The sequence below is a fragment of the Candoia aspera genome, chromosome 15 (genome assembly GCF_035149785.1).
Source record: "Candoia aspera isolate rCanAsp1 chromosome 15, rCanAsp1.hap2, whole genome shotgun sequence".
NCBI classification, from domain to species: Eukaryota; Metazoa; Chordata; class Lepidosauria; order Squamata; family Boidae; genus Candoia; species Candoia aspera.
Window position 1 is genome coordinate 1628511 of NC_086167.1, and position 143420 is coordinate 1771930.

At 47.6% G+C, this 143420-nt stretch overlaps 3 protein-coding genes across 3 annotated transcripts; 1 reads left to right on the forward strand and 2 right to left on the reverse strand.

Moving 5' to 3' along the window:
- The first annotated feature begins 3487 nt into the window (after positions 1–3487).
- On the forward strand, positions 3488–95824 carry RSPH14 (radial spoke head 14 homolog). The gene is made up of 6 exons (XM_063315311.1): positions 3488–3702; positions 6153–6255; positions 6367–6485; positions 91896–92121; positions 92292–92428; positions 95573–95824. The coding sequence occupies exons 1-6, from the start codon at positions 3504–3506 to the stop codon at positions 95809–95811; spliced, it is 1023 nt and encodes a 340-aa protein (XP_063171381.1). The 5' UTR covers positions 3488–3503; the 3' UTR covers positions 95812–95824.
- GNAZ (G protein subunit alpha z) lies at positions 10900–82114 on the reverse strand. The gene is made up of 3 exons (XM_063315310.1): positions 81925–82114; positions 58349–59582; positions 10900–12819 (listed from the first exon to the last, which is right to left on the reverse strand). The coding sequence occupies exons 2-3, from the start codon at positions 59069–59071 to the stop codon at positions 12475–12477; spliced, it is 1068 nt and encodes a 355-aa protein (XP_063171380.1). The 5' UTR covers positions 59072–59582; positions 81925–82114; the 3' UTR covers positions 10900–12474.
- Positions 95825–108125: 12301 nt separating the features above from the next.
- On the reverse strand, positions 108126–139971 carry LOC134505576 (sodium/glucose cotransporter 1-like). Its single transcript, XM_063315340.1, has 15 exons — positions 139813–139971; positions 131826–131897; positions 129101–129205; positions 128706–128765; positions 126433–126537; positions 124421–124526; positions 124112–124192; positions 121582–121802; positions 120636–120771; positions 120430–120537; positions 119744–119894; positions 118479–118647; positions 115991–116206; positions 114796–114898; positions 108126–108946 (listed from the first exon to the last, which is right to left on the reverse strand). Exons 1-15 carry the CDS (start codon positions 139942–139944, stop codon positions 108735–108737), a joined length of 1977 nt encoding a protein of 658 aa, XP_063171410.1. The 5' UTR covers positions 139945–139971; the 3' UTR covers positions 108126–108734.
- Between the last annotated feature and the right edge of the window lie 3449 nt (positions 139972–143420).

A 143420-nucleotide genomic window follows, 5' to 3' on the forward strand; every position in this document is an offset into this window, starting at 1 on the left:
AATCTGCCCGAGGACCTCGCCAAGTGTATAACCCAAGCTCACCAGCCTGTATTTGCTAAAGAGGGGGGCAACATTTGTTCTCCAGCCCTCTGGGGCTGCGCCAGACCTCCAGGAGTCCTCCAAGGTTACAGGGAGTGGTTCTGCCCCACTGGTTCCTTTGGTGCCCTGGCATTCCTCCTCCTGCCCACGGAGACCTGCGTACCTTTCAACTGGCTACCTCTTGTTCACTCCCTGCTGGCCCACCCTGAGCTGCATCTCCCCCCTTGGACCAGTGGCCCAGCCGTGGCCAGCAAGGGCTGCATTTCCCTCCGGGAAGAGTCCAGGTCAACGCTGTCTTCCCTCGCTGGCACTCATTACCAGCACCCCCCTTGCTTGCTCCTTGCCACAGCCCTGCTGCCTCTCCTTGCAGCCCCAGAGCCTTGTTTGGACATTTCTTGCAGCCTCCAAGCTTCAGCTTGTTGGAGGTCCTGGCAAATCCAGCATGCCTCATTACCATGTGCATTAGCATGTAAATTGAGTTTGTCCCACTATGCAACTCTGAGGAAGCTGTTTGTTGCCACTCCCACTTCCTCTCTCTCTCTTCCTCCTTCCAGGAGGGAGAAGCAGCATGTTTTGGCTGCTCCTCCCTCCATCTTGGGCCATGTGGTTGGGCCTAAGAAAAGAATTCTGCCCCTCTCTTCCACACAGCTCTTGGCAGCTATAGGGCTGAGAGTTTAAGGTGTAAGTTTAGAAAGAACAGAAGATACAAGGAACTTCATTTTCCGCCAAAGATGGATGTAACCAAGAATAAAAATGAGTAAGATATTCTTTTACTTATCTTAAACCTACTCTGTCAAAGTGTTTGATTCTTTATGCTTGGAAGGGCTAAGTGTGTAAGATCAATAACCTGTGTTTCTCTGACATGCTCATTGAAGCTATTTAAGATAATATTCTTTTTCAGTGTACAGCTTCTCAGCTGTGTGAAGCTCTGTTCCATTTCATTGGTTCTAGCAGGCCACTAAATGGTTTCACAGCTCTTCTGGCATGATTCTTCCATTGCTCATTTGCCCCTTTCGCGTCCCTTTTCTTTTTCAGCATGCCCAGCAGCTCTGTGTATAACAGCCAAAAACGAAGAGCAACTTCCATCTGCCAAGAAAGAGGGAAGCATCTACCAGCTGATCAGAATGGAAGCAGCTGCAATTCTGTGTGTGGCTGGCTGGTCTCACAAGAGAAACAGCTCATGTTAGAGAACCAAGGCCTGTTCCTGCCCCACTCAGCAGCATATTTCTGCAGGAGTTTAAAGGCCTTGGTCAGTGCAGGGCGCCTGAGGCTCCTCTGGTTACTCAACTCTCAGCAACCCAGCAGGGAGGGAGGCTGATCAGCCGCCTCTTCCTCCCTCCCCATATGCAAATAGGCTTCAAGCTGCCAATGTTTGTACAGGAGAAAATCTGCTCTTGGAACCAAGTGATCCAGAAAATAAACACATTTCCTGGCAACTGGGTAGACTGCAATTGATTTGCTGGGCTTGATGGGTGACAAGCAAAGCCATATCCATACTTGCCTTGTTTTAAACCACCTGCTCAGATTGGCCCTTCTGGTAACTTTGCAATATTCTCTGTAAATAACTTTTCAACAGTGGAAGGAGCTGGAATACATGTGGGGGTCATTTCCCCTCCATTTTCCTTGGGGGGGGGTCTAATTAAGACCTTGCAGAGAGAGGAGAAAGTTACTCCCAGGGTTCTTAAGGTGATAACCAATAGCCTGTGGCAATTTTGTTCTAAAGAAAAGAAGCTTTGCAGTATTCATTTTATTTAAATATGTTACATTTTAAACGGCCTTGGGTGCCTGGGCAGAAACATGATATATAAATGCAGTACCTAAATAAATATATCTGCATTGGAAAAAAAGAATTCCTTACTACAGCAGCTTGTGGAATACCTGAGCATCCTCTGAAATCAAGTCATAAGAATGAAAAGGACAGGTCCTAAACAGTCTAGTGTTGTCAGCATTTGGAAGTGCCAAACTGCAGAAAGGGGGAAAGCAAATAAAGGGAAGAAAGCAAATAAACATTTCGGAGGCAGATTGAATTCTGCTGCTTGCGTTGCTGCCTTCCCAATCCAGTTTGCTCATTTTAGACTCCAAATAATCCTATGGGGACCCTTTTAGAGGGTGGCCTGTTCCCTGCCACTCTACCAGTTCCATATAGAAATAGGGCTACCAGTTTTAGGCTGCAAAAATCCAGATGCCCACTAGGTGGGAGGAAAGTGATAAAACTCCATTGCTACCATCTAGTTGTCCTCCAGAGTTTTGCAGCCCACAGCTGATAGCCTGCCCCAAAGTGTGTGCAAATGATTACAAGCCAAAACTCACTTTTCTTCTCTGATAAAAGTTGGAAAGATAATCCTCCACCACCCCAACCCAACCCAATGCCTGAGCCAATTCCCCTGGGCTCTATGCTTTATGAGAGCCAATTTGGTGTAATGGTTAAGGCACCAGGCCACAAACCGGGAGGCTGTGAGTTCTAGTCCCACCTTAGGCACAAAGCCAATTGGGTGACTTTGGTCCGGTCACTCCCACTCAGTCCTGGGAAGGAGGCAATGGCAAACCACTTCTGAAATCCTGCCAGGAAAATTGCAGGGACTTGTCCAGGCAGTGGCCAGGAGTCAACAGGGGCTCGAAGGCGCACGCATGCGCACACAAAATACTTTATAATGTCCAGGAAAAAAAATCATCCGGAGGAGAAACTGCTAGTCCCAAAACTCTAATCATGGGCGTGTTTGCTTTCAGCCTAGTCCACTCACCCCCGCCCCCAGCGATTACAGTGAAAGGCGCCCTTCCTGCCCCGACGCCGGAGGGGACCGCGACTCCAGAGTCCCTTTGGGGCGAGACCCACCGGCGGAGGACGGAGGACCCTCCTCAGCCGCTCGCGCTTCGGGGCGGCAGCTCTCGGACTCGGAACCGCCTCCGCGGCCCGGCCTCGCTCCCCCGGTCAGCGGCGGGTCGCCCCAAGCGCTTCCCCGCAAGGCCGGCGGAGAGTGGCTCGCCCGCCTCCCCTTCCCCGGACAGGGGGGCCCCGGAGCCCCCGCGCATCGGAGAGCGGAGACCGAGCGCGACCCGCTCCCGAGATTGGGGGGCCTCAGGGAGGGGCGCGGCTGCCCGCCAGCCCCGACCCAGAGGAAGCGCCCTTTGCAACAGCCCTTCTGCAGCCCCCCGCCCAACGGGGAGCGAGCTGAAGCAGCAGGAGGCCGCGCCGGGCCGGTGGGAAAAGGGGAGAAAGCGGGACAAACTTGCAAAGACGCGGCCCAGATCGGGGGGTCTGTGCGAGGCACAGCGACGGGGAACGCCGAATCCTTCCGAAGCTGCTCGGGCGAGCGCTCGGCCACTCCGCAGGGAGGCCCCGCCCCCGGAGCCAGCGCGAGCGCACGCGCGGACGCCCCGCCTCTCCCGCCCGGCGGCCCACGCGGCCCGGCGTCCCTGTCGCCTGGCAACCCGGCGCGAGCGGCTCGGCTTGGATCCCGGCCGACATGGCGCACCCGCGGATCTCCGCCAAGCTGCCCCCCGACATCGACCCCACCAAGGCGCCCGTGGCCTTCGGCCGCCGAGGCCTCCCCAAGCTCAACGAGGAGCTGCAGGACCCCGAGCTGCTGACGCGGCAGCGGGCCCTCATGGCGCTCTGCGACCTGGTGCACGACCCGGAGAACGTTTACCAAGCCATCGACCTGGGTGAGCGGCGGGGCCCTCGTCTCCCCCGCGCGGCCCGGCGACGGAAGGGCGGAAGAGGGGCTGGGCGCCCAGCGACCGTCCAGCCCCGTGTTTCTCGCCTAAGCCGCTGCGAGGCGTGGACTTCAACTCCCAGAGTTCCTCGGCCCGGCGTGCTGGTTGAGGAATTCTGGGAGTTGAAGTCCACCCCTCTTAAAGTGACCCTCGAGGGATCGCCAGGATTTTAGAGTGTGAAACTGTCCCTGGAAGATCTTCTAGCCCAGCCTCGTACAGCTGTTCCCTCCTGCAGCAGATGCCCGCTGCCTCCCGAGCCCCTCTGTGTTCCATTGCTGAACAGCTGTTCCTGCTGGGACAGTTTTCCTGTCCTTCAACTGAAATCTGCTTCCTTGCAAGTTAAGCTCCTTGTTCGAATCCCTCTAGAGCAGCTCCGAGCAGTTTGGAAGGCTGCGGTTGTGTCTGCCTGCCCTTTCACCTCCAGGCGAAATACTGTATACCCAGCTCTTCCAACCCGGCCACCGTTGTTTTCCCTTCCAGGGTGGACACCCTCCGCTTTGTCAGGGCCCTTCCCAAAATGCGGGGTCCAGAGTGGGGCACAATGTACTCAGTGCCGTCTGGCCCAAGAGGGAGGAACTACAACTCCTCTTGATCTCTAAATTTCTGCCAATGAAGTTTGGGACTGCAATCGCCGTTTTTGAAGCTACAGCACACTGTTGGCTCACGTTCACCTTGTGATCCATCAAAATACGCAGAGTCCGTCCTATTCTGCTCTGGTCAGATGAGATTTGGAGTACCGAGTCCAGTTCTAGACACCCATTTCAAAAAAAAGGGTGACAGGAGCAAATCCCAGGAAGCCCTACAAAGAACGGTTGAAGGCCCTGAGTGTTTAGCCTGCCAAGGAATTGACCAGGGGGAGATGTAATCGCTGTCTTCAGAGAGCTGGAGGTTGTCACACTATCCATGCCCCCAGAGGATAGGACCAGGACCAAGGGGTTGAAAGTACAAGGAAGGAGGTTCAGGTTAGACATCAGGAGGAATTTTCTGACCGCGTGAGCTGACAGCCAGTGGATCAGGCTATGTCATAGACCAGACTTGGAAACCAAAGTTATGAATACTGAAACTTCTCTTGTTATAGGGTTACAGTAACAGAATCTTGCACGTCTGAAAGCGCCTCCCCCCCCCTACTAAAAAGCTAGTACGGAGGGGTCAAGTCAACGTTTTCTCAAATTACATGTCTGCTATGGACTCAGATTCCCTTATCTGACCATTGTCTTGGTTGTGGCTCTTTCTCCTGTTTCTCAATGTTATTCTTACAGCCCATTACAGGCTGCCATATGAATTCTCCTTTGTTGGAAATCTTCAGAAGCTGGATGGTCATCTGTCAGAAACCTTCTAGTAGATCCTGATCTGAGTAGGGTCACATATACCTGTAATGGCATAGCAGAAATTTTTTAAAAAATTAAACTTAAAACTGAATTAAAAATTATTAAGCCATAAACCATGGCTTAGAAATAGTAATGGTTCAGTACGTACATAAGCTGAAACTGGAAAAAACAAATCTTCTAATATAATTTGGTATGGAAACCCATATAAAGCCAGTTAGGTCTAGTGGTTAAGGCAATGGGCTAGAAACCAGGAGACTGAGTTCTAGTCCCGCCTGAGGCATGAAAGCCGGCTGGGTGACCTTGGGCCAGTCGCTCCCTCTCAGCCGAGCTTACCTCACAGGGTTGTTGTGGGGAAAATAGGAGGAGGAAGGAGTATTAGCTATGTTCCCTGCCTTGAGTTATTTATAAAAATAATAAAGGCGGGATATAAAATAAATAAATAAAAATAAAGTCTGGCTTTGCTCAATCCTATTCTTTAGTTCCTATATTGGAAATAAACACAAGCTATATGAACTAACTGTATGTAAGTAATTTCTGTCACTGATTAATCTGGCCTTGGAAAAGTTCTTTCAGTCATTAATGTGAGAAGGACATAAAGAGGACTTGTGTGGGAGGGATGTGGCAGTATGGTTGGTTTTGTCCCTTTTTAATAGAAACTTCATTGATTTCTGCTGTTTTAGCAACTTGCATTTAGAATGCAGCTGGACTTTATGACGCTTTTATTTTGCTGACTGTTGCAGCTTTTGGTCTGTCTAGCAACTTGATTCTCTTTCCAACTTCTGGTGTCCTTAAAGCTCAGGAATCATGTCCTGGAAATACTCCTGGTCCACGTATATGCCTGCCCATAAGTTAATAGAGGCCACATTTTGTGTCCCTGCCATTACAGGCACCCTCCTTGTAATCCTTTCCCTTAAGAAAGCCTCTTATATCTTGCTTTCATAATGCTTGGTGTTCGTTTTTAATTCTGCTGAGTGCCTTTATATTGCTCCTTTATATTCTTTATTTTCTCATTTTTACTTTTGTTGAAAGGCAGGTGTAAACTGAATAAATAAATAAATTTCTCTCTTTCAGGATTTCTAGATAATCTGAAAAAGCTGCTTCTAGACGAAGATGGCACTGTGCGACAAAAAACTACAGAGGTCTTATATATAATGGCAACACACAGCATTGGCAGGTAGATATTTCTTAAAAATGCAATTTAAAGGGTAGTGGGGGAAACTATAGCAACTCTACTCTATATTTTCCAGGTTCTCGAAAGATGTATTTAATGTGTTCCAAATTCTAGGATGAATTTTGTAGAACATGGAGCCATCCCAGCACTGGCGCAGCTTTTGAATGATCCTGTTGATATCTGTCGGTGGAACATGCATTATGCATTGAAACTAGTATCAGAAACACCTACAGGTGAGGAATTAAACCAGATTAATTATTATGCAGAGACTTGACTGCTTCAATCTTTGATCTCAGCAGTCTTTCAGATTGTATTTTGTGTGTGTGCATGTGTGCACACCCTAATATTTACACTGATGCCGTTTCTGCAAGTCACACGCAAAATCATACAGCAAGCATTTGGACCTATCTTGATATTAAGATATTTCCTTACTGGTTCCTATCTCTTTAGGGCAGGAGGGAGAGATTTGCACTGCAGCTTAGAAACCCTGCTGAATCTGCCTCCTCCGCAGCTTGTAGTTTGACTTTCCTGCTTGAGGCATTTGGAGCTAATTATATGGCTGTTGTGCTTCAGTGCTTATGAGACTGAATGTGTAAAGCTGCAAAAAAGAGAACACAGGCTATCAGGATGGAAGCAAGTGTGAAGCAATGATAACAACCTCCATCCCTGATGAAAAGGGCACAGTTGCATGTTCCGTGGAACTAGGGTCTGGGGACACAAATCACAGTAGTCCCTGATGTGGTTTCTTTTGTTTTGTTAGTGTGGTGTGTGAATCAGCTAATTTTGGTTTATCCTGTGGTTAAACAAAACCTGTGGTTAGCCTGAAGCATGAACCTAACCACTAAGTATGAATTATATTAAGCAAATGGGTGCTTACGATATTTGCGCTTCTGGCCATACTAAGGGAGTAAAAGTTTGGGTATCAACATCCCAGCCTTAAATTCATCATGTAAGAGTCCTTCCCTTTCTTGAGGCTGAAGACAAAGCGATCCGGTTTGCAGCGCTCTCGTTTAAGTGTGTTGATCCATCCATCACATGTTTTTGTGGGGTAAATTTTGGAATGAATGCAGTGGACTTCAGGATAAAAGCTATTCTCTACCATTATGTGAGTGAAAATTCAGCTTCACAGTTTTGTCTGTACTAAAGGGTTATTTTACAGGCTTACAGTATGAAATAAGTATGAAGTACTGAATTTGTCTAAGGCTACCTATTAGGGTTATACTTCCAAAAACCCAGACTCTGCCATCTGTGCTCCATTGCATTTGCTTACCTTTCCCACTTCAGTTAGTTGAACTGTAGTTCATCTTGCTTGTTCTTCCTCCTTTTCTTTTCCTTTTGCCTCTATTATTTATTTAGATTTACATGCTTTTGGATCTATTACTATGTAAAATGCTTTATATACTAATAATACTATATCCATCCATCCATCCATCCTTCATTCATTCATTTATTTAAATTTTGTTACTGCCTATCTCCCCCAAAAGAGGGACTCTGGGTGGTTTACAATAAAATTAATACAATAACAATAAGCGTTATCTGAAATCATGACTATTTAAGAAATACATTTAATATATCTGTAAGTATAATTGTCTCTTGACGGTGTCAGAATATCACAGATTGTTCTTCCAAATGTCTTCTTAAAGAACAATTCCCTGATAGCTCATTCATTCGGGAGGCCATCTGGGCCACTGTTAGGGTTAGGGAGCTCCAATGAAAACTAGCCCAACCCTGTTACCTGCTCTGGGAACGCTAACCCCTTCCCAGGTTACCAGACCAGGAACCAGGTACAAAGCAGAGTTAAGTTCAGAAAAAGCATTTAAGTTTTCTTGATCATTCCTACAGTGTAGCATTAACCTAAATATTGGATCAGCCCCTGCTTAATTTTTTTACGTAGCACCAGAAAAAAAAGGATTCCAGTTGCTTACCTGTTGTCTTCTGAATGCTCTTGGACAGGCACTGTCTATGGGAGGCCAGCCTGTGCATTCTGTTCCCACCTGGAACCTATTTGGTAGGAATGCACAATACCCCTCATTCTGAATACCCCAGTGTGGGAAGCCTCGGCGGTTCTTCCATCGTTATTAATGCTGGCCAGGGTGTGCTGGATTTCTGATCTGGCTGGCTGCTGGATACTTCACTGGTCTGTTTTTGTCCTTGCTGGTTTTTCCATTAATGGGATCTACATGAAAAATCTTCCCTCAGTGCTCCTGCTCCCCAGTTTCTCCCACAAGTCAGCCAGCATTCTTTGCCCCTAAGCATATTTCAGTCTTAAAAGGGAGTTTCCTTACTGGGCTTATTTAGTCTAGACTTTTGATACTCCCACAAACTTTAGGGCTTCTCCAAGCCTGCTGATGCCTCCCACTGCACTTGGGATTGGTACAGCTTTGTCTGCATAATGGCCTGCATCAATTCTCCCCTTGAAAGTGCAGCGAATTTATGGGGCTCTACAGCATCCCCTCCTTCCTCCAAGAGACCCTCAGCATTCTTGGTCTTCACCAGTCAACCCTGAAGGTTCCCTCACCCTCAATTACTGTATGCTCATCCATTTGCCAGGCGACCACTGGGAAGTTGCACTCCTATGCTCTCAGGAAGACCAATAGAGTGAGGAAAAGACTAATCTGCCCCAGACATTGGTCCAAGTCATTTTCAGGAAAGCGCTTGGCTACAGTTATAAGAACTCAAGAGTAGCCTTGCTGGATCTGACTAAAACTTTCATGTACAACCTTCAGCTTTTACTGGAGGCCTAAAGTGCAGCCTGCTTTATTCCAGGCTACATAAAAAATCCAGTACATTGTAGATGCTCTTAAAAAACTGGCTGCCATAGGAAAGAGGTCTTATTCACAAAATGGCTGCTCCGGTGGGCATGGCTACTCAGCAAAACACCTGTTTATCAAAATTTGAGACAAACTGGTGGAATTTTCCCTACCTCCTCAGATGATTTTTACCTTTTCTACTGTAGGCAGGCTTCCAAAGAAAGTCCTCTGTGTCATTTTAATTGTTTAAATGGTTTATGGAGGCTGTGTGTGGGTATTCTGGGAAAGACGTCCTTGTAAAGATGATGCTCAGGATTGGTGCTTTGCTTCTTTTAAAGTAACACAAATTTGTAAAAAAAAAAAAAAAGAGAGCGAGAGAGCACAAACAGAATGGTTCATGGGTTCACTGGTGCTGGTGAGCACCATGTTGCCTGGGCTGCTTTACTTGCCGAGCGATTAACGTATTCTGAAATCCCATCTATAATTTTCACTAGTTCAGAGTGATGGATTGCAAAAAGTTCTTGAAAGTTTTGGCATTTTTTCCATAATACCTTTTATAATTAGAGAGTAAAATCACAGATCTGTCTCAGCTGCTAGAGCAGTTGCTATTTTCTGGCTTAGTTTCTCTCTGGGCAACAGTATCATTGCTGATTATGTTGCATTTTTCATGCTGTTGTTTGAGAAGCCAAATCCTATTTCCTTGCTGATTTAGTGCACTGAGATTAGAGCAGCTAATTTGTTCAAGAAAACTGTACAATGAACTTAATTAAGGATTTTTAACTCTAGAGAATTTTTTAACAGCTACTACTACCACCACATACCTACCTGAATTGTGAATTGCAACAGCCTAATGCGCAAAATAATAGCTGAAAGAAAAAAAGATAACTTACTTGACAGATGTCCATACCTCAGTACATATTTAAACACAAACAGTTAGCTTGGAGTTCTGCAACATTTAGCATTCTTGTAATTTTTTCTGGTGTTAATTCTGCCATCACTGTAAAAAGTAATGAAGATAGAAAGGCAAATGGGAATATTTATGGTTAACATCTTTACTCCTGTTTTGTGGAGCTAGCCTAGAATTTGCTGCAACTTGTAGAACGGGTTTAAACGATTATATATGATCAACAACTCTCTGTCACAAAAACTTCACTCCTGAATTTACTCTGAAACTTATCCCACGAGTTTCAGGCAGGCCAAGAAGCTTCCTGCTGTTAGCTTTGTTTTTCTCTCCTTCCAGCCACTTGCATGGTTTGCACCAACCCACAAGTCCTCACACTGGGGGGCAGGTCAGAAGGGGAGTATCTTCCCTCGCCAAAGCTGTACCGTGACCTGCAAGTTCAGATACCAGCCCCACTGAAATTATACATCATAGAATCTCATTTTACAGCATTTTTTCCCAGTGTGATTCATACCCAACTGAAAGAGTGTGACTCTGGGCAGCATACAACAAAAGCAAACAAGAAAAAAAGAAATCAAAACCACACATCATTGAAAATAACCCAAATGTGCAAAGTGGCAAATTGACAAAATAGATTAAAAGCACCACCAGGGGACTGCTCATCTAATCCCAAACACCCAGGGAACGTACTTGGTAACTGGTTTCTACAGTGACCGTTCCTTCCTCAGAATTCCTGAGGTGTACGGCCCTTTCTTTGGATGATACTCCTGGCCAAGCAGGGCTGGCCACAGGTGCCACCTTCTGCAAGGTGCTGTATTCTGGGAATAAGTCTGCCCCAAACCGTGGCTGATCCCCTGCAACTGCTTCAGCTCCCTCTGAGCAGAGCACCCCCTGCTACTCTCCTACTGGCTTTGTCCTCCGTGGAATAACCCTGAAACTCAGCCGTGCGGAATCAGAAGCCTTAAAGCAACAGTGAGCACACCACAGACCAGTTAGGACCATTCAGAGTATTTATTTTCTTAAAGTGGACAGCCTGTAACATCATTCATTGTTTCTGCTAAGTTTTTCTTAAAGCCCTTGGCTGTGAATTCCCACTAAGGTTCATACAACTGGGAAACAGAGGGAGGAAGAAGGAGGCAAGTGTGTGTGAGTGTGTGTGTGAGAGAGAGAGAAAGCATGAGTGCATGTATGTGCTTTACAATTCTTGAATACATATTTACACATTTAGCTTACACTGGAATGGGAAAGAACGCTTTTTGCAAGGGACAAAGGGGAGAATGAGATGCGTGACTGCTGGCCACATGCCCCAGGTGAGATTTTCCAGTGAAGACACAACAGCTTCTCTGGTAAACTTAACTGTACACTTGCCAGAGAAAGAGGCCATTCAGCATTATTTTAACACAATGACAGAGAACTGGAAAATGCATCACTTCCATTTCTTTAATTCCACTAAGTTTTAAAAATTTAAATATCAAGACATTTAAATATTGTTCATATCACTCATCTGTTCACCTAATAATTACAGCACATTTTAAAAATAAACACCAAAAAAGACTTAAAAGGCTCTATTGTACAGTTTCATTGGCTCCTGTATGTGGAAAGGCTGTTGCAAATGTTGCCGTACTTCTCGGAATTTTCTTGGAGCAAAAGAATAAGTCTATCCATTGGCACACACAGAATCCAGACACAAAACAATAATTTAAAAAGAATCCATATACCTCTTATATCTGTACTTAAAAAAAAATTCAACCACTCATTAAAGTTACAGAGTTTGTGTGAAAGAACACAATTATTTGGCCAAAAAGGATTGAAAAGAAAAACTTCCAATGTATAAAATTCCTCACTGGTAGAACAGTGACCACGACTTAGCCTGGTCTTTAATTTAGCAATCCTACTCATTTCTTACTTCTTGCTGCACGATTTGAAAATCTGAATGATTAAGGTGAGAACTCCCAGAACCATTCTACCACAACAGGTCCTTCCACAGGCAGAATATTTTGTGATACACCATGACATAAAGACAATGCATGTACCTAGTATTTGCTTAGCATGTTCTGCAAGGAATGTGACTGGGTATATAAGATCTGGGTGTGTGTGAGATCTGCAGGCTGGTCCCAGGATGTAGGCAAGAAACACTGTTCTCTGGCCTATGCTCTGAGCAGGGTGTCACAGCACATCCTGCCTTCCCATGTGCCAGCTCTGCATTCTTCCCAACAGGAACCCGGTTTCTAGGACAGTAAAGACGACAATCTGTCTCATCACAGATAGAACAAGGTAGTTCTACCACTGCAGGAAAGGAAATGACACGGAATGAGCCCGCGAGGGTAGGCCGGTGAAAATTTTTCAGTACAGTTCAAAAGCTCACCATTTGCAGGGAGGTGTGCACACGCCAAGACATTTCTTTTTGCAAAAACGTGTGTAGGCAGCTGAAGGGATCTGTGAACATACTTCAGGCTTCTCCCTTCCATAGCTGGATCTTCCAAGTGTGCCCTGTTTTTTCCCATGGTGAATGGAGGGATTTGCCTATTTTGCATCACCACACAAAGCCAGACTCATTTCCTCAGATGGTCCTTAGCAAAGACCAATATATTTGAGGTTGTTCTGAATGATGACATCTGTCACCGCATCAAACACAAACTGGATATTACTGGTATCAGTAGCACAAGTGAAATGTGAATAAATCTCCTTGGTCTCCTTGTTGCGATTCAAGTCCTCAAACTGGCGCTGAATATAGACAGCTGCTTCTTCGTAAGTATTTTGGCCCTTGTACTCAGGAAAACAGACTGTTAGCGGGATTCGGCGAATTTTTTCTGCCAGAAGATCCTTCTTATTCAGAAAAAGGATGAGGGAGGTGTTGATAAACCAGTTGTTGTTGCAAATGGAGTCAAAAAGGCGAAGGCTCTCTGCCATTCGACTCTGTGAGAAAGGATGTAAGTGTCAGCTAGAACATCAGGCACCCAATACATAACATGCGATGTCCGTCAGCATCGTGGAACAAAGGGTTCGGGTTAGGAGAAATTAAAGGGAGGAGTTAAGAATAAGAGAAAAAGAATTACCAGGAAATCTAATTTAAGCCAATCTCATTCACTCTCTCCCTCTGTACCTCTCTATAAACCACTCTTGCTTTCAGCATTTCCATACGTGGCTTATTTAAACGTATTTAAACTTCTCATCTTTTCCTTTTCGAGGTTCCCACAAACTCTTTCCAAGCCAACCTCCTCAGTCTCCCCTTCCTTTCAACCCATGTACTCCCCATTCATATGCTTGTTTTGCAGTTCAGTCCTCATTCGTTCTCTTTATATGATGAAATCATTTCAAAATACTTCTTTCAGACTGGTCATTCATATTGGAATTCACTCCATCTTCATATATCCCCCATTCATTTTGACCCTTTCTCCTCTGGTTTAACGACACACGCTTAAGTGTCCCACATCCAATATATTTCTGTTTCTCCTGACATACCCAGCTTTCGCTTTCATACACCAAGTGGGCAGAAGCATGGTCTTATAGACATTTTTGCTTCTTTTGCAATCACTTATTCCTCACAATAGACCACATATTGCCCACTACTTTTCTACCAGCATCTGCATGTCTTAAAAATGTAATTAAATTTATATGGCTGCCTACCTGACATATAACCTTGGGCAGCAAACAACAAATTAAAAATATGGAATGAATGAATGAATAAATAAACCGCTTCACACTTGGGGCAGCAACTACCTCCACCTCCACAACCCCTTGAAAAACAGGCTGTCTTAACTACCTGGTCCAATGCCTGGAGAAAAATCCAAGTTCTGAAGGCCTTGTGGAAGGCCATCGAAGTTTGGGCCATCCAAATCTTGGGGGGTATATTGTTCCCCAGGGCAGACACCACGACAGAGAAGTCATGTTTCCTGGATTCCATCAAACAACACTGTTTAATCCAGAATGCCCCACAGATAAACTGGCTCTGTACCTTATAGGCTGTATAGATGACAACCAGCACCTTGAATTGCACCTGGAAGCTGACTGGGAGGCGGTCCAGCTCATGAAGCGGCAGGGTAACATGGGCATGCCAAGGCACACCTACAACTACCTCCACTTCCACCTTTTGGACCAGCTGCAATTTCCACATCTTCAATGGCAGTCCCATAATTAGTGCATTGCACTAATCCAAACAAGAAGTGACCAAGGCATGAGTGACTGTGAGCAGGGCTTCCTGGTCCAGGAGTGGTACAGTTGGCATAGAAGATGTAGCTGTGCAAAGACCCTCCTAGTCACACTTGCTACCTGCTCTTCCAGCAGAAGCCAAGCATCTGGGAGGACCCACAAGTTGCAGATCAGTTCCATCTGGAGCAGTACAATCCCATTCAGAACCAATTATGGAAAATACTCAGAACTAGGAGTCCCTAAAACCCATAACCACTCAGTTCTGCTAGAGCTGAGTCTAAGCCTGTTGGAAGGAAGGAAGGAAGGAAGGAAGGAAGGAAGGAAGGAAGGAAATTGGAACTGTCCTCTGTACATCATTGTCTTTTTTCTCCCTGGAATTCCAAACCCTCTGTTTCCAAAGAAAGAGACAGTCTGCAAACTAGCCTGCTCAGCTGGAGTCCCATCAGACGTTTAGGTGCTGCCAAATACAATACTTCCCTTCCCCAACTTGGCCTCCTCCAAAAGGGTTAATTCAAAATAGAATAGAATAATAAAATGCCTAAAATGTATTGGCACTATACAGAAGCTCTGCCCACAACCTTAAAATAAGCAGAATGGGATGGGGATGGAACCATTAATTCTTCTTTGTGTCACCTGTAGATTTGATTAATATTCCTTCTTCCACTTCATCCATGTCATTAATAAAATATTGTAGCATTGCACTCAATACCTCTTTCCAGTTTGATGAGAAACCACTTAATTGTCATACCATCCAATCCACACTTAACTAAAATGCTAATGATCTACGGGGTATTTTGCTGAAGACAAGATACATTATGTCTACAGCATTTCCACAATCTGTTAAGAAAATTACCTGATCAAAGCATGAGATGAGATGACAAGATTTATTTATTTAAATAAACCCTTATTTATTTATTTATTATTTATATTTCAAATTTAGTCACCGCCCATCTCACTCAAAGAGCGACTCTGGGCAGTTTACAATAAGTTGCTTTTAAGTTGCCTAAAGATGGATCTCCTTAGGACAATAAAAATATTTGTTTTTGTTTCTGGTATACACTTTGCATTACTGTAGTTGCTAAGAAATTTTATCAGCATTTTCTCTTTTTAATTTGATTATGGCTCAGGATTCTAATTTGGATATAGTTATATACAAGGATAGGAGGATTACCCTAATTTGAATGAATAAACCAAACTCAAAAACGTGTCCACTTTCTGGTTTCATATCCTTGCGATTTCTGCAAAATCAAGAATGCTCTTCCCAAGATGAGATCTGCCTCATTTTTAATTTAAAGTAATTCTTGGGAAGCTGCCAAGAAGGCAGCCCTGCTTGGGGAGGGAATGAGGGCGATTTTGCCACAATCCACTTTGACCTTTTCTCCCACATAAAGCGCCTTTCTCTCTCTTGGCAGGCTGTGAAGTCTCCACATAGTATTAGCACCTACAGAAAAGGAACTGTTTTTGATTCAACCTGATATTACGGTGAATTTTAATTTTCTCTCACATGTATCAGAAAGAAACAGTTGTGAAAATTTGGATATATTTAGCATTCCCTATTTGAAATTCCTTATACAGCAATTTGCTGCAACTTGAAAGCTCATGGGATGTGGTGGAGGGATGTCTAACATCCCAAACTCGCAGGAAATTCTGCCATTGTTTTTCTTCTAATTCAGCATCTTTGCTCAATAAGCTTGTTTGTAGCTGGACCTAGGCTGGGATGTTTTTCTTTGGATTCCTGTACTGAGCAGCAGACATGATAGCCACTGCCAACTCTAGGTTCTGTAGTTTAAGGGAGACAGCATGATACTGTATCTTGCAGTGCTTTATCTGGGCAAAATTTAAGAGGGGCAGATCCATGTGAGCCTGGTACAATAGCAAGCAGAGCATCAATTAAAACTGGCCACAACCACCCACACAGACCTCCATAACACTGTTGTTCCAGAAGTCTTGCAGGTGAGCTGTCAAGTGAGTGTGTCAGGCCCAGCCCAAGAACTTCAGAGAATCAGTCCAGCCAACCGTCAGTTCTTTATTTGCTCACACCGTGTAGACAGAATCTTGCCGGACTAAAGCAACTCTACCTAACCTCAGGGGAAATAACCTGGGAAGGCTCCAGGGCGGGGCTAACCTGAGCCTCTTCGTTTTCCCGCGTTCACTTCCTGGGCTGCATCTTGCCCTCCTCCTTGGAATGGGCTCCCTCCTTCCTGAGAACCAACAGCGTTACTGAAATCCACCACAGAGAGCAAGTTCTTTGTTCTTTTTAAATTTAGCAGTAGAAAAAGAAATCTCTTAAGAGGCATGAAACAGAATGTTAAAAATGTCCAGTGTGTTTGGGCAAATTTCTACCTTTTTCATAAAGAATACTTATTGCTTCCAGAAAGAAAGGAATTAAAAATACAACACATATGTTCTGAAATGCACTGAGCACTTTGCCAAGCATTTTATTTCATTTTATTATATGATCTTATTGTTCCTTTATCACTTATTTTTCTCTAGTTGTTGTTGTTTTTTTCCTTTTAAACTTAGCACACCAAGAAGAAAACAAAATGGTATTGGGATAATACCACTTCCCCTAATATCTGCCAATCCAGCTGGGTAGGCCAGACCATGAACCCAGCTCCACAGGGAGACCTGCAGGGCCTTCACTGAGATTGGCTCTAGTGACAGAACCGTGCAAGCCCGATTGTGCTCCCCTCCCCCCTCTTCCTTTCACCCCGGTGAACCGGGGGGGGCGTCTGCCTGGTCCCCATTCAAATGTTACCTTGTTCCTCAGGGCTTCAAAAAGTTTCAGCCCCCTTTGCCTGGGTCACCTTCCCTACCCTCTACAATATCCTGATCAATTTCCCCATCCCTGTCAGAAGGAAATCCACAGATACGCCCCACTCTTGCTCCAGAATCAGACAGCAGTGGTCCAGCCACCATCCTTTTCTAGCCAACATTTGTTTATTTACTTATTTGCTAGTCTTGAAAGTCACAATAGGCGCTGTCTGTATCATTCAGCTTTCCTCAGTCTTTTGCTTGCTTGGCTTACATGCCGCTCCATTTCCGGACTCCAAGTGGTTTACAATAGTACAATGCTGGTTCGCATTATGGAAACAATTCTAAGATGGGTGCAGGGGTGCAAGGGAGGGGCCTCAAAATGCTCGCTCACTTTTGTGGAATCTCTCGGTCTCCCCCACTTACAGTTTCTACTGATGAATAGAGCATCTGTGCAGGGACACGAAGCAGAGGACTTAATAACTGCCCCCTCAAATTAAAGGAATCTTAGCAGTTGTGAAATGGAACTGCACACAAAGCAAGTAACAGCAAATTAATGTTTCCGGGACAGTTAGTATGAAAACCATTTAAAATCTAAAATTCCTGGGTAAAAAAATGATTTGCAGTAATTAATCAACAATTGTTCAAATTCACAACACTGTCCCAAACTTCCCCCACCCGTGCCCTGAAGGGCAGTCCTCATCGCCTGAAGGGGAACAGACGGCCCAGAGGCAGCCCTGTTTGACCCCCTGGCTAACAGGGAGCACCAGGATCAGAGTGCCTCTGTGGCCAGGTCTAATTATGTTTTATTACACATCAAAAACTGAGTTAAAAAGAAGGTTCAAAACAGAAAAAGCTTATGAAGGTGGCGATTGTTAGTTCTTCTGCCTTCCTAAAGATGACTTGTTCTTTATATAAAACAAGTTTTCAAAAACACAGAACCACATCAAGAGAACTAATACAATTGCTTATGTCTCATAAACCTTCATTCTTAAGCATACATTTATTAATTAAATGTACACGTTCACCCAATTCCAAGCAACCCTGGGCAGCGTACAGCTTCCTGCCGGGAGGGGCAAGGCGCGCCTCCCGGGTCTCACCAGGCGGCACTGCTCGGTGGGCGGGGCCTGATCGGATCGGGCAGGCGGAAGCGGCAGGCGTCCTTCAGAGCAGGGGCCCCACGCCAGCCCCCGGACCAGTGCCCGCCCGCCCCTGGCCTGTTGGGAACGGGCCGTGCAGCCGGGGGGGGGGGGGCGAGTGAACGAAGCTTCATCCGAACCCTTTCCAGGCTGGAGCAACTCGCCTGAACCTGCTGGTTTCCGTGCCGGTCCTAGAGCCTCACGTGTGCCGTGTGAATCCAAGGAAAGCCATCCCCCCCACCAACCCCCCGTCCGTGGAAAAATTGTCTTCCACAAAACCGGTCCCTGGTGCCAAAAAGGTTGGGGACCGCTGCTTCAGATGACCAGGCTCTGTGCCATGAAGGGCTTCACAGGTGATGACCAGCACTCTGAAACTGCACCCAGAAGCCTCCCAGGAGCCAGTGCAGTTCACAGAGCAAACGTGTTGCCTGGGCCTGACAAGGAATGCCAATGATGGGCCATGCCATCACATTCTGGATCGGCTACGGCTTCCCAGTGGTTTTCAAGCGCAGACCCACATAGAGCACGTTACAGTAGTCTCGGTGTAAGGTAACCAAACACGAGTGGTTGTCTGAAAGGCCTCCCAATCCAGATAAGGATGCAGTTGAGCACAAGATGGATTGATGCAGCTGCCACCTGCTCCTCAGGCAGGGGCTGTGAGTCCCAGAAGCCTCCCAAGCTGTGCCTCCGTCCCAAAGGGGAAAGCTCAATCCCATTCGGGTCTGGAGATGACACATCCCTAGTCCCCAGGGCTCCAAAACTCAGAACCACCCAGTCATGTCAGGGTTGAGTTTAAACATATTCCTCTCCCTTCAGTTCCCCACAGTCTCCAGATACTTGGACAGGGCCTTGACAGCACTGCCTGGTCAGTCTGGGATTGAGATGTATAGTTGGCTATTATCCACATATTAATGATGCCCGACCCCAAGCCAGGAGATGACCACGCCCAGTGGCCTCATGTTTCTGATAACTAGAAGGAGCAAGAAGGCAGAGCCCCGAAATACCACACACCTCAGGGACCTCAGGCTCAACCACTCCCCATCTGCCAGTACCAACTGCCCCTGGCCACAGGGAAAGGGGGAGAACCACTGCAACACCAGACTCCCATTCCCAACCCTGCAGGCAGGCCAGGAGGATACTGGGGGTGACAGTATTGCAAGCTGCCGGGAGATCAAGAACCAGGACGGCCGCATTCTGCTTGTCCCAGCTGTGCGTATACTCCACACACACTAGCGGTGCACTACTGTAATATAAACTAAGGAGCTTGGCCAGATTTGGGTGGACCTGTTGGGTTCAGAAATGAAAGGGTGATACCCTTCCCAGGACACCCACCAAAACTGGGAGGAGAAATAAACTCCTTAAATTCTGCCAAAGAAACAGGTGTTATTAAATTATTAAGAGGATTTGGAGACAGGGTGACTGAGGGTATAAATACTTTATGCATGTTACAATTATTCAATATTATTAAAACAGAGTGATCCATGTTCTTGATGTGCCCAAATCTGCCAAAGCCATCCTTGTTTATCACATCCCACCGTTTACACTGGATTGCTCTAAGCCCTCAGAGTTGCTAACTATAGAAAGCCACTTTCTTGTCTCCTTTTTGTAGACCATATGTACCTAACTCCAGAGGAGAGTCAGTTCCTAGCAAATCTCATTTGTTAGATGTTCAGCCCATTTTTCATTTAGGAGCTCAAGACAGTGCATGCTGTGCTCCTGCCTATTTCTCTCCCCAACAAAAGCTGTGGGCTGTGACTGGCCAGCAGTCACCCAGGTAGCTGAGGGCAGAGTCTCCCCAGTGATAGTCCAGCACCTGAACCCCTACCCCGTATTGGCTCTTTTTTCTTCCCAGCTCCTTTCAGCCGGTTATGGGTAACAGAGACCTCTGTGGTGTACCCATAACTGACAGAGGACCATGGTCCAAAGCCATCTCAGCAAAGCAATTTCTGTCCCAGGTAAACTGGGAATTCCCTCCAAGGACCAGTTCTTGTCTCTCCCTGTAGAGCCTGGGAATTGGGGGAAACTACCAAGGACTCCACTTGTCTCAATGGATCCAGTGAATGAAACATTTCACAATAATGGTTTGCAAAAACCTGGTTTTACTGATAATACAATAGAAACTCATCACTTGGATCAAATTCTGGGAGAGACAACCGACCGTAGCACTGAACGTTCCTCTTAACAATCGTTGCTAGCATACTTGAACGGAAGGTTGGCCGTGACACCGGATTGCTCAAAAGAGCATAGCTTCACAAGAGGAAAGGAGAGAAATGCGCATTCCACAAGCGAACGCGGCAGATCTCCTCTGAGCAATTACATCCTTGGAAGACAGATCACAAAGCTCCACTCTTCCTATGGCCCCAGAAGAAGCCATGCTCTCTAGTTCTCATGCAGGCCAGGAAACAGGTTCTCGTCCAGAGTGCTACGCTCGTGTGACCACTGTGCCCCAGATTACCTGTCAACTTAATCTGGCCTCCAAAGGAACAAGACTTGAAAAGTTTCTCTTGCGCCCTTTACAAGTCGGGCTCTGGAGAGGGCTGCGTCCCCGGAAAGCCTCCTGCGCCTTCCTCCCCTCTCTCCAGTGAGCGGCAGAAGCTGGCTCACCCAGGTACGATTTATTGATTCACATTAAGCCCATCCCCGCCATGCTTCAGGATTTCATATAACGCAACAGATAATTCAAGAATGCTTATATTACCTTTACTGCTGCTCTTTAGCCATTGGGTCTTCTATACATAGCCTGTAAGATTTATATCCTATAGGAAGGGTGCTCTTAAGTTCTAAGACTGAATCCTTTGAAAAGAGCCTTATGTAGCCTCTTCGCCAACTACTGTGCTGCAGAAATGAAACATTCATTTGGAACTGCAGAGGGGTCTGGATCATCACTCTTCATTCTTGGGGGTCTCTCTCAGGAACATAGAACCAGTGGGGGGGGGCAACCATTGTAGCATGTTATGCAGGCATCTTAGCTATAAGGTGTTTGGGTGTAACATGTCTGATAAATATCGTAATGTTTTTTTCTTAACCAGTGTTAGCATATTCTATAACCCATCCTTTAAGTCTGGATGGTCAATAGCAATTCCACTTGAAGCTTCTAACATTTAGGCCCTTTCTGCCTGGAAGTACTCAAAGCAACTGGCAAGAAAAGGTTCCAGGATCTTGTATATTTGTATATGTATATAGCGAGCCAGTTTGGTCTAGTGGTTAAGGCAACAGGCTAGAAACCAGGAGAGTTTCAGTCCTGCCTGAGGCCTGAAAGCCGGCTGAGTGACCTTGGCCAGTCGCTCTCTCTCAGCCGAACCCACCTCACAGGGTTGGTGTTGTGGGGAAAGTAGGAGGAGGGAGGAATATTAGGGATGTTCACTGCCTTGAGTTATTTATAAAAATAATAAAGGCGGGATAGAAAATAAATAAATAAATAAATAAATAAATAAGAAAATAAATAAATAAATAAATAAATAAAATGCCTTTACAGATTGAGCACTCATTTGCATGGATCTTTTGATCTTGTTTGCAAATAGTTACCTGCTCTGACCTATTAAAATAAGGAGAGCTTTACAGGAAGTGAATGCTATCTTGAGGGTCTGAAAGCAGCTTAGCCTTCATATTGCGCTCAAAGAAAAAATGAGGGAACACTCTCGAACTGAATGCAGTCATTCCAAGTTCCTCTTCAAGTTTCCATGGAAATAGCAAATAAGGGATATTATAAGGGTTAATGTATTCAGAAGCACAGCAAAAGATTTATGTGGCAGATGCTATAACACCGAGGGAGGCAGAAAAACAGGAGTGTAGTCTTCTTGGCTTTATACAAATATTCATGTCTCCACGCACACATTTTCCAGACAGCATAGAGTGCTTACAGGGTGAGAAAAGTGACATCTCTGTACTATAAATTCTGAGTTTTCTAATACTCAAATGGGGAAACTACACTAGCCACATGTGCTGTTTGGAGCTGGGAAGTACTTTAAAAAGCCCTCACAGCAGTGATACATGCGGCTTTCATTGTCCTTTAGATTTACAGCTGCTTCTGTATATTTGTTTCGCTTACACATTTACAGAGGGAAAAGTGATTCTTGGTCTAATCTGAGAAACAGGCCCAGGCTGGGTGGGGGGACTGATAAAAAGTTGCACAATCATCTTAAGTCTCCTTGAATTCCTTGCCAATTGGGATCAACATACGAATTAAGGGAGGTCTGCCACCCTACTTCACTATTCCCCCAAAGGCCTCCCTATTCTCAGAGCATCTTTTTTGGATAGGATGGCATCTTGCAAGTAGAAGGAGTGATGTTGCCCCCCACCTGACATGCGGTAGTGAGACATCTCAAAGCTTCAAAAGCACCACCCCAAAGACTACCACGGGGTGTCTAAACCACGAGTTACCGTCTCTAGCGCTCTATATTTTGAATTATTATTATTAATGTATTTTATGCTGCTTCCTATAAAGAGAATATTGATACAGTTTGCAAAATATAAAATAATAAAAACAATATACTAAAAACGGTAATACATCCAATGTTAATGTAGAGGACATCTGAGTGAAGAAAAGAAGCTTCAACAGTTTGGTCTAGTGGTGAAGGTGCTGGCCTAGAAACCAAGAGACAGTGAGTCCTAGGTCTCCCTTAGGCAGGAAAACTGGCTGGGTGACTTTGGGCCAGTCCCCCCCCCTCAGCCCAACCCACCTCACAAGGTTGTTGTTGGGGGGACAATAGGAAGCAGGAGTATTAGGTATGTTCACTGCTTTGAGCTGATCATAAAAAGAGGGATAAAAATATAACAGCAACAACAACAGATGCTGAAAAGATGCCACAAAAGTTATCTCACATATTACAGTGAGACCATTCCACCATAAAGAAAACCCACCTACAGTAACAATAAGTGGGTGCTCTGCAGTTATGAGTCCAAGTAGGAGGCCTTCCCACAAGAATCTCGGGGATCAATCAGGTCTGTACCAATGAAGGCCGCCCATCAAGAGTCCTGGTCTCAAGTTGTTCAGGCCTTCTTTGTCATAAGCCAAATCCTGACTCCCGAAGTCAACAGCCAGGCAGGTCCCCAGCCACCCAAAAGCCAATTGTGATTGCATGGGTCTATCCTCTGGGCATTTTATTTATTTACAAATTTATATACTGGCCATTCCCCAATGGCTCTGGGAGGATTATTAGATATATTCACACAAATCTATCCACACCATAAAATCATATGCAGGATTAAAACATAAAAAACTAATAAAAGTATACTTCATTAAGTTTTGAAGCCCTCTTCCGAATTGTGACAAAGGCAAGTCCTTCCTCAGTTGTGCTCCCCTTCCCCCACTTGTCGAGGCGCATACTTTATTCCATAGTTGTGCAATTATGGAAAAAGCAGAATTTACTCTTGATGTTAGACACCCATGGTGGGATATGAAATGATGTCCTGTTGAAAGTATGAGGGCACATGGTGGATTGTACAGGAGTCGAAGTTAACTTGGACCTATATTGTGTCAGGATTTGTGTAGTCCTAGTGTTTATGGATCACCTTCAAGATCTGCCTCACAAAGGAAAGACACTCCAATAATCCAACCTGGAACGTATCACCAGTGCCAAGTCTCCCTGCTCTAGGTAGAGGCATCAACGTTATGTGGCTGTCCACGTCAACAGCAGATCCAGCAGGATCTGTGGTTCGTGACCCCTTTCCTTTAGAGCGAAAGAGGCCCTTTCTGCAACAGTCACATCATCTGAATCCTGAGGTTCACTCACCAGAACAACCCTAACTTACCTCGATTCGGCATCGGCTTGTTCTTTCACATCCAGGCTCACACAGTCTAGAGACACGCAGAGGTTCTCAAGACGCCGAATGCCGAATTTACAGGAATGTTACAAGACTCCCCGGGACGATTCCCCAAGAGCTGAACCAAACAGTCTCCAACAATCTCCAATTAGTCCCCACGGAGGGAACAGTGAGTGGGGCCTCCAACAGGTTTCCTCCAGCACATCAAAAGACAGATCTACGGTCAACATGAGCAAAGGCCACTAAGAGATCCCCAACCCCAAATTATCTCCGGCATCTCTCCCAGCAAAAATCCTCCACAGGGGGAAGAGGGCTGCCGGTGTGCCTAATCTAGCCTTCCTCCAGAGAGGGGGGGGCAGCTTTCTGTGCCACCTGCCCTTCCCAAACGGCCTTAAAAGCAGACCTGTGTAAAGTGCAAAGAATTAACGGTTGCCAGTGGAGATGCAAAAGCAGGATCAGCGCGATGGCGCACCTCTCCTCGGAAAGCACAAGTGCAGGCAATAAAAAACCCTTGGCCATCCCATCCCCTTCCTCAAGAGGAAGACAGGATCCCAGGAGCAGCCCGAGGCGACTCCGTCTGCAGAGGAGCGCCGCCTGCACTGACGGATGCGGCACAGCATGAGCAGCAGCCATTTGCACAGGCTGCCTTTGGTGCCCTGCAGCTCCTCTCCTTTTCACGCTGATCGCACAGGAGGTAATTACACTGGAGGTAGCAAGAGTTCCAAGCCCAGCTATGCTTCCACGCCCCGGGGCTCCGTGACCAACATGGCAGCCCTGGGGGTGAAAGTGTTGCCCAGACCCCTAATATACATGTATGTATGAATTGAATTGAACATGAATGGAACCATTTCCATTACATTCTGTATCTTTAAGCTCTGCGTGGGAAGTAGTTCCCTTCTGCACTAGTTCGAAATTGGTCTAAGAGAAACCGTTGATTATCTTTGTTTTATTTAAAACAGTGGCACTTAGACAAGCTAGTAGCAGAGATGCATTTCTGGCAAGAGGACAGCCCTTTCTCTGCACATCATAAGATCTGGGTTCAGATCCCACCATGAAGTAAATTGACTCTCCCCCATTAACTTGATACTGTCAGCAGGGGCTCACCTTGGCCATCTGGTCACGGCTTCCTCCTGCTAGCAAGTAAGTGGGGAATTCCTAACTGAAAGCCGAAAGCGTTCCCTCCGTCGTATTGCCCAGGGAGGCCTGTGCAACCACTCACAAGGACACCCAGCTCGTCCCACCTCCCTCCCCCCATGGGGGCTGGGCAACAAGACTGCTAAAAAGGCCAGGATACACATCTGTAAGCCCGGGAGTAAGCCACCATGGGGGGCGGGGGGGAATGCGATGAAATACTAGCAATTGTACTATCATTTATTGCTTTTATGCAATAAAAGGGATTTCTTTTTCAATATGAAGTAAGATGAGCAAGCAAGGCATTCAGTTCCTGGCCAGCAGTCTAATACCGGCAGGTTAAAACACATCCGTCTACTGGTCAAGAGTCAGCTGTTAGTTTTCTGTGAACGTTGCCAACTCACGCAGAAGTAGATCTGTAGCTTCCTGATAACATAGTGGTAAAGAACGGGGAATTAAGGTAAGAATCCCAGCAGCCCCCTGCATCCTTCTGCCTAGAATTTTACTTTTAATACTAAGATAATATTTTACTAAGAGTTTCCTCCAGTTTCTCATCCACCTTCATCCAAAAGTTACATTTTTCTTGATTTGTTGGCCAACGTGAGTGGGTGGAGTTCCTTTCTGGATAAAGAGAAAGATTAGGCAGTGGTCTAATGCTGAATGCCTCTTACTACAGCCGGTTTGTTCCTCCACCGTAATATTATTTTGCAACAGCTAGTCTACCAGTTTCCCTATAGATGTCCGCCTATAGTTTGCTTATGATACTCAACAGCCTGAAGGGATGGTAATCTGAAGTAGCTTTTGGTCCTTTTTTGAATAACGAACAGTGATAGACTTGCTCTGATCTTTTAGAATCTGAGCTGTACAATCTGTGTGTGTAAACAAACTTGCTAAAACTGGGACCCACAGTTAGCACTGGCCTCTAGTAATTCAGCAAAGATTTCTGAAGCTTAGCATTGCTTCAACTGTCAATCTCAGAATGGGACCCCAGAGCCCAACACTGAGTTTTCTGGACAAGAGATGGGGAAGACTGGAGCTTGAAGTTCACTTAACTGAGCTCTGAAATAGTGGGCCCTGATCACTGGAAAAATTGGTTCAGGATCAGGGAATGGGCTTTTTGAAAAGCAGGGACATGGAGGGCAGAACATCGCAGAGTTTTAATAATTTGATCAAGTTTCTACTGACTGGCCTCCTGAACCATCTTTTTGGTCTTTAAAAGGGACTTATTGTATAATGGTTTATTTTTCTCTAAAATACTATGCTGTTGGGATCTCTAACTACTTCTTCCATCTGACTTGAGACTACCGATTACTTTTGTCCTAGTGTTTACATATTCATGATCAAACCGAGTCTTAGAATTTCATCTCCCTTTGGGGTTCTTGTGTGAAGCTTTAGCCAGGATGACCTGGATTTGTGATGTCAACGTGTGGAAGTTGCTGTGCATGACTGTGGCTGAGGGCCCAGCGCAAATGGACTAAAGGACTTGCAAGGCTTCATCTGGATTTAAAAAAGGAGAACGCTTCCTCCACCCTCTGAGACAACCTTATTCTGTCTTTGTTCCAGATAGTTGGCTGGGGCAAAAGTCTTAATTAAAGAATTTATTGCTAGTTTCATTACCAAGGGGAGATGGCCTGTGTCAGGGTGGCTGATGATTGAAAGAGATACTACATTTTGTAACAGTATTGGGAATACCAGAAAATAATGTATGATCCTGGCCATGATAATAGGTATGTTTTCTGTGTCAGTCTTCCTCTACGGAGCCATTTAGGATAAGGAGATCAGATTGAATAGTTGTTGGAACAATTCCCAGCCTCCTAGGGGGCTTTCTTTGGAGTACTAGCAAAAAATGTTCCAAGAGATCCACAAGATCTCCTGGTGGTCTTGCATCAGTCAGTCAGATGCAGGTGAGCCCAATAGTGAGAGTGGGGAGGAGGGTCATTAAGGGAGTCTTCTCAACCCAGACTCCGAAGGCTCACAGTGATTTATCAAGGCAGACGCAGCGGCACCAAAAGCTAATGCTGCAGTTGCTGAAGACGTCTCTATTGGGTCTCCGTCCGCCTCTAGGCGGAGGCTGCTGCCGTCTTTTCTACAGCCCAGATGGGCATGAAGTGATCACTTGTTAGGGTATTTTCAAGAGGCTCCTTTAGAGATTACCACTCCTGAAAAAATGACAATTTTAACATTAGAAAAACCAGGCCATTCAAATATCTGGGAATTCTATTTCAAGCCTTGACATCCTGGTCCAAACAAATGAGATCTGCATTTATTTATTTTTATTTAATTAATTTTTTATCCCACCTTTATTATTTTTATAAATAACTCAAGGCAGCGAACATCCCTAATACTCCTTCCTCCTGTTTTCCCCACAACAACCGCCCTGTGAGGTGGGTTCGGCTGAGAGAGAGGGACTGGCTCAAGGTCACCCAGCTTGCTTTCATGCCTAAGGTGGGACTGGAACTCACTGTCTCCTGGTTTCTAGCCTGGAGCCTTGACCACTAGACCAAACTCGCTCTACGCCAAGAAATCAACCTTGCCAACTAACCCTTTATTTATTTTATCCAGTACCTTAACCACTAGACCAAATCCCTGCAAGCTTAACATAACAAGCACCGGCCTTCAATTTGCCACCCATAACAATAGCAGCATGTCATGGCGATGATTAAAAAAAAGATTCAGGGCTAAAGGTACCAAGTTACCTGCTCTACGGCACACAGGTCTGCAGTTCTTGCAATGCAGCCCCTTTGGTAGCGGTTCAGCAAAAATCTCTAAGGACCTACCCGGTGTGCCCACTGTTTCTTTATTAAGGCAGAGACAGGTCTGACTTTATTAAGGGCCTGCATTCACTCTGCCACCTGCATTCACTCTGCCACTCTCAAACTAAAATTCTTTGAAAGTACTTGACTTTTCAGGATAACTTCACTCCCTCGAGTCTAATTAAAATAAAGTTAAGTCACTTCCCATGAAATGGGCAGCTATATAAATTTGACAAATGAACAAACAAACAAAGTTTAAGACTCTACAGATTTTCCACATAAATTCTGATCTCATGACAAACTTCTGTTGGAAATAAAACAACAGATTCTCAACCTGGACTTATGAAAGGAACTAAGCTATCCAAATATCTGACTTCGTAGACATGCCAGGACGACCATTCACAGTGGCCAAATTCCACACCAACAGTTCGTGACCAACATGTAGGAGGTTCCTTACATGCCTGACTATCAGCTCTTCTTCTGGAAGGAAGATTCAACAGCATCCAAGATTGTTTATAGGCCCATGCCCCTTGAAGGAAATAGATGCTGCCTCCTTCTTTCCTGCCCCTTTTATTTAAATTGGTGCAAAGATTTAATCACGTCTCTTTTAAAAATCAGACACAGCAAAATAGATGTGATCTTGTTCTTCTCCTCCTAGCCTGCATATCAGAGATACTCTCTGAATAGCCATTGGTGAAGGTAAAGGCTCCCGTTTAGTCGTGTCTGACACTAGGGGGTGGTGCTCATCTCCGCTTCATGGCCGAAGAGCCAGCGTTTTCCAAAGACACTTACGTGGTCTTGTGGCCAGCATGACAGTCATGGAGCGCAGTTACCTTCCCACCGAAGCGGTACTTATTTATCTACCTGCATTTGCATGCTTTCAAATTGCTAGGTTGGCAAGAGCTGGGGCGAGTGCAGGAGCTCACTCCATCATGCGGCGTTTGGGTCTCAAACCGCTGAACATGCAACCTTCCGGTCGACAAGCCTGGCATCTTAACCACTGAGCCACCACGCCCCCTGAATAGCCATTACTATTTATTAATTTTCCCTGTTTAGAATCTCAGGGTGTCATGAGTGCCGTTGAGCTAAAGTCATCAGCGCAATGGCACTCATGACAATGACAAGGAAATAGGTGAAGGGGTACAAGTTAAGTAGCCATCAACCCACAACGACTAACGGCTAACAAACAATAGCTAAACGGATCACGGAGCCACCCAAGCCATCAGCGGCAATACAACGGGGATCGCCCAGCTGAAAGCAATCAGCAGAAGAATGAAAACCTGAGGATGGGCGATCCTGGAAACCCTCAACCAATGGCAGGGCAACGCATGGGACAAAGGGGGGTGACGTGACCGAGAGCGAGGGGGCGCTGACCGGCGCGGGGTATTTAAACCCCGCACCGGCGCGCTCCTGTCACTCTCAGCTTTTTTCTACCAACGTTGTACCTACCCTGAAATAAACCAGAGCCTGCTTTGCGAACCAGTGTCTGAACGTTATTCAGAGGTAGGCAGCGCATGACATAAAGCTGAGAGTCATAAACTCAGCCTCGCCGAACCCCACCGGACGACAACGAGCCGCGGGAGGAGTAGACGGCGAGAAGACCAGCAAGATGAGGCCGGAACGACGCGGGCAAGGAGGGCGAGCCGCGCGGCAAGAGACAGAGGAGGACCGACCGAGGCCAGAGGCACCGCGGACTCCCGGAGCCATGGACGCCCACCCCACCCGACCCGAGCCTCAGCTCCAACCCCAAGGGGAGATGGCGACGGAGGCAACCCGACCGCGGGAGGGAGCAGCACGACTTCCGAAACCAGCGGAGGACCCCGCGCCCCACATCGCACCCCAGCAGCGGGCGTGGAGCGACAGCCCCACGGTGCTCGACACGGAGGAGGACGACGGAGACACCCATCAGACGGAGGAGGAAGCGGACCCGCGGCGGAGGGACGATGAACCCCACCGGCAACCCACCCCCGAGGACGCGCCAACGGAACCGGCCCCAGCGGCGGCGCGGGCTGTGGACGAGGAGGCACGAGCTGAACTCGCGGCCATGCGGGCTCAGCTGACGGAACTCCGGACCATGCTCCAGGCGCTCATGCCCCCCGCGCCACCCAACGACGTCCCCGCACAAGCCCACACCCCGAGCGAAGCACCGAACCCACACGGGCCAGCGGAGAGCCAGCAGACGGCACAGGCGGCCGACACCACACCCCGGGAAGCGAGAGGCGGGGCCGCACAAAACGCCCGGGCCCCAAAGGACTTCCCCATCTTCTTCGATGGGACCCCCTCAAAACTCTCGTTTTTCGTGACCAACGCTAGGGAGTTCATGGGGAGGCACGGACACTCCTATGACTCCGAGGCCGACAAGATCGCCGCCGTGGCGATCAAACTCCAAGACAGGGCGGCGGACTGGTACGTCCAACTGTACGAGTCCAGCTCCCCCGCCCTCGCCACCTTCCCTGCTTTCATCAAAGAGATGAAAAACTACTTCGAAGACCCCCTAGCTAAAGTACGGGCGAAAAGCGCACTCCAGAGACTTAAACAGGGCACACGCACGGTCCCTGACTACGCCCTGGAGTTCAAAGCCCTCGCGGGAAAGGTCTGCGACTGGTCTGAGACCACCCTGCTGGAAATCTTCAAAAGGGGGCTCAACCGCGACGTTCTCCAATGGGCCCTCTACCGCGACGACCCAGAAACGTTACACGGGTGGATCCACCTCGCGGGGAAAGCCGAACACGCGCACCGCACCTTCCTGATGACAACCACGGAAGACACAAACTATGTCGGGAAAAAGGTACCCGCACCTCACGGGGGGATGGCCGGCCCCATATATCCAAAAAAGAAGTTTAACCGGGAGCCCTGCGGGAGGTGTGGCAAATTAGGGCACAAGACGGCGGATTGCTTCGCCAACCGACCGCCGACCAGCGCGCCCAAGCCCGCCCCGAAAATTAGCCCCAAACCACCCAACCCGGGGCCGCCCCCTCACCGCCGAATGACCGTGGCCACAGCGACACCGGAAGAGGGCTGGGACACTTACTGGGGGGAAGAGGACAATACCGACCCCGACCAGCCGGCGGGAAATGCTCCCCGCTTGCTCTGAGACGCGTGGCGAGGCAGGCGGTGGGACAGCAACGCGGACCACCTCAACGAAACGACAAAAGCTCCGTAATATTGGCAGCAATTCAACTCTCTGCCGGCAACGGAGCCACCACGGCCGCGGCACTAGTGGACTCGGGGTGCTCAAAAAACCTCATCCACCCCGACCTAGTCGCCAAACTCGACCTCCGCTGCTTCCCCCTCCCCACGCCGCTGGCATTCCACCAGCTGGACGGCTCTACAGCGGGAGGGAAACCAGCCACGCTACAAACCGAGCCGGTCACCCTACAAATGGGCACTCACACCGAGCGCACGTCGTTCGTAGTCACGCCCATCGGACGGCCCATTGCAGTCCTGGGGATGCCATGGCTCGCGAAAAACAACCCGCGGATCAACTGGGCGACCCGCACCTTCACATTCGGCGACGGCGAGTATCGAGCACCAGTACCAGCTGGCAAAAGCAACCCCACGGTAGGACGAGCGGAGGCGACCACACAAGACAACGCCGCTACCACAGCAGACCTACCGGAACAATACGCCGACTTCTCCGAGGTCTTCGGAGAGGCAGAGGCAGACCAACTACCCCCCCACCGCAAGACGGATTGCCGGATCGACCTACTGCCCGACGTCCCCCTACCTAGACCAAAGATCTATTCGATGACCCCGAAGGAGATGGCAACCCTCCGGGAGTTCATCGATAAAAACCTAGACAGGGGATTCATAGAGCCAGCATGCTCACCGGTCGGAGCCCCCGTCTTATTCCGGGAGAAGAAAGACGGGACCCTACGGCTCTGTACCGACTACCGGGGCCTAAACGCGGCTTCCCTGTCCAACAAATACCCCTTACCCCTGGTGAAGGACATGCTCGCCCACCTGTCCACGGGCAAAGTCTTTTCCAAATTGGACCTGCGCGAGGCGTACTATCGCATCCGAATCAGGGAGGGGGACGAATGGAAGACGGCGTTTAACTGCCCCCTAGGCGCGTTCCAGTACAAGGTACTGCCCTTCGGACTCGCGGGGGCCCCTGGGGTGTTCATGCAGCTCATCAATGAGGTACTGCATGAACATCTGTTTAAAGGGGTCCTGGTCTACATCGACGACGTCCTCATTTACACAAAAACATACGAGGAACACGTAACCTTAGTCAGGCAAGTCCTCGACAAGCTCAGAAGGGCGCAGCTCTATGCAAAGCCCACAAAGTGCGAGTTTCACAAAGAGCGCCTAGACTATTTGGGGTATCGAATCTCCGGGGACGGCATCGAAATGGACCCCGCAAAAGTCGAAGCGGTGCTAAACTGGGAGCGGCCCCGCAACAGACGGCAACTACAGAGCTTCCTGGGATTCGCGAATTTCTACAGGTCCTTCGCCCGGGGGTTCGCTGAGATAGCCCTCCCCTTAACGGACCTCCTCAAAACCAAAGGGGTGGGGGACACCCGACGCGCCAAGAACCCAGGCACAGTGCTGAATTGGACTCCCGCGTGCCAGACCGCATTCGACAAGCTGAAAGCGCTGTTCACGACGGAGCCAATCCTCGCGCACCCGGACCCAGAACGGCCGTTCGTGGTCCAAGCCGACGCCTCAGACTTCTCCCTGGGAGCCATCCTGCTACAAAAAGACTCCACGGGGCTCCTGAAACCATGCGCCTACCTGTCAAGGAAGTTCTCCGAGACAGAGAGGCGATGGCACGTCTGGGAGAAAGAAGCCTTCGCGGTGAAATCGGCACTAGAGACATGGCGTCACCTACTCGAGGGAGCCACCCAACCATTCGAGGTCTGGACGGACCACCGGAACCTCGAGGCCCTACGAACGCCTAGACGCCTTAGCCCAAAACAGGTCCGATGGGCCCAATTCTTCAGCCGCTTTGATTTCCAGCTGAAGTTCATGCCGGGAAAGAAGAACTTCCTGGCCGACGCCCTCTCCCGGCTGCCCCAAGACAAAGAGCCCGCCCCAGACACCATTGGGACGGTCCTATCCGCCTCGCAACTGGGGATGGCCGTGACCACCCGAAGCGGCGCACGGAGGCAGCTCGACGCTACGGCGCAGCCGACGGCGGGACAACCGGCGACGGAAAGAAGGCAACCGCAACTACCAGGGGGAATGCGCACGGACCTCGCCGCCGCCCTCAAAACCGACCCCTGGTTCCTGGCAAACCCCGACAAGGTAACAATGGCGCAAGACCTGGCATGGGGGGAAGGCAGAATCTACGTCCCGGACTCGCAACGCCAGGCGATCTTGCATAGGTCACACGACGCCAAGCAAGCGGGACACTTTGGGTTCCTCAAGACCCTACACCTAACGCGGCGCCAATTCTGGTGGCCCGCGCTCAGGCGAGACGTAAAAACCTACGTGGCGTCCTGCCCAACGTGCGCTAGGGCCAAACGGGCACCAGGCAAACCCGCGGGGCTACTGCAACGGGTGGCAGAACCCTCCCGCCCATGGGAGGAAATCTCTATGGATTTTATAGTGGACCTCCCACCCAGCCAGAAGAAAACGGCCATTTGGGTGGTGAAGGACTACTTCTCAAAGCAGGCCCACTTCATCCCCTGCACGTCGGTCCCATCCTCACAACAACTAGCCAAACTCTTCCTCATCCACGTGTACAGGCTACACGGATGTCCCGCACGTGTGGTGACCGACAGGGGCACACAGTTCACCTCCAAATTCTGGCGGGCCTTCCTGAAGCTGACGGGGACCCAACAGGCCCTGTCTACGGCTTGGCATCCGCAGACGGACGGAGCCACTGAGGTTCTTAATGCCACCTTAGAGCAATTTATACGATCATATACGAACTACCACCAAGACGACTGAGCTGAACTGCTCCCGTTCGCCGAAGTCGCATACAATAACGCCGTCCACACGAGCACGGGGAAAACCCCGTTCGAAGTAGTCTCGGGGCGCGACTTCGTCCCCATCCCGGAGCTACCTCAACCCCCGGAACCCCAGGTGGACGCCAGCGACTGGGGACGGAAGATCGCGGAAGCATGGCCAGTAATCACGGCGGCGCTAAAGGAGGCACAGGCTGCTTACAAAGAGCAGGCCGACAAGCACCGGCGCCTACAACCGACGTTCCAGGCGGGGGATATGGCCTATCTCTCCACCAAGTTCCTAAAGTCAACCCAACCCTCGAAAAAACTGGGGCCTAAGTACATCGGGCCGTTCCGAGTCACGCAAATAGTGAACCCGGTAGCAATACGCCTGGACCTGCCACACAACCTCCGGAGGCTCCACCCGGTGTTCCACACCAGCCTCCTAAAACCGGCAACCACCTCCCGATGGCACCCAAGCACGCCACAGCCCGCACCGCTTATGATCGACGGGCAACACCACTTCGAGATAAGGGACATCCTCGACTCCCGCAAGCAACGAGGAACCCTACACTACCTGGTCAGGTGGAAACACTTCCCCCACCCTGAATGGGTGGCGGCGCATAACGTTAACGCGCCTGACCTGACCAGAGCATTTCACCGGGCATACCCCGACAAACCGCAACCAAGGTCAGCAAAACCAAACCCCCCCCCGCAGGCCTCCCCCCGCCTCCCGTGCCCCAAGGGAAAGGGCCCCCCCCAAGCCCGCGACTTGGGTGGACCTTCCCCCCCCCGGGACTCACTCCCCCCGCCCCGGGCCCACGGGGTGGTGACAAACGATCGCCAGCACCCTCCCCCCGCCCCCCGGCCGCGGGGGAGTGGCAAGCAAGTCAACAGGGCAACCTGGGGGCAACGCCCAAGAGACACAACAAAGGCGACGCACTCTAAATAAGAAAAGAAGGGCCCTACCTGGAGCTGAGAAGCACCCGACCAGCCACGCCTCTCGCCTCGCCGAACTGAGCCAAACAAACAGGGTGTGGCTGGAGCATGCGCACGCCAGGTCAGAACCCGAGCATGCGCACCATGGACACACCCTGGGAAGGCACGTGGTAGAGGGAGGAGCAAAGGGAGGGGCGACAACTACTCCGGCGGGAACTTTAAAAAAAAAAAAAAAAAAAAAAAAAAAAGTGGCATTTTGACAGCTCCATGGGGAAAACCCAGAAACCCGGGGGAGAACACTATTCGGAAAGGGGGCAGTATGTCATGAGTGCCGTTGAGCTAAAGTCATCAGCGCAATGGCACTCATGACAATGACAAGGAAATAGGTGAAGGGGTACAAGTTAAGTAGCCATCAACCCACAACGACTAACGGCTAACAAACAATAGCTAAACGGATCACGGAGCCACCCAAGCCATCAGCGGCAATACAACGGGGATCGCCCAGCTGAAAGCAATCAGCAGAAGAATGAAAACCTGAGGATGGGCGATCCTGGAAACCCTCAACCAATGGCAGGGCAACGCATGGGACAAAGGGGGGTGACGTGACCGAGAGCGAGGGGGCGCTGACCGGCGCGGGGTATTTAAACCCCGCACCGGCGCGCTCCTGTCACTCTCAGCTTTTTTCTACCAACGTTGTACCTACCCTGAAATAAACCAGAGCCTGCTTTGCGAACCAGTGTCTGAACGTTATTCAGAGGTAGGCAGCGCATGACACAGGGCCCTTCAGGGCAGAATTTTAAAACTGTCATTTTATGATTTTACAGCGTTACATTTATTTACTTCTATCTTCTTAGAACTATCACTTAAGTAGCCTACAATTTTAGTCATCACTGAATTAAAATTTGTATTTTACTGCTTTTGTTTTTTGTGACTAACTAGTTGATTTTTACATCTGAAAACAAGGTTGCTAAAACACTATTAGCTCAACTACCAGATCTGGGCAGTAAAACACCAGAGACCTGTTCTATAGCAGCAAAGATTTGGCAATTTCTTTATCTTTGCAGCCATCTACTGGTTGGCTGAACTTTAGTAGCCAAGATCTGGTAACCCAATAGATCTGTAAAATTCCTGATGCCGTTAGGCCCAAGAAATCACAGAGGTGTGCAGGTTCTAGAGCAGCTGTTATGGAAGAGAATGAATTACAGCTACAGAAAATGGGAAGCAGATTGGACTTTTATAGACAGTAAGGTTTTAGCATCTCGGCTGACAGTCCCTTTAGCAGCATCCAGGGTGGACTGGATGGCCCCTGAGGTCCCTGCCCACTTTATGGGTCTATAGCTTGATAAGGCTCTGCTGATGTTGAAAATAAGCACCTTGTGTCTCATAACTGCCAGTAGCTCCACAAAATCTTTAGATCGTTTAGGAAGGGATGTTGAAATACACATCAAAATGACCTGTGCTAAAACTGCCAGACAGTCAAATCCTGGTTGCATTTCATCCACCAATGGATAGATTATGATTCGTGCCTGCCTGCGTAGGTACAAACAGACCTGATGTCTGAGACGCAAATGCTTCCTGCCGCTTTCCCTGCTCGATTCCTTTACCTCCTTTCTAGCCAGTGCGTTCTTCCCATCCCAAATGACATGCAGGGATCCATCCCTGGTGGCTCACCAGCGGCGCTGGCTACGCAAATATTTTTCTCTCTCTCTGCTGCCTTTCACCGTGGACTGGCCTTAAAAGCCATGAAAGAGATGACGCAGGCAGGGAGGATGCATCAGGGCGACCAGCCTCAGGCTCTGTTCAAAGGGGTCTTTCTAGTCTTCTGCTTTGCTTAAACTGTTGCCAATTTCTGCTGTTTTATCGATTGCTTTTTATGCCTTTTGTTGACTATTTATTTTCTTTTCACATTAAAGCTGTTGTGTCCGCCTTTGAGTTCATAACATTACTTCGTACAAAGATAATACTATTGTCAGGCCTGAAGAGATTAAATTATTTTGGTTCCATTAAAATTCTGTTTGTTTTTTTTATTAGACGACTCAATATATAAATATAAAAAGAAAAGGGGGGGATGAAAAAATAAAATACAAATGAATAAGGGATTACAAATGTCATAGAGATTATAATTTTCCAGTATATCATTAGTTGACTGTGAATAACTAAGTATATTATATTGTTTAAAAGCCTGGAAATCTCTCTATACCAAGTATAAATATTCGGAACCATGATCAGCACTGTGTGAATCACAGAACGAAACTATGGATGACCATTCATTCCATCTGTATTACTAAAAGCCTGCTCTAGTTTACAAATCCTATACAACTGAAATACAGACTTTATGCATAGAGTAATTCAACTTTAGGAATCCATGTGTTCACTTGTAATCTAGGACTGGTTTCCAATCTGAAATAAATTCTGTATCAGATTTACTTTTAGCCTTTCCTCCGTAGAGAGGATTAAACACCCTTTCCAATAAAAAGCATACAGCATATCCTTGCCACAGTTAGCATATTCAAAGCTAATTCAGAATACTTTGAGGGAATATATACTTCAGTAAAGCTTAATAAAAATATCACAGGCTGAAATGGAAATTTGACTTTTAGGATTTGTTTCATTCCAGTATGAATCATTTCCAAAACTGTTGGGTTTTACAACATTGCCACCAAATGGGAAAGAATGATCCAACCTGCTCATTACATTCTCACCAAGTTTCAGAGAATGAATTCTCTGTTGTGAACAGAACTGGAGTAATATACCAACAACAAAACATGCCTATTTTCTTTAAGAACAGCATTCAGGGAAAATTTATTTTCTTCTTTCATTGAAATTCTCATTGATGCATATCTGTTACTGCATCTAAATTCTGCATCCACTTAATCACACAATCTTTAATTCAGTTTCTGAGTCAAATTTCACTGGCAGTTTATAAATAATGCCCAGCAGGTGTTCCAAGTTACGTGTTCTCAAATTCAGGCAAGTTTCTGTTCCTCCTTGTTTCTGCAATTGTTTTAATACAATGCAGCTTATCTGAATATACTCAAACCAGATGCTGAAATGGTGAACTAGACCATCGTGAAGTAAGAGCCTCAAAAGATTTTGTATTTGTCTTATTAGTAATCAGATCCTGCAATTTCAACAAATTGTTATTTCTCCACTGAGCAGATTTCTTTGTGCTGTCCTCTTTGTAAAAATAAACATTTTAATAGCAAAGTAAGAGAAGAGTCTAGGCTTATTTTTCTCCTGTATTTATTCCAGACATTCAATCATTACTGATTATTGCATTATATCTTATTTGTTTATTCGTTCAGTCGCTTCCGACTCTTCGTGACTTCATGGGCCAGCCCACGCCAGAGCTTCCTGTCGGTCGTCGCCACCCCCAGCTCCCCCAAGCTCGAGTCCGCCACCTCTAGAACATCATCCATCCACCTTGCCCTTGGTCGGCCCCTCTTCCTTCTGCCTTCCACTCTCCCCAGCATCATCATCTTCTCCAGGGTGTCCTGTCTTCTCATTATGTGGCCAAAGTACTTCAGTTTTGCCTCTGGAAGTCCTATTTATTCCATAGGGATAGCTAGACTCTAAGGGGTCACAGTCCATTCTGTAATCCATGTTAAGCAACTGCTATGGTCATGAAATTTAAACTTTGGAGCTACCAACCTGCTTCACTCTTTCAAATCCTATAAAATCTTGAATTTAATCCTTGGTCTTTTACTGGACTATATGTAGCTCATTACCTGTTTATGCCACAAATATCTTGTTTTCAATATGTTTTAGAATCATTTGGAAAAGAAACTTGTCTTGGTAAAATATTCATTTTAACAGCTGCAATTCTTCCAAACCAAGACAAGTTTTTTCCAATTCTGCAAATAATTATTTTAAAATAAATCCTTATTTTTTTAAAGAAAATTCCTAAGAATTAGACCTTTTTTGCAATAATGTTAAACCCTGTTATTAGATTCAGGTATTACTTTTCTTCTTCTGTCAAATTCCATGTGAACATACGGGTTATACAGTCATGTGAAAACGTAAGTGCACCCCATGTAATTTTTTTTTTTTTAAACTTATGTGGACATACCAATATTTTAAGTATGAAAAATTGACTTCGCAATCATTTATTCAACAAAAAATTAACAGATATGCCAATTCCTTCTGTGGAAAAAGTAAGTACACTCTTGGTTCTAATCCCTGGTATTGCCCCCTTTGGCAGAAACAGCCTCAAGTAGGCGTATCTTATAACTGTCTACCAGGCTCTGACGTTGACTGGGAAGGATTTTTTCCCATTCCTCCCTGCAGAATTTTTTCAGCTGAGTGGTGTGGGAGGGGTTTCTTGCATAGACAGCCATTGTCAAATCACCCCACAGCATCTCAGCGGGATTGAGATCCAGGCTTTGACTCAGCTATTTCAGAATTTCTCTTTTTTTCCCCCCAGCCATTCCTTGGTGGATTTACTGGAATATTTAGGGTCACTGTCATGTAGCATGGTCCACTTTCGGTTGAGTCTTCTGACAGATGCTCTCACGTTATCCTCAAGCACCCTCTGGTACAATGAAGAATTCACAGCAGATTCTGTGAGGGTGAGCTGACCAGGCCATGATGCAGCAAGGCAGCCCCAAACCATAACATTTCCACCACCGCTCTTTATAGCTGGTATCAGGTTCTTCTGGTGAAATGCCATCTTTGGTTTTTGCCAAACATGTCTTCTGGTACTATGGCCAAATAACTATCTTTGCCTCATCGGTCCAGAGCACATTGTTCCAGATGTCCTGGTCTTTGCCTAGGTGTTCACGAGCAAATGTCAGTCTTGCCCCGATGCCCAGAAAGGACAGCAAAGGTTTCCTGGCACACCTCCCATGTAGATCTAATTTGTGCAGCTTCTTTCTAATGGTAGAGTCATGCGCTTGGACATCAGTAGTGACGAGAGCTACCTGTAGGTCATGTGACAAAATTCTGGGGTCCTTAGGGACTTTTTTCAGCATCTTGCATTCTGCTCTTGGGCTGAACCTGGTGGGAAGGCCTGGCCTGAGCAGTCAGTCAATCATTTTATTTTAGTCCTTGACCAGCAAAGGCCTGCCCTGGGCAAGTTGGCTGTTGTTTGAAATCTTCTCCACTTGTAGATGATCTTCCAGACATTGGACTGATTGATGTCCAATTGCTTGGTGATCTTTTTCAATTCCTCCCCAGACTCATAGGCATCTATAACCTTCTTTTGGAAGGCCTCAGAGAGCTCTTTCAATCTAGGCATGGCGATGCCACATACTTCAGCAACAAAGAGCAAATCAAACATCTGTAGAACATCTGACATTTAGATGTTCTAATCATTTGCACCAGATCATTTGCATAATCTGGTGCACCTGAGTCTAATTTTTGGTATTTGAGGTAGTGATAAATGTGGAGGTGTACTTATTTTTTTCCACATGTGAAATTTGTATTTATGTTTATTTAAATTATATAATGGACTATAAAATGTAAATGGTAAATATAATATATCATATCTTTTATAATATATCATATTATATCTTTTCTCTAACAATATTGTTGAAATGAAGAACTAATATCTGTAAATTCAACATGTTGAAAAAGTCAATAATTTCAATGGGGTGTACTTTCACTTGACTGTATCTTTATTGATCTGATAACCCGGCACAAAACCATATTGCTGTGCATGTTCTTCATAATTCTTCTCTATCCATGTGAGAAAATTAGAGCCACAATTCATCTTTTTCAGAATTGCAACTATAAAGGACCATTCTAAATTGTCAAAAGCCTTTTCTGCATCGAGAAAGATCATAGCCAGTTTTCATTTTTTTAATTTATCTTATCAATAACATTCAAAATATATATGATATTTTCTCTCATGTAGTTCTTCAGAAAAGTCCAGTCTGATCAGCATTGATAATTATAAATGGTTTCAGTTAAGAAATGCCTGTTCGTCATATATTCTGGAATAATAATTAACAAATTGTTTGATTTATAGTAACAAATTATCTTTTGTTGTAGAGACATTTAGTTCCATCCTAAACAGATGTAATCATTATTTTGTCCTGTTACTTCCACAACTAATATGCCAACAATTTATCTGACTTACAGCTTTTTACAAAATACTCTCATTTGACAAAATTTAACTTCTTGGAAGTCTCATTTACTTCTATTAAATCTAGTTGATTCCTTATTACTTTTAACTGTTTTTCTAAATCCAAAATTGGGTTAGGTTTATGGCTTGATTCTAATTGTTAATTCAGCAATATATCTTCTGTTTCTGCATGGCTTTCTTTCTATTTAATACCAGAAAAATAAACAAGTCTTCATAAATACTACTATTCCATACTATAGATAACGAAACATCAGTTAAATTGATTTGGAAGAGGCTGTTTAGTTCCTGATGACACTTCAGTTTGATATCCTCTTATAACAATAATATTTCATTAGGTCTCTGCCTTTTCAATCTGGAGGCTCCTGGTTTTGTTAATATTTTGGACTAGTTTTTTCTCTATTTTATTTTACTCTCTGACCTACTGGGTTGGTGTGAAAGGTAAAAGGTCCCCTGTGCAAGCACCGAGTCATGTCTGACCCTTTGGGGAGGATGCTGCTTTGCAACGTTTCCTTGGCAGACTATAGAGCAGGGTTGTTTGCCATTGCCTTCCCCAGTAAGCAAGCCGGGTACTCATTTTACCAACCTCGGAAGGATGGAAGGCTGAGTCAATCTGAGCCGGCTATTCGAGAATCCAGCTTCTGCTGGGATCGAACTTGGATCGTGGGGAGAATTTCGGTCACAATACTGCTGCCTACCACTCTGCACCACATGAGGCTTACCTACTGTTACAGAAGTGTAAATGCAAACACAAATTTGGGCACTGAATTAATGAATAGCATTCAAAGGAAGAAAAAACTGTTCATAAAGAGGATGAAATAGTTTGGGAGATCCTGCCTAGCTCCATTTGTCCCATCAGATCATATTACTACAAACCAGTATGAAGCTTTGCAGTGGGAGGAAACATGGAAAAAATGAGGGAGGACCAAAACAAGGTGTACTGCAAAGTTAGCAGTTGAAGAGAGGACAAAGGGAGACCCACCCATGGATTGTTGCAGTAGTCCAGATGAGAGACCATCAGAACTTGAATTATTGGACATGCAATGACAGGAACCACTTCATCCAGTGAATGTTCAATAAGTGAAGATGACACACTTTTACAGTTGCCACTACAAATGGCCAAAGGGAGAGCACATCATCTAGCACAGTGTTTCTCAACCGTAGCAAGTTTAAGATATGTGGACTTCAACTCCCAGAATTCCCCAGCCAGTCCACACATCGTAAAGTTGCTAAAGTTGAGAAACACTTATCTAGCAGAACCCCAAAGTACCTGGTCCAGCTGAAATACCAGGACATCAGTCTTGTCCATGTACAGATTTAACCACACATCTTTTATCTCAGGAAAACTAAAAACCTGAGTATCATTGGCACAGCTAATATTTAAAGACTCATTGTGAAATTATAAGAGGAAGATTATACGAGAAAAAAAAAGACCAAGATCAGAAACTTGGGGAACACCCCCTGAAAGACCGAGCCCTGGGAAGCACAATGAGCCTGGAATACCTGAAAAAGGTGGTCCACAGAGAGATGCCTGGAACCAATTTCCAGTGATGCTCAGGGACTATAGCCTTGTCAAGTGTATCAGTTGCTATGGATAGATCTAACAGCACTAATACCAAGGAGAGGCACTGACTCTTGGCAACTGGAGCGTCATTCAACACCCATCTTGGCTGAATGACCTACCTTGAATCCTGACTGGAAGGGGTGGGCAAGATTGTGGTTGGTTCAATGAACTGTGAGAGGGCAACCCTCTCAAGGATTTTTGACAAAAAGGGAAGGAGCAATATAAGGCAGTAATTAGCATACCTTAAGGATCCAGTACAGTAAAGTTTTCTTCAAGAGTGGATGAAGAAAGGTTTGAATAAATATTCCTGGAGAACTGCCAGATGTTAAATAACAATCTATGAAGTGGGTCACATAAGGCAGGAAAGAGGAAGAAGGGAGCAGAAGGGCAGGTAGGGGAAGGAGAGAATGAGATCACCATGGCAACTAGGTCCTAGCCGATCTGGGAAAAAACAAAAGGTGGAGGTGGCTGTTAAGAATGTTAATTACTTTGGCATGGAAACTGTCATGAGTAAGGATGGCGAGCAGGGGGCTCACATCCAGACTGTCAAGCGCATGCGTAGCACTGAGGAATTGGGCAGCCATTCAAAGAGACACAGATCGGGACTGCCTTAACCCTTGGGGGTTATATGTCTGGCTTTTCCCACACTTCTTCAGTTTGTTAGGATTCCTGTTAAGTACTAGCAATAAATATTAGAGACCAGCTCCTTGTCTCAGTGTGTTTCCTGGCTGTTAGGACAGAAACAGAGGAAAACATCCTTAGCTGTAAGGAAGTTTCCCTGGGAAATGAGCCTGGTAAGAGATGGCAGGAACTCAAAGCAGCAGCTGCTTCTGATCCTGGGGAACTCACGTCACTGGATCAGCAACAGCCGGAGGCGACTGAGAAACAAGGCCCTCCTCCTGGCCCGCCCCTTTTATGCGGCTGCTCCCCCGCCATTCAGATCTCTTCTTCCTCTGTGCAAAGACGTGTGTCTTCAAGGCATCCCTTTCCAGAAGTAGCTTACCCACGTGATAGAACTGTGACCGGCTATCAAGGCTCAGGAAGGAAGAGGCAATGCGCTGTTAATGACCTGGAAGACTATCATAGGGAATTGCAGAAAACACTGCTGTGTCGGCCTGTGAGAAAGATCCACTTTCCAGAGTTGGGTAATGTTGTTAATGGAACTGACCAAAACTGCACAAAACACACACGCTCTCCAATTTTCCAGAATTCTTTGTCAGGGAAGACGTCACAAAACGCAAGAGACGAGGAGGAGAGCCAGTCCGAAAATTAGGCCAGGTGTTCCAACCAGGAGGCCGGCCATCCAGAATCAGGCTTAAGATGCAGATTGGCAATTGAATTAGGAACTCCAAGTAAATGATTGCTCTGAAAATATGAAGACCATTAATTTCTAATCTTACCTTGCTACGAGCAAAGCCCACAGGAAATTTTATACAAGTAAAAAAAACAGCGTAGAAAGAGAATGAAATGAGCTAACTTCCTGATACTAAGCGAAGCAGGTATGATGCTTCTAAAAGTAGCGGTGCGGAAAGAAAAAAACTGGAAGTGCAGTTGGAGGACAATTCCCAAAAGCAAACACCAAAAAAAAGCCTAGACTGAACAGACTACATGGAGAATGCCATTTCAAAATGAAGTGTCCCTTGTAAGTTCAGTTACAAGTCAGGTAATAAGGGAAAAGGCAAGACGTTAACGATCATTAATACGGAAGGATCCAGTGTGTGTGAAACCTACTTTCAAATAAGATTATGTCTGCTCTTATAGCAAAACAATTGCATTCTTTATTAACCATGGCAAATAGATTAAACTGTGTGTCACGTAAACATTTAATGAAGGCTAAGTTTGGTATGTTAAATAACCGAAGTGGATATACATTTAATTTATAAAGGTAATAAATCAAAAGTATCAGTAGTACCAGCCTTCTCAGATTTTGAGATTTGCCTAGTAAAGGTAAAGGTTTCCCTTGACGTAAAGTCCAGTCGTGTCCGACTCTAGGGGGCGGTGCTCATCTCCGTTTCTAAGCCTTGGAGCCGGTGTTGTCCATAGGACACTTCCGGGTCATGTGGCCAGCATGACTCACGGAACGCCGTTACCTTCCCGCCGAAGCGGTACCAATTAATCTACTCACATTTGCATGTTTTCGAACTGCTTGGTGTGCAGAAGCTGGGACGAGCAACGGGAGCTCACCCCGCCGCGCGGTTTCGAACCGCCAACCTTCCTATCGACAGCTCAGCGGTTTAACCCACAGCGCCACCGCGTCCCCCCTAGATTTGCCTAGATTGCTAATATTTAATATTTTAAAAAAAATATTAGAAGAAAAAAAATCAGAGCCTGGATCAAATTTCAGTTTAATTAATCACAAACTGTTGGATGAAGAGAGGAATAGATTGATTTTATCCAATTATCAGCAGATTTATTCATTCATTCATTCATTCATTCATTCATTCAATTTCTATAGCCGCCCATCTCAACAAGTGACTCTGGGCGGCTTACGACAATAAAAAACTACAAAACAATTAAACAATTACAATTAAAACAGTCACAGTACAAAATAAATATACATGGCTGCCAAGTAAGCAATGTAAGATGTTAATATAGCCAAGAAACGGGGTCATTACTGCGCTCGGCAGTAGCTATCATCTTTATTAGAAATATAGCAAAGAGAAGAAAACGTGAACTCTAAGGCACTAAAGATAAAGGATCCTTTGAATAAGATCAACATCCCGTGACTTCATGGGCTTGTTCACATAGATTTTCTTGCAAACAATATGGAACTGGCTTCCCTTCCTTCCTACTGGCACTTTTCGGCTGAAGTACAGCTGTGGGATTTGCTGGAGGATTCTCATCAAGTATTAACCAGGTACAACCCTTCTTAGCACTTCCAGATGCCAATTAGTTGGGTACGAGACGTTAAGAACTTGTATGATATCAGGTGTCTCAGATCCGGTCAATTCACTTTATAATTCTGTTCATAAAAAGTCCTCCTCAGAGGATGAGAGCTTGTCAGAGTCCCAGTCAAATAAGGTTAGATACTCATCAGCTGTTGACTTAAGAGGCAAGGCAGACTTACGTATCTTCTTTTGCTGCTCAGACAGCCCTGTTTTTTCAGTTACCTTCTTCCAGTTGTTCTGAAGCTTTTCTACGCTCGTGCTTCTTGATGCAGCTCTTTGCAGCTGTCTTGGTCACACTGCCATTCTTACTCGTGCCAGGCACGTTAGTATTCCTGGTCCCTCACTTCTAATACTTAAGAAAACTCAGTAAAACTCATAAAACTTTAAAAAATCCTCTAGTTCTAGAGAGAGTTCTAAAATACTTAGGACTGTCAGCCCATGATTAGATATCAAATGGTGTCTTAACTAAACAGGAGGAAATTGGTTTATTTGATCAAGGTTAAAAGAGATATGTTGTTATTTCTGGTGTAATGAATGTCTATTCTAAAACACCATCAGACTCATGAGCAGGAATGCAAAGATATCTGATTTATTAAAGAATAGTAAGCAGGATCACAGAGAAAGCTGAGAATGATAAAAGTGCGCCAAATGCCAACTAAAAACCCTTGGTGCAAATGAGATCCCTCCCCCAGTAGAATCTTCCCAAGCTCACAATCCCAGGTGCTCCTAACGGCTTCTGATGGTCTGCAGGAAAAGTCCTTGAACAGAGCACATAACCCAGACACATTCCATTGAAATGAACACAGATACAGAGCTTGGCACAAGGTTTCACAGCAGCTCCCTCCCAAACAGAAACGCGGGTCAGCGCCATGGCATGTGAAACGTTACGATGTATACTATACGTTGAAACAGTGAACATGACATCTGGTAACTTTTACTGGACTTCTACTGACACCAGCACTGAAATGACAATGCTTTATGGATTTGTTTATAGATAAGAGATGGGATATGGGAAGAAGAGATCATTTGTTGTATTTTAAGAGGAGGTGATAAGTTACTAAAATTGTTTATACTTCTTGTGATGAAGGTGGGAAGTCCCTTCTTTATATTTTTCTTTTTTACTATATTCATACTTTTCTATTTCTCTATTTTTTTCTTTTTTTGTCTTTCTTTTCTGCACCTTCTGCTCTTTCTTTTTCTTCTTCTGCCTTTTTTTAGTTTGTATGAGGTTTAAAAGAACTCTAATAAACTTTTTCTGGGTGTTTCATGGAAATGAAAACTAATTGCATAGTTATATATCTTCGAAACTGAGGCATCTAATTTCCACAAATTATGATATACTATTTATACTGAGCTGAAGTCCATGTTTCTACAGGACACAGACATATCCAAATACTGAATACAGTGCGAATGAGACACTTGAGAAGTGTGCATTGTTAAGCAAAAAGAGAAGGGTCAAGAATGAATGGCTGATGAAAGAATGTGAGTACTAGTGACCAATATGGGAGATATACATTGAGGTGGTTTGGTCAAGGCCTCCCAGGAGATGACATGTGGTTGGATCCAAGCAGTGGATAATGCCTCTTTGCCAGAGTGGGTGGTAACCCCTGCCTTGAAGGAAGTGGTGGTGTGCCCCCTTCTCAAGAGGCCATCCATAGACCCAACACTGTTGGATGACTTTCATCCAGTCTCCAGTCTTCCTTTCTAGGGAAGGTTGTTGAGCGGCTGGTTGGCGCTCAGCTTCAACAACCAGGAGGGACACAGGTGGCTGAACTCATAGCCATGAGAACCCTCTCCACCTCCATATTGGTTTTATTGTTGTTGTGAGCCACCCAGAGTTGTGCTCTAAGATAACCTTACTAATCTTTTAAATTAAATAAATAAAATATAGGTTCTACTTAGATAGATCTACTCAGATAGGTAACTTAGATAGATAGATAACCACCCAGAGTCGTTTTTGAGATGGGCAGTGGAAAAATACAATCAATCAATCAATCAATCAATCAATCAATAATAGAGTACTTGTGCCAGAAAGATTATGGCCTGGAGAATGATTTATTTATTCATTATTTATTTATATAGCCACCCACCTCACACAAGTGACTCTGGGCAGTTTACAAGATGCAAAACAAACAACCCTCCCAAAAACATTACACACCCATGCTAGCAGAGCTCTGCTCCACCCAGACCCAAATGCCTGGGGGAACATCCAGGTCTTCAGTGCCTTGCAAAAGGCCAGGAGGGTTAGGGCCATTCGAATCTCCGGGGCAGGGGGTGCTGTTCCACGGAGCAGGTACAGCCACTGAGAAGGCGTAACATTGTAACTGGGACTGGAATTTCCATCACTAAGCAATGCAGTTGTAAAGTGCGACATCACGTGACCTCACCACTTAGCAATGGCACCTCTGGCAGTCCCTGGTTACCATCATTAAGTGAGGACCACACTGGTCATTAAGTGAGGACCTCACATGATTGCAACTTCTGACTTCCTGCCAGCTTCCCCATTGACTTTGCTTGTGGGAAGCTGGCAGCGAAGGTCACAAATTGCAATCACATGACCGCAGGATGCTGCGACAGTGGGAAGTCTGGGCTGGTTGCCAAGTACCCGGATTTGTGATTGCATGACCTTGAGGGTGCTGCAACAGCCAGAACTTCAAGGACAGGTCATAACTATCACTTGTTCAGCACCATGGTAAATTCAAACCGTTGCTGAACAAGTAGTCGTTAAACGAGGACCACCTGCAGAAGGGACCTGGAGCATGCCCTCTCTACTAGATCTGGTGTGGCAGGCAGAAACAACAGGAGAAAGGTCAGAATAAAAGATCAATGTAAGGTACACTTAACTTATATGAAGGAGTTGAGGAGCTATGGGAAAACAGAAGAGATATTATGAAAACCAAAGTAATATTTTTTTTAATTTAAAAGATGAAAAGATCCAAGTGGCTTTCAGAACAAATTATCGTGATTGCTAGAGAAATATGGAAATGAAAGCCTCAGTTAGGAAGAAGCTAATATGATGTCTGAATACAAACTTTCAAGCAAAAAATAATAATATATTCAAGAATGTCAGCAAACAGGACAATATAATAAAAAATGGAAGCAAAGGTTCTTAGATCAAAGAAATCACTGGAAAATTGATAGCTAAGGTAGGAGTTCTCAACAAAATCATGGAAAAGCTTGACAGACAAATGAAGAAGGAAGGTGGAAACACTATGCTGAAATCTTTTACAAATGGGATTACAAAATGACAGAAACATATATAGATAGAGAACATAACCAGGAACCAACCCTACTAGAGACTGTATGCAGTAGACAGTGAACAAGCTGGCAAGGAGGAAGGTGCAGATGAGACATGCTCTGAACTGCTTAAAGGTGCAGGAGAAGAAGTCATTAACATCCTGACAGGTCTCTGTCAAGGCATATGAAAGGCGGAAAGAGACTGCCTATACAGCTACACTGAAGATGGAAGACAAGCAGAATGCAGACATTTCTTAACACAAAGTTTAGCTTAAGATCTTACAAAGAACAGATATATAAATGGAGGGAGAAATGCCATGTGGGCAGGCAGGTTTCAGAGAGCTAACCTGAGATGGATAATTGAGAGATGAGGAGAATACAAAAGAGAACGTTTACCTTCACTTCATTAGCTCATATAAAGTCTTTTTGTTGATTATGCCAAAATGTGGAACTGGCTAAGGATAATGAATATGCTAGAATGCCTTACTGTAATCACTCCTTCAAAAAATAATGAGCAAAAAGTTTGGAAAGCAGCAGTTCAGCACAGGGAAGGGAGGGAGATACACGTAGATGCTTATTGTCCCCATATCTTTTTAACTTAGCAAGTATCTTATAAGAATGGCAGGACTGAAAGAGAACAGCTGGAATCAAAATTAGAGCTTGAAGTGTGAACAAGTTAAGACAGGCAAGTGACTCACTTTGTTAGCCAAAAGTAAAGAAGACTTAGAAGAGCTCTTTATAAAAGTAAAAGTAGAAAGTGAAAAAGCCAAGTTAATGATACATAATAAAACGAAGGTAACATCAACCTGCATGCTTAGTGAATGCCCAACTGATGGCAACTAAATGGTGGTAGATAGCTCAGAATACTTAAGGCGGTGGTCTTTCTGATGGCAGTGAAAGCTGGATACGGAGAAAGAGAGAAAAAGATGAGGTGTGGATTGCAAGCAGCAGCAAGCATTCAGCCCTGGACATAATACAAACTAAGTGCTGCCTTCAGGCAACGATCAGCAAATAGAAAGTCACAAGCTTCTGGACATACAATGTGGCAAATAGTGGACAAAATGATTATGCTTGGCAAGTTGAATGAAGAAAAAAAGGGAAGTCAACAGATAAGGTGGATGGGTAGGATCAGAGAGACTGCTGGAATGTCCTTGGAAAAGTTGTAAAATTGTTACTAAACCTGAAAGGATGTCACAGAGCAGGAGGTGAAGTCTTTTCTTTACTATTCTAGAATATACGTTCTAGAATAGTAGAATGAGGCTACAGAAGGCAGATTCTGGTTCAGTATTAGAAAAATGTCCACATAGTAAAAGCAGATAAACAACAGAACAGTCTCCAGAGAGAGGGTGGGCTCCCATTCATTGGATGTATTCAAGCACAGATTAAGCAGACAACTGACCAGAATACTTTAATTAGGATTTCTATACTGAGCAGTGGGCAGAACTTTAGCCTAAATGACTTCTTCCAAATCTCAGATTGTATGATTCTGCCTAAACCTGGGAACCCCCCAGCCTTTGCTCTCCTTCACTTTCCTTCTCAGTTTTCTTCTACAAATAATATTGAAACAGAGTAAACTATTCAACAACCACTGACAGTATGATGGCTATCAAACTACTACTACTGCTAACAAAATGAAATGGTTACTTTTCCCTGAGAGGTATCAACATGTCAAAACTATCCACTGCCCAGTTTATCAGGGAAGGTGGAGTATTCTAGGAGTATTCTTGAATGGGAGTCAGGAAGCACTTGTGGAGAACAATGGTAGCAAGAAGCTTCCTAGAAGACAAAAGAAAGCCAAATTGGTGGGACAGAGAAATGAAGGAATGTAGCCCAAAGGCCAAGGATGTCAAGAAGAACTCTTAAACTCTGGAGCTTCAGAACAGATTCCACTCCTCACTGTAGATGATGTTTCTCGACCTTGAACAAAGAGCAGCTGCCACGAGGCTCAGCAGCAGAGGAAGAGGACTCCAGAAGCTTGGCAAAAGGGAGGGATTCTTGCCTCGGACCTGAAGAGGGAGAGACAAGTGGTGGACATCTGAGACTCCCTACCAACAGAGTCTTCAGCAACCATCTGTTGGACAGAGAGCATCTGAAGAGAGACATGCTGCCTTCCTGGACACACATTTAGGATTCTAAAAGCCCACTGACAAATATTCCCTTCTGCTGATCCCAATGGAAACAAATGACACAACTACAGGGGACTGTGAAGCCCTAGGTAGGATCATGAGGGAGCGGGGGGCAAAGGAGATGTTTTCTTCACTCCTTTATGTTTTAGTATGTGGCCCCGAAGGATGGAAAAGAATACTGGAAATGAACAACTGGCCATGCAGATGGTCCCCGTGGGAACAGTTTGGATTCTTCAGTAACAGGAGGCATTTCTGAGATAAAGGATTCTTGGCAAGAGATAGACTGCCAAGGAAGGAATGTGTCTGGAAATGCCTCGCAAACCTGATCCAGGGATTTTAAACTGAGTAGTGTGAAAGAGGGGAAAAATAGTGCAATGCCAAATATTGGGAACAGGATTGGTAAGAGTATACAGGATGTAGAGGCATACAAAATGAACATGTACATAGAGGAAGAAATAGGTCAATTTAGGTGACCCAAGTATTCCAGGGTCTCTATTTTAATGCACAGGTTATGGGAAACAAACAGAAGTCTTAATGCAGAAGGACAATTACAATTTAGGAGGTGCTCCTGAACATGCTGGGGTGAAACACATGAATGTCTTGCAAGGATATTCAAAAGAAACAGACCAAAGAAATGGGGGAAAGCGGAACTATATGTGAAAGCATAGGCATGTACTGAGTCCAGGAATTTCAGCACATGGGTCCAGTCAAGAGTATGGTATCTCAGTAAGAATGTAAGAGCAAACAAGGAGCCTAGCCCATCTGGACTCCCACCACCTCCAGACACTGAAACAGAACCTTGGCGGCTCAGGGTTGAGATGGTAACTGGGTATTATCAGTGTACTAAGGCTGTACCGTTTAGTCATGCCGGCCACATGACCACGGAAGTGTCTACGGACAAACGCCGGCTCTTCAGCATTGAAACAGAGATGAGCACCGCCCCCTAGAGTCGGGCACGACTGGACTTCATGTCAAGGGAAACCTTTACCTTTACCCTAAGGCTGTACCACTAAGATGACCTGCGCAGCAGCTTCATGTAGGTTATCTTCCTTGTAACCGAAACCCATTGTTTCTTGTCCCGTCTTGTGGAACAACTAATTCTGCTCCATTTCCTACAAGGCAGTCCTTCAATCGCTTGAAGACGATGGTTATGTTTCCTTTCTCTTCTCCAGACTAAACATACCCAACGCCTCCAATGCTTCCTTCTGAGTTGTTTAGACCAAGTCCCTTATCATCTTGGCTGCTCACCTCTAGACACGCTCCAGTCTGTCAGTGTCCCTCCTAAAATGCAATGCCCAGAATTAACACAAGGTTCCAAGTGTGGTCTAGGTGTGCAGAATAGAAAGGAGCAATTATTTATCTTGAGCTCGACACCTTCCTCCTTTAGATGCAGCCTAGAATTTTTTTTCTCTTTCTGCAGTTACATCACATTGTGAGTACATGTTCAGCTTGTTGTCCACCAATACTGTCCTAACAGCCAGGAAACACACTGAGACAAGGAGCTGGTCTCTAATATTTATTGCTAGTACTTAACAGGAATCCTAACAAACTGAAGAAGCGTGGGAAAACCCAGACATATAACCCCCAAGGGTTAAGGCGGTCCCGATCTGTGTCTCTTTGAATGGCTGACCAATTCCTCAGTGCTACGCATGCGCTTGACAGTCTGGATGGGAGCCCCCCGCTCGCCATCCTTACTCATGACAAATACACCCAGATCTTTTTCACATGTAAAAGTAGCAAGTAGTGTTGCTTAGTATGGTCTCCCCTACCCTGTACTCATGCCTTTACATTTTTCCTACTGAAAATAAAAGGGTGGGTTTTTTTAATCTGTTCAATCGTCTCTGATTCTGGGAGACTGCCTGGACAAGTCACTGCGGTTTTCTTGGCAAGGTTTTTCAGAAGTGGCTTGCCATTGCCTCCTTCCTAGGGCTGAGAGAAGTGACTGGCCCAGGGCCACCCAGCTGGCTTTGTGCCCAAGGCAGGACTAGAACTCCCGGTCTCCTGGTTTCTAGCCTGGTGCCTTAACCAAGACACCAAACTAGCTCTCAAAAGGGTTATATACAGGGTTAAAAGGGATATGTATAGGAAACAGAAGATGAGTGTAACTATTGAGGGGTACCACCAAAAAAGTTGTATCTGCAGAAAGACAGACAGACTGAAGGGGATAGAATCAGGATTCTGGAGGAACTTGAAAAGCTGGAACAATGGGCAGAAGCTAGCAAGATTAATTTTAACAGGCGGTATTGACTAAGTATAGCATTACAATCACGACAAGTCGTGTTCCTTTCTCTTCTGTACTGGACAGATTGCACACCGAATGTTGTATTCAGTAGTTCAGTAGTACTGCATTTTAGGGAGGACACTGCCAAACTGGAGCATATCCAGGTATGAGCAACCAGGATGATTGCTGGTTATACTTCTGCACATTATAGTAGAGGTGATACTTCCTTGGCAAGATTTGTTTTTTGTTTCATTTATATTCCATTTTTCCAAGTCCAACTGGCATGCAAGGCAACTCTTCCAACTGAACATAACCCTACTCTCCACCCATCTACCCATCAGAGAAGTTATGCCTAGCATTGGCTGGATATGCCTAACATTCACCTTCAGCCCATGCCACAGCATTTTAAAAGTTAGCATTACACTGGCTCTTTTCTAATCTTCTAGAACAGAGCTAACATGGAAAACAGAAGATAAATTATTTCAGGATTCTAGGATGTATGGTCTTGACTCCCGTAATCTCTCAATGTTTAATTTGTCAGGTTGCCTTATGTACAGAGATATGTTGCTCCCTTCTGTGCCTTCTCTTCTAGCTGGAATATAAAAGTGGGTTGAAGGAAACAGTCTATTTTCTAGCTGCCCATGGCTGAAAATGTATTTTTCTTTAATTTGGAGGGGAGCGGCAAAGGGCATGTAGACACTTAAGGGAGTGGTGCAAAGCCTAGAATTACTGTGTAGCCAACACCATCTCAAGGGAAGAATTGCACACTAATTTGTTTGCACAACATCAGTGTAAATTATAATGATCACTTACTACACTGTGCTTGCAGCTATAATGAGTGACACAGATATTTCCCTCAGATGCATAGCTGAGACTTTAACTTCCCCACATTCTTGCTAGGGGGAGTAGTAGTCCTCCAGATGTTGCTCAGCAGCTAGCTTACCTAGCGGACTTTGGATTCCTCACACCTGGCCTGGCTGCTGGCCTGCTTTAGCAAGATGGCACCAAAACTACAGTCTGGCCGATTTCTCTTTCACTCAGAAGATGTGGGAAACACACGGGCTGTGGATTAGTGTGCTCTTAGCTGCTTGCACGAACATTGTATTATTCAGAAAACATTGCTGCTAGACTGTCCATAAAGCCCCTTAGTTCCGGAATATTCAGGTTGGACATTTAGTGTAAAGGAGATGCAGCTGTGATTTTTTTGACTCTAGAAAAGTGCATTGGTCCTTTACAGAACTAAAGGTCAAGTGACATAAGCTGATTACTTTATATGAGAATTAGTATGCATGAGCTGGTACTCCTCCAGTAAATACTTGCTGCCTTTCTATGACTGTGACAACAGCTTTGGGAATCATCAAGGACATAAACCTACAGCAAGGGTGTGTGTGTGTGCGCGCGTGCACACACGCATGTGACTGGGGGTTAGCTCATAAAAGATACTCTGCAGGCATGAAGGTTATTGACTTCCATGTGAGCCCTCCCCAGAGGGTTTATTCCTGGGTCAATACCATTGCTTTATTATGGAATCCAATGAAGCAAAGAGGCCACTTGCAGAAACATGGTTAAATGGACTCATTTGCCTCTGAGCTGAAGCCCTTTTGAGCTTCTTGCTGCTACAGATGTGGCTCCTTTTTAGAGATGAAACCTGCTAAAGGAAGCATCTTCTTGTCAAAGCCAAACCTTTGTTATATTACAAAAAAATCATAAAGAGGTCCTTTCTTTTTCTTCATAGTTCTCTTGGTGCCAAGTCTTTTTAAAAGGTTAATAAAACTCTGAAGAACACACCGGCCCTTGGAAGGGGGGGGGGGGGGCACAAGCCTGCAAAAAAATATTGTGTAAGACTCATCATAAGTACCCCTCGTTCGCCATCATAACTTTTATTTATTTTATTTTATTTATTTATTTTCTATCCTGCCTTTATTATTTTTATAAATAACTCAAGGCAGGAAATATACCTAATACTCCTTCCTCCTCCTGTTTTCCCCACAACAACCACCCTGTGAGGTGAGCTGGGCTGAGAGAGAGCGACTGGCCCAAGGTCACCCAGACGGCTTTCAGGCCCCAGGCGGGACTGGAACTCAGAGACTCCTGGTTTCTAGCCTGTTGCCTTAACCTGAACGAGTAGGTGTTAAACAAGGACTACCTGTAATCTCATCATCACAGGAGCAATTAAAATCAATGTCAATTGCAGCTATGAGTTTTGATTGCCATTGGGTATATAACAGGCATTTTAACAGCACACATGATGCAGATTCAACCACCCACCATATCTGAGTGCAGGGAAGTGCGGCTTTTGTACAGGAGGTTACTGTACTGTATCTGCTGATTGGTGTCCTAATGGGAAGCACCCCAATTCATGCCAGAGTAAAGACTCTCCTATGAGGAGCATGTGGGAGATTAAAGAAATAGAGGTAGTCCTCATTTAGCGACCATAATGGGGACTGGCAACTCGGTTGTTAAGCAAAGCAGTCGCTAAGTGAAACCGCAACTGTGCTTACGATCTTATTTCAGCTTTCCTTTGCTTTACAGACCTGCAAAGGTTGTAAATGCGGGCAATGGTTGCAAAGTTACTTTTTCATCACCGTTGTAATTGCAAACCGTTGCTGTCCGAGGTAGTCACTAAACAAGGACTACCTACATCTAAATGGAGTACCCTAAAAGACTAAATTAAAATTCAAAACAAACTTAATAGGTGAAAGAAGTGGACTAAACATAACATAACAGAATAAAATTAACAGAGGCACGTAGACAAGTTTTTCACCTGATTGTAAACTGTAAATGGTTTCCAGTTATTGTAAACTGAATATGAGTTAACAGTGAAATGGTTGTAAAGATCTTATGACCGGGGACTAGAACCTGTTCTGATGAGAGAATTACGAAATCGGGAATATTAAAATTGAAAAGACTGAGAAAGGAGTGACAGCGTTCTTCAGTTACCTGAAAAGATGTCAATATCAATATAAGGAGATCAAGATTTGTTCTCTGCCATTCCAAAACAGAATGGAGTGACGGGTTTACGCTACAAAAGGGAAATCCCACTGAATGCCAAAACAATGCTGCTATCAATAAGAGCACTTTAACAGTGGAGTCAGTGACCCAGAGGAAGTCCCTGTGGGGGGCTGTCGGCCCTCCAAGGTAGGCCAGGGCAGGAGATCAACTCCACAAGTAATTCTGCTTTGCTGGTATAGGCTGTGGAAACACTGACAGCGTTTTCCCTCCACCCTCCCCCTTCCACTCCAGAGAGTGAAGACAGAGCCAGTCTGAGCTTCTTTCTAATGTTTTCTTCCTGCCATGGATCATGTTTTGCTCCAGACCACCACACAGTTTCTCCAAGGTCACCTCTGTCGCTCTCCAGGGTGGGGCACTCCCTTTCCCTGAAGGTTCCAGTGGCCATCCCAGGCAGTTGCAGGGACAACTGGGAACCTTTATTTGGATTTCTGCACTGCTCAAGTGGCAGCTTTCAGTTCTGTGATTCCACATAATCCCCAAATATTCTCTATTAACTACATTTTCTTTCTTCCTCCATTCTTGACCATTCCCAGATTGTTTCCACAGATCCATTTTAATCTATCTAATACCAGAGTATCTTTATTGTACGCAAGAACGTTGGCTGTGTTATCCAGACTGCAGTAAGCTCCCTCTTCTCTGCCAAAGCCATAAACTGCATTAGTACTCAAATGAGATTTCACTCTCCCACCATTTGCTGGAGCACAAAGCTCTCTCTGAATTAAGCAGCTCTAGTTGCCTGTCATTCTCCATAACTGCATATCAATTATGGAGACTTACATCATTATTGAAATGCATCCTACAAAAACAGTACAAGGTGAGACAAGTGTTTCTTTAAACCTTTTCTTAGTTTCTGTGGACACAAAGATGAATTGTGGTCAGAAGTATTTACAAGAAACCCTGAGATTTTTCTTCAATTCCAGAAAGTATTCCTATTTCAGAGCCGGAAAATGTCCATCAGGTGGCCAGAGGAGCAGAGAAAGGTGCAAAGGAGAGAGGGCAGGAGAGGCCTCTCAGCCCTACTTCTAGAGATCCATATAAAGACAGACTGGTGCAACAATGCGGCTGAACCAAATGGAACTGGGGCTCCACGGAATAGTTCCCAGAAGTTGTAACATCTTTCCCAAAGTCCATAATCAATGAAGGGTTCATACACCGATTGCACACCGTTGCAATGACCACAGGTTGCACCAAGTGACTGGTTTTGGGACTCTTTACTGGGACTTTTCGGACTTACTCTGTGGGGTTCAAACCATCTCCCGGGAACTGAACTCATGGACCCTCACACTTTGGATTTGCGGTGCGTTAGCTTTAGGTACCGTCCAGGTCCTGGGTTACCTGAAGAGGTGGATGTTAGAAGCTCTATCAGATGGTCGTTGCCATCATAGATAAACTCTATAGCAAGCCAGGATTTTGGAAGTTCAAAGAAAATTGACAATAAAGGTCAAGTTTGGGAGCATGAAAGCCACAGTCTAGAAACACTTTTATACCTTCAGAGATTTCCATAATCACATTTGCTCAAATTCCAAGCTGATTTTACCGTATTTACTCAAAAGAAATTTAACACTGAATTTGAGATACTGCCCGCCCCCCGCCCCAGAAAGTCAGATGGACAAAATACTGCAAATACATGCACACACGACAGCTTGTTCGCGGCTTAGTTTCTTAATCTGGTTAATTAAGATTGCCTAATTCTACTAAAGCCAATCCTGGGCATTTTCCCCATCTATATTTCCATATCTGTGCACATGTGTATGTGTATGAATCTACCCCTTGACCAGAGGCTAGATTCCACAGCAGGATGAAAAATTAGTATTTATTGAATTAATAACTACTGATCCAAATCAGCTTCATGTAAGTGAGAGATCCCACTTGTAGAATTATCTGATTTTCTCAACTGCACATACACAAACTACTGTCTCTCCTATACTCTGACCAAAGGACACTCAACACACACATACCAAAAGAGAGACTGTGGCTATTCAGACTGAGTGAGCAAGGTCAAACAATCACTAGAATGGGCTCCTGCTCCCAGAGAAGTGAGATAACTCAGTGGCTCTGATGGGCTACACTTAGGGAAAGTGAGGTGGAAATCAAGTAGATCCTTTAGGCAGGAGTCGCTTTCCCATTCTGCTTGTAAAAAGGAAAGGGCTGACAGATTACAAGCACCAGGATATTTACTGCACATGCTTCTGCCACATAAGGCCAACTGAGTTTTTGGGTTTTCCCCCCAGGTGAGTACGCACACAACTTCCAGTCTTGTTAGTTGGCATGCTCTCCTCCTCTTTCTCTGCATCTGCAGGGCAGAGCCACCTTATCCCTGGAGACTTCCCACCAATTCATCCTGAGCCCCCTTTTGTATGGGGAGCTTCCCCAGGCAGAAGAGGCTCTCCCCTGAAAACACTCCCCCTGTATGGGCAGCACCTCTCCCCAAGATTTCACCCCTTCCCCTGCTGTCCTTTGGCTACCCATCTCATGTCCTTTGCTTACTTTTGCAGTATCTTTTGACCAGATTCCCAGTGAAAATATCTCCCCCCCCCATTGATAGGCAATTATTTTGCAAGGAATCCTTCTCTTTCATTCCGGTAAGTTATAGTGATGTGACTAAACTATAGAGAACATGAACATCTTCCATAAATACAGCGGGGGTGGGGGGACAATAGGAAACCAAGCTGCTGTTAGCAGGATGCAGTTTATAAAGCGTTCAGAACTAACACTCAGGGACAGAGCAAATACTATCAGACTTCCCAAAATGAGGCTGTCCAGACGGACTAAGAAAAGTCTCAGGCCACTTACTGTTTGGTTATCTTCATACAGCTTCAAGTCATATCCACTCAGCTCCACACAGAAAATTATTGCTGTAACCCCCTCAAAACAATGGATCCATTTTTTGCGCTCAGATCTCTGCCCACCCACATCCACCATTTTGAAAGTCAGCTCTTTGAACGTAAACTTGTTTTCCACAATCCCGGTGGTCATGTCCCGAGAGCGCAAAATGTCTTCAACGGTGGGGATGTAATCCAAGGCGGCGATCCGTTCCAGGTCGTTCAAGTAGTAGGCAGCGTTATCCTCGAGGTGGTACTCGTTGGAGCGGCCAAAGCACTCCTGCACCCCGGGGTCGGACCAGAGCCGCCTCATGACCCCCAGCAGTTCTGGTGTGATCTCCCCCTTGCTCTCCGCGGGGCCCGTCAAAGCGAAGAGCTGCACTGCATCGTAGGCTCGGTCAGGGTTGTGGAACTCAATCTTCAGGGAAGCCAGGGCACGGATTATGCGGGTGAGCGAGTCAATTGCATTATAAATAATCAAAGGCTTGTATTCCTTGCAAGCCTCCAAATTAAAGCCGCCACTGTGAATAATTTTCATTTGTTTGACAATGGTACTTTTGCCAGAATTGCTGGTGCCAAGGAGGAGAAGCTTGATTTCACGCCGCTGTCGCTGACTTTCAGAGCGCAGGTGGCGGTCAATTCTCCGGGACCGCCGCGCTGCCTCTTTCTCCTCCGAACTTTGCCTACATCCCATGGTACAGCAGAGACTAGCAGAAGAGGCCACCCAAGACTCTCGAGGAAGGAGCTCCAGGAACTGGGTCTCGACGGGACAGCTGGGCGGTGGCTGGGAATGTCCCTCCACCCGCAGCTACTTCTCTCCCAGCAGGGGCATGAAACTCAAATGCATCACCAGCAATTACAGACCACCATTGCGGCAGATCTCAAGGCACTCTTGTATGTGAAAATAAACAGTTGCACGTTCCCAGTAAGGGAGGGAAACTTCCCTTTCCTACAAAATGGTCAAATTTCTCCTATTCCCTCGCTCTCCTGCATTGTTCGGCCATCCTCTTCTGCACGCAAGGAATCAACTGTATGCGGGCTGGATACACCTCAGTTTGTTATGTGTCTTCCAGCTGCGCTTGCAGGGCAGCCCTCAGGTGCAGACCAAGCCCTGGGAACCAGCTGGGCTGCATGTATTTGGCTTCTCCTGCAACTCTTTAGGGCTGGGGTCAGGTTTGGGAGCATGAATCAACAGCAGTCTCCACCTGTAAGAAGAGGGAAGAATAAATCAACTCAATTGCTGTCTCTTTTTGTGTTTCTAAACTCCTTATTCTCCTAGTGAACGGAAAAGGCTTGAGAGCGCGCGCTAATCTTGGGAAACCCAATCGAGGAGAAGCGGATTAGTGTGGAGAATATGTGCTTAGCCCAACAGGGAGCAGAACTCCTTGCCTTGCCAGCCTGGTACGGTATTTCCATTTCATGGAGAAGCAAATGGGTTATTCATGACCTCCTTCCCTCCCAACCAGCTTTGCTCCAAGAGGAAAGCGGAAGGGAGCAGAGGAGGAAGTGGAACCACTCTGTCTGGCATTGGAACGCCTCTCTGCGTAAGCACAGCAGGCTTGCAAGAGCATCTACCCATGCTTAGTGCTTTGGCACTTCTGTGTTTTTGGCATTTATGAATCACAGATTGACATTTACAAATCAATGATTTACAGCATCAGGCTCTGCAACAAGCTGGCTGAAGGACAAACCCCTCGCTGTATCATGCAAAAACTAGGCTAGGACGATGCAAACCAGCTGTCTCTGCAACAAATGCGAGGACCAGGAGGAAGAGGAGGAGATTGCGATTTTTAAAGAGAAAGCTCTTACAGCTTTGTAAAGGATCTGGCTTTAAATAACACAAGCACTGCTAACTGCAGAAGTCACAGATTTTTTCTCGCTTCCATTCAAATCAGCCCTCCCAATCTGGTTGCCCTACAAAATGGCAGTAAGTCTGGACCATCTCTTAGGGTGTGCAGCGCTGCCTTCTCCCTCGCACTTCCCGCTCGTTGCTCAGTGCACCACCTGCATTCCTCCACCCACCAGTGCTTCCAGGCAAGGCTTTTACTGGGCAACCTCCCTGCACGGATACATTCCTCCACGCAGCCACACTTCCTCCTTTCTACTTCCCATACATACCTACGTACATTCACATACTAAGAAGACAGAAGAGCTGTCTACCTCCTGCAAGGAACTCCTCATTGCCAGCTGTAGCAAGGTCAAAGCCAGACGGGTAACATTTACTGGCCTTCACCCCATTTCTCCTCCTCCACCTCACTCCATTCTTTGGGACTGTCCCTTGGCTTCTACCACAAGGATTCTAAGAACCGCCATTCCCCTCATTGCAGGAGGGTTATTCCCTGAAGGAGCACAGGCCTCAAACCCCACAGTGTTAAGGAGACCTGGGGGCTGGTGCCACTCTCCCCCCTCCTTTATGGAGGGGCCCTACATCTGCACGGTAAACAGCTTCACAAAAATTAATGAGTCACTTAAGTTTCAAAGGAATATAAGTGAGAAATAATAAATAATTAAGGTTGTTTCAATGGGTGGGTTCATGTATCACACTGTCAGTCATACACTTGGTTGGGATCACAGAATTACAGAATGTAAAGATCGTAACTTGGAGATCATCTAGTCCAACCAGTACAGGAACCCATTCCTACAGCACCCCCAACAGAGGGCCAGCTTCTGCTTAAACACCTCCAGCAAAGGCAATCTGTTCCCCAGTTGAACAGCTCAGCTAGGAATTTCCCCCCGATCTCCAACCAAAATCTGCTTCCTGGTCATTTAAATCCACTGTCCTATCTTCTGGAAGAGCTTTGAACAATTCTGCTCCATCTTCTACTCAAGGCTGCTCTTGGTCTTCTCCTCCAGATTACACATACGCAATGCCTCCAACTGTTCCTCATCGTTTTTTCCTTCCTAGCCTCTTATCATCTTGGTGGTCTCCTCCGGATACCCTCCAGTTTGGAGTGTTCTTTCAGAACTGGACACAGCCTGTCCAATGCAGAATAGAGGAGAACTAGGATTGCTCTTGATCTTGACGCTAAGGTTCTGCCGATGGGGCCAGGACCCCACTGGTTTTCCTTGGGGCTGTATCATCCTGTTGGTCCAGACTGTGTTGCTGCCCAAGATGGCTCCTCTCAGCCTGTGATTATTCTCCTCTCAGCCTGTGATTATTATGTCTGTGATTATTCCTAGCCACCTGAAGGACTTCCCGTCTGTCCCTGTTGAATTTATCTTGCCGATTTCTGCCCATTGTTTGGGCTCCTTCGGATTCCCTTGAACCTTTATAGGTAAAGGTAAAGGTTTCCCTTGATGTAAAGTCCAGTCGTGTCCGACTCTAGGGGGCGGTGCTCATCTCCGTTTCCAAGCCTTAGAGCCGGCGTTATCCGTAGACATTTTCCGGGTCATGTGGCCGGCATGACGACACGGAACGCTGTTACCTTCCCGCCGAAGCGGTACCTATTGATCTACTCACATTTGCATGTTTTTGAACTGCTAGGTGAGCAGGAGCTGGGACTAGCAACGGGAGCTCACCCCGCCGCGAGGTTTCGAACCACCGACCTTCCGATCGGCAGCTCAGCGGTTTAACCCGCAGCGCCACCACGTCCCTCCTTTATACTGTCCTATAAATTGTTTGCTATCCCCACCTTTGTGTCAGCAGCAATTTTTACAGTATTTTCTAAGTGCTCCTGGCGACTGTCCAGACTAGTCCCTGTAGTTTTCTTGGCAAGGGTTTTTTGGAAGTGGTTGGCCACTTCCTTCTTCCTAAGGCTGAGAGAGAGGGACTGGCCCAGGGTCACCCAGCTGGCTTTGTGCCTGACTCACATCTCCCGGTTTCTAGCCTGGTGCATTAACTGCTACACCAAACTGGCTCCCAATCCCTCACTGTTGTTGTTTATTCATTCAGTCGCTTCCAACTCTTTGTGACTTCATGGACCAGCCCACGCCAGAGCTTCCTGTCGGTCGTCAACACCCCCAGCTCCCCCAGGGACAAATCCATCACCTCTAGAATATCATCCATCCATCTTGCCCTTGGTCGGCCCCTCTTCCTTTTGCCTTCCACTCTCCCTAGCATCAGCATCTTCTCCAGGGTGTCCTGTCTTCTCATTGTGTGGCCAAAGTATTTCAGTTTTGCCTTTAATATCATTCCCTCAAGTGAGCAGTCTGGCTTTATTTCCTGGAGGATGGACTGGTTGGATCTTCTTGCAGTCCAAGGCACTCTCAGAATTTTCCTCCAACACCACAGTTCCAAAGCATCGATCTTCCTTCGCTCAGCCTTCCTTATGGTCCAGCTCTCGCAGCCATATGTTACTACGGGGAACACCATTGCTTTAACTATGTGGACCTTTGTTGTCAGTGTGATGTCTCTGCTCTTAACTATTTTATCGAGATTTGTCATTGCTCTTCTCCCAGGGATTAAAGCGTCTTCTGATTTCCTGACTGCCGTCAGCATCTGCAGTAATCTTCGCACCTAGAAATACAAAGTCTTTCACTGCTTCTACATTTTCTCCCTCTATTTGCCAGTTATCAATCAAGCTGGTTGCCATAATCTTGGTTTTGTTGAGGTTTAGCTGCAAGCCAGCTTTTGCACTTTCTTCTTTCACCTTCATCATAAGGCTCCTCAGTTCCTCTTTGCTTTCAGCCATTAAAGTGGTATCATCTGCATATCTGAGATTGTTAATGTTTCTTCCAGCGATTTTAACCCCAGCCTTGGATTCCTCAAGCCCAGCATGTCGCATGATGTGTTCTGCGTATCCGCTGGATAATGGAATTGAATAGGTAGGGTGAGAGTGTACAGCCCTGCCATACTCCTTTCCCAATCTTAAACCAGTCCGTTGTTCTGTGGTCTGTTCTTACTGTTGCTACTTGGTCGTTATACAGATTCTTCAGGAGGCAGACAAGATGACTTGGTATCCCCATACCGCTAAGAACTTGCCACAATTTGTTATGGTCCACAGTCAAAGGCTTTAGAATAGTCAATAAAACAGAAATAGATGTTTTTCTGAAACTCCCTGGCTTTTTCCATTATCCAGCGGATGTCTGGCTCTAGCTCACTGACCACACCATCAAAGCTATCCCCGATATTGTTATCCTTCCTATACAGGCCTTCCGTATATTCTTGCCACCTTTTCTTGATCTCTTCTTCTTCTGTTAGGTCCTTGCCATCTTTGTTTTTGATCATACCCATTTTTGCCTGGAATTTACCTCCAATGTTTCTAATTTTCTGGAAGAGGTCTCTTGTCCTTCCTATTCTATTGTCTTCTTCCACTTCTGCGCATTGCTTGTTTAAAAATAATTTCTTATCTCTTCTGGCTAACTTCTGGAATTTTGCATTTAATTGGGCATATCTCCCCCTATCACTGTTGCCTTTTGCTTTCCTTCTTTCTTGGGCTACTTCTAGTGTCTCAGCAGACAGCCACTTTGCCTTCTTGGTTTTCTCTTTCTTTGGGATGTATTTTGTTGCCGCCACCAGAACAATGTTGCGAACTTTTGTCCATAGTTCTTCCGGGACCCTATCCAGTCCCTTAAATCTATTCTTCACCTCCACTGCATATTCCTTAGGGATATTAGTGAGCTCATATCTAGCTGATTTGTGGGTCTTCCCTAATCTCTTTAGTCTGATCCTAAATTGTGCAAGAAGAAGTTCGTGATCTGAACTACAGTCAGCTCCAGGCCTTGTTTTTACCGACTGTACAGATGTCCGCCACCTTTGGCTGCAAAGGATGTAGTCAATCTGATTTCAGTGTTGTCCATCTGGTGAAGTCCATGTATAAAGCCGTCTCTTAGGTTGTTGGAAGAGAGTGTTCGTTATGCAGAGTGAGTTGTCTTGGCAAAATTCTATCAGCCTATGTCCTGCTTCGTTTTGTTCTCCCAGGCCATGCTTACCTGTAATTCCAGGTGTCATTTGACTGCCCACCTTAGCATTCCAGTCTCCCATGATGAAAATAACATCTCTTTTAGGCGTGTCGTCCAGTAGGTGCTGCAGATCCTCATAGAACTGCTCTACTTCAGCTTCTTCAGTATCTGTGGTTGGGGCGTATATTTGGATCACTGTGATGCTAGATGGCTTGCCATGAATTTGAATTGAGATCATTCTATCATTTTTTGGATTGTATCCAAGCACTGCTTTAGCCACTTTACTATTAATTATGAAGGCTACTCCATTTCTTCTGTGGTCCTCTTGTCCACAGTAGTAGATCTGGTGGTCATTTGACGTGAAGTGGCCCATTTCAGTCCATTTCAGTTCACTGATGCCCAAAATGTCTATCTTTAGTCTTGACATCTCACCAATAACCACATCCAATTTGCCCTGGCTCATAGATCTTACATTCCAGGTTCCAATGGTGTGTTGATCCTTAGAACATCGGATTCGCCGTTCATCACCGGCACCGTCGGCCACTAGCCGCCCTTTCGGCTTTGAGCTAGCTGCGTCGTCACGTCTGGGGCTAGTTGAACTCATCCTCTGTTCCTCCCCAGTAGCATTTTGACCATCTTCCGACCTGGGGGTCTCATCTTCCGATGGTATACCGACCTATCTCTGGTTGTACTGATCCATTTAGTTTTCACAGCAAGAATACTGGGGTGGGTTGCCATTACCTTCCCCAGGGATCGCATTTAGTCTGACCTCTCTGTCATGACCTTCCCGTCTTGGGTGGCCCTTCACGGTTTAGCTCATGGCGTCACTGAGGTGCTGAAGCTCCAGCACCACGGCCAGGCAACGATCCTTTGCTGGAGAATCCCTCACTAGTCATTTATAAATATGTTGAACAGCAGAGAGCCTAGAAGGGAGCCTTGCTGTATGCTGCACTACATGTCCCCCCAGCCTGGCACAGAGCCCATGGCATGCTCATGCTGGGTGGAATTGTTTAACCAGCTCTGTATCCATCTCAGGATAGCACAGCCCAGTCCATGTTTTGTCTTTTTTTCTATCAGAATCTCCCAGGAGAATTTGTCAGATGCTTTGTTGAAGTCCATGGTTAATTCCCATGGTCAACTACACTGGTTATTCTATCAAAAAAAGAGATCAATTTGGTTGGCAAAGTGACCGCTCAACAATCCTGTCGAGAGTTCTTCCTGGCATTGATGCCACATTGGCATTGGTCTGTAGTTACTCAGGTCCTCTTTCCCCCCCTTTCTGAAGGTAAGGACCACAGTTGCCCTTTCCCAATCATCTGGTGTTGCACCTGTCCTCCATGATCAGTAAACCCCACCATGATATCTTGTAAATCCTGGGTTGTAGTTTACGGTGAAGTACAAATAAGGCCATTTAACAAACCCTGGTTAAAATCAGGAGTGTTCAAAATGGGGTTCCCTGCAGCTCCTGAAATCTTTGGGTGTGGTCCCAGTGCCCCTTCTAAAGTTGCTGCCAGAATATACGGGAATAAATTCATGAATAGGTTCATATGAACTACGTTTTGTTCTGCCCCTGCTCCCCTTTGCCTTCACCCGACCTACTTTTCTCAGCACCACTCCAGCCTGTCATTCAGCAGCTAAGTGTGGCGCGCAGCATGAAAAGGCTGCAGAGTTCGGCTAGAAAAAACAGGGCTTAATGCTGCCCTAGAGGTGGCCTTATAAAGGGGGGGGGGCAACTTGCACTTACGGTAGATGTGGACTGCCCTTAAGGGGTCAGACTGGGAAAGACAAGTGAGTTGGGCCTTTGTTTTTTACTGATTTTTTCTAGTATTCTGAATCATTACATTGAAAACAAGAGACTTGGTCCCCTGAAGCACAGGCAGGGGTCCAGAGTGATCTGTCGCTATTGTCACATATAGTATTTACCTCAAAGCCTGGCAAACCTGCATTTAAGACAAATTCTCATAAAAGGGAAAGCGCTGTGCAATATCTGGCTTGCCAACTTTATAAAACCAGTCCTGGAGCTTCTCCTTCAATGAATATGCACAAACCATACTTGAATGTGGGCATATACAGCTCCCAGAAGCCACACACCCCCAAGAAATTATAGCAAAGCAGGGCCAGGACAAAGAATAAATTAGTATTAGTTAAATCAATAACTTCTGATTGACCCCATTTATAAAATGAATGGATCCCCATCAGTCACACATAAAAAAACACAGAAATATCCCCTTCCCACACAAACTGCAGAAAAGGGGAGGAGAGGAGAGCAAAGCATGGAGGATGCGAGTGGGGGGGGGGGCAGCAAAGCTGAAGAGCAATGAGCCCGAGACTCAGAAAGGGGAGAAAGCGAGGAGGCTAAAATCCCACCAGCGAGCACCCCGCCCAGCCATCAAAGTAATTGGCCCCTCCCAGCCCTTCACTCACTGCTTTTCTACTGGCTTGTCAGGGATATCAGAGAATCCCAGTCCCACCATAATTCACAGGAAGAGGCCTCTTTCCGACAGGTAAACAATGCCCCTTTTGTGCATGCTCGGGAGACTCAGAAGCAGACCCCTTCGGTCCAGGGGGACTCTCTCCTCAGTGTGTGCAGGAGTGTCTCCCCCTCCGCTGACCTTCACCTTTCCCTGGAGCCCCATTTCCAGAGAGCTGCATCCTTGGAAGAGCGTGCCCTTAGCTCCAGCACAAGGGCGCTATTTCAAACTCAAGGGAGGACGCTCCGCTTGGGAGAGCAGCAGCAGTTGTATTCCAAGTGCATGGAAGCCCCTTCAAACCCCCTGAAAGAGGAATGGCCCTTCTTGAGGCAGAAAGAGAGGAAGGGAAAGACCCCCTTCACCCAGACACCCTTCGGACAACTTCCCAATATTGAGCGCCAAGGGTAAAAGGTCCTGCTTTACTTATATTAAGGATTTTTGCTGAAACCTATGGTTGCAAATAAATGTACCTGGGATCTTCTGATGATGTCCATCCCAGCAGGTCTCACTCTGGCGAATTAACTTTATCTGGTTTCTCATCTGCAGCCTCTACGTATTGCTTATTTTACTGAAGCTGGGTTGTTCATTCTATTCTTATGGCTTTTAATAGCTATCTGCATATGTACGTATAGTGGTTCACATACTATATACCATACCGTAGTACATAAATGTGCGTATTTTGGGTGTCCATGTGTGCTGAGTAGAGCTATGCAGTACTTCAGATTCAGAGGAGGAAACGTGCTTTGGATGACAGCATCCGTCTCCAACTGCTTAAAGCAGCTTTTTCTTTCCCTGAGAAAAGAGCGCGCACGTGCTCCAAAGCACCTCTCTCTCTTTTGAATCCGGAGCCCTAGGTTCTACTCACTACTGTCAGTAGAAGGGCAGGATCTAAACTGACTATAATAAGCCAAGAGTATTCATGTTTCCTTCCACATCTAGAGCAAACTGCTGAATCGCACAGAATGCGCAGTGACACAGTTTGGCAACAGGAAGTGGCCCTCTTCCAGAGACACCTAGCTTGCCAAATGGAAAGATACAGAGATTTGGCTCAAGAGATTTCAGAATATCAGTCAAGCCTGGCACAGAAATAGATTGGGTCACTTCAACCAACTCTTTATAGGTCTTAAATAAATGTCAAACAGCATGAGCAGAAGCATAACAAGCATCAAATGCAATTACTGATGGCTGCAGCAATCTTTTTCCAAAGTCAGCTTCCCAAACTGGCCCCTCCAATGGGAGCTGCCAAGCAGTGTCTTCTGCATCCAACCTAGGCACCATCTCCAGGAGTTTATCGTATGTGACGGTTTCTAAAGCTCCTGAGGGGTCAAAAGAAGCCTTGGGGTCCTATCCTTCCCCTCTGTCTTTCCCAGCAAAGGGTATTCCACAATGTCCCTAAATCAGTTCTTAAGTTTATCTGAAATGGACCCAAAACAATCAGGCTCATCCCATGGCAACTTGAGATGACCAATGGCTTTTCTCTCAAGCAATCTGCCCAAGGAAAACAGGTTGCCCACTAGACAATGGTTAAAAACTTGTGCAGGTAAAGTGTCTTTAGGGAGGGTAACTATTCGTTAAGCTAGGTCAAACCCTTTTAAGCAGGGAGCTGTGACCTTATTTTTATATTTTTAATTAGTCTTCCTAAGCCATTTCCAAAGGAGTTTAAGATTGAAAAGCAACATGTACATGCAGTGCGGCTGAATTAAATCTTTGGTAAACCTGCAAGCTGTCCCACTGTTCCATTGCCTCGGTAAAATATGTTTTATTTCAGGCCAGTAAACATAGTTTCTTTTAGGTGGGATTGGGAGAAATTATTATTAAATATAAATGTACTGGTCAGTGACCGTAATACAATCAATTGAATTATTTAATATAAAACTGTCAGGAAAATAGAAGGAAAAAACTTGCTGCAAGAAAATTAACATAGCTTCTGAGGCATGAGTGTCTCCCCAACTCCAGGAGGTTTTGGTGGATGTAAACAAACGGGGTGGGGGGGCCATCTGTCACCCAAGGCCTTCCAGCAAATTTTACAGTCATCAGATGAGAGAATGGATTTCTTAAGGATTAAAACCAAAGAGTAGAAATAAATGGACAGTTCTCACAATTAAGATGAAAAATAACGGCATGTCTCAAATATCCTGCAGGCCTCTGAAGCAACCACGTTGGTTAGTTTGCTGGAGAGATGTCCCAATTACTGTTTGGCAAAGAAGTGGAAATGCCATCTGTTCTTATTTGCAAAAACTCTTAACTTTTCAAGGAGTGAAGAACTGATATTTTTACTTACCATTTTCAGTGCCTTATATAGAATGATATATAACGTGCCTTGTTGACTAACTAGAAACACACATATTCGTACTTAAATATAGCACTAACGCCACGCTGGTGTTATGCCACCTGCCTCTCGAAGTAGGACAGACAGCGGCATCCTTCTGGATTCCGCAAATGCAAAACCAGGAGCAATCAGTGATATCCACAGTTAGCTCAGCTTCATCCAAATCCTCCTGCCCGGGCCCAGAATTGTCATTCCGCCCTAAGTTTTACAGTCTCTGAAAGAAAGAGAAGCCAGCTTCTTGGGGTGTAACAGCAGGGTCTCGTAACTCAGTGTTGCATTTGGTACAACCCCACGAAGGCCTCCTGGCAACAGGAACAAAGGCTGCAGCTTCTGCTTTTTACTTTTACTTATTTATTCTTACAAGCTAGGTGTTACAACTGTCAAAAAGAAGACACAGAATACTAATAGAAATGCAAGTTTAAAAAGAGCATAGAAAAAATGGATAACAGAGATGATAATAGTGATTACAATAGGTTTTTTTTTCTTTAATTTATTTTACTTAGATGCTCACCAACTCCAAATCGACTCTGGGCAGCTCACAGCATAATGAAATAACTGATACACGATAAGAAAACATAGGAAGTAAGACACTAAACAAGGTGGCCAATCTGGTCAGCAATAACAGACACCTTATACACCCCGCAAGAGCTCCAGCCACCCTGGCCCAGAGCCTGGGGGAAGAGCCAGTCTTTGAGGCCCCCAGGAACGCCATCAGGGTGGGAGCCACCCAGACCGTGGGGGCACCTCATCCCAGAGGGCATGTGCTGCAATGGAGAAGACCTTCTTCTGGGACTGCTTAATTGAAGGAAATGGGAGTCTCTAACCCTGCTGGATCAAGTCAGCCGGGCCAATACCACAGGGAACAGGCAGTCCCTCAAGTAACCAGGCCCCATGCCAGGTGGGACTTTATAGGTCATAACCAGCACCTTGAAACTCACCTGGAAGCAAATTGGCAACCAGTGCTGCTTGCAAAGCAGGCTGTCACATAGGCATACCAAGCAATGCCCATCACTGCCTACCCCGCTGCATTCTGGACCAATTGAACCCCTTCCAAGTGGTCTTTAAGGGCAGCCCCACGCAGAGCATGTTGCAGTAATCAAGCTGTGAGGTGACTAGGATATGAACAACTGTCTGACAGACTTCTGGATCTAGGAAAGAGTGCAACTGGCACTTCACATGAAACCATGCAAAGGTCTTCTTGGCCATAGCTGCCACCTCCTCATTGAGCAGGAGCTGTGAGTCCAGGAAGTCCCCCAGATTGCACACCACTCTTGAATAGGAAGTGCTACCCCATCCAAGTTAAAGATGGAATATGCCCAGATCTAGAAGGCCCTAATATCCACAGCCACTCAGTCTTGGTAGGATTGAGTCAGAGATGGTTCCCCCTGTCCAAAGCTTCATGGCCTCCTGACACTGGGACAGGACTTTGACAGCCTCGCTTGGCCAGCCTGGGGTATACTGATGATACTGAACCTCAAACTGGCAGATAACCTCACCCAGAGGTTTCATGTAGAAGGTGAATAAAAGGGGAGGATCAAGCCCTGGGGCACCCCATTGCCAACACTGACTGGAACTGGCCATGAAGGAAGAGAACCACTGTAAAATGGTGCCCCCGATTCCCAGCCTCTCCAGTTGGTCCAGCATACTGTGACTGACAGTATCAAAAGCCACTGAGAGATCAAGAAATACAAGATAGATGCACCATCCCAATCCTGGCTCCACCACAGGTCATCGACAAGTATGACCAATGCTGTCCCCATGCTGAATCCCGGACTGAAACCGGGTCCAGATAATCTGCTTCCTCCAGGTTTCTCTGCAGCCGCAGTCCAAATACCTTCCCTGAAAAAGGAAAGGCTGGAGACAGGACAGTAACTGTCCAGAATTGTTGGGTCAAAAAACAACCTCTTCAGGTGTGCTGCTAATGAGGTGTGCCTGGCCTGGGGCTGGCTTCACTTCCAAAAAGGAAAAAAAAAGCCCAAAGCAGTCCCTATGCTTTTTGGCACACCGCGCTACAGAAGCTTTTTGCAACGGGGCGTTTTGGCTCCCTGTGGCTCTGGGTCTGCTTTGGGCTTCTTCTTCACAGCTGAAGCCCAGCCCAGCCCAGCCCAGCAGCCAGGCCGGGCAGGCCTCATCACCAGCGGGAGCCAGAAGACGGCGAAGGTCACCTGGGGCGGCGGAGCGCAGGGCGGCAGGGGTCTTGGGGGGCAGGGTGGCAAGGGCGGCTGAGGCTGGGACTGGGCTGCGGGTGCTGCGGCTTCCCGGGGCTTGGCAAGCAGCCCCAGAGTCACTTGGGCAGGGGGCAGGCTGGCCAAAAGGGCAGAGATGAGGGGGAGATAGGTGGGGGCAGGAGTTGGAGGCAGTCCCTTACCTCACTGCGGCTCGGGGCTGAGAGGGACCAAGCCTGGAATTGCTTGGATTGGGATGGGTCCTCAGCTAACAACCAGTAAAATTTGCTTAGCAAAGGCAAGGAGAGTTGCCCGGGACTGCAGTTGCTAAGCGATGCAGTCGCTGTTTACAACTGCATCGCTTAGCAACCAAAATTCCGGTCCCAACTGTGGTTGTAAGTTGAGGACTACCTGTACCATTACACCAGGTGGCCAAACTGACAGTGCAGAGAATCTGTCCATTTCCTCTAGAGTCACCGACTCAAAATCATCCCAGATCACACAAGACCAAGCACCAAGCACCTCAGGTAGACCTGCCCAGTCCAAGCAGATAGGAGCAGCTTTATCTGCCGGTTACTTAGAATATTCCTCACAGCAGCTGTGCAGATGATCCCCTGTCCACCCCCAGCAGGGACTGGGCCACTCTAAAGAGGGCCCCCAGGTACCTATTGCTGGCTGCAATACGGGCGGAGAAATATTGCTGCTTTGTCACCCTTACCATTATGAGGTAATCCCAAATATTGGCTCTTACCAGTGTGTGATCAGACTCGTTCTAGTCTTTCTCTAACAGTATTCTGGGCATCTCTTCTTGCACTTCATCTCAGGGAACCCCTCTGTAAACCAAAGTGCACCCTGGGGTTGGCGCAGGAGAAGCTACATAGGGGCCATACAGCCCAGGGCCCCAGCCACCCGCTCATTCCAGGCTGTGACTAAGGCCTCGGCCAATCCACCCACCAGATCCTCAGGAAAAACCAAATTCCCTCTGGAAATCCACACGGATCATCAGTCATCTAGAGTGGGTTGATCAAATCAGCCCTATCTCCTTGCAGTGGGAAGAGTGACACCAGTGAGCTGGAGGGCAGTCAGAGACTTATCTGTCTCTAGCATTAATGTCCTCCACTACCAGGTCAGGTCACAACCACCCCAAGACAAAAACCAGTAATTAAATAATAAAGTAAGGGTAGATATGTAATAAATCTCAGATATATACCATTAGGAACTTTAGTTAACCCAATCAGAATCTGTAAGAAGGAAAAAGATAAATAATAAACAGCGAATAATAAAGTATAGGTAGTCCTTGCTTAACAACCATTTGTTTAGTGATGGTTCAGATTTACGACAGTGCTGGGAAAACCGACTTACAACCTGCCGTCACACTTATGACCATTGCAGCATCCCCGCAGTCACATGATTACGGTTTGGGTGCCTGGAAACCAGTTCGCATTTATGACCATTGCAGCGTCCTGTGGTCACGTGGTCGCCATTTTTTACCATCCCAGCTGGCTTCTGGCAAGCAAAATTAATGGAGAACTCGGTGATTTGCTTAACCACCACCTGGTTTGCTTAATGCCCATGGTGATTTGCTTAACGATCGCCACAAAAAAGTTGTAAAGTCAGGTTGGATTTGCTTAATGACCACTTCTCTTAGCAACCGAAATTCCAGTCCCAATTGTAGTCATTAAGTGAGGACTAATAAATCAGTTTTAGAAGAAATACAACCTGGATGTTCCCTAGAGGCGAAGATAACTAGGCTTAGACTCTTATACTTCGGGCACATCGTCAGGAAAGACCGATCGCTTGAAAAGGTCATCATGTTTGGTAAAGTTGAGGGCTGGCGGAAAAGAGGGAGACCTTCAGTGCGATGGATTGATACAATTACCACAACAAGGGATGCAGACATTGGAACAGCCAGGCGCATGGCGCAAGACCAAGCAGTGTTTCGTTCTGTTGTACAGAGGGTCGCCATGAGTCGTAAATGACTCGATGGCCACTAACAACCACCACCACCTGTAGGAAAATATTGCAGAATAAGTTAAACTTAGATATAAACCCTAAAGCCCAAATTTCAGATATGGCACAATTCTGTGTATAAAACTGTAGCCTAAAAAGGCTTCTTTCCATGGCTTTCTGTCTCCAAGAGAGATCGACAGCCTCTCGTAAGGGCTTTACTAGCCTCCCATTCTGTAAAGTTTCAGGAATTTAGTTAGCCTGGAAGAAACTCTCTTGTTAATACTTGGTTTTCTCCACATATTTGATCCAGGGTCTCTTCACTCTGTTCCATTCTTTTTCTGTCTATCCAAAGCCAGTAATTTGAGGAAAAGTTCTCAGAATATCTAGGGGAGTATTTGAGGTCCTATTGAATCTCCCACTTTCAAAAAGATTTCGTTTCTTTTTCATTTTAAAATTGCCTCTTTAGTTTTGAAACATGTAGACTTTACAAGTAAGTCATGTAGTGGTTGTCTTCGTCACAGTATCCAGGAATTTATTCTATAGATTTTTTGAATTTCCAAACTTTCGTCCACATCAAGCTGCCTTCTCGGGCTCCCTTACCAAATTCTCCTGGTCTGCCCTGAAACTTCAGGGTGTTTCTACACAGCTCGACTCCCAGTCATTCTAGCTTGGCTTCCAGTTTCTTCAGTTTTCTCTGGTGAGATTTCTGAACCAGAGATACTTCTGAATCTTCCGTCTTTAATTCTTTAACCTCTTTCTTCTGAAATTCAACCTGGGTTGTGACTCTGCAATATCTATCATCTATTTTTTTCTGGAAAATACTGAAATTTCCTTGCATTTTCTGCTGTGATCGTTGAAATACTGTGACTTAGACCATCTCTGGTTTAAAGAGCTCTTGGAACTGCAGAAGACAACCCAAGGTATCTTGCTGGGATTCTTCCGTCTTAGAAAAGTCTTTTGCCTTCTTTTACTCACTTTTGAAAAATAATTCGGGCAGTCCTCGAGCTACAACCATTTGTTCAGCGACCATTCAACTTTATGACGGCACTGAACAAAGGGACTTACAGCCGGTTGCCAAGTGCCCCGTGATCACGTGATCGCCCTTCGCAGTCTTCCCTGCTGGCTTTCCCAGGGTGTCAGCCTGCCAAGAGGACTCCCACTCTTCTCTGGGGCGGGCTGAAGAAGCTCCATGCCAAAATCCAAGCAGGATCTTCAGCCCCACAGGAGAGGCTTCAGAAGGCTCTTGGCTCTGGGGCTGAAAATCCAAGAGGTCCTGGGGCACTCACGCACCCTCCCCACCTGGCAGCGCCTGGGGCTCGCAGCTTCCTGCTGGCTTCCCCATGACTCTATTGTGGTAAGCCAGCAGGAAGGTGCCTTGCCTAATGACCAGGGCATTCACTTAATGACGGCAACCAGGACTGCCGGGATTGCTGTCACTAAGTGATGCAGTCACATAATGTTTTGCCTAGCAACCACATTGCTTAGCAACAGAAGTTCCGGTCCCAACTGCGGTCGTAAGTCGAGGAGTACCTGTAAAGCAAATTGAACTGATCAGAGTAAAAGATTGATAAAGGATCATTGACACATAGGACAAGAATAGGAAACAATCAGTCCAGTATGAGAAATATACACAAAGGAAGTTCTAACTGAATTAGATAATTGGATGACTATGTAGTGATTTCTTACGTTAGATGCAGGTATATACAAAGAACATGGGAACTTCCCCACCCTCAGCATGGCAGGAAAACAGGGTGCCTTGGGTACCACAGTTACTATGCTACAATTACTCTACCGGAGTTACTCCAGTAGATCTCGGTTAATCCACCACACTTTAATTTTGGCTTTGCCTGACGCCAAACATTCCCCAACATAGAGGGGTATCCACAAGGTACACTGAGGTCAGAAAAGATGACGGCCATGATGCTGTGATCAAAGGTCCACCTGCCATGAACATAAAAAGCAGCAGAGCTTCAGTCCCACTGACATGACTGCCATCGTGACTTTTTAACCATCCCCTCCAGGCATTCCTGTCAACACATGAACTCAGATGATAAGCTCTCTTCCAACCACAATTCTTCTACCTGGCTGGTTGATCTAGAAGGGCTCAGGGCGAAGACAAGACAGTTGTCATATCTTAATAGTATTGGCCTTTTGTTGTTTTAGACATGTTGGGTTTTTAGTATTTTTGGCAACTTTGGGTGCTCTATAAATGGGATGTAAATTAGGTCAGGTCACAAAATCAAATAGTTGGAAGGGACCTCAGAGATCATCTAGTCAGGGTTCAGGGCAGGATCTGCTAAAAGGACTCTCAACCAAAGATGCAAAAGCTTTACTGTCTACAAAACTCCAAGCCACTTCCCACTTTCTGCAGCTCTAATTCATTCTCTTCCACAACAGCTGCTCTAGATGCTGCACACTTCTGTGATTTCTTAAGCCTAACAGAATCAGGATTTTTACAGATAACTCTAAGTGGAATAAATAAAAAATGCAAACATTTCTAAAAGCGCTGCTCACCAGAACTAATTTGCAATTACATTTCTTATCTCACTTCTAAACTGTAGAGATAAATCCACATATCATCACTACATCTGCTTCTCCTTGTTCACTCATACATCTTTCTTTGTTTTTACACAAGTAGGCTATTCGTTGAAAATCCTGCAGCGGTATACTCCACCGATTTTCCTACCTCCAGTGTTAATTTGATTTTTCTCTGTGAGAAAGATTATTGCTGTGATGAATCTATACCAAATTATCGTATCAGGAAGCACTCTTAAAGACTTCATTTGACCAACTTCCCAGGTAACCTGAAGGGAAATGCAGGTAGCTGCCCCTGAGATTATTGACTGAAAGGCAGCTACAATTCTTCTTCCTCAAAACTAGGAAGACTTCGCCAGGTCACATTGTACAAGCCAATGCCTGTGCAGGGCCGGACTGGCCAAGGCCATTAGTCAGCCCCTTTGGCTATACTTCCACTCTGCCCACCTGAAGCCTGAAAAGGGCCCACATTCACACAAACATGCCCAGGTGGCATGTCAGTTCACCCATCAGCACATTTCAAAATTCTGCGCAAACTTGCCAGCTGTGAAAAAGAAATGCGAGTCAGCAAACTGAAACTAGGCAGGCTTCAGCAAAGCACCCGAAGAGTCCCCAGGCTAAATGACCACCTTCTGCGGTGCCACACAGAGCCCCTAGGCTGCAGGCTGGCTTCTGCCCTGCAGCCACAGGGACAGCAGACAGAAATTGTTAGAATGGCAGCCATCCCAGACAGGTGTGGGAAGAGGCCTTGCCACAGCCCCTCTCTCTCCCCCAGGGCAGAGCAGCTGGAAGGGCTCTCTGCAGGGCACCTGGCAGCTGAACCCCGGCTCTCCAGCGGCAGCCATGCATCCTGGGCACACGGCCTTCCGCAGCTCCGAACGAGCGTCTTTCATTCAGCCTAGAACTGGGATGGTGGGAGGAGAGGGAAAAGTCCAGAGTCTCCTGCTCCGAAATCACATATTGGCTAACCTATCACTGAGGAAAGCCAAATTTCTAAACACTCTTACTGAGGAGTGACTCCTATTTAACTGAAAGACTTGCTGCTAAGTTAACAGAGGCACAGAAAGAACAGGTTTTGCACAATAATTTTCCTGTTTTATTTGTACTATAAACCACCATGAGCCAGTTCAACCTGGCAGTACACAAATACAATAATAAAATAATCAACCTAAACTTGCCTTCATAAACAGGTATAAAAATTATCTAATAATATACCAAGGGAAATTATACACGGCTGGTTCTGCAGCATTTAGAACAAAAAAGGCAGGTGAGGGGAAACTCTGTTAATAAGTTACAAATGTTAGACTGTCTATTTCCCAGAAAGAAAATCTATTTTGAATAGTAAATACATTTCAAGTAACTTCTGGAGAAGCTGGATTAGAACTGAACCATTTAATCACAGACTGCGTTCTCGTGATTCAGGGTTGCCTGATGGAAGAGGGAGAAAACCAGAGGTCTGCACCCACCTCTTTTATTATGCTGCAAATGGAGCCAGAACAGCCACCTTTCTGCTCACAGAAGACACAAACGGCAGGGGCCACCTGAGCAGGCGGCAGATCTGGGTCACCAGCTGCTTTTTGAAAATGGAGCCATTACGAATGTCTGCCCCAGAGGCCAAAATAACTTTGGGCTGTTTTATTACCCACCTCAGACTTTCCGAAACCAGATGAGATCACCTCACCTTGATTCAGAGAGTCTTGGTAGGTCCAAAACTAATGTCTGGATGCAGGAGTGGCTCAGGGCAAAAAACTGAGACTGAATGTTGGGGCAGTACTTAGTTGGAAGCATTTCCCAGTCAAGGAAATAAGCAGCTTGGCTCTCCAGAACTGAGTTGGGCTCCTTCTGATGGGTAAGCTGCATCACTCAAGAGTGGCAAAGAACAGTTCCCGTCACTTCAGGCCAGGGCGATCAGCCCCAGCAATGAGGGGCACCTTTCACCATCACTGTGGCCATCCCTAGGCAGAGACCTGTGAGCCCCACTTCCTTACTCTTGTCGTGCCTTCTGGATGAGGCTCCCTGCGTGCATGTAAAATGCTAACCGTCACGCACTGCTGCTGAGAGAGAGGCACCGCTGTCAATTTGCTCATGGGCAGAGGTTTTTTTGCACAAAGCCCTAAACCGCTGGGGAGCAGGAAAAGTAGAGGATGCCTCTTCCCATCTAGCACAATTGGCAAACAAAGCCCTCTGGGCCATGCCACAGCCTGCGGATCATCACTCAGCGTCCACCCAGAAAGGATGCACTCTGCGTGATGTCCACTCCCAAGAACAACCCCTACATTTGACTTTGCTGCAAATCAGGCTGGGGACACGGCTTGTCTCTGGACCCCTCAGAAGGGCAGCTGCATACCTTGGCCATTGGTCCAAGTCTCTGTTTTAATTGATCTTCCATGGTGGGTACTATCCAGAGAAGCAGATAGGCATAATATGCCATAGAAATTCAGACCAGCTCATTATTTCTTCCTGCCAAGCCTTTTCATGCAATCTATTTAGCCAGAGGACGTGGTGGCGCTGCGGGTTAAACCGCTGAGCTGCCGATCGGAAGGTCGGCGGTTCGAAACCGCGCGGCGGGGTGAGCTCCCGTTGCTAATCCCAGCTCCTGCTCACCTAGCAGTTCGAAAACATGCCAATGTGAGTAGATCAATAGGTACCGCTTCGGCGGGAAGGTAACGGCGTTCCGTGAGTCATGCTGGCCACATGACCCGGAAGTGTCTACGGACAACGGCGGCTCTAAGGCTTAGAAACGGAGATGAGCACCGCCCCCTAGAGTCGGACACGACTGGACTTTACGTCAAGGGAAACCTTTACCTTTACTATTTAGCCAGAAGTACCTAAAGTTGTTCCAATGATAATTCAATTGTTCGTACAGGAACTTATTCAAATCACTGCTGCAGCTTTCCATATTCAGTTCCATCAAGACTGCCTCTTCTAAAGACCCAAAGAAACCGAATCAGCTGAATTTCCCTTTCTCAGACCTACAGAATTAAAAGTTTGTACAAGTGGAACCCTTTGGAGAGAGACTGTCAGTGACGCAAAAGCATATTTAAATTAAGACTGTGTTGCACAGCTTTTACCTGGCTAGTTTACAAGAACGAAAGAGAAACAAAGAGCAGTTTAACTTTCTGCTGAAAATAAGGCCGTTTGATAGCACTGCTGGCATTTTTAACACTCTCTCACAGAGCTAGGAAAGGGCAAAATATGGACAGACTCCAGAATGAAGTCCACACAGTCCTCATCCACTTTCTGTGCAATTTGATTCCCCAAAGTCTACCTCCTGATCTACTACGCCATTTTGCCTAATTGGCTAAAACCTCTGCAGCTCAGTTTCTTACCTTGTATTAGGATGGGCATGAACTGCCCTAAGGAGGGATCCCTGGCTTCCATTAATGATCAGCCATCTACAAAACCAACGTGTCAGCCTGAAACATAGAAGATCTCCAGCAAGGGCCACCTCCACATGATAGGAGCTATGCTGATGCTAACCTACAGAGGATGGTGGGCAGGCATAAGCCAAGAATGGGAAACTTTGCCTACTCTGGGTCACCAGCCCTTGGGGCCCCATACACACAGGCCCTCCACTTGGAACTGGTTCGGCACCGGTTTGAAAACTGCCATTTCCCTATTTTTTGCATGGACACCAAAAAGGAAGACTTGCGTGGCACCCTTGCTTTCTGCTCTGCATGCTGCTGGTGTCTCCTGCAGCACTCCCGCTTCAGCACTACACATTATGTACTATTTCTGAAATTAACAGGCCAAATCTTAGGATTTTTTAGAACTTTATTGTTATTGTCTATTTTGAGTGTAAGAATGCTGATATGGCACATCAAGCACTAGCTGGTCTACTTTTAGAAGACCTACATGGAAACTGCAAGCCACTGGAAACGGAGTATTAATCTCATAGGGCAAAAACAGAGAGCAAGGAGTAAGTGTCTATTCTCTGAAAAAGCAACTCACTGCATTAGGAAATCAGGGTATAATGATACATTGACTAATATTTGCTTTCTGTTTTTTACAGTTTTCAGCCACTAAATGTTTGGTGGTCTTTCTCCACCCCTTCCTGATATCTTTCAGGAGAGATGCCTTTTAATTGCCCTTACGTGTTATATTAAATGGTTAAAATCTAAAAACATAACTGTGACCATAAAACATAATTTGCTTTTGGATGTCACCCTCCACCTAAGTGTAAATGTGAAAAATATTTCATGGATAAAACGTTCCAAGTGTACTGAGTGGTCAGAACAAGCGATTTCAATGTTGGACAGATCACTTCTACTCTTCCAGGTTTTGATCATTTCGAACATAGTCAGAAGGATTTAAGCAGATTCCATGTATGCAGGACTGAAAGCTGCCATCCCTCATCACTACTTATTTCCTATCTTAAATACTTCTGGTTTATTCAAAACCATGTAGACAGAATATTCAGATATAACTTCATCTAAATATTGCAGTCTGAAGCCCTGCATGTTTATCAGAATCCATTTCCCATGAGCTTCTGAGAGGCTTCCTCCCAAGTAAGTGTGCAGAGAATCATAGACTTATGCTGTACCCACTTTATATTTTGTGTAGCTGTACAATGAAAACCTTTAACCCGAACAAAATTTTATTAACATGGCAATTAATTCAACGGCAGTGTGGTCCTAGAGCAGTTGTGGTCTGCCAGACACTCCAGTGAGTCTTAAGCCACCTAAAGGAGAGGATGTGAATGGACAACCATGAGGGTCAGCTGTCCTCTCCCCAGGGGAAAGTTCCAAAATCAGAACACTATCACAAGAAGTCCCCACTGCTGATGACTCTTCTGCAGACCAGCGCCAGAGCAGGAAGCACCAGCAGGGCCTTCCCAACTCGTTTTATGGTATTACCAGATGAAAAGAACTTTCCTGGGCCTGTACTGTTCCTATTCCTTTTCTCAATAAATCCAAGCCAACGTGGTTTCCTGGAAAAGCAGAGGACTGCCAGCTAGAGATGCTAACAGACATCGGTCCATCTGGATTCTGGCACACAAGAACTCTCATCTCCTGGAGCACATCTCACACTGAAGAGAGAGACCTGCCCTTGGGGACCGCAGGGAGCATCTCTGCTTAGCCACCACAGCTCGTTACTTCCTTCAAAATAGAAAGCAATGCAAGACAAACACTGGCATCTCACAGTTACACAGTTTTAAATGAATACCAGTCAACCTTGAAATGACGCCAGATATTCTAAAGGAGATAAACCGAAGGAACTGTCTCTGCTCTCGGTCATGTCGGTGGGGTTGTCCACCGGCACCCACCGGGGAGCCAGTCGCTCCCAGGGACGCTGGTTCGGCGTTGCCGAGTCTGCTGCGTTGCGCCCCGCCGGCCAGATCTCGCCGTTTCCCCCTAGACCCGCCTCTGCCTTTCGCGAGCAGCAGGGCTTCCCAAGCGCTCTTCTGCGTCGAGGGGCGCGTAAGCGGGTCGGGGCCCACAATGCGGAAGGCCCCACGGCTGGCTTCTGCCCTTCGGGGCCGTTGTTTCCTGACGCCACTAAATCACGGGCTGGCCCTCAGGTCTGCCGGCGTCAACTGCAGCCATTAGCCAGACCTGAGTCGCGACGGAGATTTCCCAACCATCCGAGCCTCCCAGGCCGTTCCCCGGCCTCCTCCACAGCCCGGGAGGAGGACGAAGCCCCCGGTGCCCCCGGAGGTTGTCCTTACCCGGGGCAGCCGGTCAGCAGACGGCGCCCCGCAGGCCCCCCTCCGCCCACAGGGGGCTTCGTCGCTGAACGCGCCCCGCAGCCCCCCGCCGAGGCCAGCGGAGACCAGCCCCTTCGGGCTCCTCTCGAGCCGCCGCGCCCAGCCGCCGCGCCCCTGCAGGTGCGATCTTGCGGCCGGCAGCCATTGGCTCTGCGCACCGAGAGCGCCGCCGCCGCCGCCGCCCGCCAGCCGGATGCCGCCCCGGCTCTCCGGCCGCCCGGCGCTGGGCAGCGGGCGAGAGCGGGGCGGCGGCGCGGCTCCCCCTCCCCGCTGCCTCCCTCCGCGGGGCCGGCGGGTCGCCCCGGGGCGCAGCCTGCCGCACCTTCCCGCAGGAGGGCAGCCCCGCCCGTCGGCTTCCGGAGAGCGCCGCGGCGGCGGCGGCGGCGACACATGGCCGGAGGCGCGCGCTCCGCCGCCGGAGCGGGGCCGAGCGGGACCGGCGGCGGGGCCATCGCGCTGCCTCGGCGGCGGGGGAGCGAGCCGGGGCCGCGCTCCCCGGGCAGGACCCGCTCCCGGCGCCGGGGGGAGGCGACCCGCGCTGGCACTTACCTGCTGGCGGCGGGGCGGGCAGGCGCTGCCGCGGCGCTTGGGCGCAGCCAGGGCTCCCATCGGCGGCCTGCGCTCCGGCAACGGCCCGCCAGGCGGGAAGCAGGGAGCCGCCGCCGGCTGCCCGCGCCCAGGGGGGACCGGCGGGCGGGCGGGCGGGCGTCTTCTCGCTGCCTGCAGCGCACGGCGGAGCCGGCCACGCTCCGGAGCCTCGGGCTGAGGGGGGCGGACGGGCGGGCGGGCGGGCGCGCCGCAGAGGCTCCGCGCCCCGCATTGGTCGCCCGGCGCCGGACCGGCGTCGGCGCTCGCCAATGGCGCGGCGCGTCGGGGAAGGGGGCGCGGCCGCGCGCGCGGGAGCCCCGGTTCCCGGCATGGGCGCTGGGCTGCTGCCACGTGGTGGCGGCCGCGCAATGCCAGGCGTGCGCCGTTACGCAACCCCTGGGCGCGCACGCTGCGGGGGCCGAGCCGGGCCGGGGGTCTCGGCTCCTCCTGGACCGGGGTGGCGCCGCTCCTGCCGCCTCTGCCCCGCGGGCGTCGCGAAGGCGCGCGTGAGGGTGGCTGGGCGACGGGGAGGGTCGGGCGAAGCCAGCGGGGCAGCTAAGGGGGGGGGGACTTCAGGGCCCCCCAGCCTGGTGGGGTCGCCCGCCTTCCTCGCGTAGGCCCGTCAGCGCAGCGCCTTCTTTTTCCAGGACGTTGAGATGACCGTGGCCATCTCTTCCGTAGTTCACGCGCTGCAGGACAATCACGGCTCTTGGGGGCACCTTGCAGAAATAAATACGCTGAAAGCCGTCAAGCCAGGGGACTCTCCTGACCACAGGCTGGGAAGATGAGTGGCCCAGAAGTGGCGGGAGAGTTTCAGGGGCGAGCAGCTGTTGGCTGAAGTCAACCGACCTGTGGCCCTGGCGGCTCCGCAGAACGCTTGAGAACTGTCCTTCCCCAGCTGGAGCAGGAGGGCTGCCTTGGCAGCCAGACACCGAAAAACATAAAACCGTAATGCCTGCAGCAGCTGTGTAGCTGCTTAATGACATAATGCGTTTCTGGTGCAGCATCCTTGCTACAAGAAGTCATGGCTCCCTGTGGTGCAGAACAGCTGTCTTCTTCTGTGCTGACCAGATCCAGTAGGCACAGGTTAACCACAGATCAACCCAGAAATGATCAGAATGGCTTGCACACCTCCAAGCCCTTTTCATTCAACCTCTTTCCGGCGTTGTCAGTGGTAGCCTTCTGATATCTGATCGTTTTCTCTCTTCCTGACCAAATTTGGGGATGGATCAAAAAACATCCTCTCCTATGCTGGCCAAGCAGATATCTCCTGCTATTCAATTACCTCCGTGTATTAATCACCTATTGGTATAGCTCTCTAAGCAATGTGAAAACCACTGGGTTGTACAAAACTTAGAACATAACTGAAGGAATACAATGGAACCTCAGCGATTGCCACATCGCTGTAGAGAAGGAATATGTTTTGTCCAGCAAATGACTTGCTGGCTGCCGGAATGCTCCTTGGGCAGGCTTGGAGGGACAAGTGAGGGCGCAGCGATTCTTCACCTGGGAAAGAGTGGGCCCCTGCTCCCAGATCACACCTGGGGCAGGGCAGTGGCAAGGCCCAGTCCAGGGAGTTCCAGCAGGTGGGTGCCTGGGGCTTTAGCCAGTGATGGGATTTAGAGGCAGTATCTGCTGGGACAGAAGGAGCCTGCTGCTTTCAGGGAGACAGGTGGAGCTAAAGAGGGTGAAATGCAAGTGATGCCTGAAGGGTGGCTTGGCAGCCAAAAGAACGGTGAGGGTTTCTCAAGCAGCTGACCAGCAGTGCTGAAAACAGGAAGACTAAGTTGGTCGCCAAGACTTTTCATTACTTGTTTCTTAAATTCAGGAAGACTAGGCAGCCTGGGGCGACGTTGGGATTTCTACCAAGATGCCTTCAGTTAAATGCCAGTTTGGATTTAGGGAGTGTTCCATTGACGGTAGAAGCACCTTGCAAGGTCCCTGGTTTGATCTGGATCTCAGGTATTTCAGGCCTCAAAAAGTAGCCGTAATGGAAGAGAGAATGATAAAATAAGGATTAATAATGAAACCAGCAGAGCCAGTTCAGTCACCCGGACTCCTCATGCAGGAAGCACAGACTTCCTAAGAGTGAGGCCATGGTAGAAGTTTATGAAATTAGGCGTAATCTGAATGGAAAGAGAGGGGTCTCCTCGGAAACTTCCCACTGGGCCAGACAGGCTTCACTTTTGCTGTGACAGAGTGGTGAGCGCTTAATTCTTAAATACAGTGCGTTGTTTGATTTAGTCTTTAATTATAATTCTGTATTTCATCAGTTGGTGGTGGTTGTTAACTGCTGTGGACAGCATTTCAAGTGCAAAGGCAGGATATAAATTTAGCAAATAAATAGAACAAAGAAAACGAAAACCCTTTCACTGGACTTGAGGAGCAGGCATGGATGAGAGCCCAAGTAAAGCCTTTTAGCCAGTGCCTAATTGAAGCATGGCATTTATTGCCAGGAAAAGGTGATGAGATCCACAGGCTTTGGAAGGTAGCTTAGAGGAGACTAGAGGACATCATGGAGGAGAAGGAGGTGGGGAGGCTACCATGGGGCTGAACCCTAATCGGATGTTTTGGGAATCTACCTTGCAATTTCCATAGCTTTAAAAGGACACTTTTCAAGCAGAGTTTACCATTTAAGAAAGAATGATCAGCATATTATATGAACAGGATAAAAGAGGCTTTCAGCACTGAGAGAAGTATATGAAGTTCTTGAAATATGCACATTTGGGGAGTGCCACTATTTCAGTGACACCTATTCTTCCTTACTGAGGTTGCATTTAATTATCCCCCCAAATTTAAGTTTTCAAAGCTGGGATGTGGGCTCAAGGGGTTGTTAGGTACCTATTATGGTTCTAATTCAGCCACTGTGAATACATGATTCCTGTTCCAAGTGTGGCACATGTGAACTGAGTATGTCTGACTAATCTTGCTTGATTATTAGCCTGGTATGTTCTTTTCGCAACTCGCCATTCATAATTTAATCAGCCTCTCATCTTCCGTTAGTCATTTTTGTTCTAAAAACTAAACAGGCTCATAATCTTGTAAGTCTTTCCTCACAGAAGGTATTTAACCTCCTCTCTCTATTTTTCAGAGCTTTTTTTCAACAATTTCTCTCTACCATTTGAAAATGCAGCAGCAAAGCTGAATTTATCTTTGTGTGCTGAGGGAGGACCCCCAGAAATGAAACCGTATTTGTGTCAGATTAATTTGTATTCCAGCAGCCTTCCACATCCTCCCCAGTTGGCAGTGCCTATTGGCTCTGGCATCTTTTGTTTCTGTGCCCCTCCTTCCTTTCTTCCGCTCCCCCTCTCTTTTCCAGTCTGCCCCCTGACCTTTCCGAGGCAGCGTTAAGACAGGCCTGCCTTCCAGGTGCCAAGGGCCAGCACCTACACTCGGCCATCCTAGCTGAGGCTCAGCCCTGGCAAAGCCTGGAGCGCCTCCTAAGCCTGGGGCCTGGGACCTGATGCAATGATTCCCAGCAGAAATGGTCAGTCTAGGGAAGATGCATTCCGAGAAGTGCCTGCAGAGTTTCCATGGTAACTTCTCTTCGGGAGCAGTAGCAGATACAATCCCACAGTTCTGGTCAGCGTTTGGCATCATTTGCCCACCCTCTCATGGTGAAAGAGTGGCGGTACAGAAGGCATGCAAAATCAGCAAGGAAGCCACAAATGAAGGTTTTCCTGGGATGCCCGTAGGTGCGGATTCAGGCATAATTGCCGGCCAAGGGATGTTGCCCAAGTCCTGGCCCAGTGCCCAGAGTCTGTGTGGGCCTGGATGGGGTGGAATAGATTTGGGCTCAGTCCTGGCAAGACCAAGTGGCTGTGCTTCTCTGAGTGCCCCGTTCAGGGAGGTTCCATCATCAACTCCCAGTGAGGTTGCACTGGGAGTTTGATTTCAGCTCTTTTCTTTTGCTCTGCATTGTCCCTTTTTTCTTCTTGTATAATAAGCAATGTTTTTAAAAAAGAGGGCTAGCAAGATGAGTGGATGATTTTAGACCAAATCTGTAACCAAAGAGAATAAAACTGAAGGCTGCGGTGGCAATAATGTAGAGAAGGGGAAAGGGATTTAATTTGGCAGCAAAGAGAGAAAGAAGAGGATGGGTGACGCCTAATGCCAGAGCAGAGCAAGTTTGGAAGGAAAGCTGAAGTTGCGTCCAAAGAAATGGGACCTCTGGGTTTTATCAGCAAGAAGACTATGAAGAACCCTCTTCTTCCAGGCCAGGCCAATGGCTACTAAATACCATATTTGCTAAGCAGTTGGCACCTCTGCATTCAGAAGCACTGGCTTGGGGTGAGAATGACAAAAACGTGTGTTGTGACATTGTGTAGAGGCAGAGGAAATGGCCTTGAAGAACGGGAGGAAGAGCCACTACAGTCAGATAAGAGGGGCTTGAGCCTGGGCCATGAAAATGATGCGAGAAAATGTCTCAGGCCTCTCCCCAGTTCATAAGAAGATAGTGAGGCACATTCAGACTTGCAAATTCTCACTATACTGTAGCTGTCACAATATTAAAATATATTGTACTTATAACTGCTGTGAAGACTATCAGAAGCTACTTCCTTATATATTTATTTTCTTTCTTTTCTACTTTTCTTTAACCTTTTTTCTTTTCTTGCACTTTCTGCTTTTTCTTTGATTTCCTTCTTTTCCCCTTGTCTTTCTTACTTTCTTATTTGATATTAGTTTGTGGTATTTTTTAATCTTTTTGTTTAAAAGCTTTAATAAAAATTATTTTAAAAAGCTATAGCTGTTACAATAAAAGTAATCCTGGCCTATATGGCATTGGTTTGTTAGTCTGGCCTACCTTATTGGGCTGACACCTTGGGATGGAAATCCCACCCTTTGTCTACTTGTGTGGAAGGTTGTGACAGTAGTACCAAGGCACTACTTGTGAGCTGTGATTTACTCATTTCATCCCATAAGCTCCACATCACAGCAATGGGATCATTGCCTCTGGAACCCATTTTTCCTCCCCAGGCCAGTGTACAAGTTTCAGTTGTGTGAATGAGCATAAAAGCCCATTCCTTTCCCCCTCGATCCACAGACAATGTAATCATTGTTCACCAGGCTGTAGTTCATCTAATTCTTGCAGCTGGTGCCCCACAACTAACAATGACCATTTATCCTCTGGGAATATAATTTACAGGGATTATCTTTAAATCAGATACCAAAAGTTAACTGACCTTATTCTATAGTCCTTTAACCCAAATGCGCTGTCACCATATACTATACTGTATGTGGAAAGAAATCAAAAACCCTCCTTCTACATCTCGGACACATATTTGGAAGTGTTCTAAGTATCTTGACTGACACATTGTACCATACATACTGTACATTATCGTACAGTTTGCATCTTATCCTGTTTCCCACATGCGTCAATTGAATCTCTAATTATGCCTGGCTGCTTATTTCTTTTCTTCTGATGCTTGGGTAAACTACAGAGAATTCTCCAGCTGTTCTCCTCCAAGGAGAAGGGTCATAAAAGTCACGGTGCCCACAAATGTATCCTCAAAGGCCCACTCCTTTTTTACATTCGCATGGTTGTAGCCACCATCTTGACTTTTCTGACCCCCATGACGACCTGCCAAAAACAGATTCCTCCTGAATGTGCCACATCTTGTGCCGTAGTTGCTGGGATGCCAGCATGCTGAGACAGGCAGGCATCTTCTCCGTTGCTGCTGCTGCTGCTGGCTGTGGAGAGAGGCTCAAGGGCAGTTCCGCTTCTATAGCAAGTTCACCGCATACATTTTAGAGCCTGCCCTGGGCTCGCCATGCATACAATGCCTAAACATGTTCATCTGATATGCAAATTTAATATTTTTATGCTGCAGTGGAATTTAGAGTTCAGTGAGCATTTGCTTAGGAAAGAAAGATACAAACCTTACCATTGCCTGGACATGTGATGGGCTGGATGAGACCCAACAAACTGAAGCTGGATCCAGAGAAGTACTGCAGATAGGTGTTCCTCAGGACCAGGACGGACTTCCCCTCTGAAGAACTGGGGTGTAGCTTCAGGGTTCTCCCTGATTCCCCCAGTCTTTAGAGATGCCAATGGCCTCCAAGGCCTGAAGAGCCTGGGCCCAATTTCAGCCGGTCTGCCAGCTCAGCCCCTCCTGGGACCCGGATCGCCTGCCTTCCCTGATCCATGTCCTAAGAGCCCCTCAATTGTGTTACCCTGTGCAGGGCTAGCTTTGAAAACAGCTGTCCAATTGTTGAGTGGGGTGGCTAGAAACAACCACATGACCTCAGTTCTGAAAATGCAGCACTGTTTGCCTGGGAGCTGCTGAACTGTCCCACATCAGCTGTTGTCTTTAGCCTGAATGGCTTTGGACCCAGTAGGAGAAGAATTGCCTTCCCTGCGGCCTCCATCTCCTACAGGAAGATCAGCCGGGGAAGCCTGAGTCTTCATGGGGCTGGTCCGCAGCAGAGTAGCCGGGGGCCTGGTCTTCTCGGAGGCAGGCAGCACTGTGGCTACGGCCCTGTTTTCTGGGGACATTCACCATACGGCTTCCTTTGGAAAACAGTTGGCAATATGCCAGTTCACCCAGATTTTGTTCCAGTACAAGATCGCCTTTAAATATACCTGTTGTTTTGCTTCATTGCTTTTCAAAATGAAATGTTTTAATTTTGTATTTGTCTTTTATTTTAATTTTTAATTTAAGCATTATGAAGATTTTGTTTCAGATTTTTTGAACTATAAGCCACTTCGGGCTCCTCTGGCAGGAATTATAATATCATACAGTTCCATATGTTTCTTACTGTTCTGGAAAAGAGATTGTCGTATTTCAGCTTATTGACAAATATTCACATTGAACAACTTGCAACAGCAGTTAACCTAACGACTTTCACATCCATTCCCAAAGATACCTTTTTTCCACGTATGTTTTTTTCATTGAAGAAATCAGACCCCAGGTCAGCTCTCTAACTAAAACCGGCAGATTAATTTTTGTTCCTTTTCACAAGACTAGAGGCCTGGCCGACATCCAGATGTATTGTGGAATCACCATAATTTGTTTGCTCACATTTGAATGGGGAAGTCTTCAAAACTTGTCATCAAGCTGGAATTATATTTTCCTGGTGCTATTTCCAACTTTCTTGGATTCTTGTGAACCACGAATAGGACAACATCAACTGAACAGGACTTGCTGCTTTCAGTATAGTCTTTGAAAGAGTGTCACTTTTACCTTCTGCTTAATTGTCAGTTGATCTACCACCACCACCATCATCATTATACAACTTCAACCAATGTAATGTAAGAGCTGGAAAATGTCTCAGGGAACAATTTATTTATTAAAAATTTATTATAAAATTACAATTTATTATAAGTGGCTGTAGGGAAGGTGCTGGCATCCCTGCATTGATTACATGGGGAGATTTCCTGGAAATTAAGTCATAATCTGCATATCTAATTAAGACCCACAGTCCTAACAAGCAAATATACTCAAAGACAAACCTTTATAAACCAGCCTAAATAATATCAAGAAATATGAAATGATTTAATCAAAGAAGGCTTATACTTTTGTCTGGATTCCTAAAGTTTATAATAGAAAGTCAGTTCATGAGACAGTTCCAAAACCTCTTTTAAAGGATTCCCTGCTTTTTTCTTAACTGACTATCAGAATAACCGAACCATCAGATTTCCCATCCAGCAGCCTGAGGTGTGTTTTGTCCTCTCTGTGACATCTCTGATGAATCCAGTTTTTCCCACCACCTCATTACGATTTGTCCTTAACAATGCCAGATCACAGCCATGACTTCCCTAATGCTTTAGCTTCCTGCTTGATGGATACATTACCACAAGAATCACCTGGAAGGCATCTGATTGGACTATTCAAGACATTGATTGCTCAGTTTTAATTTTCCTATTTGGAAGTTAGTGCCACTACCTTAGAAATTCCAAACCTGAAGTAGCTGGCAGGGGGCAGGCCTGGCCACACGGTGAGGTCCCAGGGAGTCTCCCATAGATGTCCTCAGGGCCTGGCTATGTTGAGTACCTTTTAGGACATTTATTTAAAAAAAAGAACTGACCAATGAAGGAGAGCCCATTACTGCCTAAGACAGTCTGATCCATTGTTGAACAGTTAACCATTCTTCCTGATGTCCAGCTGAGGTCTTCCTTGTAATTTAATCCCCAGAACAATTCTACCTTTTTCCTACATTACTGTACAGCCCTTTCTGAGACACCTATTATGTCTCCCTACAGTCTTCTGCTCTCCAAGTTAAACATGCCCAGCATTTCCAACCATTCCTGATACTGTATTTTTTTCAGCCTCCTTATCAATTTGCTTCCCTTCCAGATGTGGTCTAGTTTGTCAGTGGCCTTCCCAAAATGTGGTGCCCCAAACTGGAAGTTACTAACTTGTCTTCTGACCAAGAGACCCTTGACCGGACTGAGTAATGTATGTGGTCTCACTGAATTCAGGACTTTTACAACCTTCTTGGTATTCACTTAGCAAGACAGATAGTCCTGGGAGCTCATTTCTATAAAGATGAGACACAAATCCACAACTCTGAATGGCTTTCTCCAGTGGCTTTATGTAAATATTTCAAAGCAGAAAGAACAACACTCTCTGGAGAAATTTGATAGGAGAAAGATGAAGAGGCTGAGCAGTCGTTTCCCAGCATGTTTCTGGAATGGCATCAGATGCTACCCCTGTATGATTTTTGCACAGGTCATCCATCAAGATCAGAGTCCCTCTTCCAGGGGGAGATGGGCAGTAGTATAAATTTGAGAAATAAATAAATAAATAAATAAGATGACTCACTGAGGTTCAGAAGCTCTGATCTGGATTCTTTTGTAACATCCAGCTCTATCGTCAAAATCTAAATTTACCTGCTACTTTCATGACAATGCAAACTAACGTGATTGCTGCAAAGAATCTTCAGAATTGCAGCTTGGGGTGAGTGCTGAGAATTGTTTATTAGAAATTCACTTTTCCTTCTCAGAGACAAATGCATCCCAGTAGTGAGGTTTGAGGGCAGACGTATTGAGCCAACTTTTGAGCCTATAGTGGAAATACTTTCTTAGGATTAAAAACAATCAATACAATGAAGCACTAAATGGTGCTGTGAATGTCATTCACCCTCCCCTTCATGATAAAGACAGCAGTGTGGGAAGGGAATCCACAGGCCCAGAATGGCTGTAAAAGAAAATTACATCAATGAATGATGTATTAGCTGTCAGTGGTTACAAGTCGTGGACTCCACAACAGTGATTTAACTGAGATGAAAGGGAGGGATTGGTGGAAATCTCCATACAAAATGGGAGAAACCAGCTTGGCAGAGAGACAGGACCCATTCAATCAGCCCACCCTAGGCAATTTATGGACTCTGAGGGGTTCCAGAGGCATCTTGGGGTTCTCCCTGAGGATTTGGTGAGCTGTTCAATGGAGGCCTGGAGTGGTGGGAACCTATTAGGGACAGAATATGAGCAGACCTTAATTAGTTGGTTAGAATCCTCCAGCAGCTGCAGCTGCTGCCTGAAACTGACCAGACCTTAATCAGTTTCATACTGAAGGTTTTTGTTGTCTTAAATGCAGATATTGGTCACAAAGTTGCTTTTTCATCATGATCATAAGGTTGCTATTGGAGGCAGTGTCTAAACAAGGACTACCTGTATATGGATTCCCAGAAGGATAGATGGGCTCAAACAGCAACAAAGACATTGGAAAGGCCCAAACTTTAAGAGAAGAACCCAGAATGGGGTTGGGGTGGGGTGGGACATTTTAGCACAACTGTAGTTCTTGCTGAATATCCCTACCAGCATCCTACTTCACCCATCTTCTCTCAAGGACAAGACTGACCAGGCTGGCAGAAAGCTTGCGGTGGCATGAAGCTTCTTGTCCCTCTGCTGAAAACTCCACCTGCACTCTGCTTTTCTGCAGTCAGCTGGACAGGACGATGAAGGGTAAACCTGTTCTTTGTTCTTGCAGGGGCCATTGGGATTGTAGAGAGCGGCTTGATTCCATCACTGGTGCATAAACTGAAGACAGAGGAGGACAATATCCAGGAACTCATCTTGGAGACCCTAACCGGCTGTCTGCGCGTTGAAGCCTTTGAGGCCTTGGCCAGCGGAGCTGTTTCCGTCCTGAAGGAGAAGCTTCAGGAACCCTCCCTAAACATCAGGAGCAAAGCTGCCCAGGCCCTCATGGCCATAAGGTGAGGCCACACCAGGGCATCACGCATCTCAAGGTGCAGGCAGGGAAGGGTCCTCCAGGATAGAGCTACGCCTGGCAAGAGCAATTTTGGTTTGGCCTGGTTGGCGGCTGGTCAGGAGCCTCAGGCAGCAGACCAACCCCAGCTGATCTCAATCTACCGCTCTCCCACAGCGTTCCGTTGGAGGGGAAGAACATGGTCTTTGAAGAAGATGTTTTCCCTGACCTGGTCACCCTGCTGGAAGATGAGGATGCGGAGGTGCGAGCCAATGCAGCTGGGGCCCTAATGAACTCGGCAGTGACCACCCAAGGTGAGCATGGGGAAGGGGAGGCAGGCAGAGCCCCGGCCTCTTCTGTGGGGATAGAGGAGGGTGGGGGTCTCCTGGGGACACAGCCAGGTAAGGATCAGCTGCAGGAGGGGCTGCACTTAATGTTCTTTTTTTTCCTTTTCATAATTTTTATTAAAGATTTTAATGACAGTATTAAAAACAAATACAAACTAAAAGCAGAAAAAGAAAAAGAAAAAAGAAAGAAAAAGAAAAAAGAAAATATATTAAAAAGTGACTTCCAATCTTCATCACAAGAAAGCAACTTTATAGTAATTTTATTAAAAGTTACAATTAAAAAGATAAAAACCAATACAAACTTAAAAAGAAAATAAAAAGAAAATAGTGCAGAAAATAAAAAATAGAAAAATAGAAAAGAAATAAAAAATAAGAAAAGAAAAATATAAAGAAATGACTTCCCCCTTCATCACAAGTATAAACAATTTTAGTAACTTATCACCTTTTCTTAAAATACAATAAATGATCTCTTCTTCCCATATCCCATCTCTTACCTATAAACAAATCCTTAAAGCCTCATCGTTCAGTCCTGATCAGCAAAAGTCCATTAAGGGTTGCCAGAGATAACAACATATCTATTTTAACCTTGATCAGTTAAACCAACTTTATATTCCTTCCTTTTGTTTTTAACAATCTTGATCTTTAATCCATTCAAATAATGTCCTAGTTCTTGATTTCTTTTCATTTTTTCTTTGTCTCTTCTCACAAAATTCTTCAAAGGTTTAACAAGTCTCTTTTGTAAATCCAATATAGGAAAATTATCCAGGTCACTCTCTTGGTTTGTTATTTATTAATAACAATTAATAAATAATTGTTTCAATTATTAAGACATAAGCTGGTTTCTTTTGTATGTCCAGTGTAATATATTTTTCCATATCATTCTTGTCACCTGTCATTTTTAAATCCACTTTCAGATCAGTCTCAGTCTTGTCTAGTAAATCTTGTTTCTCTTCCATAACATCTTTTAAACAAAATCTTACTATAGAGGCAGGCACTCTTAAAATTAATTTCACATCCAGTGAAGGTATTTTGTTCCATTTTGTATTTGTAAGTCAAATTTAAGTGTTCTTCTCCTTTAATTGTAATCTTTAGTTCCTTCTGGTTCCCTCTAGTGTCCAACCTTCAAAGCTCCATCCTATCTTTTTTTTAAAGAATTCAAAACAAAAGCGTTTTCCCTGTTGGAATTATTAGGGGTCAACTCAGCATTGTCTCATAAGCATAAGGGGGTCTTCCTAGTAAACACATCTCTATTGTGCTTGTGGGATGTCACATGGGTCACCTGATTTCCACTTCCTCCTTCTTCTTGGGTTTGGGGATTAACGATCTCCATTACCTCGTGGGCCCACCTCCAAGCAGGAGGTGCTGCAGAATGCAGCTCTCATCCTCTCATCTCGCTTGCATGCAGACTTTCTATTTCCATAGAAAGTGTCTACAAAAACGTGATGAATCAGTGATGAATCAGTGCTTTCTACAATGAATCTACTTGTATCCAGATCTACTGAATAAATGTAAGCTACCTTTTTTTTCTCTTCATCTAACTATTGTGTGAAGACTGAATTATTTTCTGAACATAATTGAGCTTAATGTGCAAGTTTTGGTTCACGCTTCTACTTTGCAAGATTGTTAGCTGCTTGGAGTTCTTTTATTAACCTTTAAAAACTCCATCATTCCCACAGCAAGAATTCTTATAATCAATTCCAAAATCTTATTTCAAATCCATCTGGACCGTTAGTCCATTTGAAACTTTCCAAAATCAATCTAATCACCCTTTTGCTGATTATTCCAAAAGTTTTTTTTTTAAGTCCTTAAGCTTGTATTTAAATTTCTTTCACTAAGAATTGAAGGAAACTCATCTGGTGCTGTAAAACTTGTCAATCCAAAGGTTCCTAATAGCTGAAAAGCAGTTAACAAGCAATTTCCAAAAGTGGTTAGAAAAGGAAATATGCAAACCCAGGGTCCTTTGAAAAGGCGCTGACTGCAGTTTGAGCAAACATGGCTTTCTCTTGTCTCCCAGCTCTCTAAACCCACCAGAGATCACTGTCTTGCAGTCTTCATAGAAGCAGACATCATTGCTGACATTTCTGATATTGTAGCTACTAATTCTTCAAAAATCTCCCAAAGTATTTCTAATGTTATAGTGTTTTGTGTCGTTTTGTATATCCCCACTTTCCTTTTCTGCTGGAATCTTTAGTTCCCTCTAGTGTCCAATTTCTGAAATCATAAAGTTTCCAATTTCTGTTTTGACTTAAAATAGACAAAACATTCTGGTTCCCATGAAATGCTATTTAATTATTTCCAAAATCTTAATAGTAAAGTGTCAATGTTCCAAAGTTGTCTGGACCCTTAATTAGTTTTTAACTTTCTTAGATCAAAATCTTATTTAGGTTTTTGCCATTTATTTCCGATTCTTTAAATTCTTAAACTTATTTTTTCTTTTGTTCAAGAAAAAAGGTAACTCACTGGGTGGCTTTTCAGACTTGTTGCTCTGAAGATCTCTAATAGCCTTAGAATGGTAAATAAGCAATTTCCAAAAGCGATCAGAAAGTGAGGTTTGAGAATTCAATGTCTTTTGAAAGGCTCCTCCGCAGCTGTGAGCATGATGGTGGATCCCTTTGTCTCCCAGCTCTCAGACCTGTGGGCAATCTCTGCCCTGCAGTCTCCTCACAAGGAACGGCCATCTGAGGCACATATGGGTGATCTCCCTCCTCTCCTTATCCAGAGAGTTCCAAAGAACTGGTCTACTTGTCAGTTCTTCAGTCTTTGCCGTGGTCATCATCTCTGTCTTTGTTGGAAATGCATTTAGTTCTCCATGCCTCCCCCAGAAGTCTCTGGGCTGCACTTAATGTTCTGAGGAAAGTATGTTTAGGGAAGCAGAATTAGGATTTCCTCTGTTTCCCTTTGCTTTAAGGGAAATGTTCCTTGTATTTTCACCACATTAAGCCCAAGTTAAGACTTACTTGGCAGTTTTTATTGAAGCCCTGGGTTGTGCAAAGGGGGTGAGGGAGTCCCACCAGACCTCCTGGGTGCAGCTGCTTCCATCTCACCCCTTGATTAACCCCCCACTGCTTACCTGGTCTATTCCTTTCCCACTGTGTTTTCTCTTGGTTTCAGGGAAATACGCTGCCATTCATGCAGAAGCCATTGACTATCTGCTGCCTTTGATCCATGATGAGAAGAGCAAAGTCCGCCTCTATGCCATTAAGGCCCTGACCATGTTGTCAGAAGCCCCAGAAGGCCGCAAGACATTGCTGAGGCACGTGCCAGAGTTCCAGAAGCGGATGAACGACTCCAGCCCAGCCATACAGAGAGCTGCCCAGATTGCGGTGCAAGTCATTGAATGGAAACCTTAGAAAGCACCCTTAGGAACTGGCAATAAAGTGACAACAGCTGGCAATGTTGTATCGAACCAGTTTGTTTGAGATGCAGCTGGGTGGGGGAAGATGCAAGGGTACCTGGTGAAGGCTCTCTCCTTTTATATCATTCAGGATGAAGGAGAAGGGGAATAGAATTGAAAACTAACTGGGGAATGCAGAGGTTTGACCCACAGGGCGATCCTGCTGAAATGACAGGAGTCCTGCCCTGTGTCTGTTGGGAGAAGTGAGCGAGTAAACAGTGAGAATGTGCAGGAGGTTGATGGGGGAGTCTGGCAGAGGTAGAGATGGTGCTCACCCGAGGAGATGAAGATAGTGATCCTGAGCCCTGCAAGGGGTGTGCCATGCTTATTTTCCTCTATGAAGACTGCAAGAATTATGTAGGCTGATGGCCTCCTGGATGAGAAGGTATAAGGGCAAGAGGCAGACCTGTCCATGCTCCAGACTCACCAAGGCAGATGAAGAATTCTTGGAAAAGTGACAGGAAGCCTGTCAAGAAGAAGTCTTGTTCTCTGGAGCGTCACAACAGATTCCACAGCAGATTCCAGTGATGACGTTTCTGGGCTGCTGGGAGAAGAGCTGCTGCCACAACGTTCAGGAAACGAGGGCTCTGCGAAGAGCAGGGAGGAATCCTGCCTCTGCTCTGATGCAGTGGAAGAACATGCGGTGGGGACCGGAGACCCTCTGCTGAGAGGGACCGAAGCAGCAGTCCATGGCCAGCAGCCTATGAAGAGAAGACGCTGATTTGATGGAAATGTGGGAAACCCTCGACTGGATGGGGTGGAAGGACAGCGATCCCCCCTAACTGATCCATGCAGGAATAAATGACATAGACTTGAAGATGCCATGAGGGACTATGAAACGCTGGCAGGAGGGTGAAAGATCTGAGGATAGAGGTGGTGTTTCCTTCACCCCTTCCTATATAATTGTTCAAATAGTTTGCTTCAACAAATAAGAGACATGGCCCAGGAAGAGAGAGAACACTGGGAAGGAAGAGCAGGCTATGTAGATGTTCCCAGTGGGAACAACTTGGATTCTTCCACCATGGGATGCATTTCTGAGAAGAGGACCGCTGGCAAGAGATGAGCTGCATGTCATGAGAATGTGAATGTTTTTGGAAGGTACTTTGAGCACCTGATTGGGAGGGCTTTAAAATCAATTCTGTGGGGGAGGGAAAATAACCCCCCCCAAATAGTGTGATGCCCAATACTGGAAATGAGGGGTATGCAGGACGTGGAGCCACTCAGGAATAAACAGGAAAGGAATAGGCCAAGTTACGTGACCTAAGAACTCCAGCGTTGCTATACAAATATGCAGAGTATTGAGAATAAATAGGAAGAATTTATGATTTAGTAGGCCTAGAAAAGAACACTGTGGTTGACCGTTCCCTCCAGCTCACCCAAAGCCAGTGACATACGGTTGCTGGGGATGATCGTTTTGTGTCCATCTAATAGTGACACAGTCCAATCCATGTGCTGCCATCTTCTCTACATGGGAGACTTTGCTGAATGTTGTTCTGGGGTCAGGGTACTATGTCTACTGTATTCTTGTAATCTTTTGATATGGTCGCTCTGTTGCAGTGTTTCTTAACTTTGGCAACTTTAAAATACAGTATGTGGACTTCAACTCCCAGAATTCCCCTGCCAAATTTTGGTGTCATTGTGAATTTCTCTGGACATTGCTTCCATGACACTGCCAGAAACTTCTTGGAGATTCACAGACGTAATTGGTCTGGTCCTGGGAGCTTCAGCCCATTCATTGTGTCTGGGTGCTCCTCTCTTTAGTCAACTTGGTGGCCACTCCTTCCTTGTGTTCATTAGTCTGTTTAGGTCTGTCTGAATACAGTTCTGCTTTTAGGAGAAGGTTGCAGCAAGTAGGAATTGAGGAGCGTTGCCCTCTCCCCATCACTTGTTGCTGTCCTACCATCCTCTCCTAGTAGTGGGCCAAGTCTTACTTTTCCTCCATTTTACCGCTGGCATCGAAAAAATAATTTGTACTTCAGCCTTCCTAACTTGCTTTCTGCAGGTTTGTGCCACTTACCAATATCCCTTGTTGTGTTTATTCCCATCTTTAAGAGCTGTCAGGTTGTGGGGGGATATAAATGAAATAAATCATCTCTCTTAAGTTTTAGCTGAGGCAAAACTCCCTATGCATTAACAATGATAACCTGTGTCGGCTCCCAATTTTTCCTCATTGAATGGCATGAGATTGTCTTATTCTCAAGAAGTTCCCCAACCTCTTGTGTTCCCTTTGACCTGAGGATTTATCTCCAAGGAGTCATGCCTAGGACCTCTTTAAGCTTGTTGAAATTGGCTCTGCTGAAATGTATGTCTGTGCTCCAATTTCTCTTTCCCCCCAAAGTTCCCACTCTTTTACCTCTTCAACCAGCTGTTCCCTATCGGTTAGGATTGGATCCAAGAGAGCCAGCCCCTTTACTGGCTCATCAGCCTTGTGGAAGATGAAACAGCACATTCACTGAGCAATTTGGGGGACCTTGCAAACTCGGTGTGTTGGTTTTCCAGCCAATATCCAGGTAAAGTCTCCCAGGGTTACCATCTCTCTCCTCCCTGAAAGTTCTCTCATCTGGTCTGGGTAGATTTTCTACCTGGCTTGGCAGTTTATAGCACACCCCCACAATACTTTTGTTGTTTCCCTCTCCTTGTACTCCTGTCCAAATGCTCTCAAGTTGGACCCTCGTGCTCAGATTTCTGCATCCCACTATATCTATGCATGTCCTTCATATGTAAAGCCTCCTCTCCTTTTCCCTTGTATATTATTTTTGGATAAATTATATATTTCAATCCTTACCAACCACTCATGAGTTTCATGCTACTGTGCCTATTAAATCTTCTTGCGTGAAAGCTTCTAGATCTTCCTGATTGTTTCCCATATCCTGTTGGAGAGACGGGAATCTTTGTGTTACATAACTCAACCTATTTCTTCCCGTGTTGATGTGTCCATTGTTGGGTGCATAACTGTCCCCATCCTATGATCAGTACTTGGCATCACTCTATTTTCTGGGCTATCTTCTCCCACCTCCATATGATTCAGTTTATAGCCCTCCAGTTCAGGCTTGCCAGCTGCCTTTCAAATACATTCTTCCAGGCCATCATAAGGTGAAGACCACCTCGTCAGGCATCTCTTATCTTGGAAACACAACCCATTATCAAACATCCCAACTATGCCCCTTTACAGTATCTGTGCAGCCAGTTGTTCATACTCAGTATTCTTCTGTCTTCTTGGACCACTTCCTTTGGCAGGAAGGATTGAATAAAGGACTATCTATGCCCCAGCTCCTTAATCCTTCTGCCCAGTGCCTGGCATTGTTTTCATTTGTGTCATTTGTTTCCAAGTATATCAGCAGAGAGATTCTACAGGAATCTATCTCGGAGCCAGCATTATTCAACATTTTTATTAATGGCCAGTACAACAGGATCGATGGGCTGCTGATTAAATTTGCAGATGACGCAGAATTGGGAGGTCTACCCAATGCCCAGGATGACAGAATGAAATTGCAATTTAATCTGGACAGGTTGAAAGACTGGACTGAGAGGAGCAAGAGGGAGAACTGCAGGGGGGGAAAAGGTAGGGGACACAGTCAAGATGGGGGATTCATGGCTTGAAAATACTGCATCTGAGAAGGACTTGGCTGAGAACACTGACAGCAAGCTGAACAAGCAATGTGATACACCTGCTAGAAGGTCTAATGTGGTTCTAGGATGCATCAGAAGAAGCTGCATCAGAAAGAAGGGAAGTTCTTATTCCCCTCTGTGCTGGTGAGTACAGCTGGAGTGACTGATTATTGATTACAGGTGGTCCTCATTTGGTGACCACTTAGTTTAGCGACCATTCAGTTACAACAGTGATGAAAAAGTAACTTTATGACCGAGCCTCGCATTTACGACTTTCACAGGTCTGTAAAGGAAAGCTGAAGTAAGATCATAAGCACAGTCAGTTTCACTTAGTGATGACTTCATTTAACAACCAAGTTGCCAGTCCCAATTGTGGTCGCTAAACAAGGACTAACTGCCATCCAGTCAGTATCAACTCTTAGTGACCACATAGACAGACTGTCCTGACCAACTAGACTGGACAAGGAAGAGGTACCAAGAGGTCTTAATTTATTGAAGCTGATGCACAATCGCAGCGGCGAATGTTTGTGAGCAGGATTCAGCCGGCACGGCGGAGGTCGAGGACTGGCCTTGCGGGGCACCAGAGGGGCAGCTGGGCCGGCTTACAGGCTGAGTCGCTCAGTGGCAGGAAGGTTGAAGCCGCCGGACTGGAGCTGGACTCGCACAGCAGCAAGGCAGTGACAAGACTGGACGGGTTTCACGGGGTCTTGAACACAGCAAGACAAGAGTAAGCGCAGAACGAAGGGCGGACCTCACCCGCAGCCAGGCAAGGAACAGGCCACCAGCTCGATGACCACAAGCAACTCAGAGAGGGAAGCGGCGCAGTGGCAGCCAACAACTCCAGAGACAGCGGCAGCGCAGCAGCATAGCAGGGACGGAGTTGCTCTAACCGGCTGAGGAAAACGGATCCAAGAGCAGAGGCAGCGCGGCAGCAAGCAGGAGGCGCAGCAGGAAGGGGCTCCTAGGCGAGCGAGGGCTCGGCAGCAAGCAGGAGGCGCGTCGGAGACAGGATCCTGAGGAGAAGGGTCTTCTGAGGAGGGGGAGGAGGGGGTCCGGCTGAGGCGGTGGGATCTGGGAGCGCGGCTGGGAGGAGAGATCGATTGTCACTCACAACCCGTTCTCGGAGCGGGCGCCTTTTAAGCGCTTGACTTTCCCGCCGTTTGTGGCGGGGAGCCAATCGCCTTTCGAGCTCTTGAGCTCTCTTCGCCGCCCTCCACTGTCAAGCGCTGATTGGCTGCTGAGTCTCTTCATCGGAGACTTCACCAATCAGCGGCTCTGAAGGCTCTTTGGTTTTCGCCCCCTCAACCGACTGTCATCCGGATCTCCTCCTCCGCACCGTCTTCGGAGTCCTCAGACGCCATCTTTACATAGACCTTCTATCTCCAACCTTCAGGTCTTCCAAAGGTGCACGTATTGCTGCAGTAATCCATCTACCTTACTGCTGATCATCTTCTCCTCCTCCTCCTCCTCCTCTTCTTCTTCTTCTTCCTCTTCCTGCTCTTCTTCCTGCTCTTCTTCCTCCCCCCCTTTCCTACTAGGTCTTCACATATTGTGCCTTCATTGCGACTCTACCATGTGCTAATCTGTGGCAAATTGTTTGCTTGTTTCTTTGATGTTGATAGTCAATCCTAAAAGAGAGAAGCTATCCACCACTTCAGTATCTCATTGTCAGTTCTAAGGCTTCTTTAATCTTAGTTCCATTTTTTCACTGCGCTTCTTGACTTTCATTACTAGAGCTTCCAGGTCAATTACATTTTCAGCTTACAGAGTAGTGTCATCAACATAGCGCAGGTTTTTTGATGTTTCTGTCTCCAATTTTAAAACCACACTCATTTTTCTATAATCCAACTTTCATCAATACGGCATATAACAGCTGGAGTACTGTCGACAATTCTGGGCAACACATTTCCAAAAGATATGGGCAGATATCCAGAAAGATATGACAAAGATGATATTAGGACTTGAGGATGTACTCCATGAGGACAAGCTGAAAGAACCTGGGGATGTTCAGGCTGGAGGATATAGTATCTTTTGACCCCGGAGGAACCCTTGAAATATTTTTCAGGCCTTGGGAAACCCCTGCACATTCAGGCTTAAATATTGGCCAGAAGTTACCAAATTATTATACTGTATGTATGCATTAATAGTGTTCTTAAACTGAAAATAAAGAATGAAACGTACCTCTTTCATGTGAAGTTGCCCGACTTTGAAATAATTTTTTAAATAAATCGTGATCTCCCAGGGAACCTCTAGTGACCTCTCGTAGAACCCTAGGGTGCCACAGAACCCTGGTTGAGAAACCCTGCTATATAGCATCAGTGTTCTGTTACATAAAATGATGCCCTAGGGAAGATAGCATGGAACTGTTTTTCATTGTCACAGAAACTAGGATCAGTAAGAATGGGTATAGGTTGTAGTTACCTAGATTTAATTTAAATGTAAGGTAAAACCTTTATGACAAAGATTTGTACAACAATGTAATAGTCTACCTATGGAGGTTATGGGTTCTCCATCGCTGGAGGTTTTCAAGAAGACCTTGGAAAGCCACCTCTTGAGGATGTTTTAAGCAGTTTTCCTGAACTTTGTAGAGAGTTAGATTATCTTTATAGTGCAACTCTACAATTCTATGATTCTATGATATTTGTCAGTGGACTTTTAGAGTCTTGACAGTCCTTCCATCATGTCTCAAAAGAGGAATGTAGCATGGTTCTTTACTTGAAGGTCTATTTCAAGCTTCAGGCTGTGAAGTTATTTTTCAGAGTTCCCAAAGGTAGGAAATGAACCAGTTGATGGAAGCTTCATAGAGGAAGAAAATAAGGAGGAATTTCCTGGTGTGAGAGCTATTAAGCAGTAGAAAGGAGAATAATCTGAGTTATGGGTTCTCTATTACTTGACATTTTCAAGCGAAGGTTCAATAGTCATTTGTCCAGGATGGTACAACAATTCCTACCCTGGACAGGGTATTGGACTAGAAGACCTCCATAGTCCCTTCCAACCCTATGATTTTATTTTTCTATGATTCTATTACTTCCAAGTTCCTCTGATGAACAAAGAAGGATAATGTCTCTTGTTTGGTTTCCCCTGCCAAACTGTTGTTTGCTCTTCTCATTAGCTCACTCAGTTAGGTTCTCTGGAGAGTTGGCTTCCTGATATCTCCCCTGAAACTGTCTCAACTAGATCAGCAGCAAGCAATCTTTCAATCACATTCAATGAGCAATTAGAAGTACTCAGGAAACATATTGATAAGATACTTAAATGAGGGGTTGGAAAATATGACTCTCAAATTTGCAGATGACACAAAGATAGTATATACCTCATAGATCAATATCAAGATTCAGAAGGTTCGTGATTAGCTGGAGCAAGATGAATTTCAACAGGGGCAAATGCAAAGTTCGACAATAATAATCATCAGTGGGAATAATCAAAGGCATGAGAATAGGACAGAGAGACCACATTGGTCAGCCACATATGAAAAAAGGATTTGGGCCTCCTGGGGGATTCCAAGCTGAACATGAGTCATCACTGTGATGCAACTGCATGAAAAGCAAGTGCAATTGTGGGCTGCATCAATGGAAGCATAGTGTAAAGGGAAAATGGTTCCTCTCTGTTCTGCATTTGTCAGACTAAACTCAGAATATTTTAGCCAGTTTGGGAAATCACATCTTAGGAAAGACATTGACAAGCTGCAACATGTCCAACGGGGAGCAACCAAAACTATAAGAGGCCTGGAAATAGAAATTTACAAGATATACAGTATATAGCTTGGAGAAGACCATGCAAAAACAAGTTGTCTGCGTTCAAGTATTTGAAAAGCAAAATTGTTCAGAGTAGTTCCATAAGATGGGGCAAGGCACAATGGGTTTAGATCACCATGAAGTAGATTTCTGTGTGATATCAAGGAACATTTCCTAACATTAAGAGCTGCCCAACAATGGAACAGGCAGCTTTGGACAATTCTGGACTCTTCCTTTATAGAGGTGTTTAAACAGAGGCTGGATGGCCATCTGTCAGGGAGGCTGCAGTATTTCCCAAAATGGTATTTAATTGATTCTTGCACAGGGCAGGAGTTGGACTAGATGTTCTCCAAGAACAAATGTGCCACCAAGGACTGGAGCTGAAAGTGCAGGGGACAAATGGGGAAGCAAAAGAGTGGGCAAGCAGGGGAGGCGGGGCTCAGAGTTTGGCAGGGAAATACATCAAAGACACGACGGAGTGCCGTGCATGACCTCAGATGCTTCTACTCCAGTGCACAATGGGAAACAAACAGGAAGAATGTTAAATGCTGACAAATGAGGAGACCCTTAGCTAATTCAAATAAATTCAGGTCTCCAGAACCAGAAAAACTGCATCCCAGGTTACTGAAAGAACTAGCAAAGGTGGTCACACTAAATGTAATCTTTGAGAACCCCTGGGGAAGGGGGGACTGGAGGAGAGCAAATGTTGTCGCTATGTTTAAAAAAGGGAAGGAGGAGAATCCAGGAAATTGCACACTTCTCAGCTTGAAGTATATACTGGGCAAGATCCTTGAGCAGCTTATTAAACAGAAAGTTTGTGAGCACCTAGAAAACTATAGCATAATAGAAAACAACAGTTAATAAGAGCCAGTGTGGGTTCGCCACAAACAAGTCATGCCAGATAGTCTCTGCTTTCTTGACAGTTACTTAACAGAGCTTAATAGACTGGGGGAATGCCATGGACATAGTGTACCTCAGCAAATTGTTTAGCCAACTCTCTTGTTATATCCTCTTTAATAAAATGGTAAAATATGGTCTACCCAAAGTGATTAAATCATGCAGGTAATGTAATAGCAGCAAATTGAACGAGATCATAGTCATCGGGATTTTATTATATTAGGTAGTTTTTAAAATCGTTTTAGTCTATTTTTATATTGGCATTTTATTGTATAGTTATTGTTTTATGCTGTAAACCGCCCAGAGTCCCTCTGTTCGGAGGAGATGGGTAGTGACAAATTTGATAAATAAATAAATAAAAGCTGGACTTTGACGAAACAGGATACCAACAGTATTTTGAACTTTGGTGTTGGAGAAAGTTCTGGAGAATATCCAAGAGAACAAACCAAAGGATCATTGAACAAATCAATCTAGAGTTCTTACTTGAAGCACGAATGATCAGGTTCAAATTATCATATTTGAGACGTATTATGCAATGACACAGCTTCCTTGAGAAGTCCACAATGCTGAGAGGTGGAAGAAAAGAGGAAAGGATGATCAGTAGCAAAGTGGATTAACTCATTTACAGCAGTGATAGGGGCATTGTTGGGAGATCTGAAGGGCAGCCTTAGGGCCAGACAATCCTAGAGAAGGTCTATCTATGTGGCCATGAAGAGTCGACACCAACTTGATGGCAATGAAGACTGGATGGTGAATTCTTAAGTGCATTCATAATTGGACAAATTATCACTCCCACAGATACTCATAAATGGCTCCATATCATCTCAGAAAGTAGCATCGAGTGGAATATCACAGACTCTAACCTGAATGAAGGGATCGAGGGTATAATTATCATATATGCAGGTGACACAAAAGTAGGACACAAAACTTTAGAAAAGAAAGAGAAGATTCAAGAAGATGGAGAAAGGCTTGCACAATGAACTGTAACAAACAGGATAAAATTTAACAGAAAGAAATGTAGAGTCAACAAACTGGAGGGAGTTCAGAGGACAGCTACCTAACAGGTTATCACACAGGGGAGGGCTTGGACCTGTGATCCCAGAGGACAGGACCAGAACCCAAATGATGAAACTACAGAGAAGTAGATTCAGGTTAGATAGGAGGAACTATTTCTGTGATGGGGGCCCCTCAAAAGAAGCAGGGTGGAGATATGGCACTGCAATGCAAGCCCTGCCCCTTAACCATGTGTGCAACCCACCTCCTCCATCTTGCTTCCCCTGCCCCACCCCACAGATGCTGCCGCTTGTCACCCTCTGTTGCAATTGTAAATCATGCTTTATGCTGGAGCACTGTGGGATCCCAGCCGTTTGTGGTGTAGTCAATAAAGATGCGAAACTGGCCAAAGCCATGGATGGAAAAGGCCCACAGCCCTCCTCCTCCTTCGGTGTCCAGAACCCCGGGGCTCACCCCTGCCCGCTTCCCTCTTGGGCCCTCGAGGGACCCTGATTTCCTGGCCTTCCTGGAGCACCCACATCCTCTCCTGGTAAACAAGTCTGAGACAAGAAGTCATTAGGAAGGTCCCCCGTGGCAGTAACTCAGTTCCTCCCGGCCTCTCTAGCAGAGCAAATGGGCCCGTTCCTGGCATCGATCCTCTGCAGGCCCCCTGAGACCGGCTGGGAAGAGCCGCTGCTGCGCTGAGAAGCAGAGCAGGCCTGGACGGGGCGGGGGACTCGTGCGCGCTCTCCCTCCCTCCCTTTCTCTCACGCACGCGCGCGGAGTCTGGGCCTTCAGAGTGTGGTCCGGGGGGGGCCGGAGTGAGCAAATGCTCGTGGGACAGTCCCCGGACTTTCCAGTGGGGCTCTCCCAGAGAGGCTTGGGACGGGGTCTGCCACGGGGTGGATGTCTGCTGCCCACCCGTAGCTCCAGCCCCCCCCCCCCGCCTCCTGCCAGGCCCCGTCCTGGAGTAGGAGGGCAGCCGCAGCCACGCCCCCTCCTGATTCCCCCCCCCCCGGGCTCTGCAGGGGTTTCCGAGGTGGGAAGCTTCCTTCTGAACGGGGCTACCCCAAACACCAGACCCCCATTCTCGGCCTCTCTGGGCAACCCGGCGTTCTGCTCAGGCTTCTGCTTGGTCCTCGAACAAAAGACTGGAAATAATAGATCTGAAGCAGCTGTAATTTTTCATCTGGGCCTTCCAGGGCTTTGAGCAGCAAACAACTTAGTCACCCAGAGATCGGCGGGGGGGGGCGGGGCGGGAGTTTGTCTTGTCTCTGACAAAAGGAACACGCAGCAATTAGTCTGTCGGCGCCTGACACCTCCATCCCCTGCAATTAAATCAAAGGCTCCGAAAACGCGGCTGGGCTCGTCCCGCGTCTCCCTGCATCCTTGCAGCCGCCCAAGCGGCACCCAGCGAGCCTCGGACTGCGACGCTCGCCGCCTGCGCTGCTTGAGCCAGGCCAGCGTCACGCCGCAGTCGGTGGAGCCCGAGCTAAGGAACACGACGCGCCAGGTTTCCACCCTCTACCGGGAAGGCTTCGCGGAGGCCCTCCTGTTCTTCCAGCTGGTAAACGGCAGCCCCGTGGCAATCGGCGGGCCCAGCGACCCAGGCAGGACCAGAGGCGGCGTGAGCCCGCAAGCGGGCCAATTCTCCCACCGGGCCCTTTGGAGCGGGGCACACCGGGGAGCCGGCAAGAGGCTTTTCGCCCAGAGGCCCGGGCCCAGGCCTCCCGGAACCAGGCGCTCTCCGGCTGCGCAATGCGCAACGGGGGGCGGGGGGGCTTTCTGAGCAAGGGGCCTCAGAGGGGGCAGCAGGTGGAGAGGCTCCTTCCCTGGCTCTGGGAGCTTGGCTCGGGGTGGAGGGTCCCTCCTCAGGCTGAATTCTCTGGCCAAGACCAGCACAGCCCAAAGGGGAGGCCCCCGAGTCTCCGGGGCTGCCAATATTTCCGCCCTCCCTTTTCTTACAGCAAATGAGAGGCCCTTTGGGAGGAAACCAAATTCTGTGCTGGAATCACTTCAGAGGGACTGAAAGTACACACAATACATAAATACATACACCACACACAGACACCCCATTTTTAGGGCTTACAATCCTTTCAGGGAATTTTTTCTTCGTGCTTAAAATATTTTTGAATGATTTAAACACACACGCGCACACACACTTTAAAAGGCGCTTTCCGAGGTAGCCGTGGCACACCGGTCCAAGCGCACCTTCAGCCTGAAAAGGACCGTCGGCAGCTGCTCCTGACAGTGCTGGAACGGCCATTCCTTTCCCTGGAGCGCCTGGTGAACCTGTGGGATTCATTACCACGAGCTAAGCGAATCGCTTTGGAAAGAGAAACGTGGGCAAGCGATCGGGCTCCGCCTCACCTCCAGGGGTCACTCCTGTTCATGGGTCTCCGAAGGCTTCTGGCTGGCTGGCTCCGGAGCCGGGGGAACTGACCGCTGGACGCAAGGAGCCTCGGGACAGAGCGGCGCGCTGGGCTCCCCGCCGTCGCCGCGCGTGCTGGGAGCTCTCCTTGGTACTGCAAACCCAGCCTGGCGGTCGGAGCCTGCAAGCTGCCGCCTGCGGTCAGACCGGCTGGGCAGGAAGGGGTCCGGCTCTTCCACCTGGGAGTTCAGAGGGTTGAGGCGAGGCTGTGGTGACTGCCCAGAACTGCCCTGGACGCTTTGCAGTGGAGAAGGTTCTTGATCCAACACGCATCCCTATGCTGGGCCGGATCCTGAGTCAGAAGGTTGTCTCTTCCTGGCCAATCCTAGCATAAACAGGTCCTGGCAAGTATCCCACCGATGCAGAAACCTCCCTCCTCCCCCCCCCACACCGTATCTGAAATGGCTGTTGCCCTGGCAGGAAGCCCACCCTTGCCACAGAGGTGGGATGGCCTGACCTCCAGCCTTGCAATCGATACCTGAGCTTAAGGGGAGACAGGAGTTCCGCTTCCTTTTGCTTCTTCAACAAAGCACAGCAATTTTTAAAAATAAAGCTTATATATTTTTACAATTATACAGTAAATCCAATATACAATATACAAGCATGATAGACGATGACAGTATGTGTGGTCCAGAGGAAAGAGTTTCAAACCACCTTCAACCAACTTCAAGCTGGTTCTAGCTGGACTTGATAATAACAGTTCAAGTACTCCCAATTTCAAATCTAACACAGGTAGAAACAGTTCAGTGTGGGCCATAAAGGCAAAACTTAAATAGAAGAGGGGTACAATGAGAAGATCCTGCCTCCAGTGAAGATTCATCCAGTATAAAAGTCAGCCTACTTGAGGCACCTGAACTTACACACTTCCCCCCCCACAAATCACACATTTAAAAAACAAGAGGAGAAAAACAACTGAAAAGCTGAATTTCTAACTCACACACACACACACACACACACACTTTGATAACACAGTCTGAAAATGGGGACAAAAACACTGAGGACTGTCCCCTTTGAGAAGAGGCTGCAGCCCCACATTGCCTCCCCCCAATCAATTGCCTTCACGGTCAGTCACATGTTCAGTTAACCTGATGGGTTAAACAATTCCCCTGCCAAATAAGTTTCAAGTCTGAGAAGGTGCAATTTACAGATTATGATGTCACAGTGCAGTTTAGTGACTGAGACCTTCATTCTGAAACAACAACAAAAAAGTTTGACCTATGCAAAAAATCCATGGCAGAATACAGCCACAGCCAGCAAGATGACGGCATTGATATTGACCACCCGTTTCCAGAAGGGATCCTCCGTTGTGTCTGTTAACTTATGCTGCAGAGCTTCCTCCTCTTCCTTGCTCAGCTTGGGGCCCTTCTGCTCCAAGCCACAGAACCAGTTGTAGGCCTTCTTGCAACAGTTTTCCTCTTTATCTTGGACTGCAAAGACAACGTCATGGTAGGGGAGTTAGATGTAGCAGCCAAACTGCCCCTTTAGAGCCCAGATGCCACCATCCCATTCTCATACATTTTGCTTACATGGCCCAATATGGCTAGTACCACAGAGTTGAAAGGGTCCGTTTACCAGATCTACTGGCCCTGTTTCATGTTGAAACCAATGCCACTGCCAGAAGGAAAGAATGTTGAAGGACTACAAGGAGTTACTAATGGGAGAAATGGTGGGGTGGAAAGGAGGGAATGGTGGGAGAGAATGACCGTGTCTTCCTAGAATGCACCATGTAGCAGGCAGGGAGAACCAAAAGTAGTCTGGTTAGTATACTACATTTCAGGAGAGCCAACTTCAACAATCTGAGGGAGAAAGTAGGAAGGATTCCACGGATGGAAACACTGAAAGGAATGGAACCCTCAAGAGGGTTGGGAGCTTCTGAAAAACTAAATAATTGAGGCCCAAGTGCAAACAAGACTAAAGAGAAAAGGAAAAAAAGGGAGCCTCCTGATGAAACAATCATTGGTGCATAAATGGCTCTCTGTCAAGTTGAGAAACAAAAAGCACGTATTTAAAAAATGGAAAGAGGGGCAAGTTACAAGAGCGGAACATCAGGGAATGTGCTAGGAGAAGATGGGAAGATGACAACAGGCAAGAGGGCGAAGGTGGAACTGCTTGATTCCCACTTTGCATCTATCTTTGCGAAAGGAAAACGTCATCCAAGGAAGTGGTGAGAAAATGTCTAGGTCCTAGAGAACAGAGGAAGGGCCAGAAGACTGGAGAAGAACAAAGGTTCCCATCTCTAAAAAAGAAAGAAAGAAAAAAAAAGTGGATGCAGGAAACAACAGACCAAACTGCCTGACCTCAACATCTGGGAAAATCCTAGAAAAGATAATCAAGTGGTGAATTTGCAAGCCCGTAGGTAGGAACGAGGTGTGTACTAGAAGCTGTGGGTCTTTAACCAAAGAGGTCATGCCAGACAAACCTTACAGCTTTTTTGGAAGGGGTGGGGGGAAGGGACACAGTGGCTAGATTTTTGTGGACCAAAGGCATGGTGTGGACGTGATGTGCTTAGAATTCAGTAAAACACCTGACAGTGGTGACTGACTACAGCCTCCCTTTGATGAAATGGGACAGTGTGAGAAGGATGGTCCCAAACTAGATGGACTTGCAGTTGGCTGGAAAACCATATGCAGTGCACGGTCCTTAATGAATCTATGTCCACATGGAGGGAGTCTGCAGTGGGGCATCTCAGGGTTCTGTCCTACCTCAGTGCTCTTCAGCAATTTCATAAATGACTTAGATGAGTGGATAGAAGTGATGATCTGCAGATTATTAGATGACACAGAGCTGGGATCACCACAGAAAGTAGGCTGAACTTTCAAAAGGATCTTGATAGACTTGAATACTGGGCCTTTTCAATGGAGAAACATAAGGTTCCACCCTTAGGTAGGAAAAAGCTGCTGCACAGGTACAAGATATGTGGCATCTGGTTTGGCAGTAGTATTAGTGAGAAGCATCTGGGTATCCTGGTAGACCACAGCTAAGCATAAATCCACAGTGTGTTGCAGCTGCAGAAATAGCCAGTGTAATCTTGGGCTGCATCAATAGAGGTATAATGTTGAGATCACTGAAAGTGACAGTTCTTGTCTATGCTGCACTGATCAGACTGCACCTGGCATACTGTGTCCAGTTTTGGTCACCACAATAAAAGAAGGACCCTGAGGAATTGGAAAGAGTGCAAAGAAGAGCAGCAAAGATGATAAGGGGCTTGGAGACTTAAATCCTATGAAGACCGGTTGTAGAACTGGGTATATTTAGTCTAAAGAAGAGAAGGCTAAGGGGAGATCTGTTAGCTGTCTTCTAAGAGCTGAAGGACTATCACAAGGAAGAGGGTGTGGATTTATTCGCCATGGCTCTTGAGGGTAGGAGAAGAACCAATGAGTGGAAGCTTTACAGAGAGGGATCCAAATGTGAAATAAGCAAGGATTTCCTGGCCGTTAGAGCTATTAAACAGTGAAACAGCCTGTCTCCTGGAATCAAGAGGTCTCCATCACTGGAGGTTTTCAAGCAAAGGTTGGACAGCCATTTGTCTGGGATGGTCTAAGTTTGGGTTAGAAGACCTCCAAGGTCCCTTCCAACCCCAGGATTTTATTATTCTATTTAGATCACTCAGTCCTATTTCCTGCTCACTGTAGAAACCCAAATTAAAATATCACAGTCTTGGCTCCATTTGAACACATCCAGTGAAAGGTAGCCCACCACTTTGCTGGTTATTGTCGAACTTCTCTTACTTTTAGGAGGTTTGTTATAACATCCTTTAAGAATTTTTTTTTAGAATGTTCACATCCTATGAAATGGAAGGGACTATTTAGGCCATAAAGTTTAACCCCCCTGCTCAGTGCAGGATCAACATTTCTTTATTTATCAAGTTGTAAGACACCTCAGTCATGAAGTGACATCTCTGACAGATGACCATCTAGCATCTTTCTGAAGTGCAGGACAATACAGCCTCTTCCACTGGCTGACAGCTCATACAGTCAGGAAATTCCTCCTGACGTCCAGCTGTGTCAGCCCCACCAGATAGACCAGACCAGAAATCAACTCCACAGGAAGGAGTTTTCAGTACGCAGTACTTTTACTGAGATTGGTTATAATAACAGAACCGTGCAAGTCTGATTGTGCTGGGCCTCCTCCCCCTTCTTATACCCATGTGAATTAGGGAGATGTTTGTCTGAGTCACTTCTGTGAACTGTCTGCTTATTTTGGTCTTTTGGATTTTCCCTTCATCGCTTTAGTAACGGATCTCGCCTATGTCCATCAAAGTCATCTTCCTTACAACCCTTGAGCTATTTGAACACAGTTACTGTATCTCCCATCAGTTGTCTCTTCTGTAGGCTAAACATATCCAGATCTCTTAACTGTTCCCAATAGGGCTTGGTTTTCAGATCATATACCATCCTGGTAGCCCTCATATGAACCTGCTCCAATTTGTCTCTGTCCTTTTTGAACCGTGATGCCCAGAATTGGACAGGAGACGCCAAAGGGTCTAATCAAAACAGAGTAGAATGGAACAATTCCTTCCCACAGTCTGAACTGTATGTGCCTGTTAGTGCACACCAAGAGAGCATTTGCCTTTTTAGCAGCTGAATGCTGCAGTAATGCACTGCATTACTGGCTTATGGATAATTGGTGGATGATGACATCCAGACCCCGTCACATGTAACATTTACCAACCCACTTGTAGAATTCTACATTTCTCTGTGCTAAATTCCATCTAATTCATTTCAGCTCACTGCTTAAGCCTCTCTAGATTTTTTAAATTCTTCTCTTTTTCATCTGAAGTATTAACCATCCCTCCTAGCTTTGCGTCATCCAAGTCTTTGATAAAAATATTGAACAGCCCAAGGCCCAGGACAGAGGAAAGCTCTGTGGCCCACCATGTATCCTGTCTTCCGAGATGAAGTGGAACCATTCATAGCATTCTTTGGATGCAGTCAGCCATCCAACTGGGAGTCCATCTAACTGCCATATCATGTTGTCCATATCTCACTATTTTAGGAAGAGGGTGTCACGAGGCACTGTCAGGGGGTCTACAGCATTCCCCCGACTTACTAAGCTAATAACTCTGTCAAAGAAGGCAGTAAGGTTTGCCCATCATGCTTTTTTTATAAACCCAAGTTGGCTCCTCTTGACTATTCAAGCGCTCACAAACGCACTGCTTCATTATCTGTTCAGGGATCTTGCTCAGTACAGAGACGAAGCTGGCAGGTCTGTAGTTTCCCCTCTTGAAGACGGGAGTGACATTTGCTTTCCTCCAGTCTTCTGGGACCTCACCAGTCCTCCAGGAATTCTTCAAAGATGGAAGCATTCCAGACAGATGCACGTCCAGCCTCTCCATAGACACCTCCAGAGAAGGGGCGTCTGCTGGTTCTCTAGGTCTTTGATTCCACTGCTGAGCTTGCCTGCTTATTTACTGTTAGGAAATTTTTTTTTCTGTCATTCTATGAGAATTTGTTTTCCTATAATTTAAGACCATTATTCATGTCTTGAACTGCAGAGTCACAGAGAAGAAGTTCTGATTTTCTTCTGAGAGACATCTTTTTAGGCATTTGAAAAGGGATATTGTACCGTATTCTCCTTTTCTCCAAGCTAAATATGCTCACCTCCTTCAGTCTCTCTTCATATCACTTAGTTTCTAATCCCCTGATCATCTTCACTGTCCTTCTTTGAACCCTTCTCTGAACCTTTCTTAATATTTAGTGTCCAGAACAGCACACAATACAGGAGGTAGGGTCTAACCAAGTCGAAAAAGAGGAACAATTATAACTCATGATTTGAAAATCATTGACGCAGCCTAAGTCTGCATTTGCCTTAGGTAAAGGTAAAGGTTTCCCTTGACATTAAGTCCAGTCGTGTCCGACTCTAGGGAGAGGTGCTCATCTCCGTTTCAAAGCCGAAGAGCAGGCGTTTGTCCGTAGACACTTCCGTGGTCATGTGGCCAGCATGACTACATGGAACGCCGTTACCTGCCTGCCGAAGCGGTACCTGTTAATCCACTCACATTTGCATGTTTTCAAACTGCTAGGTTGGCAGGAGCTGGGACTAGCAACGGGAGCTCACCCCGTCACGCGGATTCGAACTGCCGACCTTCCGATCGGCAAGCTCAGCAGCTCAGCATTTGCCTTACTTGCAACCATAATATCACTGTGATGACTTATTTCAAGATCTTTCTCATAAGGACCATTAACAAATCCAGTACGCTTTTCCTATGCTTGTGCATTTGATTTTTATTTCCAATGGAAGAACCTAGACTCCAAAGTATGTTGGTTTTGTATCTGACCTGACTTCCTCCAAGGAAAGCTTCTGGCAACTATCTGAAGGTGTTGATAATTCATCTGTTAGTAGCCCCAGTTAAAAAACTTTTGTACTGATATAATAATAATTATTATATTACATTATTGTCTTTAAAAAGCCTCTGTGTGTGTGTGTGTTTTTGCGCCTTAAGATCAATTTTGACTCTTGCCAAATGCCTGGATGAGTCCACACAGTCCACAATTTTCTTGGCAAGATTTTCGGAAGAGGTTTGCCCTTGCCTCCTTCTTCCTAGGGCTGGGAGAGGGGGACTGGCCCATGGTCACCCAGCTGTCTTAATGCCTTAACTGGGATTAGAGTGCGTCATCTCCTGGTTTCTAGCCTGGTACTTCAGCCACTACACCAAACTGGCTCAAAAATGTATTACTACTACCATACAGTAATATATTACTATACTATTATTTACTAGATTTCTATCCTGCCTTTCCCCCCTGAACTCAAAGAAGCACCCACCTCATTTGCTGCTGCTATTTTATTCACAATAGGTTGAGACATTTTAGGGGAATTTTAATGCCATCTCCATGTCCACCCTGCAAAATCATGATTCTACCACAAATAGCTCCAAGCCAGGCAGGTAACATTTTCTACATCTCTATTTTTTTTAAAAAATATGACTCCATTCCTTTTCAAGTTTAACAGGGCAATTTTAAGGTGCAAACGTAGCAATTCAACATCTACCTCAAAATCCTTAACTCATATGGAAAGAAGACATATTTGAAACATTCAACCATCAAAATTCCTCCTGGCATTTTTCCTGAGCATCTACTCCTAAATTTGGTTTTACTAGAAAGTGGTGGCTCTCTAGTGAGCTATGACCCCTGATAGCATGCAAGTCTTGGCCAAAACTCTTCCTTTTGGTATCTAGCTCAGATTATGATCCCCTGGGTGGTAGGTCAGGAGTGGTCTGGTCTGACCTAGACTTGAAATAACACAAAACCTCACAGCAAGAGATAAAACGTGGCCTCACCTGGCTCTGCCTCATAGTCGTCCTCCACTTGCTCCACCTCCCCGGCATCCAGATCAACGCGCTGTTCTTCACTGTTGCGGAGAGTCCAGCAAAGACGATACAGCTGCTCAAACAGAAAGGAAACCAAGATGAAGCAGGAGCAGCTGGAATTACCTTGAACCAGGACAGAGTCAAGACTTGGTCCCAAACCAGAAAAGGGCCACAAGTCTAGCAGTGCCCTGGAAGCTCAACCATTCCTACCCTCTTTGTACCCAAATACCTCCAGCAAAGTAACACAAAATTTTGTGTAACTGCTCCTTGCAGCATTGATCTTCCCAACAAGACAGAGCCAGGAGACGCATCCCCAGGGACCATTGCATTTGACAGAATCCAACTGATTTCCTCCCAACCTGATGGCTTTCACTTGTGCTGAACTTGAGGTGTGGCTACCTCAAGTCGGAGAGCCCCAGAGGTAGACGGGAAGGGAAGAACATTTCAAAGTGGCTCTTCTTTTTATTCTCATCCATGTTGGGCATTCAAATTAGGCTCGGGGACTGAGACTTGGTGAGCCATTGTATGTTGTCTCCCACTGATATTTCTTGATATGTTGCCAAAATTGTTGGAATTATTAGGGATCAACTCAGCATTGTCTCATAAGCATAAGGGGGTCACTCTAGCAAATCACATCTCTATTGTGCTTGTGGGATGTCACATGGGTCACCTGATTTCCACTTCCTCCTTCTTCTTGGGCTTGGGGATTAACAATTTCCATTACCTCGTGGGCAGACATGCAAGCAGGAAGAGCTGCAGAATGCAGCTCTCCCCTTTTGCATAAACCAGTGATGATTAAGTGCTTTCTACTATGAATCTACCTGTTGAATAAAAGTAAGCTATCTCTATTTTCTTCATCTAACTACTGTGTGAAGACTGAATTTATTTCTGAACGCAATTAAGCTTAATGTGCAAGTTCTCTTTTTTGGTCCACGCTTCTACTCTGCAAGATTGCTGTTAGCTGCTTGGAGTTCTTTTATTAACCTTTAAACCCCCCATCAAGCATGTTGGGCATTCAAATTAGGCTTGGGGACTGAGACTTGATGAGCCATTGTATGTTGTCTCCAACCAATATTTCTTGATACGTTGCCAAAATCACAGAGAGGGCAGGAGAGAGAGAAGCTGGGGTGGGGCAGATCTGGTAGAGGAGGGACCCTGGACTTACATGGACATCATCGATCGGCTTGGTCAGGAGTGAGATGATCAAGGTGACGGTGATGGAGATAGCGAAAAGTATGATAGCAAAATAGAGGTAGTGCACTTTACAGATGATCGCTGGGCATTCGCTGGGCACAGCACAGCTGCCAGTTCCATAGGCAAATTCCACAAACATTCGACACAGCCCGATTACCAGGCCCACGATCAGGCCCCAGAAGGCACCCTGCAAAAGGCAGCACAAGGGGCTCAGAGGAGTGCTCATCCCCCACCCTCTTGTGTCCCTGGGACCCTGTTCCTCACCACCTGCAGATTCCTTGGGTTCATGATTATACCTATATTGTTTAAATATGGGGCATATTCAACCTTTCAGCAACCTTCAGGGATTGGAGAATCTTAACTGCCAGCAATATCCTGACTCACAGGTACGCTTTAGAAAAAGCCCAGCAGGATCCCCTATTCCAGTGTTTCTCAACCTCAGCAACTTTAAGATGCGTGGACTTCAACTCCCAGAATTCCCAGCCAGCCATGAAGTCCACGCATCTTAAAGTTGCCAAGTCTGAGAAACGCTGGCCAGGCAGTCTTCAAGGACAGGCCCACAAAGAATGAATTGCAGCGATCTCTTGAGGGAAGATGAGGGCAGTATCAGCAAGCGTCGTGACTGGGAGGCAAGTGGCCTGTTTTCTTGGTTTCCAAACATTTCCTGCATGTGCTAATCCCTGAAGAGCGTCTCTTTTCAGTGAGAAAGAAAGCTAAATACTCTTTAAAAGCTGTTCTTGCACCTGTGGCTTGAGAGAGAGAGTGAGCTTTGGGGTTTTTTAGCAGATGGTTTAGCAGAAACAATCATTCGGACTTGCGCTGAAGAAAGGCTGCCTGCTGCTGCTACCACTGCGGATTCTTCTTCGAAAGATCTCTCCGTGGCTCAGGGGCCTGTGAGCTTCACCCAGTTTGGGGGGCAGGGTGCTCTGGCCCCACCACTTTCTAGGAGAGCCACATCACATTTAAGAGCTTTTCCCCACTTGGCTCTGTTGTTTTGGAATAAACGCCAGGAGGGTTGTACCTGCAATCAGATCACTCAAAGCTTAAGCAAGCTCTAAACAATAGATTTCATGAGACCCAGGAAGTTGCTTTAAAATTGGTCAGTCAATTGTTACCTGCTGCTTTGAAGGCACAGAGGTTAATACGGCATGGACCTTTCGGCCGGGGGGAGGGGGGGTCCTGATTTTCTAGGTTATCATCGATTATAATATCCTGCAACTGTTGCCTCGACTGTCGCTTTAGTCAGGTCTGTACTGGGCTGAGTCGTTAAAGGCACAATGAACAAAAGTGCTGCAGCTCCCTGGAGGTGATCAGCAGCAACTCACCTTCTCTGGGCGTGTGATGCAAGCGGGTGGTGGATTGAAAAAAGGATGATGCTTGACAAGGTTCAGGGAAATAGAAGGCGAGGGGGAGAGGGGGACTTGGGGGACGAATGAGATCCAAAGAGATTGCTAGAAGGTCCTCAGGAGAGCTACTGTTACTGCTGGAGAGCGGCCGAGATTTGGCCACATGGTCGCCAGAACCTGACTGAAGGAGAGCTGGGCGTGGGAGGGAGCTAAGAGGGAGCAGCTACCTGAGCACGCACTGCTTGGCTAATGTCAGGGGGGCTTTGGAGACAAACGAAAGCCCTTTGCCCGGCACCCTGTGGCCCCGGGAGAGCTTCAGCATGCCCCTAATAGGGGAAAGAGGAAGACTGGCCAGGTGGGAGGAAGGGCAGGGAGGAAGGTATTGCAGGCGGCATCAAATCAACCCCTGCACAGAACCTCTTGCAACCCCTTGGAAAACCAGGAGCTGGGCAGCAGTTTTGCTTCTTGGGACCAACAGTGGGAAGGAAAGAAGACACCAGCAGCCCAGAGAAGAACCGCTTGGCCGCCCCTCCGTTCCAGCTGTGGGGTCCAGCTTAGCACTGGGACCTGGAGCCTCCCAGCGCCAGATTTCTCCAGGAGCGCTCAGTTAACAAGGGGATCTGGCCAGTCGATTGCATCTTGTCAGTTTAATAAATACGGCTGCAGCAAAAATAATTACACTGACACAATGCCCTGCATTAATCACATAAGAAGTCTTGCAACAGGTAAGTAAAGCTCTTAAGTCAAAGTTAAAAGGGAAGTGTGTTTCAGCCAACGGGAATGTTACAGCCTTTGAGGTGGAATGTCAGCCCCTTTCCCAGGCTGCGCCCACTTGTTCCTGCCCTGTGCCAGGGAAACCACCCACCCCATGCAACTGCCGACCCATGCCCTGGGCATGGACACCTCTCCTTTCTGGAGGGACCAGCGCCAGGTGCTTTTATGTGCTAGAAAACTCTGGGGCTGGTGTCCGCCCAGACCCGAGAGCTGGCAGGGAACCTCCTGGGTTACACTCCAGCTTCCCGTTGGCTCCCTCCCAAGAGTAAACCACCCCCAGCTGGAGAGGCAGAGAAAGAAAGCCCCCCCCCCCCCCACAGCCCAGGGCCTCCTGCTCACCTGCTCATTGACTCTCTTGCAGAAGATGGCCAGAAAGAAGACGGCGGCAATGGGTGGGCCCAGGTAGCTCGTGATGGACTGGATGTAGTCAAAGAGCTGCCCGCCTTGCGCCGACTGGATCACAGGCACCCAGGCGATGCTGACGGCGATCAGGCCCAGGATGAAGAGCCTGGGAGGAGAGGGAGCCTGAGAGGGGGCTCTGGATGCCCCCGCCCTGAACCAGCAAGGGAAGAATAAAGCTGGCCTAGGAACTAACTTGGCAGATGGATTTGAATCATGTCCATCAACATTTGTTTCAGGGGTGGCCACTTTATTTACATTTATTGATATAGGCATGATGGTAAATATACGCTTTGTATGTTTCTATGTTCTTGTTTCTTTCTTCAGCTTTTTTTCCTCCTGTGATTTTGTGTATTCTTTTTCTTTTTTTTGTATTTAGTTCATTGAAAAAAGAAAAAAGAAAAAGATGGTGGCTACTGAAGCGCAGCCCGTTTTTTATGTGCCTTGCGTTGCACACAGACAACAGGCAGCGCTTTGATCGCATCACTGTGGGTGCCGGCTTGACGTTTTGGACCACACTCTGCGGACAGCCCTGCCTTGCGTCAAGGTGCAAACAAGCCTGTATTTCAGCAAAAGGGAAGATCACCTGAGTCGCTTGGCTGGTCATCTCTCTTGCCAAGCAGCTCCTCTGTGGAGGAGACAGAACAGGGACCTGCCTTCTGCCAGCCCTCCCAGCGGCGCATTCAGTTAGGCCAACACCCTCCAGGGGGTGCTGCAGCACTGCTGGTGCCAGGGAGCTTTCTGGTCCAGGAGGCACCACCTCAGTTCTCCAGGACCAGACTTCGGGTAGGAAGCTGTGCAAAGCATGGGGGGTGGGGAGGGGAGTCATGGTGGAACTGGTGGATTGGCCCGCCATCTGTAGTTTTCAGGTGAAGAACAGAGGAAGGATAACAGCCATTCATTGCTAGGCACAGGTCTCCAACATGGCACTGGGGCTCCACAGCCAGATTCCTTGCCCCTCTGGGTGACTTTTTATGTTTTGATTTCAAAAGCCTGGCAGCTCTCTTGAGCAGGGTGGTCAGAGGCCCAGAAAAGGAGAGGGAAAGCAGTCTTCCCTGCACCGCAGCCATTTTGTGAGAACGACCATCACATCCTTGCCTAAAGAGTTTGGCGGCCCTGATCTTGCTTTCCGGCAGACCTTCTCTGCAAGTCCCCCTTTGCCAAGCCACAACTGCTGCTGCCGCCAAGCAAGGACCCGGAGTTACCTGCCGACAATCATGAGCTCCTTCTCCTTGGCTTCGGAGCGTATCTTGGTGTAGATGTCCATGGTGAAGAGGGTGCTGGCACTGTTGAAGATGGAAGTGAGGGAGCTCATCAGCGAGGCCAGCATCACAGAGAGCATCAGGCCGCGCAGTCCTGGAAGACAAGCAAGGGGGACCAGGCGGGGTGTGAAGAGGCAGGCGTTTGGTGTCCTCAGTGCCTGTTGAGGGTCGCAGCCTTGGGTTGCAGCCAGTGTCGGCTGGCTGCATAGCCAAACGGACGAGAGCTCGACAGTCTTGGCCTAGCATCTGAACACCAGGAGCACAGCTGGAAAAAGGCTGTGTGATCGAGGTTTGCACTCTTTATTCCTATCATCCCTAGAAGAAGCACTTCCTGCATGCTCAAGAGTGACCTTTTCATGCTTAATAAAAAAGCTACTACTCATCACAATCGCTTTAGGGTCAATTTAGGATTCACACACACGCCATCTCTTATGGCAGGACTGTGGGCAGGAGGAGTCCTGGAAGAGGGCGTGTTTCTGAGAGAAGGGCCAGCTACTCCCTCTCATTCCTCTCTGTAGGCAAGGCCTTACACAACTGCATGGGCTTTCGGACACACTACCCTGGGTGCGTTCCTCAGCCAAGGTTCTAGTCCCAGGCCCAAATAACCCAACCACAGGGCCCGGTCTCACCGTCTGGCATGAGCTTCACCACCATCGTTGGATAGGCAATGTTTGTACAACCGACGTCTGTCCCACAAGTAGCCAGGCACACAGAAGGGACGACACACGCCACTTCATCTGTGGGGAAGAAGAAACCATGGGCCTCACGAGGGAGTTGAGCAAGAGGGACATGACCCCCACTCCGCCCTCCGCCTCCTGGGTGGACCAGCTCTCACCTTTGTAGAGAATGCGGCTGATCATGCCCGGCATCACCATCAGAAACATGGGCAGCAGCTTCAAGTAGCCACACATGATGCAGCCAGCCTTGACGTGGGACATGTTTTTCCCTGAGAGGCATCGTTGGACAATTACCTGCCCGAGAGAGGCACAAATGAACAGAGCCCCATGATGGTTGGGACAAGGGCCAGCCTTCAGAACAGGCCCCTGGGAACAGCTTTGTTCTGTGCAATGGTTCTCCACCCAGAATCAGTTGGGTTGGGGGAATGGGCTATCCTTCACCAGTGCCCTCCAGGACAGACCCAGATATCGCTTGGGTGAGGTGGGGGCTTTCCTTACCCTTATGACAAGCTTGGTTTGCGTCCATGGATTATGTGGAAGATCTTGGTTCCACAGGCCCACCTCCCCAGTGCAGTGGCACATCTGCTGGTTGGCACAGCTCTTTGCCCAAGACACACAGGCTACATTCACATGACACCCTGAGCCACAAACTAGTCAAGTAGAGTTTTAACTTGTGGTTGTACCAGCCAGCCTGTTGAGTTAGTTTATGGTTCAGTGTATCCTGAAAATCAGCTTCATTCCATAAGCCACAGTTCAGTTAATTTACTCAGGGTCATGGAATCAACTATAGTCTGGGCGTAGGTTGTCTGAATGACTGGATAATCCAGCCAGGGAAGTAAGGATTGGGACTGGTGACGTCCTACCAGCTTGCATCCAATCAGAGCCCCTCTTCCCAGCAGAAGAATACCCTCAGCTTTGGAAGCCCATGTTCAGAAACACGGGACTAGGTCACCCACCTGGGCCCCAGAGTTCAGTTCTTAGCTAATGAGGTAGTTCCTAAAACCAAAGCACTAGCTCTTTAGGGTGCAAGATGCTGGGTGTGGGGAGCAGAAAAGATGCCGGGTGCGGGGAGCATCAAAAATACCAAGAGCATCATTACACTACCTGGTCAGTGCACCAATACCACAACGCCAGGATGCTCAAGCCAAAGATGAGTCCAGGCCAAGGGAGGTCACCATCCACTGGGTCCCGGAAAAGCTGGAAGGCATCTGGACGGGGAGCATAGCATCGTTCAGGGATGGTCACGTTTCCATAGGAGATATTGGATGGGATTGCTGTCATGTACTTCTCCAACAATCCATCGTATCCTCCAACTTCTCTAAATGCTGGGAAAGGTCATAAAATCCATCAGGACAAACCAAGCCTGTGACAAAGTTCCTCACACTAAACCTGTGTGGTTAGACACACATCAACTTCGGGGACTGTGTCAAAGGCACAACTGGACCGTTTCCTAGAACGTCCGTTCCTTGGAACCTGACCTGTTCTGGCCACATCTGGGTCTGGTAGTTAGGGAGCTTCAGCCTCCCTTTAAAAAGAATGCCTCCAATCCTTATGCTGCAGGGGAAAACTCGGTTTGTGTGTTCAGCTGAATGTGCATTGCGGTGTTCGTACAACACGCTCACTTTGCGATTAAATGAACCCATTTTCTCAGTGTCGAACCATGCACTGACCACACAGGCTGGGTTCCCAGAGCAAAGTAAGCCACAATTTTTTAAAAATGTGTCTTCAGCCTCTGTTGTTTGCTTATTAGATTTACAGATGGAAAAGGAAAAACAAGGGGAAAATAAGAAGAAAAACTAGGAAATGTAAATTTTACAAGGGCTGTAAAATTAACTTTAAAAATCAAAATGGTATTTTCATTATTTTCATTATTTCAACAAAGCAGCCAAAGAATGATGCGGCTGATGTCGTGGATGCCTTAGACGAGAGAAAGAGCAGCAGGCCACAGGCAGCCTCGGCGGGAGCAAACCGTGAGCCCAGGACCCCCAGAGATGCCGGCGGCCACCGTCAAGGCTGCGTCTCTACAACTGGCTGAGGAAAGGAAGAAAGAACTCCAGGCCGAACTGCTCAAGCTGGACCCTGGAAGCAAAGAGGCACCTGAACCTGGATGGGTAGGCCCCGTGGCCAGCTGCCCACAATCCACCGCTGAACAGGGCGCCCCAGAAAGGGCCCAACTGCAACACAGCTGGGGACTGGGCTACCTGAGGGGCTGTCTCCTCCCAACTGTTTCTACCCATCCCAATCTGTCCAGCAGGTGGGTGTGCTGTGGGTCCCGTCCACCAAGGAGTGTCGGCTGGCGGGCACCAGGAGGCGGGCCTTCTCTGCCATGGCCCCTGCCCTCCGGGACCTTCTCCCTCCAGAGATTAGGATGGCCCTGACCCGGCTGGCCTTTTGTGAGGCCTTCTGTGCCCGGGCCTGGGGCCCGAAGTGGGTTAAGGGCCCCGTTTTCCTGGTTATCGTGATACCTAAGGGAATAATTTTCTCGGCTGAAAATTAGTATAGTATAGTATTATGTTTCTATTGGCTTTAACTGGTTTTGTTATTGTTTGCCACCCAGAGTCACTTGTCTGGGATGGGCGGCTGTAGAAATTGAATGAACAAACAAACAAACAAGCAAACAATGCCAACCAACTAGAATTCTTCGCAGCCTCGGAAGCAGCCTTTGAGACCGCAGGGCTTGCCACAGAGACCCCGGCAAGCGTCCGGCGGATTATCGTACCACAGCCAGAAGGACACAGAAGCAGAACCTGCTCAAAGTGGAGGACAGGGCAGCCCTCGGAAACCCAGACAAGGGCTGACCAGCCCTCCCAGCAGACAAGGGCTGAACCACGGCTACCACGGAGGGAAGAAACACACTCCAAAAGCCAAAGAACTCCTGCAGGACAAGGACACGCTGTGGGTCACCACACTGATGACCCTGCACCCTGCGCTGTGGGATGACCTCCCCCAGGGGTCCCACACAGACGTTAAAGATTAAAGCAGATCAGGCCCAGCTGGCCACGCTTTGTGCCGCCTCAGTTCCCAGGTTTTCCCTCAAGGGGCTGCCACGCCGATGAGGGAGTGGGCATGCAGGGCAGGACCTGAACCAGGAGGCTGAGACCAGGAGGCAGGTCCAGGTTAGATCTGAGGAGGAATTTCCTACAGGGAAGCGCTGTCAGCCCGCTGAACGAGCGGCCTCAAGGAGTGGGGCACCGAGGGTCTTCAGACTGCGGCGGGACCACCGTCCGTCTCAAAGGCTTTAGCAGGTCCTACACAGAGCAGGGGGTTGGACTAGGTGACCACTATGATCCTGTGATTCACTTTGCCCTGAGAATACGGCCTCCCGTGGGCACGAGGGCAAAGGGCATCATGTCCTTCTGGCTGGAGAGGATCTTCAGTGCACCCGGACAGCCTCCTCTTCGCAAGTGCGCCTTGAATAGGCAAAGCATCTTGCACCCAGCCAGCTCTGGGCGCTGTCCGGCCCCCCTGAAAGCAGTGCCCGGACATCACCGGATGTCCTGGATATATCTGGTTTATACGAGAATCAGGCTGGTGTGAACGGCGAAAGCCTTTCCGGGGTCACTGGAGTGCCTCGCCTGCATTCCGGGGCACACAGGGCAAGGGGCTCTGAGCACTCATTTTGAGCTCTGCTTACCAAAGACGGTCAGAATGATGGATCCCACCAACATGATGAAGGTTTGTAGCGTGTCTGTGTAGATCACGGCGGCCAGTCCTCCTGCCGGGCAGAGTGGGGAAGCACAATGCTGGGGTGAGGGGAGGGTGGTGGCCCAGGACCACGTCCACCCGCCCCACAGAAGGAAGGCCCGGGGCTCCTGCGTTGGGGCACCCCTCGTGCAGGGAAACAGGCGGGGTGCCGGCAGGGAGGCATGCCAGGCTCCCCAGGGCCCGAAAAGGTGGGTGCTGGGCCTGATGCAGCAGGTGATGTCGGGGGAGGGAGGCTCACCTGTGATGGTGTAAAGGGCTGTAATAGTCAGCAGTATGATGATGGCCACGTAAATGTTCAGTCCCATAGCAATTTGGATAAATATAGCTCCAGAAAATATATCTGCCTACAGTAGAAAGGAAGAATTGGCATGTTAAGCCACAGCACCAGGGACACTTGCTGCCAAAACGTCCGTCCGTGCAACCAGGCAGCAGTCTGTTGAGGGGCCTCTGCATCCACCCATCCCTGGAAGATGTAAGAGGGAAGGCGGTGATGCACAAGGACTTGGCAGGGGGCTGGGCACAGGGGACTTCTTTTTGTGCCAACTAAGCAGAGCTCCATGGACCTGGTCCCAGTGGTGCCCCATATGAGCTGTAGGGGAGGAATGGGGCAGAAGGAGGGAGGAGCTGCTGCTGCTGCTGCCTCACTGCCCCCTCCTCTGCAGCTCCTGGGTCATCCATCTCCACTGCTACCTGCCTCTGCTTCCTGGAATCATAGGGGCAAGGGCTGGCAATGACATTAGAGATCATCTAGCCCACCCTCTGCCCCAAAGAGGAGTCACCACTGCAGTCTTTTGATCTGATTAAGAGGGAGGGGAAGGGAGAGAGAGTCCTTGGGGCCCTGGAGGTTTGCCTTCTCTCCTCCTCCTCTTCTGAGGCCATGGGCTCGGGCCAGCTGCTCAGCGGGTTGGGAGGAAGAAGTGGCTGCACGGCCCCCTCCTCCCCTTTGACAGCTGGCTCCCGACTCTGCTGCCGGGGAGGGGGATTGGCATCTGAGCACTCTCCTCACTGGGGGCCGGTCAGGGAGGTTGGTCTCAGCACTCAGCCCCAGCCTTCCTCCGTGGCTCTCATCCGGCGCCAAAGAGACAATTGCAGGTGTGCAGCAAAGGCGTGGCTTCTTGCAGGTGTCAGAGCATGTCCCTGCGCTGGATCCAACACACTCTCCCACTGCCTGCGCATCCCTCACAGCCTAGTGCAACCAGCTGTGGTAGGGCTGACCCAGATCTCCTAGACACGGACTGGGTCTCAGACTGGGAACTGGCTGTGTTACTTTGGAAAGAGATGGTGGGGTCCCCAGTCCAAGAAAGCCTGCCCCCTAAGTTTGCACGGAGGGGGGCACTCTTTCCGTTGCCTTGGCACTGCCGGTCCTGGCAAGAGATGGAGGTCTGCCTTTTCCACCATCTGAGGAGGCAGCCTGCAGCCAAAGGGCTCCCCGGCTGCTCTCTTCAGATTAGGATTAGGACCGCCTGCTTCTCAGAGGAGACCCTCCACTTCTCCCCCACCCCCATCATGCCCCCTGCTTCCTGTGCCTCCCTGGGTGGGCATGTGGGAAGGGGGTGCCGCTCCCTCCAATTACAGTTTAATCAGTAACCCTGACAGAGATCATTTACTGCCAGCTGGTGAGGGAAGGCAGAGGGCATTGGGTTAATGTGTGCGATTATCCCCTGCCCGTTGCTCACGAGGGCAAAGAGTGGCATCGCAGGGCAGCTGCAGGAAGGGCTCAGGGGGTCTGGCATTCAGGCCTTTGTGTAAGAGAGAGAGAGAGAGAGAGAGTGCCACCATGCCCCTCCCTTGGGCTCACTGGCTCTGGTCCCTGCCCCCCAGGGCTTCTAACAGCCCCCCCCCATGAGAAGAAGGGTTCATAGGAAGGCCTTGGCTTTGAAAAAGGAGCCAGGCAACCCCGTCTTTGGGAATTAGGGTTCCTTGTGGATTGTGCCCTTTGGGCATCCGTGGGAAGAGGGGGGTAGGGGATGGGACTGACTTTCGCTGCTGAGGAGCCCAGACGCTGCCGGGGGGTGGCAGATGTGAGAATGCCCAGCCACTTGGCCCGTCCCATGGCTACCAAGCCATTGGGGAGGCCTCAAGAGACCTCTCTAACTGTCCCCTCCCCTCCTGAAACTCCATCAAGACCTCCAGCTGCCCCCCCTGGCCCTTCCATGCCCCCCGCTGGCAGAGGGGCGCTGCGTGCCTGGGACAGAGGGAGCCCCCTGAAGGCCCGTCCTTCGGCCTGGGAGGCTCAGCTCCTCAACTCACCGAGATCTTCGTGAAGATGTACAGGAGCAGAGACAGGACCGAGAGGTATATCTGAATCCGTTTCCCCCCAAAGCGCTTCTTCAGGTACTCCGGCATGGTTACCACCTGCAAGGGAGGAGAAGGTGCTGAAAGGGGGGGACGTCTGGTGGGGACCATCCCAGGAGCTGCACAAACATGGGTGGGGAAAAGGTGGACCTAATTCTGGCCCCCCTGTGAGGAACCTCTGGGGAAAGGGCTGCTGTGTGGCCGGCTGGGCGGAAGGGTGGGCCGGCACCCTCCTTCCCTCCCCTTTGGCGTTCCCTTTTCTTCCCCAGAGTTGGGGTCTGGGTAGAGCAAACATGCGCTTGTGTCTGACACGCACACCTCCACTTCTTCACTCGAGAGTCAGGAGAAGGAGGAAGGGCCAAGGAGCAATTCTGCTGAATTCTTTTTTTAAGTTAAAAAAAGAAAAGGCCTCCGCAGCCCTGGATTGGGGGCCATCCTGCTGAGAAACCTGCCCCAGGCAGGCGGCACCCTTGCAAGTAAACGATGGCCTGGAAGGGCAACCGGCCAAGGGTCGCTCTTTTGGCAGACAAGCCTCTGCACCGGGAGGCCTTCCTCGCCACTCTCTCCCCCGGGCCCTCTCTGGGCCTGCCCCTCGTGGGAGAGGAGCCGGAGAAGGCGGCTGCGCTGTCCCCACTTCCTTATTTGGGTGCTACAGGCACTCCGTCGCTGGTTGTCTGAGCACCGCCCCGAGTGCTGCAGGCAGAGAGCGGTGCTTCCCCACGCAGATGGCGCAGCAGCCTTATCATGGCCCCAGTGGGCCTGAGGGGGCCGTTCGTTGGTCCTCTTCCCTTTGGGCCAGCACTTGTCTCTGAACCGCAGCAAAGCAAGGAGTGGGCAGCAATCTGGCCAGGGGCTTGCTTTAACTAACTTTCTTGGTCAACCAAACACCAGAAACCTCGCTTCTTACAAGGTCCAGAAGAGCAGTAGAGCCACTTGGACATTCTTTTATGCAAGGGGAGCACAAATATATTCTAGCTGCCTTCAAGCTCGCAGTGGCCAAACCTCCACTCTGACTTCTTTTCAGAGGGGAATTATGACCAGGAGGTCAGACGGCGCTCCTTGAGTCTATCCAGTCCGAAGATCCTCCAAGGGGTCTCTTGTCTTTCAAATACAGCCCTCTGCCTGGAGGCAGGCCTGCCCGAGGGTTAGAATGGAGCCTGGTGAGGATATCTGGCTAAAGCTGAATTTCCTGCCACCAGGCTTGGCCCTGTGGAGACAGGCAGACTCCCTCCACGTGCCTGGAAAGTTCGAGGGGCTTCTCTCGGAACAGGATGTGACACCCGGGAGATGCTCTGCAGCAGAGACTGACTGATACAGGCAGGCAGGAAGATCAAAGCAGAGTTTCAGCAAGCAGGGCTGCCAGGCACTTGTGTCTACCCGCAAGCAGCCAACCTGTTGCGGAATTTCCCTCATGTTTGATGGCCGTTCCCCCATCAGCAGTCTCTGAGGGCAGATCTGAGATCAGATCAGCCCACGCGGGGCACCAGAAAGGTTTGCCCGCTCTCTTCTGCGCTGTCCCCAGTGCACAGAACTTTGCGGACCTTTTCTTCCTCCTCTGAAGAAAAGAATCCTCACTGCTCCAGATGGTATTTATGTAAATATCTACAGTACTTGAACATAAGGACCCAAACATTACCTGGCAAGGAGCAACACTGTTTGAAACAGGCTGAATGTGGAGATCCCTTAGGAAGCATCCGATATAGCTGATAATTATTTTAGGATTTTCCTATGTGATATTGCTGAACTTATGGAAGCCACTTAGTGGCACTGACTGGTAATCATAATAAGGAATTTGACAAAGTATCACATTAATCAAAAAGCTTTCACCTTAAATATTTTAGGGTTTCACGTTTTCAAAATATATTTAATGTACAGTAATATATTAAAACAGTGGTATATTAAATAGCATTTTAATGCTTAAGTATGATATTAATTAATGGGTTTTATGGGACTTTATCAAATTAGACAAGCAGTTTAGGGGATCTAAACACCACATAAGTATTTTAGTTCCCACTTTCCTTCAGCTGTCTCTTTTTGTCCCGCTGTATCATCCTTTCTCTCCTATCATTTTGTAAAACCTCTTTCTGTATTCTAATTTGGGGTCTGAAAGTCTAGTGGTGAGACTGTGGGTTGCACTGGCCAGGGTCCCCCAAAAAAGGCAGCCATCCCTTGGGGGAAAATTCCCTCCCTGAGAAGCAGCTGGCAGAAACACTGGATCGTCTACTCACCCCAGCCTTGATGTAGATTGGCACAAACATCCATCCGAGGATCACCACGACCACCAGGGCCTAGAAGCAGGGTGGGAACAGGGGTTGGATCTGTCTCTATTGCAGAGCTCGGGGCCAGAGAGAGCCACCCACCGAAACAAGGCCTGGGGGCAACCTAGCACAGCACCCACCCACCCCGTGTGCCAAGCAAAAGTGCCTCTTCTGGGTGGGCTGGGCTGTCCTCCAGGAACATCCAAGGGGCTTGAGTGGTCTTCTGCTAACCTCACCCCTCCTGCACCTCCAGGGCACTATCCACCAGCTAGCGGTGGCAGGGTTCTGCAGATCAGCAGGCGACAGGCTCAGAAGGACATTTCCAGCTGAGGCTTCTACCCAGGACCAAAGGGGAAAGTACTCACATTCCATTCAAAGCCTCCGATCGCAATTCCAGAAGCTGCCCCCGTCCCAGCCAGTCCCACAAAGTGACCGCTGCCAATATTACTTGCAAACAGAGAGGCACCAATCTGGAGAGAAAACAAGAGGGAACCATCAGTCAGTTGCCTTGAGGCTGCCTTGAGCCTCTTGGGGCCACCTAAAGGTGAAGGATTATAGGGCGCTTCCATGGCCCACATTGTCCAAATGCTTTCCAGCCCACAGAGCCTTGGCCACGGGACCTGGCACATTAGTGGAGAAGTTAGCCCCACAGGGCTGCCAGGAAAAGCTGGGCAGGAATGCTGCACGACCCAGCTAAGTGATTCAAAGTGTTGACTAGGCCAACCATCTCTGAGTTAAGAAGCACGCAGGAGGAGGACTCTCCAAGAGACTCCAGAAATTCTTCTCCCTACCCTGATCACTTGGCACAAGGATCCTTTTTGTTCTGAAAAGCTGCTAGGAACAGGAGAGGCCTCAGCATGTCCTCACCCACTCGATTAAAACCAGCAGCTCCCTGAACATCACTCCTCCTCGTAAGGTGCTCCCTCACCCCTCCCTTGGCCACAAGCAGCTATGGATTCTGGAAGTTCCCGGCAGATGAGCTGAGCCAATCCCCACAGGCCCCCTTGGCTGTCAGGAGTCAGGGCATTCAGAGGGTCCTGTGAATGCAGCTGGAGCCTTTCTGCTCTGCTGGAAGTCCTGTACCGCCTTGGCTCCAGGCACCATCGGACTTCTGAATCCACTTCCTTTCCTTGCCCTTTGGGTTTTCTCAATGACTCTGCCTCAAGGATGTGGTCCTCACCCAGCTCTATCTCACTTCACTTTGGTGGATCCCCTTCTCCCCCCCCCCTTTTCTTTGCACAAGCTAAACCATGCTGAAGGCACATTGGCCTAATCCAGGAGCCTTCCCCAGAGTTGAGCTGAAGGGCACCCCCCATCCTTGGGCTCCTGGGGACCTTCTGCTCACTCAACCCTAGAGCTGTAAGGCTCAGCCCTCGCGCCTGGTGGTCCTCCATTGGAGAGTCCTGCCTTGAACCAGAACCAGGGTCCTTCCTGGCCCCAGCCTCTTTCCAGACCACCTCTGTGCAGGCAGGAGGGTCCCCTCAGCCAGGGAAGTGCTTTGATGTAGAGCCGGGAGAGAAGTACTGTTTGCCATGTCCAGGGCAGCTTTTGCCTGCAGCAAATTGAGTGAGATTTTCCCTGGGATCACAGCTGGGAAAACCAGGGTTGTTTCCCCAACATAGTCTTCTCCATGCCCAGAGTTTGAACCCCGTGCTGTGCATATGAGCAGGGGATGGAGTTAGGAAAGGGGGCTGATTCTGCACAACATGCCCCAAATTGCACTGAGTGTACTTTCCCTTTGGCAGGGCCAACCCTCTCTCCCACCTGTCTTCCTCCGGTCAGCTCCCCTTTCAGGGTCCTTTTGCACCAAATCCTGCACAGGTCTGAGCTCGGGGTCCATTCTGGGCACCAGCCTTTAAGAAGGGTCCAAATGAAATGGGACAAATTCAGGAGTGGGCAAGGATGATCAGGGGACCAGAAGCTGCATTTCACTGAGAGAAACTGAAGGGGGGCACAGAAAAGAGGGCTGGGGGGAAATGCTACCACTCCTCAAATATCTGAAATGGGGGGACACACAGCTAAGTCTGCTGTGCCAATTCAGCCTCTGATCCTTTCCTTCCTTCGCCCAGGGAATTGGCCCCTGGAGCAGATCTCTTGGGCAGCTCTTTTGGCAGGACATTCAGCTCCCTCCTTCCAACAGGTCTATGCAATGAAGCAGACACGGCTAAGCTACCTGGACCTGGCATCAGGCAGGCCTTCTTTTAAACTGAGTTCAGTAGCTTGGAAGCCTCCTTAGTGTGGCCAACGGTGGAGCCACAGAGCAAATGCCACCCTTAAAGAAGCTGTTTGTTTTGCTTCCAGGCCTAAAGAGGAGCTGGCAGCAGCTGAAATGCATCTTTGCTGTCTGTCTCCACGGGCCTCCCTGTTCCAGGCCAGGTGAAGCAGGCACACGTCCCTCAAGGACTGGACTGGTGGCTGGGAGCCAAACTTCTATTTTGGTTGGCAAAAGCAGCAGAGAACTGCAGTACACCCAGGGTGGCTAGTTCAAATGCCTTTCCTGGCTTATGCTGGCCTTCTGTGCAGCACAAGTCTAGTGCTCTTTCGAAAGAGCACTAAACCCGTATTTATAAGGAGCCATCTAAGACTTGTCAGGTGCTAAGGGAAGCATTGGCCAGGTATTACTGTACCTGTTCCACTCTGTGGAAGCTAGGGGCCAGTCTCTCCTGGAGCCCAAGCCAAAATGGCCAGTGACTCCAATGCGGGGTGGGGTGCCCACCACAGCCTAAAGTGGCCAGTAGGAGCTGGACAGATCCCACCCCTGACATAGCAGCAAGGGAACAGTTGGTAGCATCCAGAGTAAAAGTTGTGACCGGAGGAGAGGAAAAGGTGAAAAAGTGAACTGGGAACAGCTGAAGACCACTAACGGAGGCAGTGTCAGGAAAGCAGGTGGAAAAAAGAGGTTGCTGGGCCCATTTGTGGCTTCGTGGCTACTGTCTTGGAAGCAAAGAAGCCTCTCCGCAGAACCAAAGGGGGGCTCCCACCCCAGAGAACATCCCCCCCCGCAGTGTGGGAGGTGCAAAGGAAAGGCAGATGCTGCCTTTCCAGAGAGGGAGGCCAGAGGGAAGAAAGGGCCCCCTTGGTGGAACTCACCGGCCACCACACCATGCTCCGGCCAGCCAAGAAGAATCCTCCCACTGTTCCACGGTTGGTCGAGTACATGGCCTGAGGACAAGAAAGGCAGAGATCTGCTGTCACCCCAGTGAAGAAATTGGTAACTGATGACTTGCTTGCCCCGAGTATGGCGGGAGGGGAGGGATAGTTCCTCTCTACCCACCACCCCCAGGCAGATGGCAGCACCTTCCCAGTTGGGGCTGATCTCCACCAGCCAAGCTTGGACAGCTCCTGGATGGGGGAGCACCAGGAAACCCCATGGCTGTAGGCGAGGGAAGGTCGTGGAGAGAGGAGGGAGGGGAGCTGAGCCTGATGCAGACGAGTATCACATGCTCACACACCCACACACAAACACACGTGGGAATTTGTTCTGATTTCGGTCTGGGGAGAAAGTAACACAAAATCAACCTGAGCACCAGCCTGGGCTGGCGGTTAAGGTGTTGGGCCGGGAGCGGTGAGGCCCGAGTGCTCGGCCTGCCCTGCGCGCAAGGCTGGCTGGGCGGCCAGGGCCAGCCCCCCTCTCTCCACCCAGGAAGGAGGAGGTGAGAGCAGGCGGCGCCCCCCTCCGAAAGGAAAGCACCAGGAACCCTGCAGGGACTCGTCCGGCAGTCGCCAGGAACTGAGGGTGACTTGCAGGTGCACCGCACGCAAACACACACAAGCCCATCCAACACCCTCTCTGGCATCTGGACGAGGAAAGGCATCAGAAAAATAATTTACCGTGACATGTCCTACAAACAAACAAACAAACCAATGGTGCCAGTTGCTTCCAGAAGGAAGGTCACACAGAGCCGTATTTGTGGAGTCCTGGGTGTCCTCTGAGCTGGGTTGTCTGCTTGCAGACATTTCATTACCCAACTAGGCAACATCACCCGTGCGGGTGAGGGAGGCGTTTGCTCCCTGCTTAGATGCAGTGGCTTGCCCGCCTGTGTTGGCCGGGTGCGGTTTTCTCCTTGGGAGCCCCTTGACTGGGGCCTTGTTTTCCGCCCGACGGTTTGCCTGGTGCTGATCCCTGCTGATCTGGGTGTGGGCTGCTGGAAGGGAGGTGTTGCAGTTGGTTCCTTCCTAAGTTTTTCTATTGCCTCTTTTGAAGGGTGTGTAAATGTGGTCTACCTCCATGTGTCTGTTGATGGCTGCTTTGTCTGAGTGCCAGGCTTCCAGGAATTCTCTGGCGTTTTTGGATTTGGCTCGGTTTAGGATGCTCGCAGTTTCCCAGTTGACAGTATGGTTGAGTCTGTCCATGTGCTGTGAGATTAAGGAGTTCTCATCGTGTCTTCCGACTGCCAGTTGGTGTTCGTGGATGCGCTCGGCCAGTCTTCTGCCTGTCTGTCCTACATAGTGGCTGTTACAGTCTTTGCACTGTATGTTGTAAATAACTCCTGTTTTTTCTTCCTGGGCTACTGGGTCTTTTGGGTTGCTTAGGATGTTTTGAAGAGTTTTAGTTGGTTTATGTGCTAAGGTGATGCCATGTGGTTGTAACAGTCTGTTGGTGGTTTCTGAGACGTTTCTGATGTATGGCAGTGTTATCCTTTTCATCGTTTCCATCGGTTGGGTTGCAGTGGGTTGGGTGGTGAGGCACTTTTTGATGAAGTTGAGCGGGCATCCATTTTGCCGGAAGATGCTGCGTAGGCAGTCTGTTTCCTTGTTCTGGCGTTCTGGGTTGCTGCAGGGCGTTTGTGCTCGTCTGAATCATGCTGTTACACAGCTCCCCTTGTGGAGGTTGGGCTGCTGCTTTGGCAATGGAGCATGACCTAGCCAAATATGCTAAGATCAAAATACCCAGACTCATGGACCGCATCAACCACTGCCTCCCTTTCTACTTTCGGTCTGACAGACATACCAACAAATCACCCGTGGGATCACCGTTCTCAAGACTCATAGCAGAGACTGTAATGCAGTGTCTAGAAACTCCAGCCAACAACCAAAAGAAGGGAACCAAAGGACCAGACACCTCCCCTCCAGCAGCCCACACCCAGATCAGCAGGGATCAGCACCAGGCAAACCGTCAGGCGGAAAACAAGGCCCCAGTCAAGGAGAAAACCGCGCCCGACCAACACAGGCGGGGCAAGACACTGCATCTAAGCAGGGAGCAAACGCCTCCCTCACCCGCACGGGTGACGTTTACCTAGTCGGGCAATGAAAGTCTGCAAGCCGACAACCTGGCTCAGACGGCACCCAGGACTCCAGAGTTCAGCCCTGAGCTGCCGAGATTCCCTTCTATTGCAGAGCAGTATTGACACCTTCTTGGAAGGATCAGGTGTTCAATAGGCACTGAATAAACGAATCAATACTTCCCTTTGATTATTTATGCAAATCGCTGCAGATGTCCTGATGACCATTATATTGATGTCAAACTATTATGAGACTCACTTCTACCAGCACAGAAAAATGTGTTATGGCATCTTAAAGGTCTGCAGATGATTAGATGCCAAAAGACGGTTTCCAATGGAAGATTTACTGCAGGGTCATCACTGCTGGCAGAAAGAACGGGCCATCCACCAATAGGCACGTTCAGTCTAACCTTTGCCATGGGGGTCCGGAAGGGTCATAAAAGGGCAGCCTGGCTCTCTTACGTCTGTTGAAGAAAAGGACAGAGCTTTGGCTACATGGCTGTGGCCGCCATCTTGAATTTTTGACACACAGACTCACCACAGACACCCCTGTCCTTTGCGTTGGTATCCTGTGGTTTATCATATGATTCGTGTCTGACTTTTCAAGCAGAACTAAAACCATTTTCTTCCGGTATGTAAACATATTTAGATAAAGGTAATAGTATAATACCACTTGAAAGGCATTATAGAACATCATGCCCCTTAACTTATTAGTACTTCATGGCTGCAGACACCATCGCTGTGGGTATTACAGCCGAGGCAGAGAGTGCTCCTCCTTCAGCTTCCTCTACGTCTCTTTGCATTTGGCTGAGGCTAGCAGATGACATACTTTTATTCCTTTTTTCATAATGAACATCACCTTTTCCAAGAGATTTTATACATCTTCTCTTCCAGCCATCAAAATGGCGTTCCCAGCACGTCTGGGATTGTTGATGTTTCATCCAGCAATTCTAAATCCATTTTCTGCTTCTGACAGTCCAGGTCTCAGGACAGATTCTGCAGACGTGTTCAGGAAGCAAGGGGATGGCGTATCATCATTTCGGCGCTCCATGGACATCACACAGATTCTTTAGGAGGCAGAAGAAGGGCCCCTGTTTTTAGGGGCTGCCTTCCGTCTGTTGTGGCTTGTGCAGTCAACGGTCTTTCTGTAATCAGTTTGGCAAAAACAGGTGTCTCGTTGGAACTCCCTTGCCTTTTGCCTGATCCGTCGGATGTTTGCCGTTCGTTTTGCTAATTATGCAGAGAGATGGAGGGGAACTGTGGTGATTACAAATGGCTGGTAACAGTCTCACCGGGCAAAAAGGCCAGGGCACATTGCAAAAGAGCGGAAGAGCAACCATTTATCAACTGCCCAGGGACTCTTTCATTGTGTTTGCTGCAACTGACTGAAACGGCTGCCCTGATGGAATTTCCGCAGCAGAGATTTATCTCAACAGGTGGCCGGTCTGCCCCATTGCAGGTAACTGAAGACTCAGAAGCCACCTTCCGGCTCCTGGCAAGCAGCCACCTGGGCCTGTCCGGAGAGGTGCCTCCTGCGTGTCTCCCCTGAAGCCCAGCAGGAGAGCAACCCTTGGGGCCGTCTCAAAAGCACCAGCCTGTGAGCAGACACAGGACCATTTGAGCAGGCCGTTGTCCTGTTCGTTTCCAAGCCATATCTTTAAAGATCAGGCCGTTTTAACTGAGGTGCTTAATCCTTTCACAATTATTTCTAAAGCTTCTTAAAACCTGTAGGCTGGTGTTAAGGGATCCACCAAAAAGTTAGTGCTAAAGTACCAGAGAGCCCCCCATGCCCCCACCTCAGAACATTATATTCAGAAAGAGCTTTCCAGGTTAAGCTCTCCTGCGCATATTTCAACGATGCGTCATTAGGCAAAGAAGCATTTCCGTGCTATTCACTGACACAAATGGCAGGCAACAGGGTCCCAGCAGGAAAGAGAAGAGAGGCAGCTGAAGCTGTGTGGCCCAACAGCCTGGGGCGTCCCCCCGCCTTTAAAATGTCCTGTGGTGATCTTCACCTAAGAGAAGGTGCCAGGTTTTGACTCTTCCCCAACCCCCCGCAAAAGCCAGATTTTCTGCCACCCGAAAAGAGACAGAAGCCGTCACAGCAATGGTGTTGCTCAGCAGCCAATCTGTTAAAGAGGGTACGCCAGATGTGATTCATCCTGAGTGCACCTCCAGTGTGGAAGCACTGTCAGCCACTGAACAGCTTAGACCGGCGTTTCCCAACCTTGGCACCTTTCAGCATGGCTGGCTGGGGAATTCTGGGAGGTGAAGTCCGCACATCTGAAAGGTGCCAAGGTTGAGAAACACCGGCTTAGGCCAATATTCAGCTGCTCCAGCAAATACTGACAGTCATCTACAGAGACTGCTGGTTCAGGTCTGAAGAACAGAGAGGCATTTATTCCTCCTGCACCTGCAATCTGGTACTTCCCCAACATTCCCTGTGGCATCCGGATGCTTCTCCTGGAGTTCACTCCTTGGCCACCCAGCTCATCCGGGGCAGGGATGTCCTCCGAGGCAAGCCCCAGCACCTTCTGGCTCCGTTGCCCTGGGCGGGCCCTGCATTCCGGGCATGAGCCATCACAGCTGCCCTTGTGAGCTTTGGGGGAGGGAACGGGGGTCCATTCTCTTCTGCGCTTTGCTGCCCACCTGGCCAGACAGCTGCGCTCCACGTGGGCCTGGCTGCAAATGGAACGGTCGATGAGGCAGAGGGTGGCTGGCTGCGGGCAGCAGAGTAGCACCCATTCCAGCTGATTAAAGGCCAGCTGTAGCACAAAATGGTTGGGGCCAAAGGCGGGCCTTTTCCCACACCAGGCCTTTGATCTGCCAAGGAGGTCTTCCTTCCTTGTTTGCCCTGAGTATTTGGGAGGGTGCCCACCGAGCCCACCAAGTTGGCCATGACGGTCAGCCCATCCCCTCAGCAAGCTCTCGGGCACGTGATTCCTGGGCTTTTTCTTGAGATGGAGCTGGAAATTCTACCTTTTTGCAGCTTGAGTGGTAAGGCAAGAGGTCCATTTCATTGTCCTCATTAGTTTTCATTAATTTTGAAATGCAGGATCCGCAGCCCCAAACAGGGTATATAAGCGGACCAGTAACCACAGGAAAAGAAAAGCCAGTGGGACATTGTGGGGGACCATCGTGGAAGAGAACTGGCCAAGACAGACCAGGGAGGCCAATTCCCATTCTGCAGCACAAAGCAGAGAAAGCATGCCTGCTCCTTCTTGGACGCGGCAGGGACCTGCACCCACAGAGACCAACTTGCGGAGGACTTGAGTGACCCTCAGCACCAGGGTGAGGTTGAGCTGTCTCCGCCTCAGAACCAGGGAGTCCCTGGTTTGTTCGAAGCGAGGAAGGCTGCACCAGCCCATGTGGTTTCTAAGAGAAGAAAAGGAACAACGAGCATCTCAGACCAGGTAGGTCCCAACGAGAAGGAAGCAGCCTTCTTCGGGTTTCCGGCTTTAGGATGTGAGATCGTCAGTTGGCCTCACCCACCAAGAAGCTGACCTGGCACCCCGTCCAAGTCTGCGGACTTGTTTGACCAGACCAAGGCACCCGTCTTAAGAAGCTGATCTGAGTGGTCCGGAAAGGGTATCGGTCCTTTGTTCTCCAAGCCACTCCTGTTCTTGCTTTCCTGCCAGCAGCGGGATCAGCCAGTTGGGAGATCTGCTTTTTCTTCAGGCAGCAAAGCGACTTGACCTTCCTCCTTCCACAAGACATCCTTCGCTGCTCCAGACCTCCAAGCAAGGGCCAAGCCACCCCTCCTGGCCTCTCCCCAGCCTTCTCTGTGTGGGGCTGGGCTCGCCCAGAAGGGAAAACAGTGCAGGGCACAGGAAGCGACAGATCTGGCGATGGGCAGGATGCCTTGCAGGCCTGGAGAGCTTTGCCAGGTTGCCCAAGGCTGGCCACGGGTCCTGGCAACCTCCTGTGGGTGGGACTGAGAGTTCCCCACCACTCTCCCTGTCTGGGCTCAGCTTCAGCCTGGCAACCCTGGGCTTTCCCACCTTTCTCCGTGCCAGGAAAGGCCTCACCCCCTGCAGTCCCCCCTAGGCCTTGAACTGAGAGGTCCTCCGCCCTTCCTGGCCTTCATTTCTGGGCCAGGCTTCACTTGCCCATGGAGGTTGTTGGATGTGGCCATGATGGACCTCAAAGATTCCCCAGATGGTTCTCGCTCCCTCTGGACATGGCAGCAGTTTTCCCTCCTGGGGATTTCCAGGCCTCGCCTTCAGTTCATTTTAGCAGTTTCGTTGTGGGAGGCACAGCAAAAACTGTCACGTGAACATTTCTCAACCTTGGCAAGTTTAAGATGTGTGGACTTCAGCTCCCAGAATTCCCCAGCCATGCTACTGCCAGAAGCCTGGGCTTTGGCAAAGGACTAAGTCCCTGTGGGAGGTTTGTCCCAAGACGGGATGGGCAGCTGGGATGAATTCTCAGCCTGCTTTAAGCCAAGAGCCCTGGGACCGTGAACAGGCAGAGGGGTGTTCCACTAAGCATGTGCAAAATGCCTGCACCCCTCTGCTGGAGCGTGGAGATCCCCCTCCTCTCCCTCTCCTGCAATTTTCCACTGTTGATGCCCACTGAAGTAGCAAAGGGGGCTTGAGCCTTGGCAGCAGCACCCCTTGGGGACCAGTTCCAGCTTCCTGGGGTCCTTTTCTTGGGGCAACCTCTGGGTTCCCTGGGTCTCTCGCCCTCTCCTAGGCAGGTGGCCTAGCTCACATATACCGCTTCCAAAGGGTGCTTGTTGTCAGCCCTTCAAGGTAGTCCGGACAGGAAACCACAACCAAGAATACTAATACCACCTTCATTGTAAGGTTACAGTAACAGGAACTTGCAAATCTGAAAGCGCTTCTCCCCTCCCTGCCTTTACACATAGTCCTTGCTTAAGACCACTCATTCAGCGACCATCTGAACTTCTGACAGTGCTAAATGAGTGGTACTTACGCCCAATCCTCATACTTAAGATGGTCACGGCATCTCCGTGGTCACAAGATTGCCATTTGTGACCTTTCCCGCCAGTTTCCAACAAGCAAAATCAACAGGGGAGCCAGCAGGAGGTCACAAATGGCAAATGTGTGACATCACACTTAACAATGGCATGGGATTCGCTTAATGACAGCAACCAGAAGCACCAGAACTGCCATTGCTAAGCGATGCAGCCATGTGACATCGCACTTTACGACTGCATTGCTCAGCGATGGAAATTCCAGTCCCAATTGCCGTTGTTGGGCGAGGACCACCGGTACGTTTCAGAGAACCAGGCAGGCTCCCTTCTGAGATGCTTTCCTTAGCTACATTTCTGGTTTGGGCTCAGACTTCCTTTTCCAGACCGCTGTCTGGCTGCAGCTCCTGCCTCCAAAGCCATTCTCACAGCCCACCTGCGCGCAGGGTCAGGGCCGCTCCCAGGCCGAAGATGGAACCCAGGCCGTTCCATCCTCAAGCGAGAAGGCGGCCGATGGCCTTTTGACCTTCCCTGGCAGGTGGAGATTTCCTATCCAAAGGGGGAAAAACAGTGGGAAACACCATCCCCCCACTTGAGTGCCAAGGCAAACCTCAACCGCTGTTGCAGGGTACTGACAAACCCTTTCCGACCCCATGACGCCCACCCCCTCGCCAGTCCACTTCAGGGCCCCCAGCCATGTCCACCCCTCTGCTCCCCTGGCCCTCCCGTTGCTGCCGCCCCTCCGCCTCTCCGGCTCAGCCGCCCTGGGCGCCCAGCGCTCTGTCTGTCCCCAGATCTCTCCTGGGTCTCCCTGCCTCTCAGGAAGCAGGCTCCGGGCCTTCCCCCAGGTCATCCCAGAAAGCTCCTGCCCTCTTCTCATCTGGACCCCACAAGCTATGGAAGGAAAGCAGATGCTCACCCACAGACCAACTGCCAGGACCACCACGAAGTAGAGGACGATGACTGAGATGTCCGCGGCATTAGCAATTGCGATGGTGGGGGAGGCCGGCTCCTGCGAGGCTGACACAGCAGTAGCCGTCGGGATTGCCATCCTGCCAGTCTCAGTGCCTCTGGATCCTGGGTGCTCCACTGCTTCTTATACCTCCTGGCCAAGGCGTCCAGTTAATGATAAATTCCTCCCCTTCCCCTCTGAGTAATATGTAACCTGGAGATCCCGTTCCTTATCCTGGGATGCCGAAGTCCCAGCAGGTGGCCTGGCCGAGGCAGCTTCTCTCTGGAGGCTCCAAGTGGCAGTCCAGCGGCACATGCCCTGCAGCAGCAGCCGGGCAAGTTTTTGTAGTCCCACAGAAGCCTTGGCAGGAAGCACTGAAGAAGGAGTGGCTGAGCCGCCACTCAGCCAGAGGAGTTCTGAGCTTTGGAGCCTGCCCGGCCAGTCCGGTTCCTGATACGCAAAGAGCTTCAGATCACTCAGCATCCCCACACGTGGGGCTGGGAACTCCCCAGGAACATTTGCCTGGCATTCCTGCCAGGGTGGCTCATCATGCTGGAGACCAGAAGGTGCAAAGAGCCTTCAGGGGACAAGTAGAAGAAAGCAGCGGGAAGTCAGAGTCGCTCCTTGCCCCAGGGAGAGGCACAGGCCTTAGCCACCGACGATGCTGCCCTCCCTGGGCCTATAGTAGGAACTGGTGCTAGAGAAGGATCCAGGGCTGTGCTGCCACAAAGGATCCCTCCCTGTACAAGCATGGATTTGTTGTGCGCTGGTTTGTATATGAACCAGGAACCCCAGAAAGTGGGGATGTGCCATATGGGCCACAGCCAAAACTGGCTTGAATGGAGAATGAACTTCTGACAGCCCAAAGCTTGTGCCCCAGAATCTGCAACATTTGCAAGGGATTCTGGGACACATATCCAGAATAGAGGACAACTCTGGGTTGGGCAAGAGGAAAGACAGGTTGCCAGAAGAAGGACCAATGCGGGCACTTTTTGTTCTTAGGTTCCAAATGGTTCCAACAGAACGTTAAGTCATGGCGTCTCCCTAAAGAAGGCCAGCTGAGAATACAGCCATCCCATCAGGCCAGCTGTTCACCATTGGATGCTGATCATTTTGTGAGAGATACTCAAGCTTACATGGGTGATTTTCTGACCCAGTGCATTAAACTATGCTCTAACCAAAAAATGAAATGTGTGCAAATGTTGAGCATTCAAGGCCCCTCGTCACCTAACCTCGTCACTCCCAAATGAATTGCCAGCTAGCAAAGAAGATTGCTGAACAGATCTGAAAGTGTTCGCTGCAGCAGGTTCAAGTGTCTGTCTAATTCCTTTGCAAGGTGACTAGCTTTGAAGCAACTTTTCCCCATTCTGTGAGCAATCTGCAAACTGGAGTTAGCGGCATTCTTGCCAGGTTGCTTACCTTGGCAAGGTTAACTTAATCTGGTAGCTAAACAGGAAGTACCTGGGTGAACAGCAATGATTAAACCAGAAGTTTAATGAGAAAAATAAACGTTTTGCTTCACCTCCCTGTCCCTGCAATCCTCAACTACACCGAGGGGCTGACTTCTGCTCAAGAAAGAACACATGGGACAGCCCTGCAAATGGGGACCTGTTGGAATACGTACCTGTCCCAAGATTCTTCTTTCATTCCACCTTGAAACACAGAAGTTTTGCCAAGAGCTGGTTGGATGAAAACCATCATGTGGAAGTCCAGCATGCACTTTGCTGGCCAAATGGGCCACAATTTTCTTTCTCTTGGCAAAGCTCTTTTGGGTTTAGAGGCTGCAGAGCAGAGTAAATGAACTAAGGAAGCTGATGCAACATTTTATATCTTTCGCTCTCTCTCTCTCCCTCACACATGCGGAAAGAATGTCTTTGGCTGCTTTATGCAACTGTTAAAGATCAATAAACCTTTTCCAGAAAGCAGGTTATTAACCTTAATTGGGACAAGGGCTGACAACTTTTCAACTCTTTACTGGAGCCTAGCTTTGGAAAAGCTGGAGCTTGACCTTCTAAAAACATGTATTTGTTTGTTTGTTTGTTTTCTATTCCGCCTTTATTTTTTTTTTATATAAATAACTCAAGGCAGTGAACATCCCTAATACTCCTTCCTCCTCCTGTTTTCCCCACAACAACAACCCTGTGAGGTGGGTTGGGCTGAGAGAGAGGGACTGGCCCAGGGTCACCCAGCCGGCTTTCAGGCCTGACTCTCAATTTCCCGGTTTCTAGCCTGTTGCCTTAACCACTAGACCAAACTGGCTCCTTTGCAGATTGCTGCAGATAACTTTTCTGTTAAAAAAAAAACCTGCTGACCCACCCACCTGCCCCTTGCTGTTATAGACATAGGCCAGGCCTGGTCTTTCAGGCCAGCTGGCCAAGCCACTTGAGACCAATATAAACACTCAAACCCAGAATGGTGCAGGCAGCTCCAGTGACCAGGGGGGCTTGGTGGTATCTATTTGCAGGACCCACCAGCTTTTGCCCCTAGAGCTGATGGGCTCAAGGCCTGGCAAAGGAGAAGTTCTGGTGCCTGGAATGGGGCCATCCTAGAATGGGGCCAGTCAGGAAGCAGTTGGCCCTTCTAGAAGGCAATGTGGGGTGCCAGTTGGAGGCAGTTGGTCAAAGGGCAGGAGGAGGAGGAGGTCTCCATGGGCCGGAGCCCTCTGCCCCTTGAAGAGAGGGGTCCTCCAGCTACAAAGATCCCCGTGACTCTCCTGTCTCTCCCCAGTATTTTCAATCTCTGCATCAGAAAGTCTAATCAGGGCTATCTCCCTCCCCCACAAAAGAGCACCACCTTCATCTACTTTATGGCCTTTGTGGATTTTCTCTACAATAAGTTACCTTTCACAAAAAACAATCAAGGAATCTGTTTTGAGGGAAGGGTTTATGTGAAAACCATGTCAGGAATACTTGGAAGCCAAGTCTTTCCTCCTGAGCAGGCGCACTTGACAGCCTTCCCTGACTGCGTGCTCTCCAGATGTCCTGGCCTTCAGTCCCAGGAATCTACCACATCTGGGAGGCAGCAGTTGCAGGAATACGACTGTGTCCCCTTCCAAGCCCGCCAGTGTTTCTGGAGAGACAGGATCAGGGAAGTGCCACACATACAGTAGATGGTGGAAGCTGGAGAAAGAAGGTAGAAAAATGGGAGGTACCTCCTCCTTTCATTGCATCACTTTAAAAAATATTGACATTCCTTTTGTATTGTATTTCTCCTCTGTCCTGGGTAGTATGTAAACACTCAAGAAGTTGTTATATGATAAAAATCTCCAGGCTGTTTGGAAACAAGTGGGTTGCTTGGCATAATATGAAAGCATTCTGGATATAACCCCAAAGTAGCCAGTGAAGAGCGTTAATCACAAAATATTGGAGCCCCCCTCCCCATTTCCTTGCCTACAAAGAATGTAGAGAAAGCAGAAACAGAGAAAGGAAAAAAGATTCAAAACATACCAGAGGAGGAAGAGAAAAAGATGGAACTGGGTGAGCAACAGAAGGGGAGAGAAGAAGATGGACAGAGAGGCTCTCCGTTTCTCAGAAGGGAAAGGTTTGTTCTCCAGTGCAGCAGAATGGGAAAAATCC

Bases quoted from the DNA above. Each gene is read 5' to 3' on its own strand.
- RSPH14 (XM_063315311.1), top strand. From the start codon at position 3,504: ATGGCGCACCCGCGGATCTCCGCCAAGCTGCCCCCCGACATCGACCCC. The intron at 3,703-6,152 runs GTGAGCGGCGGG...TCTCTCTTTCAG, and splicing joins TTACCAAGCCATCGACCTGG to GATTTCTAGATAATCTGAAA. The intron at 6,486-91,895 runs GTGAGGAATTAA...TTGTTCTTGCAG, and splicing joins AGTATCAGAAACACCTACAG to GGGCCATTGGGATTGTAGAG.
- GNAZ (XM_063315310.1), bottom strand. From the start codon at position 59,071: ATGGGATGTAGGCAAAGTTCGGAGGAGAAAGAGGCAGCGCGGCGGTCC. The intron at 12,820-58,348 runs GTAAGTGGCCTG...CCTTTCTCACAG, and splicing joins TGTATGAAGATAACCAAACA to AGTCGAATGGCAGAGAGCCT.
- LOC134505576 (XM_063315340.1), bottom strand. From the start codon at position 139,944: ATGGCAATCCCGACGGCTACTGCTGTGTCAGCCTCGCAGGAGCCGGCC. The intron at 126,538-128,705 runs GTGAGTAGACGA...CCTCCCTTGCAG, and splicing joins CAATCTACATCAAGGCTGGG to GTGGTAACCATGCCGGAGTA. The intron at 120,538-120,635 runs GTGAGAGCTGGT...TCTTCCCCACAG, and splicing joins CAGCCGCATTCTCTACAAAG to ATGAAGTGGCGTGTGTCGTC.